Source organism: Camellia sinensis, chromosome 8 (genome assembly GCF_055761805.1).
Source record: "Camellia sinensis isolate YWXY chromosome 8, ASM5576180v1, whole genome shotgun sequence".
Lineage (NCBI taxonomy): Eukaryota > Viridiplantae > Streptophyta > Magnoliopsida > Ericales > Theaceae > Camellia > Camellia sinensis.
Window position 1 is genome coordinate 183,877,883 of NC_138968.1, and position 144,179 is coordinate 184,022,061.

Sequence of the window (144,179 nt, forward strand, 5' to 3'; positions counted from 1 at the left end):
TTCATACTCTCTGTCTCATCTTCTGACATCAGCATAACTCTTCTATCTGCTCTGTGCAAACTTCTACCCAGCAAATCGGAGATCTACATTTTCTGCCATACAATGCCTCGAAAGGCGCCATGCCAATACTCGAGTGATAGCTGTTGTTGTAACCAAATTTAGCTAAGGGCAAATGACTTTTCCAGTTTCCCTGAAAATCAAGGACACACATTCTCAGTAAATCTTCCAGAGTCTGGATGGTCCTTTCTGATTGGCCATCTGTCTGAGGATGATAGGCACTACTCAATCTCAGTTCAGTACCCAATGCAGTCTGTAGGCTTTGCCAAAGTCTCGATGTAAACTTCGAATCCCTGTCAGAAACAATGGACACGGGCACTCCATGCAGTCGAACAATTTCATCAATATAGAGTATAGCCAATTTGTCCGCATTATAAATTGTCTTAACAGGTAAGAAGTGAGCAGATTTAGTCAGTCTATCAACAATAACCCAAATCGAGTCCATACCTTTACTGGAGCGAGGTAATCCCACTATAAAATCCATGGTGATATGCTCCCATTTCCACTCCGGTATCGGTAAGGGCTGCAATAAGCCTGCGGGTCGTTGATGTTCGGATTTAACTTGTTGGCAATGAAGACATTTCGATACAAAATCAGCAATTTCTTTCTTCATTCCCGGCCACCAGAAGTTCAGTTTCAGGTCTTGGTACATTTTCGTATTCCCCGGATGGATAGAAAATCTTGAGTTGTGGCCCTCTTGCAGAACTTTTCTTCTCAGTTCAGTATCATTTGGTACGCACAGTCTTTTTTGAAATTTCAGTACATTATTCTCATATCTAAATCCCGGTCTCGGTTTAGATTCTCTTTCTTCGATGATCTTCTTCAAGAAGTTATCCAGTTGCTGTTTCTCTTTAATTTTTTCAATCAGTGCCGGTCGAGCAGAAATAGCAGCTAAGGTTCCACCTTGTTCTCGTAAGACAATTTCAATTTCAGATTTTTCAAGGTCACAAAGCAACTCTCTCTGCCCGGTAAGCAAACAGGCTAAGTTTCCAATCGATTTCCGGCTCAATGCATCGGCAACGGTATTGGCTTTTCCCGGATGGTACAAAATCTGTAGGTCATAGTCTTTAATCAGTTCTAGCCATCTCCACTGTCTCATGTTCAGTTCTTTCTGTGTGAAGAAATATTTCAAACTCTTGTGGTCGGTGTATACTTCACATGTCACCCCGTACAGATAGTGACGCCAGATTTTCAGTGCAAATACTACTGCAGCAAGTTCCAGATCATGGGTCGGGTAGTTCTTTTCATGCGATCTCAGTTGTCGGGAAGCATAGGCAATTACTCTCCCATTCTGCATTAAAACACATCCCAAACCTTTATGGGAAGCATCACTAAATACAGTATAACCATCCGTACCTGAAGGTAAGGTAAGAATCGGTGCAGTCACTAATCGAGTTTTCAACTCCTGGAAGGCAGCTTCCCTTTGGTCAGTCCAGTCAAATGATGTCCCCTTCTGAGTCAGTTGAGTCAACGGTAAAGCGATTTTGGAGAAATCTTTGACAAATCTTCTGTAATATCCAGCCAAACCCAAAAAGCTTCGGACTTCGGTCACGTTGGTTGGTCTAGGCCAGTTCACTACAGCTTCGATTTTCTGCGGATCAACAGAAATTCCACCTTTGCTAACAACATGCCCCAAAAACATAACATGGTCAAGCCAAAATTCACATTTAGACAGTTTAGCATACAGTTTCTGTTCTCTTAAGGTTTGTAGGGCAAGTCTCAGATGATGTTCATGTTCTTCTATACTTTTGGAGTAAATCAGTATGTCATCAACGAATACAACAATAAAATTGTCAAGGTACGGTTTAAAGATTCTGTTCATTAAGTCCATAAATGCAGCTGGTGCATTCGTGACTCCGAAAGGCATAACTAAAAATTCGTAATGTCCATACCTCATTCTAAAAGCAGTTTTATCGATGTCATCTGATTTAACTTTCAACTGATGGTATCCGAATCTGAGATCAATCTTCGAAAATACTTTAGCACCCTGTAACTGATCAAACAGGTCATCAATACGCGGTAATGGGTATTTATTCTTTACAGTTACCTTATTCAGTTCACGATAGTCAATGCATAGTCTCAGTGAGCCATCTTTCTTCTTTACAAACAAAACAGGTACGCCCCACGGTGAGGTACTAGGTCTGATGAACTTTTTATCTAACAGCTCTTGCAGTTGCACTTTCAGTTCTTTCAGTTCAGTTGGAGCCATTCGGTAAGGAGCTTTAGAAACTGGCTGTGTTCCGGGAATCACATCAACAGTAAATTCAATCTCCCTGTCAGTCAAATCTCCTGGAAGATTATCTGGAAAAACGTCTGGAAATTCTCTGACTATAGGAATACAGTTCACATTAGCATTATCATCAGTAGACACAGTCAATACAGAACACAGATATCCCTTACAGCCCTTTCTAATCAATTTTACAGCTTTCACAGATGAAATCAGATACGGGGGAGGTACTACTCCAACCCCATTAAACACAAATTCAGGTAGACCAGGTGGATGGAAGACTACTTGTTTCGTTACACAGTCTATGGTGGCATGATATTTCGTTAACCAGTCCATCCCCAATATAACATCAAAATGGTCAATGTTCAATGGCAGTAAATCGATAAACAGATGTGCATCGCCAACAATGATTTCACAAGCAGGGTACATGTATGCACAGGTCATAGATCCCCCAACGGGTGATGATACAGCTAACAGATAATTCATAGGTTCTAAGGGTCTATTCAATTTACGCGAAAAAGCATGCAACACATAAGAATGCGTAGACCCCGAATCAATTAGTACATAAGTATTCTGAGTACAAATAGAGAGAATACCTGACACAACGGTCTCGGTATTCTGGACGTCTCCCGGTACTAGGGCGAACACTCGGCCCTGCCTCATAGGCTCTTTCCCAGTAGCTTTGGGGTTCGGTTTCGGTGTAACAGTTGATGCCGCTACGCTTGCTGTAGCTTTACTACCAGCTTGCGGAGCAGAGGGACAGTCTTTAACCATGTGGCCCACTTTGCCACACCTATAACAGGCTCCTGATATCTTGTAACAGACTCCCTTGTGAGTTTTACCACACTCAGAACAGGGCGGTATTGTACGGTTTCCTTGACTAGACGTAGTCGTTGACCCCGTATTCTGTTTCTTGTTCAATGGACTATGCTTGCCTTTCTTAAACTTAAAATTCTGCCTTTTACCCCACCATTCAGGCAATGGCGTTTCTGTTTTCAATGCTTCAATATTTGATTCAGCCATCAAGGCTCTGTCAAGAACATTTACATAATTCGGTAGTTTCAGAACATTTATTCGGTCAAGAATTGCAACATTAAGGCCGCCTTCAAATTTTCTGGCCTTCTTATACTCAGTATCCACCATATGCGGTGCATATCTAGCAAGCTCGGTGAATTTCGTCTCATATTCAGCCACAGACATTGCCCCTTGTCTCAGCTGTTCAAACTCAGTTACTTTTCTATCCCTAACACACTGAGGGAAGTACTTTTCAAAGAAGGCTCCCTTGAATTGAGCCCAAGTCAGAACGGTATTTTCATCACGGATGAGCATCCACCACCTTCTAGCTTCTTCTTGCAATGTAAAGGTGGCTAACAGTACCTTGTGTGCTTCAGAGCACGGGAAAACTTCAAATAATTTTTCAGTCCCCAGAACCCACGCTTCAGCTTTCAACGGTTCTAGGCCTCCCTAAAAGGACGGCGGTTTCATTTTGCTGAACTTATGGGTCAGTGCAATTATGTCCCCATCATTAGCATTCATATTTTGTACATTCACATTCACATTTTGTTCCGGTACAGCCGAAAGAGGTGGGGGCTGTTGGTTCAGTTGTTGGTCCAGTCTTGCAGTTATCAGTTCCATCATTTGCTCCAGTCTGGCCATTCTGGCCTCAGAGGATGAGGATTCAGTTTCATTTGCAGTGTTTGCGTTATCCATTTCATTATAAGCAGTTATAACAGTTTTAAACATAAGCAGTCATTTGTTTAACAGTTTAACATGTTAACATATATTCAGTCATAACATAACCACACACTTATCATGCTCATGAGATGCCCTAATTACTTTTCTAGGACACGCTACAGCTCATTTGGACACGTGTGTGTGGTATAACTCGTGGTAAGTATCGCTCTGATACCACTCTGTCACGACCCAAACCCGGCCCTATGGGTTTAGCACCATAACCGGCCAATAATCCGAGATTACCAAAGGCTTGCTTACCAGTAGTACAGTAAAACAGAGTACAGGGCCTGGCGGAAGCCAATACAGTAAATAAACAATGCCCAATGAGTTGTGACAGTCTGTATGCAAAAAGACTTTTCATATATATATACATGATCAGTACAAAACAGTATGCACAATATACACAATCATTCAGACTAGGGACTCCATCCCTTACAGAACAGTACAGTAAACATTCAGTCTATACAATCCATTCGGTTATTACAAAACAGTAAGACAGTACAGAATGGGGAGTCCTAAAACACCCCTAAGCCTTAGCATGATAGGCTTGGAACCTCGCAGTGAGGCACGGTAGTTGGCTTGACAAAACTGGAGTAACCCTGACGCTCCTAGCCGCGGTCTGGTGCCTGAACACCTACATATATATATATGAGCAGTGAGCTAAAGCCCAGTGAATAACATAATGCGTAAAGAGGTTAAGAATGAATGTCCTTACAGTATGAAAACAGTTCATTTAAATAGTATTTCAGTTGTTCAGTCAGTACAGTCATATGTGGTACACCCATTAGCATAACAGTACAGTAAACAGTAGGTCTTAAAAGACCGAGCAGTAATGATGGCCATCAGTCAGTAAACAGTAGTGGTTCCAACAAGGGAACCGACAGAGATTTCTGTCTCGGTAACAGTAAACAGTAGGTGCTAAGGATGCCACAATACAGTTCATAATATAGGACATACATTCATTCAGTTAACAGTAATCAGTTCAGAAAACAGTACAGTTCAGTTGTTCAGAAGATAATCATTTGTGAACATATCTTTACACAATCGTTACTCACAGAGTTTGGGCTACAGTATGCTAGAGCGTGCCTCCCCAGTCGCCAACCCTACACAGTTAACAGATTGAACACACTAAGCTACGCAGCTGGGAAAGATAATAACTTAATCCCTAATTGCCTCGGTGTGTTCTACATCTATGCCCTCAAAGATGTCTTAAACTAGGCCTAAGAATGCCTAGAATGGGATGAGGATGCAAAGATGTACTTTTAAAAGCATTTTCAGATTTTCAGAAAACAGGGGTCACGCTCGAGCGTAGGTCACTCCGCTCGAGCGGACATGCAGACAAAGGTACCCGCTCGAGCGTTCTGCAAAAACAGTCAAAAGTACTGGATGGGTGGAATCTCCGCTCGACGCCCGCTCGAGCTTGAGACACATGATTCCGCTCGAGCGGACTGTAAAACAGTACAGAGATATATTGGATGCTCGGATTCCCCGCTCGAGCTCCAATTTCCCCGCTCGAGCGGAAGTGCAAAATCTGAGAATTCCAGATTGCACCTCCAAGCCAAAACCAGGTTTAAATGCATCAAAACCGATCCTCTTGAGCTGAATTTCCAGAAAACACTTGTAAACATATAGAATGACATGGTTCAAAGCTCAATTTTAAGAAATCAAAGCCCAAGGGTGTTTGATTCAAATCCAATTTCAAACCATTTTCATGAACATGGAGAACATGCAAACATGCATGAATTCAAACCAATTTAAAGCTTCAATTTGATGCTCTAAAGAGCCAATTGATCCAAAAACAAGTTGAAAACATGGACCATTACAAAATTATGGACATGCATGTACCATTTTACCATGAAATCAACTCACAACTCAACAATTCAAACATGCATGCATGAAATGAGCTTCAATTCACCATTAATGAACCAGTTAGCTCTACAATTAGACATGAACCATGCATGAATCAACTTAAAGACAAATCAAAAAGATGAAATTCATACCTAGGTTCCTTGAATGCAAGTCTAGAGGTTCAATTATGCACTTAAGCTTTCAATTCCTCAAGATTCAAGCCAAATCTCTATGTTGAATTCACTACCCTCCCTTCCTTACTCTCTAAGGTCGGCGAGAGCTCAAACAAGGCTGAGGAAATGTTTTGATTCAAGTGTGGTGTAGCTCAAAGGTGTATAGGTAGTGGCCCACTCAAGGGCAAAGTTGTAAATGAGTCAAACTCTACAATTGGTCAATATTTAATCTAATTTAATCATACCTAATCAGTTTTCAGATAATTACGCCGTAAAATCACATTAATTATGATGATCATAAAACATCAATCAATTCCGGATTCGGCCGCCGATAAGGCCTTCAAGTAGCAGTTTAAACACTAAAATACGAACAGATCAAATAAGCAATCAAATAGATAGAATATAAATTAACATACATACTCAGTCAATTCAGTTCCAGTTTTCAGTCAGTCAGTTCAGTACTTTAATCAGTTCAATTATCAGTCATAATCAGTTCAGTTATCAGTCATGATCAGTTCAGTTTAACGGTAATCAATGTTTATCGGTAAGCAGTGGCGAGGGTTATTACATGCATTTTCCTTAAATTCGAAAGAGGTAATGGTATCATTAAACCTTAAATACCATTGCCTAGAAGCTTGTTTAAGGCCATATATGGATTTTTTTAATTTGCAAGCTAAATGTTCTTTACCTTTCTTTGCAAATCCTTCGGGCTGCTCCATATAAATTTCTTCATCCAAATTCTCATTTAAAAAAGCAGTTTTCACATCCATTTGATGCAACTCTAAGTCATAATGAGCTACCAATGCTAGGATGATTCTAAGCGAGTCCTTCTTAGATACTGGAGAGAAGGTCTTTGTATAGTTTATGCCTTCTTTTTGAGTAAAACCTTTGGCAACAAGTCTGGCTTTAAATCGTTCGATATTGCCTCTTGCGTCACGCTTGGTCTTGAAGACCCATTTACACCCGACCTTTTTGCAGTTATTAGGCAATTCAACGAGATCCCAAACACTATTCTGTTCCATGGATTTTAACTCTTCATTTATAGCATTGACCCATTTAGAAGAATCATCACTATTCATGGCTTGTGAAAATGAGACTGGATCTTTGTTAATCCCAATATCAAAATCAAATTCCTGTAGATACACCATGTAATCATCTGTAATGGCAGGCTTTCTTTCCCTCTGAGATCTTCTCAGAACTGCCGGTTGTGGTGGTTCTACAATATTTTCAATGGTGGTATCTTCATGAAGTGGTGAAACATGAGGTGGTGAAGGATTTTCATTATGTTGTTCATTTTCCTCAGCCTGTGGAATAGTCTGAGGAACAACAACTTTTCGATAAGGGTCAAATGTTGGCACATCTACCCTAATTTCCTCGAAATTCACCACTCGTGTTTTCTCACTCCCACTGATTTCACCATTCTCTAGGAATCTAGCATTACCAGTCTCCACTATCCTCGTACTGTGATTAGAACAATAAAATTTGTACCCTTTAGACTTGTCTGGATAACCAATGAAATATCCAAATATTTTTCTTGAGTCCAACTTTTTCTCTTGTGGGTTGAAGATTCTTGCCTCTGCTGGACAACCCCAAATATGTAAGTGTCTCAAACTAGGTTTCCTACCAGTCCACAACTCAAAAGGAGTTGTTGGAACCGCCTTACTAGGAACCCTATTTAAGATATACATTGCAGTTTTTAAAGCTTCACCCCACATTGAAATAGGTACAATTGAGTAACTTAACATACTCCTAACCATATCTTTAAGTGTACGATTACGCCTTTCAGCAACTCCATTCTGCTGTGGCGTACCATGCATTGTATATTGAGCACAAATGCCTTTCTTTTCTAAGAATTTGGCAAATGGGCCAGGATTTTAGCCTGACTCATCATATTTACCATAATATTCACCACCCCTGTCTGATCTCACTATTTTAACCTTTCTATCTAATTGTCTCTCGACTTCAGTTATGTATACCTCAAGGATGTCAACAGCCTGAGACTTTTCATGAATTAGATACACATATCCATAACGTAAGAAGTCATCTATAAATGTGATAAAATACTTTTTTTTCACCACTAAGACATGGGATGTTGAGTGGCCCGCAAATATCTGTATGAATAATCTCAAGAAGCTCATTACTTCTTGTAGCACCTTTCTTGGTGTGTTTGGTTTGCTTTCCTTTAATGCAATCCACACATATCTGAAAATCAGTGAAGTCTAGGTTTTCCAAAATCCCATTCTTCACCAATTTTTTAATTCTATTTCTGGAGATATGCCCCAACCGTCTATGCCACAAGATCGATGATTTTTCTTTAATTAGACCACGTTTTAAACCAATATTCGAATGCAGAGTTACTAATGATTGTGCAAACTCGTGATTTAAGGTAATTTTATATAAACCATCACATAAATTACCAGAACCAATCACTTTTGAATTAAACATTAAATTGAGTTTTCCACAATTAAATAAAACTGAATATCCAACACGATCCAATTTGGATAATGAAACTAAATTCCTAGAAATTGAAGGAACATAAAAAGTGTCTTCTAGATCCATCTGATGACCCGTCTCTAAGATCAGTCGATAGGTTCCTACAGCTACGACTTCAGCTTTGAGACGGTTCCCCATATAGACAAATCTTTCACTTTCCTTCGGTTTCCTGGTTGAGAGGTATCCCTGCATGTCATTTGTAACGTGGGTCGTGGCCCCAGAGTCAATCCACCACGTATTAGAAGGTACTTCAGCAAGATTTGATTCATAACAAACAAAAGAAAATTTCTTACCTTTCTTTTCGAACCAAGCCTTTCGCTTGCTGCAGTCTTTCTTCACATGTCCTTTCTTGCCACAAGAGTAGCACTTGATAGTGAAATCATTCTTAGCCTGATTTTCTTTCCCAGGTTCATTCTTTTTCTTTGGTGGATTTTTCTTTGATTTTACAAACTTACCCTTCTTTTTCTTTATAGCTCCATGAGTTACAGCCAATGCAGTTTGACGTCCTTCCTCCCTCAACCTCACTTCCTCCTGAACACACATATTAGTCAGCTCATTCAAATTCCACTTATCTTTATTGGTGTTATAGTGAATTTTGAATGCGTTGTATTGTGATGGAAGTGAGTTGAGAATAAACTGCACGAGGAAAGTTTCATCAACTTGCATTCCTAAAGTTTTAAGCTTTGCAGCTTTGTCAGCCATATTGAGGATGTGATCCTGAACTCCTCGGTGGCCATTATATTTCATTGTTGTTAATTCAACCATAATAGTGCCAACAAGTGGCTTGTCGATCTTCAACAGCCTTTAACCAAATTTTACTTTAAGCGTTAGGGTAATGTCACTAAAGAGTCCTTTGGTCAATAACCAAGTAAGATCCCAGGAAGGTTGGAGGAGTCAATATAGCCTCCCTTCTAAGTCCAACCACCTTAGATAGCAAGCTATCTTTTTGACAGATCTTAAGAGGTATTAACACAAGATCTCATAAGTAACACGGAAAAAGGCATAAACAATATACATATTAAAGCTTTGAGAATTATGATGAACTATTGATATCACATAAGTCTTTCCTTTGGGCAAAACTTAGGTATATCTATTGTCCACTCATCAAGAAGCACTTATGTAGGTCTAAAGTAATTTATGCAATTTTTCAGCTAGTCATGTTACCTTTGGGTATTCAATTCTAATCTGTCAAATTAGATAAGTTACATTATCCTACCCAGTTTATAATTATTTGAAAGTGACTCTCCTTTGGGCTAGTCTCAATCTCCTAATTATAACTGCAATTGAGAATATTATTGACCTTAATGTTACCCTTTTAACAATTCTTTTATGTAGTTCTATATTCATAAGTTTTACAAATCTAGGCCACTTTGGCAGCTACTAAATTAATAAACCCTATGAATACGGAGCTAACCAACAATATTCTCTATTCATTAATTTTAAGTTATTTAATTATCATTAATTCAATCACGATTTTAATGAGATCACTATTTTTATGATTTCTAAAATTTCTTTTATGTGATCAATATAATAATAATAACTCTGGATGAACAGGAATATTTATATATGTATTATAACAATCATGAATATCTAAAATAATGGTTAATAAGAATTACACCTAATATGAATTAACCATTTTAATATTTAATATTCAATGTCATAAAATTATATCATGATATCAATTTTAAATCATGAAAATATATAAATATTTAACAATAATAGACAATAAGTGTGCATAATTAAACAAGGCAAAAACATAATCTTCTAATGTGATACAATCAAATAAATATATTTATTTAATAGATCGAATGATTCAACAAAATTCTAAGATTGTATTTAATCTATGCACTTTATCATAACGACAAGCAATATACTTAATTCAATATCATATTATGATGATTATAATAATTATTATTATTACTAAAATTAATAATAAATCAAAACATGCATATGAACAGCATATAAAATTGCATAAAAGTTTGCACCTAACATATCACAAAACAAAGTGAGTGAGGGAGTCCATGATGTGCATACTTAGTTACGATTTAGAAATCAGGAATGAAATCTTCTTTCACACAACCTTCGACTTTTAACAACACAAAAAGAGTTTCTTTGATGCATAATGAATATGAAAGAGATTAGATGTACCAATCAGACACTGCCTAATTTAAATAGGAGCACTATGTAAAGATCATTTAAATAAAAGCAAAAGTATGTGGCAGATAAGTGGACTATTATCATGCAAACTTTAAAGTCATGGCTATGTATATGCTTATTATAAAGGGTTATGGAGAGCATGTTAATCGCATAACAAAATCAAAAGGGTGTATTGCACGTTTGATCAATACAAACAAATTGAGATAATATTTTAAAGTCAATACTTTTAATAAAACAAAGGTACCGTTTATTAATAACAGTATCATAAATATATTATTATTCCAAGGTGTATTGATTCACAAAACTAAAGCTCTGATATCACATGTAAGATTTAATAATACATGTAACCATAATAATAATGCGGAATTAAACTTTACAGGATCTTGAATTCAATACAACTCAAGAATAAAATGAATATACCTTTGTCAGCCATTGAATTAGAGAAGTTGAGAAAATACCCCTTAGAGTTGAACCTTTAATTCTTGGCTCACCTTCTTCTCTCTGTCTCTCTTAATTAGGATGACTATAAAACTTAAAGTAATGGAAAAATACTCATGATATGAAAGGGGAGTCACCCATCCTTATATAGAGGAGAGAAGAGGGCCAAATAAACTCTATCAGAAGAATTCCTAATCCATCAAGGTTTCCTTATTTATCTTAGAAGAGTGATTATATTAAAATTCTAATTACTGAACTTTCTCTCAAATATTGACTTTATCTAATTATGGAGTCCAAATAAAATAAAATATGTAAAAATATGTAGGCTATTGGGCCACACTAGAAAATAAATCCAACAAAATAAACAAGATAAGAATAGAAATATGGTGAATCCTTCAGTTGATGTCCTCATGCTTCTAATCTTGGAGCATTTCTGTTCAATATCATTTATATTTGCTCCACAGATAAAATTCTCCCTTTTTCTGGGTTGAGTTGAGATCACCTGTACTGTACCCATTTTCTGTACCAACTCTCTGTCCCGTGATTACTTAAAAGGGCAAATTACAAACACCCCCTTGAGGTTTGGTAAAAATACAGATTCCTCCCTGAGGTTTGAGAAATTAAAAATTGCCCCCTGAGGGTCAAATTTTCATAACAAATTAGAAAAAATTAGGGGGGAATCTGTATGAAAATAAAAACCTCAGGGGGCAATTTGTTATGAAAATGTAAACCTCAGGGGGCGGGACATAATTTCTCAAACCTCAGGGGGGAATCTGTACTTTTATCAAACCTCGAGGGGGGTGTTTGTAATTTGCCCTACTTAAAACAAAATTATCACTATTTATTTGCTTCATCTATTTTCCTTTCCACCCCACAAATCACCGCCCACGGATGACTTAAGGGAAGAGGTTAATTTAGTAATTTTTTAATTATTTGGCTAAAATATGAGTTAAAAAAATTAGTATGTTTGGAATGATTTTTTAACTTTTTACGAAAAGATGCGTAGAGAGAAAATAAAAACTTTAACTTTTTGATAAGAGTTATTGACTTTTTGATTTTTTAAATAAATTTCAACTTTTTAACTAAATGGGTTAGTTCCCAAACGAGGCCACTCCGCCGTCACAGCCACGCTTTCCTCTGGCTCTCTGTCTAAACCCAAATAAGACTCCTACCATACCTTTTAGGCCCCGTTTGTTTTGGGTGAAAGAGAGGGTATTGGGATTGCTAATACCAAGGTATTAGTAATAGTCTTGTTTGTTTTGGGAGAAGGCCTTGGGACTATTAGTCCCTTGGTATTACTAATACCCTTGGAGAGGGGATTGGTAAGGAGGAGGTAGAGATGGTATTAGAAAAATAGTGAGGGGATTAGAAATTTTTTTATTTTTTATATATGGGAAATTTTTTTAAAATATAATTTTTAATTTTTTATATTTTTTTATTTGTTTTATTATTTTATATAAAAATAATTTAACAATTCCTCACTACTAATCCCCTCACTATCAATCTCCTCACTACTAATCCTCTCACTATCAATCCCCTCACTAATAATCCCCTCACTATCAATCCCCTCCATTCTATCTCCCAAAACAAACGGAGCCTTAGGATCAATTCCACTCTCCTCGTTTGGTCTTCAAATTTGACTCTACCATACTTTTTAGGTTAAATTACAAATATATCCTCACCATATTTGCTTAAAAATTTATAAATATTCTATTATCAAAATTTTTATTTAATAAAATTAATTAAAAAACAATTAAGGCTTTTATTAACACGAGCTCTTAGAGCATATTTTAACGAAGTATTTAATGAGTATAACTAACTCGATTTATACAGAGAGTAGCAAAAATTTAAAAGCTATCTAAATTAAATAAATATTTTTTACAATAAGATCAAAATATCTTTTTTACTTTCTCTCTATTTTACTTTTTCATCTTTTATTTTTTTAATATCTTTTGACCTGCGTTCAAATTTAATATATTTATATTACACTATTTCAAATGATTCGGTTAAAATTTTTATCACCATAAATAACTCAAGCTTCTAATGTATCTTATCAAAAAATATACATTTGGTTGACTTTTTCAAATATATATATATATATATATTTTAATTTTATATATTAGCTTGGTGACAAATAAAAATAAAATAAACTCAAACACTAATTATTTTCACACAATGAATGAATTTTTTTAATTTCAATAAATAGAGTTGATTTTAATTTTACAATATTCAATATGCGATATAAAATAAGAGTAATGATTCATCCCCCTTTTCCCCCCACTCCCTTTGACCCCCTCTCTCTCTCATTGGTTACCTTTTAAGTCAAATCACAAAAGAGGAAAACACTACCATAGCAAAACCTCTTTATGCAAAAATTGCTCAAACTTTATATATCTAGTTTTAAGGGGGTTGAATCAAATTACAAATAAAGGAGTCCAAGCCTTTCATGGCAACTTACAAGTTAGCCAAAATGAAATGACTACAAGAGTAAAGGTTAATGAAACTATTATCCTACAAGGAATGTGATGCAGAGTTCGGTAATGATTATCATATTCCACAAATTAACCCAAGCAAAAACAGATAAATGGCCTAAAAAAGAGAAGATAAGAAAGAAAGTTTCATGATTCACAGATTTAGAAACATGCAAACATCGGCTTGATTGTGTTCTCTATCGACCATCCAACAGCGTAATAGTGACTTCATTGGTTGAACTTGGTGCATCCCTGCTTGTTGAACAATCAGCATCACCTAAATTCATTTCTGTGAAAAAACCAGGATGTTTAGGTCGAGGCAATGCACCCTCACCACCCAACATTAGAACCACTGATGACATACTCGGCCTATCTTCTGGACATTGTTGCACACATAATAGACTAACATGGATTGATCTTAGTATTTCAGATAGATAACTTGAGTTCCTTAGAGATGCATCAATTAGTTCTATTGACCTGCCTTCTCTGTATAGAATCCATGCCTGAACAATTCAAGAATGATATTATCAGTACATGTTTAAAAATAATCATATGTATAATGTAAAAACACTTTAGTATTATACTAGATTGAAACTCACGTGCCCAAGAAGGTTGTGACGGTGGTTTGCATGAACAAAACCCCTGTTTCTCTTCCCGCTAACAATCTCCAGCACCAAAACACCAAAGCTAAAAACATCCGATTTTACTGAGAAATGCCCATGCATTGCGTACTCCGGAGGCATGTAGCCACTGCAGCAAAACAAACATTGAAGGAACAAAAACAAAAACAAAAAGTAGAAACAAAATTTACTTGCATAGAGTTGTAGATATTCTTACTATGTTCCAACTACTCGGTTTGTATTCGCTTTTGTTTCATTTCCTCCAAAACTTCTAGCCAAACCAAAATCTGAAATTTTTGGGTTCATGTCAATATCTAGCAATATATTGCTGGCTTTGAGATCTCTATGGATAATTCTCAGTCTGGAATCTTGATGAAGATACAAAAGCCCCCGGGAAATTCCAATGATAATGTTAAAGCGCTTAGGCCAATCTAGTAATGTGCTTTGGGTTTGATCTGTTCAACATTTTTGCTTCATTAAACCATGCTCTGCTAATTGGATTCTTGAATAGAACTGGAAATGAGTTTTTACACAAAAAAAAACCAAGGATTTTTCATGCCGCCAAATTTTTGCAGCCACTCGTGTGCAGAATTTGAATATAGAACTTCGGTGTTATCTTCAAATAACACAACAGTTTAAATAGGACCAAAATATTAAAAATTAAAAAGAAAACTTCACTTGTTGCCAAATTACTTCATTTCTCTGCATAGATGAGACACCACTTGACCTTTTTTTGTATACTTTTAATGCACCCATGGGCTGAACTGCTGGCATAATACTTCATTTCTGCTCAGACATGAGCCACCACTTTATCTATATGAACAATTTCTATTGAAACCAGTGGCTAAAACATCACTCCACCTTGGTGTGATGAGACTATAATTAATCCACAGATACTAGGTTCACTGCCTCCCCAGGGCTACACCTGATACAAGGGGTATGTATCACCTTATGTATCCACGGGGTTCATTAGCTCCCCCTCCATATGAATTAGGGATATTCCACAATACCAAAAAGGGCAACAGCACCACTTCAACGGTAAGAAAACTAAAAAAAAGAAGCAATGAAAATGTTGTGCTAAATAAATTATGGTTATGAGAAAGCCTAACCAAATATAAAGTAGTCCAAGCTTTTGTTGGGCATGTATTCATAGATCAACAACTTCTCTTCTCCTTGAATACAGCATCCTAGAAGCTTCACAAGATTCCGATGTTGAAGCTTTGCAATATATAAAACTTCATTCTTGAACTCATCGAGTCCTTGAGTAGAATTTCTCGAAAGTCTCTTCACAGCCATTTCTTGTCCCCCTCTAAGCTCACCCTGAGGAAAAATTACCATTTGTAAATTGTGGTAGGTGAACTATTTAGCCTCAAAGAAGGCATGTTTACTGACTTCTCTTAGCTTTCCCACTTTTTTTTCTTTATTCTTTATTTATTGTCTTTTACTACCTTGTGTCTAAAATGTTTGAAGTAAATTCTACCATGACCATTGATTTTTTTCATGCAGAAGACATAAATATTGATACATATTCAAACTTACCATTTGTTTGTTTTTCTAAAAAAAAAAAAAAAAGAATCATATCATCAATAGAGGCATTTAAATGAGTTAAGGATGTGCAGTGTTAGATCAATAGCCCATTACTGTTAAGAATTGTACAACTTTCATTTTCCCTTGCTTTAGTCAACCAACTAGGCTAAAGCTCTTATTTATACTTTTCGAGATTATTCATCATCGTAGCTTTGTAAATGTTCAGTTTTAACAACTTTTTGTTAAAATAACTTCATGGTTTAAGAACTTTAATTTTGAGTACAAAAATTTAATTAAAGAAAATTGTTGTAACATTCAAGCTACTTGGGCTACATGTATATCGATATATGTGACTTTAGAAGGAAATGCATGACAGTTGATCTACATTGTTACCTTGTAAACAGAGCCAAATCCACCCTCCCCCAGCTTATTGTTTATTGAGAAGTTATCAGTAGCATTCACAATTGTAGCAAAGTCAAAAAATGGTAACTGGAAATCTTCGTTCTGGCTTTCACTATTGGTATAATTCTGCTCGGAGATGTATCCCATTATTACTGCAAAGAAAAAATAAGGATTTACAAGAAAATATGTAAGCCCACACACACACACAGAAAATAAGAAGAAGAAATGTCATCACAATATGAATCATTTGGATTACCTTTTCGCTTTAGCTGCTTGTGCTTTCTATTTTTCCAAACATACAAGAACAGGATCAGGCATAGCAGAAGCATTCCAGTTGTTACTGTCAAGATGACTACGATTTTCTCTCTCCTCTTCCCATTGGAGCTAACGTGGGGGACTATTTCTATCCAATCAAATGATCAAAATGGTTTATTGAAACATTGAATAATTGATATTTCCACGGAGTTTTTATAGTTCTCTATGTCTTATCAATACTTGAAACAAAACATAAACAGACTCTCCTCCATCAGTTTGTTTTGCACTTCACTCTTTCAAGTACCATTTATGAAATTATTAGATATAGTAATATGACCGGTATGAAACTAACATATAAAAATTAAGAGTAAAATAATTAAGAAATTGTAATGGGGAAATAGTTCTCCATTTTCATCTAGCTGCATAATGAGAAATCAAATCAATATAAGAGTATCTCAAGGGAGCAAAGAAATGAGAATGATAATGGAAATAACATTTCAAGGAGCAATCAAAAAGAATATGGAAATGAATTAAGAAAGCACATCTATTGAATTTTGATTTGCTGGTGGGTGGCCCATTTTGCTAACCATACATCAAAGCTTGATCATGTTGCAAGGCCTGATTTTCATTTCTACAAACTTATTGGCAGGCAACAATAGGCAAAAATTTCTACCACAACATAAGAGCTAGTCATCTATAAGTTTTGAGACAATGTAGTACCTAACTCAGAGGATGCCATCCTCACATAGAGATCTTCCCCGCCTTCACTGAACTCTCTGATATCAATCAGGTGGCCAGACCAAAGCAAGCAACCAGTTCCTCCTTCTCGTATGTCTAAATTTGCATATGCCATACAAGAGCAGTTTTCCAAGCACAGTGCCCCACATTCCTCAAGGGTCATGCTCACGTTGAACCATGAATTTTGTGTGTCTGGCAATTTGACCCTGGAATACTTTAGGAATCCATCTCCATGGTGACAAACAAAGGGTGTCCTCCTCATGCATCCATTTGACCAGTCTCCCCTATCCCAATCCTTCTGGTATCTTGGGACAAATTTGTTCAAACACCCACATATTGGGGAATTAGCAATGTTGCAGCTACCATAAGCACCGCACGCTGCATAATTGTCACAGCTATCAGCTGGTGCAGTGTTGTAGAGGTTCCAATCTTGTGTTCGATCAACCCATGTCCAGCGCCTCATAACACCATCCTGACTCAACACTAACCTTGAAATAACTGCGCTGTTGACAAGCTCGTAACCACCAGACACCTCCTGCTCGTCAAAAGTAAAATTGAAATTATAGATACTGTTTTTTTTCAAGTTCAAAGCCCCACTAAACTGGACACCATTCCATGGTCCAGTCCTGTACGTCTCAGCAGTAATATTGTACAGAATTGCTTGTGGATATCCACAAGTATCCATCCTGAAATTATAATCACCTTGAGCTGGGTCATCGTTGTTCTTCCAAGATGACAAGTACCAATCTAGCCCGGTTAACAAGTTCCTTCCCACCTTCATACCTGGTAAAAGCGTGTCACCTGGATAATCAAAGCTCTGCCAAAGAAAATTCTGTGGGTTATCATCATTTGCGTTTCTCACAATAAAATTTCCCGAGTCCAAAAGTTGTGCAACTGGGTTCTGTACTGATCTTGACGTATTCGAAGACCATATCCTGTTGCTAGTTCCATTGAGTAGGACAAGAATTCCTGGGCTAGTGACCTTTAGGACTCCTGATGCATTGGTGATTGGAGTTTCTCTGTTAGCAACCCATACCACGGTCCTGGTTGTTATTGTCTTGTACCATATTCCCAAATATCGATTCTTGGAACTACCGGGGCTGAAAAATCCCAGTTCAAAGCTTCCGCCATGTTAACATATCATATAAAATACTATAGTTGTAGCTGTAAAGAGACCCACTTCTGTAAAGAGCACCACTACCACACTACCTTCAGCTGTAAAGAGAGCTAACCAGCTGTAAAGAGAGCCAACCCATGTGCTAACCCATGTGCATTGTCTCCCTCTCCTCTCTATAAAAAGAGAGAACTCATTCTCTTGTAAGAAATATACAGATATACAATAACAGATAGTAACTTCACATTTCATTCCAGTCTCTCTCTTTTCTCTCTCTCATTACCAATTTAACATGGTATCAGAGCCCAGTAATACATTTCTGGCATTCTTCAATTTTGGTGCTTAGTCCCGTACACAGTGGACTACATCAAACAGCTCGGAATCTCCTTACGGTTCCAACGGCACCAAGATCATCCCCAGAAAAGCTTTCACGCGCTCTCACGCGCCGATTATTTGCTCGGCGCGTCTCTGCTTCCGTTGCCACTCTCACACGCGCTGCCACGCGCCTTCCACCCTGCCCTGTCGTGCGCCGGGCCTGCTACCGTGCACCCGCGTGCGCCGTTCGTCTACCGTGAGCCGCGCGTGCGCCGTTCAGCTATTGTGCACCCGCGTGCACCATTCTGCTACCTTACGCCGCCAGCCTCCTCTGCTACCGTGCGCCGCACGCCTTCCCTGCTAACGTGCGCCGCTGACATCATTTTCCATCCTGCTGACATCATCTCTACCCAGCCCACCTTTCCTAGCTATTTTCGACCTTCCGGACTCACTGGTACACTCTGTTTTACCTAATTTTACTCCTACAGGTCTCCCCCTCTCTATTTAGCCCTACTCCGCTATTATTATGGATCGTTCTGATGCCTCCCATCCCATTTCTGTTATTTTGGATGGTTCCAACTATGTTCTATGGGCCCAAGCCATGTCTTCCTTCCTTAAAGGAAAGAAACTCTGGCGAATTATCACCGGGGACATGACCCCACCGGTCAAAGACACTGCTGAAACCACTGTTTCTCCTGCTACTTCTACATATGAAGATCGCCTTGAGGACTGGGACAGTAAGAATTACCAGATCATTACCTGGTTTCGAAATACTTCTGTTACCTCTATCAGTCTTCAGTTTGGTCGCTTTCAGCTTGACTCTGTCACTACCCCTGCCAAGGACATCTGGGATTTTTTGAAAGACCGATACCAGACTACTGGTCTTGCTCATCAATATCAACTTCAGAGCCAACTTCATCGGATGCGCCAAGAATCTAGTCAGTCCATCAATGACTTCCTTTCTCAAATGTACTCCGTTTGGGACCAGCTTGCTCTTTCCGAACCAACTTGGCCTCACCCAGAAGATGCTGTTTTATTTACTGCTTATCGTAATCAGCAACGGTTGGTACACTTTCTCATGGCTCTCACTTCATCTTTTGAGCCCGTACGTGCCTCTCTTCTTCATCGCCATCCCTTGCCCACTCTGGAACAAGCTATTTCTGAGTTGCTATCCGAAGAGACTCGTCTTGGTACTCTCCAAACTCATCATGTGGACTCTGTTCTTGCCACTCCCCCGTACCGGCCATCCTTCACCCAGCAGACCACTGTCTGCCTCTACTGTCAGAATCGGGGCCTTCCTTCCACACATCTCCTGGTCAATTGCCCGGTCAGAACCTGCCGATATTGCAACAAACTTAGTCCTGGTCATCTGCAACAGGATTGTTTTCGCCATCCATCCCGCTCATCCTCCAACAGCCACTCTTCTCGCGGTGGTTCTTCTCGGGGGAGCTTTCATCGTTCCAGGAATCAATCTCATTCTGGGAATCCGTCTCCTCACACCGCCACTGCTGCTGCTGCCGCTGAGGGTTTTTCTGAGTCTCCGGCTCCGTCTACCCCTCTCTTTTCTCCAACAGATGTCGAGGCCATGTTCAAACACCTTCTCTCCCCTTCTGGTACACCTCCTCCTACTGCTTTGTCTGTAATTCCAGGTAACTCTTCTTGGTATTTTGATTCTGCCTGTTGTAATCATATGACCTCCAGTTCAACTATATTTTCTTCCATCTCTTCTTCTCCTCATATTCCCTCAATTCAAACTGCTGATGGTTCTCTCATGACTGTCCGTCATCTTGGTACTGTCTCCACCTCTTCCTTAACTTTACCTCAAGTTTATCATATCCCTACTCTCACTTTAAACCTTATCTCTATTGGTCAATTATGTGAACTTGGTCTAACTGTCACCTTTTCTGCTACTCATTGTTTGGTGCAGGACCCTCAGACGAGGCAGACTATTGGGATCGGCCGTAAGCACGGACGTCTCTATGAGCTCATTCACCTTCATGTTCCTGCCTCTCCTCAGATCGCTGCTCCTGCCTCTGCTTCCTCATTATCTCCTTTTTATCTTTGGCATTGTCGCTTAGGACATATTTCTAGTACTCGCTTACAGTCTTTGGTTTCTAGTGGACAATTGGGTCATGTAATTCCAGATACTTTCGATTGTATACCCTGTCAACTTGCCAAACAACCTGCTTTATCATTCAATAAAAGTACTTCTATTTCTTGTGCACCTTTTGATCTTATACATTCGGATATTTGGGGCCCTTCCCCTACCACTACTATGGGGGGATCTCGTTATTTTGTTGTTTTCATTGATGATTTTTCACGGTTTACTTGGATTTTTCTCATGAAAACTCGGTCTGACCTCAAAACCATTTATTATCGATTTGCCCAAATGATCCGCACTCAATTTTCTAAAACCATCAAACTTTTTCGCTCCGACAATGCTATGGAATATCGGGATTCCGATTTCCTTTCTTTTCTTCAGAGTCATGGTACACTGCCTCATCGTTCCTGTGCTGGCACGTCCCAGCAAAATGGTCGTGCTGAACGGAAACATAGGCATATTCTTGACACTACTCGCGCTCTCCTTCTCTCTTCTTCATGCCCTGAAAACTTTTGGGGGGAAGCTGCCCTCACTGCTGTCTACACTATCAATTGTGCTCCTTCCCCTGTCATCCATAATCACACTCCCTTTGAACGTCTACATGGCACCCCCCCTCCCTATGCAAATCTTCGGGTTTTTGGCTCTGCCTGCTTTGTTCTCCTTCAACCCCATGAACGCACCAAGCTTGAACCACGTTCCCGTCTTTGTTGCTTTCTTGGGTATGGAATTGAACATAAAGGTTTTCGCTGTTGGGACCCTCTCTCTAAACGTCTTCGTATCTCCCGCCATGTCGTTTTTTGGGAGCACCAAATGTTTTCCTCTCTATCCTCCTTTCACTTACCTGCACTTTCCACTAATGTACTGTTTACTAATCCTTCCATCGATCTCTTCTCTGATGACTTTGATACAGGTCCCTCCGTCATTGAGACGCCTTTGCTCACTCTTGCTCCCGACCAGACTGCTCTCCCTGAAGGTCCACCTCTTCCTGCACCACCTTCTTCTCCACCGATTCTTCCCCCCACCGATCCTCCTCCGGGTCGACCACGCCGGGTAACTCAACCTCCTATTCACCTTCGTGATTATATTGTTGGGTCTGCTGCCTTTTCTACTTATGAACCTACCTCCTATCGTGAGGCTTGTACTAATCCTCTTTGGCAGCAAGCTATGACTGATGAACTTCAGGCTTTGGACAAAACTCATACTTGGGATCTTGTTGACCTTCCTCCTGGCAAAACTGCGATTGGCTGCAAATGGGTTTACAAACTCAAGACTCATTCTGATGGCTCTATTGAACGCTACAAAGCTCGTCTTGTTGCCAAGGGTTTCAACCAGGAATATGGGATTGATTATGAGGAAACCTTCTCCCCTGTTGCTCGGCTTACCTCTGTTCGCAGTTTACTGGCTGTTGCTGCTGCTCGCCACTGGGACCTTTTTCAGATGGATGTCAAAAATGCCTTCCTCAATGGTAATCTTCTTGAGGAGGTCTACATGCAACCTCCACCTGGGTCTACTTTTCCCCCTCATAAGGTTTGCAAACTACAGCGTGCCCTCTATGGCCTCAAGCAAGCACCCCGCGCCTGGTTTGCCAAGTTCAGTTCTACCATTCATGACTTCGGGTTCACCTCTAGCTCCTATGACTCTGCTCTTTTTATACGGACTACTCCTCATGGTACCACTCTTCTCCTTCTGTATGTGGATGATATGATTATCACTGGTAATGATGCCGCTGGTATTCTCCACCTCAAACGGTTTCTCCACCATCAGTTTGAGATGAAGGACCTTGGTACTCTCAACTACTTTTTAGGCCTTGAGGTTTCTCATGATTCTACTGGCTCTTATTTATCTCAGGCCAAATATGCATCCGATCTTCTGGCTCGTGCTGGTCTTACTGATTGCAAAACTACATCTACTCCAGTTGATCCTCAGATTCGCCTCACTCCTCTCGATGGGGCTCTCCTCCCTGATGCTACTCTTTATCGTCAGCTCGTCGGCAGTCTTGTCTATCTCACAGTGACTCGTCCTGACATTGCCTATGCTGTTCACATTGTTAGTCAGTACATGTCGACTCCTCGCACTCCCCACTATACTGCTCTACTCCACATCCTTCGATACATCAAAGGCACCCTGTTCCATGGCCTTCACTACTCTGCTTCCTCATCCCTTGAACTGCGTGCCTTCTCTGATGCTGATTGGGCTGGGGATCCTACGGATCGACGCTCCACCACGGGATTTTGTTTCTTCTTAGGGGATTCTCTTCTTACTTGGCGTAGCAAAAAACAATCCCTCACTGCCCGTTCCAGCACCGAAGCTGAATACCGAGCCCTTGCTGATACTACTCAAGAACTTCTCTGGCTTCGCTGGCTCCTCACTGATATGGGTGTTTCCTCTTCTGGCGCTACCCCTCTTTATTGTGACAATCAGAGTGCCATTCAGATTGCTCACAATGATGTTTTTCATGATCGCACCAAGCATATTGAGATTGATTGCCATTTCATTCGACAGCATGTTACACGTGGTACTGTTCATCTTCTCCCCATTACTTCTGCCGATCAACCTGCTGATATCTTCACCAAGGCTCATCCTCCTGGGCGCTTCCGTGATCTTGTTTCCAAACTCAACTTGGTCGATGCCTACCCTCCTTGAGTTTGCGGGGGGCTGTTAACATATCATATAAAATACTATAGTTGTAGCTGTAAAGAGACCCACTTCTGTAAAGAGCACCACTACCACACTACCTTCAGCTGTAAAGAGAGCTAACCAGCTGTAAAGAGAGCCAACCCATGTGCTAACCCATGTGCATTGTCTCCCTCTCCTCTCTATAAAAAGAGAGAACTCATTCTCTTGTAAGAAATATACAGATATACAATAACAGATAGTAACTTCACATTTCATTCCAGTCTCTCTCTTTTCTCTCTCTCATTACCAATTTAACACGCCAGATGAAATTATGGTCTCGTTGTCTCTAATGAGTTGAATTGTTGTTATGGTGTCTACAGCTTCCGAGATTATGAAACTGGAAAATAAAGAAGATAAGAATAGAAGTATGGTGAAGCCTTCAGTTGATGTCCTCATGCTTCTAATCTTGGTGTATTTCTGTTCAATAATTATTCCACAGATAAGATAAGAATGACAATAAACCAAAATTCTCAGTCTTCAAAGTCTTCAAATTTGACTCTTAGCATAGGTTTAGGGTAACTTACAAATACACCCCATAATTATTTAAAATACAAATTCTTCGGTGTAGTTTAGAAAATTATAAATACCGCTCTTCTCAAAAAAAATTTATTTAATAAAATTAATTAAAAAAATAAAATTCCTAACAATTCTTCTATATAATAATAAAATTATTTGAATTATTAATTGAAATAAATTTATATCATTATTAAAAATTATTAATCAACTTAATAATTTAATAATAAAATGAGTTATTTATAATAAAATTAGAAACTTTATAGATTTTAGAGCCGTTTTTCTCTCAAGAGTTTTGAGTGTGAGGATTTGACAATCACTTAATTATACACTTTCATAGCTATAGTTAAATATCGTTGTATCTCTTTAATTTAAAATTGTGCATTTAAAACTATTAAACTATTATAAAAATAAAAAGTAGTGTTATGTACACCTTCTCAAAAGATACGTATTATATACAGATTATATTATTTGTCAGCATAATTCAATAATATAGTCATAATTAATATAAGGGAAATTTGGCTATAGATCCCATTTACCTTCCTTTCATTGTTAGAAGGACTAAGAAAAAAATTATACTTTCTAAACCCCTTCATAATTATAAAATCTTGCATAAAGGACAAAATTTATTATTTAAATATTTTATCAGACTATTATACCTTCACATATACACAATCCAGATACAAAATTTATCTTCTCTCTCGTCTCTCACTTCTAACCCTAGATTCCTCCATGGCCGGAGTTGTGTCATTCCTAAGCTCCGACGATCTCTCTCTGCATCTTCTCAACTCTCCTCCCTCAACTCTCCTTCAACTGTTCATCTTCTATCTCGTCTCTCTCTTCTAATCCTAGCTTTCTCCATAGCCGGAGCTGTGGAAAACTTGCAAATCGCACTAATACATATATATATATATATATATATATATATATGTGTGTGTGTGTGTGTTTGTGTGTTTTGAGATTTGAATTCGAATATATAGATTTTTGAAAGCTCAAAGTTTTAAAAATCTGAAAAATCTGAAAAATCTAAAGAACCGGGGTATGAAAAATTGAGATTTCTCTAAAATTTTCAGATTATAGGCCTGATTCAAGGATTATAGGCATTATTCAATATTTTTCAAAGTAAACATCGATTGATTCAAGGATTATAGGCCTGATTCAAAGCTCAAAGCTCAAAGTTCCATCGATTTTTCAGAGTAAACATCAAATTTCATTTGATAGAACCAGAGTAAAATTTTACTCTGATTCTATTGCTCTGTTTTTTTCATTTGACAAAATCAGAGTAAAATTTTACTTTTAGCTTCAGAGTTTTACAGTTTACTTATTTTTCAGAGTAAAATTTTACTTTTAGTTTCAGAGTGTAAAATTTTACTCTCATTTATAGTAAAATTTTACTTTTATACAGAGTAAAATTTTACTCTGAAATACATAGTGAAAATGTCTTAATAGGAAAGCTGATAGATATGAGGGTAATATAGTAAAAGAAACAAATTTTAAAATATCAGGGAGTTTTGAAAGTACTTATATAATTCTTGTCCTTTTGAAAGAGATATTAGATAGTGAGGGGGTTATGACCAAATCCCCTTTAATATAAAAAAATTAAGTTCTAATTGAATATCACAAGAAATAAAACCAAACAACTCTTGAATTATAACAAAAACAATGTCATAATCAATATCACAATGGAAAATGTTTGGTAGCTCAAATTTTTGTGGCTCAAATGGCTCAAATCTGTCAAAACGACGTCGTTTTGAACTCAAAATCTGTCAAAACGACGTCGTTTTGACAGATTTGAGCCATTTGAGCCACAAAAATTTGAACTACCTAGCATTATCGTATCACAATATATCATAATAAGTCAGGATAATAGACACAAAGATCATAATTAAAAGTACATATATAAAATTTCCTATAAAAAAATACAAATATAAATGTAAAAATGATGCAATTTTATAGCGGAAAGCAGAGATGATTATGGATCCAAGGGTCGTCACGATTTTGCCCTTTGACAGAAGCCTCTCCCGACCTTCCTCTTGAATGGACGATTATACCCTTTGCACAGTGCTTCTCCGAAAGCGAGGAGGCTTAGATGTTTGCCGAATCAACCGAGTAACCGACCTTTGCGACTGTACCTGAGTTGTCATCCCATTCCATGGCCTCTCCTTCTCCGAAATCCTAAACCCACTATTTATCTCCGCAATCTCAATCTCAATCTCATCCCAACCCATCTCTTTCTATCTCTACTACTTTCTCTGTCTACCAACCTCTTTACATCGTCTTCAATGGCCCCCAATACCCAATCCTATTTCGAAGATTTGTTGCCCACCATGGCCGACAAGTTGGGAGGGGAGGGTTGATCGAAGAGCTCTGCAATGGGTTTAGGTTGCTGATGGACGGTGGTCATCACGTTCGATAGCCTCAAGAAAAACGCAGCCCTGTTAGGGTTGCAGGAATTGAGGGAGGATGATCTGAGGGGAATGTTGAGAGAAGGCGATTTAGACGGTGATGGAGCACTCAATCAGATGGAGTTTTGCGTTCTGATGTTCAAATTGAGCCCCGAGTTGATGGAACACTCTCAGTTTTTGTTACAGGAAGCCCTTCAACAGGAACTGACGGACTTGTATGGTTGTTTAGTTTCGTTTTACTGAAAACAGTAAAATTCTACTTCCTTCTTTTATGTCTTTTTTGGTTTTTAATGAACTTTTTTAATATTTTAAATAAATTTTTTAATTTATAGATATACCTAATATAAATATATTTAAAAAATAAAAAATTTATGAAAAATATCTTTTAAAAATTTACTAAATACAAAAAATACAAAAAAATACGAGAATTTAATATATTTTTTATATTTTTATGTATTTAATAATTTTTTAAAATATTTTTTCACAAATTTTTTACTTTTTAGGTATATCTAAGATGCATCTAAAAAATTAAAAAAATATTTAAAATTTTAAAAATATTTACTAAAAACAAAAAAACACGAAAAATAAAAAATTCAATTTTCAAAAAACTTAATACAGAAAACTCAAACCAAAATTTTCTTCTCTTTTTTATTTTTTATTTATCTTTTATTTTTTTTATTTTTTTATTTTGAGTACAAAAAGACTTGTATTAATTCTAATTATGATTCTTTTTTCATACAAATCTTTGTCTTGCTGATTGTTTCAGATGGATTCTGGGCTTTTATTTATTTATTTATTTATTTTGGTGTACATGTATACATGTTTTGCAAGACAATAAAATTAAAAGAGGAAATAAGTGCAGCAAAAAATAAAAATAGATAATGCACCAATAAATTTTAAATTAAAATCTTTTAAACTATTTAGTCCTGTCTTTTATTTTATGGACTAATAAGTCTCATTTCAATGTTAATGACATATTTATACATTTTTGCAGTGCGTGTTAGCCCAAACGTTAGGGGTGAATGTGAGTTTTGGTGATGTTGAAATTACTTGTGTGTTCAAAAGTGTGATATATAGTTTGTTGGCTCCCTCTACCCAATCAAAATGGCAGAGACAAAGATGGAAAGTTCTCGGTTTGTGATTAATCCAAATTTGACAACATTTAATCGTCATTGTGTGTTGCCCAAATTAGCATTTGATTTCTCCCCCAAATCCTAGAAAAACAAGAGCTCCATTTTGGCAGTATATTTTTGTCGGCGATTAGGAGCGGGCACTAAACCATTTTTACATTTGTGTTGACATTAACAACGTGTAGCTGGCAAGTTTACATCTACCCTTTGTTGTCGTTAGTGAGGTGTGTGGTTACTGATGTTGTTTTCTTTGTTTTTATAAAAGAATCGAATTGTTCAGTGAATTTTAGATTAAATGTTGTGATTGCATCCTAATTTGGTTACATACACTATGTGTAATGCTGTTGTGTGTTAATGGTATAGTGGGTTTCATATTTGAATAGGAGTATAGTCTTGTAGTGCTTATTCTTGTACTGGATTTAGTTTTGCTAGTTTCAGTTGGTGGGTTAGTGTGCCTTTCTGGTTTGTGGTTCATGTGTTGTTTGCAATGTTGTAATGTTAATGCCATTTGTTGTGTTGGGTTTATAATAGTGTTATAATATACCACCAAGTCCTTTGGTTTTTGAGTGTATGGACTAAGTTGGTGGTTTGGAATGTTACTAACATTTGTGGTAGTGTGAATGTGATATGAACTGTGTCCATGTTAATTAAGTTCGGTGTCAGCATCATTTGACTGATTTGTTTTCGTTGTCATGTGGTAATATGGTTGGGATTCCTATTTGTTGAGTTTGATTAAGTTGGTCTTAATATGTAATGTGCATGACTTACGTGTTCCGCAATGTGTGATATTGTTGATGTCCATGTTAGCAAATGTTTCACGTAATGACGCGTCGGGTGTTAAGATGTAATAAATTAATGTTGTGTTTACTAATGTTAATTAATTCCAATGTAATGCTGGTATTTTCTTAACGTGTTGTTGTCATTCGGTGTGTTTCAAAACGGACGACGATGAAAACCCATGAACCCCACCTCTAAGTGGGCGACGTAATGTTGTTTTGTTAATAGTTTGGTGGATTTTGTATTTCAACGGGATTATAATCTTGTAGTGTTTATTCTTGTTCTGGATTTAGTTCTGCAAGTTTCAATTGATGTGTTAGTGTGCCTTTCCGGTTTGGGTTCATGCTCCATTGACAACGTTGGTGTTGTAATACACTGCCAAGCCCCCCTGTTTTTTGAGTGTTTGGACTATGTTGGTAAATATAGAATGTTAATAACATTTGTGATAGAATAAATGTAATGTTGATCGTATCGATGTTTAATTAAGTAAATTGTCAATATCATTTTATTGATTTGTTTTTGTCGCCGTGTTGTGATGTGGTTGGAGTCCCCTGTTTGTTGAGTTTGTTTAGGTTGGTATTGGTGCATAATGTGCATGACTTATGTGTTTTGTAATGTATGGTATTTTTTGACGTCCATGTTAGAAAATGTTTTACGTAATTTGTGGTATTTTTTGGCATCCATTTTTATTTTTATTTTTAATTTGTTTGAGAAGTGTTTTTGCGAGCTCCTATCTTGTGCACGATTGGATTGATCTCCTATTTTGACTAATGTGACAAGAAATGCCAATCAATGGTGTCACACAAGAGTGGTTGGCTCCCTTTAAATCCATCTAAGTCAAATCCGTCTGGTCTTTCATATTTGTTATCTACCCATCAATGGTGTCACATTCCCCAACATCAGGAGAATCCGACACAACACAATCAACTCCTAACCCATCACTCCGCGTTTGAATAAGCAAATCAATATGATCAAGGCCGAACTATTTTGCAAGAGACAACATGTTTTGAACATTGTCATCACAATCAACCTTAAACTTATTGTACATAAGAATGATGAACAAAAAATAAACCAACCTTGGTGCCAAGCTATCAAACTTTCCACATACACCATCAACCAACTATACAAATGTGAATCGTGATGAAGACGAACAACTGCATTGGTCTGACCGTAAGTACACAACAACAAAACTACAAACACCATACCCGCAATAACAAACAACACAATGACACAACACTACCATCATTAACACCACATCGTCCGAACATGACACAACTCATCCCCCTCTACACAAACAATAAAATAACATCATTAAAAAACAACGTGACATTGTCAATGCGAACATCGAACGTTGACACACCCCACCAAACTGAACGCATCAAACAAACACAACGAATCAACATCAGACCATACATAAAACTCACCTAAACCAAGCCGCACAACCTAGCAAAACACAAACCCAGAAACAACACCGGAGAATAATCAACAACCAACAACTCCTACAATAAAAAAAATGAATCCACATCAACATCAGCACATCAAACGGGTAAAATCATCAAACCCACCAATCACTCCACGCAATCCCCTCCGAAAAAATAGAAACGTCCCAACATACCTTATCCACACACACACAGCATTAGGAAAAAATCAAAACAAAATCACATTCAAGGGTAAACAAATAAACTCCCATACCTCCAAATCAAACAAATACAAAATACTAAAAATAAAAAGGACCAATTGTTTTTAAAAAAAACTTATAAGGCTAAATGGAACAACATTTCCCTATATGGGATTTATGAATATTTTTTACAAAAAAAATTTACAAAAAAACAGGAAAAAAAAAATATAGTGGGTATTTGGAAAGTGAGTTTTTATGTAGATTTTTTTAGTTGTAAGATATTATTGGATAAAAAAAATTTAGTGTTTGGAAAGATAGTTGTATTTTTTTTGTTGTTGGATGTGATGTTTGTGGGAGAAAAAGTGAAATGATTATGGGTGAAACAATAATTTGAGAGAGTGATAGAGAATAGACAGAGAGAGAGAGAAATACTGAATTGTTCAGTTGTTGTATATCTGTGTAATTACAAGGAGATGTACACCTCTCTTTTATAGAGAGGAAAAGAGACATAGGGTGCCTTAGCACCGAAAGCATAATGGAAAGAGGGAACAACAATTATGAAAGCATAAACATAATGATAGACTACAATGATGACTAACACTACTAATATACAATAATATACTAACATCCCCCCGCAAACTCAAGGAGGGAAAGCATCAACTAAGTTGAGTTTGGAAACAAGATCATGGAAGCGGCCAGGAGGATGAGCTTTAGTGAAGATATCAGCGGGTTGATCGACTGAAGCAATAGGGAGAAGATGAACAGTACCACAGGTAACATGCTGGCGAATGAAGTGACAATCAATCTCAATATGTTTGGTGCGATCATGAAAAACATCATTGTGAGCAATCTGAATGGCACTCTGATTGTCACAATAGAGAGGGGTAGGACCAGAAGAAGAAACACCCATATCAGTAAGGAGCCAGCGAAGCCAGAGAAGTTCCTGAGTAGTATCAGCAAGAGCTCGGTATTCAGCTTCGGTGCTAGAGCGGGCAGTGAGGGATTGTTTTTTGCTACGCCAAGCAAGAAGAGAATCCCCTAAGAAGAAGCAGAAACCTGTGGTAGAGCGTCGATCCGTAGGATCCCCAGCCCAATCAGCATCGGAAAAGGCACGCAGTTCAAGAGAGGAGGAAGCAGAGAAGTGAAGGCCATGGAACAGAGTGCCTTTGAGGTAGCGAAGGATGCGGAGTAGAGCAGTATAGTGGGGAGTGCGGGGAGCCGACATGTACTGACTGACAATGTGAACAGCATAGGCAATGTCAGGACGAGTGACTGTGAGGTAGACAAGACTGCCGACGAGCTGGCGATAAAGAGTAGCATCAGAGAGAAGAGTCCCATCGAGAGGAGTGAGACGAATCTGAGGATCAACTGGAGTAGAGGTAGTTTTGCAATCAGTAAGACCAGCACGAGCCAGAAGATCGGATGTATATTTGGCCTGGGATAAATAGGAACCAGTAGAGTCATGAGAGACTTCAAGGCCTAAGAAGTAGTTAAGAGTACCAAGGTCCTTCATTTCAAACTGTCGGTGGAGAAACTGTTTGAGGTGGAGAATACCAGCTTCATCATTACCAGTGATAATCATATCATCCACATATAGAAGAAGAAGAATGGTACCATGAGAAGTAGACCGTATAAAAAGAGCTGAGTCATAGGAGCTAGAGGTGAACCCGAAGTCATGAATGGTGGAACTGAACGTAGCAAACCAAGCACGAGGCGCCTGCTTGAGGCCATAGAGAGCACGCTGTAGTTTGCAAACCTGATGAGGTTGAAAAGTGGACCCAGGTGGAGGTTGCATGTAGACCTCCTCAAGAAGATGACCATTGAGGAAAGCATTTTTGACATCCATCTGAAAGAGCCCCCAGTGGCGAGCAGCAGCAACGGCAAGTAAACTGCGAACAGAGGTAAGCCGAGCAACAGGAGAGAATGTCTCCTCATAATCAATACCATATTCCTGGTTGAAACCCTTGGCAACAAGACGAGTTTTGTAGCGTTCAATAGAGCCATCAGAATGTGTTTTGATTTTGTAAACCCATTTGCAGCCAATTGCAGTCTTGCCAGGAGGAAGATCAACAAGATCCCAAGTATGAGCTTTGTCCAAGGCCTGGAGTTCATCAGTCATAGCTTGCTGCCAAAGAGGATTAGTACAAGCCTCACGATAGGAGGTAGGTTCATAAGTAGAGAAGGCAGCAGATCCAACAATATAATCACGAAGATGGAGAGGAGGTTGAGTTACCCGGCGTGGTCGACCCGTAGGAGGATCGGTGGGAGGAAGAACCGGTGGAGAAGGAGGTGTGGCAATAAGAGGTAGACCTTCAGAGGGAGCAGGCTGGACAGCATCAGGAGTGAGCAAGGGCGTCTCGATGAATGAAGACCCTGTATCAAAATCAGCAGAGAAAAGATCGATGGAAGGATTAGTAAACAGTACAGAAGTGGAAAGTGTGGGTAGGTGAAATGAGGAGAGCGAGGAAAACATTTGGTGTTCCCAGAAAACGACATGGCGAGAGATACGAAGACGTTTAGAGAGAGGATCCCAACAGCGAAAGCCTTTATGTTCAATTCCATATCCAAGAAAGCAACAAAGACGAGAACGAGGTTCAAGTTTGGTGTGTTCATGAGATTGAAGAAGAACAAAGCAGGCAGAGCCAAAAACCCGGAGATTGGCGTAAGGAGGAGGAGTGCCATGCAGACGTTCAAAGGGAGTTTGATTAAGGATGACAGGGGTAGGAGCACAGTTGATAGTGTAAACAGCAGTGAGGGCAGCTTCCCCCCAAAAGTTTTCAGGACAGGAAGAAGACAGAAGGAGAGCACGAGTAGTGTCAAGGATATGCCTATGTTTCCGTTCAGTGCGGCCATTTTGCTGGGACGTGCCAGCACAAGAACGATGAGGCAGTGTACCATGATGCTGAAGAAAAGAAAGGAAATCTGAATCCCGATATTCCATAGCATTGTCAGAGCGAAAAATTTTGATGACTTTAGAGAATTGGGTGTGGACCATTTGGGCAAAGCGATAATAAATGTGTTTAAGTTCAGACCGATGTTTCATGAGAAAAAGCCAAGTAAATCGGGAAAAATCATCAATAAAGACAACAAAATAACGAGATCCCCCCATAGTAGGAGTAGGGGAGGGTCCCCAAATATCCGAATGTATAAGATCAAAAGGTGCAAGGGAAACAGAAGTACTTTTATTAAATGATAAAGCAGGTTGTTTAGCAAGTTGACAGGGTATACAATCGAAATGATCGGGAATTACATGACCCAACTGTCCACTAGAAACCAAAGACTTTAAGCGATTAACAGAAATATGCCCTAAGCGACAATGCCAAAGATGAAAGGGAGATAATGAGGAAGTAGAGGTAGGAGCAGCGATCTGAGGAGAGGTAGGAACATGAAGGTGAATGAGTTCATAGAGACGTCCACGCTTACGGCCGATCCCAATAGTCTGCCCCGTCTGAGGGTCCTGTACCAAACAATCAGTAGCAGAAAATGTGACAGTTAGACCAAGTTCACATAATTGACCAATGGAAATAAGATTTAAAGTGAGAGCAGGGATATGATAAACTTGAGGTAGAGATAAAGAAGAGGTGGAAACAGTACCAATATGACGGACAGACATGAGGGAACCATCAGCAATATGAATAGAGGGAAAAGGAGGAGATGAGGAGGAGGAAGAAAAGATAGTAGAACTGGAGGTCATATGATTACAACAGGCAGAGTCAAAATACCAAGAAGAGTTACCTGGGATTACAGACAAAGCAGTAGGAGGAGGTGTACCAGAAGAGGAGAGAAGTTGTTTGAGCATGGCCTCTACATCTGTCGGAGAAAAGCGAGAGGTAGACGGAGCAGGTGACTCAGAGAACTCCGCAGAGGCAGAAGCATCAGTGTGATGAGACTGATTCCCGGAAGCAGCAGCAGCAGTGTGATGGGACTGATTCCCGGAACGATGAAAGTTTCCCCGGGAAGAGCCACCGCGAGAGGAGTGGCTATTGGAGGATGATCGGGAAGGATTGCGAAAACAATCCTGTTGTAGATGACCAGGACCAAGTTTGTTGCAGTAGCGGCAGGATCTGACAGGGCAGTTGACCAGGAGATGGGTTGAAGAAAGGCCCCGATTCTGACAATAGAGGCAAGCAGTGGGCCGCTGGGTAAATGATGGCCGGGACGGAGGCGTGGCAAGAACAGAGTCCACATGATGAGTTTGAAGTGTACCAAGACGAGTCTCCTCTGAGAGCAACTCAGAAATTGCTTGTTCAAGAGTGGGCAATGGATGGCGATGAAGCAGAGAGGCACGTACGGGCTCAAAGGAGGAAGTAAGAGCCATGAGAAAGTGCACCAATCTTTGCTGGTTGCGATAGATAGTAAATAAAACAGCATCTTCGTGGTTATGCCAAGTTGGTTCTGAAAGAGCAAGCTGATCCCAAACAGAGTACATTTGAGAAAGGAAGTCGTTAATGGACTGAGTGGATTCTTGGCGCATGCGATGAAGTTGATTCTGAAGTTGATATTGATGGGCAAGACCAGTAGTCTGGTATCGTTCTTTCAAAAAATTCCATATGTCCTTTGCAGGAGTATTTACAGAGTCAAGCTGAAAGCGACCAAACTGAAGACTGATAGAGGTAATAGATGTATTACGAAACCAGGTAATGATTTGGTAATTTTTACTGTCCCATTCCTCAAGTTGGTCTTCATATGTAGCAGTATGAGCAGTAGTTTCAGTAGTGACACTGTCTTTAACCGGTTTAGTCACATCCCCGGTGACAATTCGCCAGAGCTTCTTGCCTTTGAGGAAGGAAGACATGGCTTGGGCCCACAGAACATAGTTGGAACCATTCAAAATAACGGAAATGGGATGGGAGGCATCAGGACGATCCATAATACGAGTTGAGTAGGATTAAAGCAAGAGGAATAGACCTGTAGGAGCAAAATTAGGTAAAACAGAGTGTACCAGTGAGTCCGGAAGGTCGAAAATAGCCAGAAAAGGTATGCTGGACAGAGATGATGTCAGCAATGATGTCAGCGGCGCACGTTAGCAGGCTGTAAGAAGGAGCACGTTAGCAGGAAGCGGCAGCGCACGATAGCGGACAGGCGCAGGCGCGGTGCACGGTAGCCGTTTTGGCGCACGCGGGTGCACTTTAGTGAAGCGGCGCACGAAAAGCGCACAGTAGCAGGCGCGGCGTACGGGAGTGGTAGGGCTGACGTCAGCCGCGGTTGTGTGGGCGCGTGGAGGCGCGTGGCGGAAGCAAGGTGCAACAGATGGCGCGTGCGGGCGCGTGTGAGAGTGGTGGCGCAGGTGGTGACGCGCCGAAGACAAAGGTGGCGCGTGAGGGCGCGTGGAGGGTGTTCTGAGGACGGGCTTGGTGCCGTTGGAATCGTGAGGAAATTCCGAGCGGTTTGATGTATGCCACTGTGTACGGGACTAAACACCAAAATCGAAAATTGCCAAAAATGCAACACTGGGCTCTGATACCATGAAACAATAATTTGAGAGAGTGATAGAGAATAGACAGAGAGAGAGAGAAATACTGAATTGTTCAGTTGTTGTATATCTGTGTAATTACAAGGAGATGTACACCTCTCTTTTATAGAGAGGAAAAGAGACATAGGGTGCCTTAGCACCGAAAGCATAATGGAAAGAGGGAACAACAATTATGAAAGCATAAACATAATGATAGACTACAATGATGACTAACACTACTAATATACAATAATATACTAACAATGGGGTTGAATGTGATATTTTGTTTAGATTTGTGTTTTGTGGTTTTGCAAAATCTTTGTCTTTTAGTAGAAAAAATCAAAAAAAAATCTGGGAACCAAGTTCCCAAACACCATAGCATTTCAATTGTTAAAATGTATAAAAAAAAATTTGGCTACACCCACTGTGTAGTTATTTTCTCAAATTAAAATTGAGAAACTAACTGAGCAACAATGCTACTTATGAAACCAGTACCTATATTTCTATGAGATTAAAGATGTATATAATATAATCACATACTGAATGAAATTTTTTTATTTCAATAAATAGAGTTGATTTTAATTTTACATTATTTCACCATCTAAGTCAAATCACAAAAGAGGAAAACATCACCATAGCAATACCTCTGTATGCAAAAATTGCTCAAACTTTACATATCAAATTTTAAGGGGGTTGAATCAAATTACAAATAAAGGAGTCCAAGACTTTCATGGCAACTTACAAGTCAGTCAAAATGAAATGACTCCAAGGGTAAAGGTTTAAAGAAAACTAATATCCTACAAAGAATGTGATGCAGAATTGGATATATGCCACAAATTAACCCAAGCAAATAGATAAATGGCTTAAACAAGAGAGAATAGAAGGAAAGAAAGAGAGAAGGCTTCATGATTCATGGGTTTAGAAACATTCAAACATTGGCTTAATTATGTTCTCTATCGACCATCTAAAGTAACAGTGACTTCATTGGTTGAACTTGGTGCATCCCTGCTTGTTGAACAATCAGCATCACCTTGATTCATTTCTGCGAAAAAACCAGGCTGTTTAGGCCGAGGCAATGCACCCTCACCACCCAACATCAGAACCACTGATGACATACTCGGCCTATCTTCTGGACACTGTTGCACACATAATAAACTTACATGGATTGATCTTAGTATTTCAATTAGATAACTTGAGTTCCTTAGAGACACATCAATTAGTTCTATTGACCTGCCTTCTCTATAGAGAATCCATGCCTGAACAATTCGAGATGATATTATCAATACATGTTTAAAAACAATTATATGTAAAATGTAAAAACATTTTAGTATTATACTAGTTTGAAACTCACATGCCCAAGAAGGTTGTGATGGTGGTTTGCATGAACGAAACCTCTGTTTCTCTTCCCGCTAACAACCTCTAACACCAAAACACCAAAGCTAAAAACATCCGATTTTACTGAGAAATGCCCATGCACTGCGTACTCCGGAGGCATGTGGCCACTGCAGCAAAACAAACATTGAAGGAACAAAAACAAAAACAAAAACAAAAAGTAGAAACAAAATTTACTTGCATAGAGTCGTAGATATTCTTACTATGTTCCAACTACTCGGTTTGTATTCGCTTTTGTTTCATTTCCTCCAAAACTTCTAGCCAAACCAAAATCCGAAATTTTTGGGTTCATGTCAATATCTAGCAATATATTGCTGGCTTTGAGATCTCTATGGATAATTCTCAGTCTGGAATCTTGATGAAGATACAAAAGCCCCCGGGAAATTCCATCGATAATGTGAAAGCGCGTCGGCCAATCTAGTAATGTGCTTTGGGTTTGATCTGTTCAACATTTTTGCTTCATTAAACCATGCTCTGCTAATTGAATTCTTGAATAGAACTGGAAATGACGTTTTGGCAAAACCAAGGATTTTTCATGCCAGCAAATTCTTGCAGCCGCTCATGTAAAGAATTTGGAATATAGAACTTCAGTGTTATCTTCAAATAACACAATAGTTTAACTAGGACCAAAATATTAAAAATTAAAAAAGAAGAAAAGGAAAACAAAAAAAAAAAAAAAACTTCACTTGTTGGCAAATTACTTCATTTCTCTGCATAGATGAGACACCACTTGACCTTTTTTTGTAAACTTCTAATGAACGCATAGGCTGAACTGCTGGCATAGCACTTCATTTCTACTCAGACATGAGCCACCACTTTACCTAGATGAACAATTTCTATTGAAACCAGTGGCTAAAACATCACTCCAACACAACTGGTGTGATGAGACTATAATTAATAAACAGATACTAGGTTCACTGCCTCCCCGGGACTACCCCTCCATATGAATTACCCTGTGTATCCACGGGGTTCATTAGCTCTGCCTCCATATGAATTAGGGATATTCCACAATACCAAAAAGGGAAATAGCACCACTTCATTGATAAGAAAACTAAAATAAGAGCAATGGAATTGTTGTGCTAAATAAATTATGGTTTCGAGAAAGCCTAACCAAATATAAAGTAGTCCAAGCTTTTGTTGGGCATGTATTCATAGATCAGCATCTTCTCTTCTCCTTGAATACAGCATCCTAGAAGCTTCACAAGATTCCGATGTTGAAGCTTTGCAATATATGAAACTTCATTCTTGAACTCATCGAGTCCTTGACTAGAATTTCTCGAAAGTCTCTTCACAGCTATTTCTTGTCCCCCTTTAAGCTCACCCTGAGGATAAATTACCATTTGTAAATTGTGGTAGGTACACTATTCGGCCTCAAATAAGGCATGTTTACTGACTTTTCTTTGCTCTCCCCCCCCCCCCCCTCCCCTTTTTTTCCTTTCATTTTTTTTTCATGAACTTGAATTTTGAGTACTGAAATTTAATTAAAGAAAATTGTTATAACATTCAAGCTTCTTGGGCTCCATGTATATCGATATATGTGACTTTAGAAGGAAATGCATGACAGTTGATCCACATCGTTACCTTGTAAACAAGGCCAAATCCACCCTCCCCCAGCTTATTGTTTATTGAGAAGTTATCAGTGGCATTCACAATTGTAGCGAAGTCAAATAAAGGTAACTGGAAATCTTCCTTCTGGCTTTCACTATTGGAGTAATTTTGCTTGGAGATGTAACCCATTATTACTGCAAAGAAAAAATAAGGATTTAAAAAAATATGTAAGCCCCCCACACACAAAAAATAAGAAGAAATGTTGGATTACCTTTTCTCTTTAGCTGCTTGTGCTTTTTCTTTTTCCAGACATACAAGAACAGGCTCAGGCATAGCAGAAGCATTCCAGTTGTTACTGTCAAACTGACTATGATTTTCTCTCTTCTCTTCCCATTGGAGCCAACTTGGGGGACTGTTTCTATCCAATCAAATGGTCAAAATGGTTTATTAAAACATTGAACAATTGATTTTGCCACGCAGTTTTTTATAGTTCTCCATTTCCAATCAATAGTCAAAACAAAGCTTCAACAAACTCTCCTGCATCAGTTTGTTTTGCACTTCACACTTTCAAGTACTATTTATGAAATTATTAGGTATAGTACTATGACCTGTAGTACCTTACGTCATGAATTCATGAAGCTAACATATAAAAATTAAGAGTAAAATAAGTAAGAAATTGTAATTGCAACCAAGATCTAGCAAGAGATAATTGCCCTGACCTACGACTGAGATGTGTGCATTGACAGGTATCTAGAGAAGCAACCTAAGGGAATAGGTCCCCATTTTCATGTAGCTGCATAATGAGGAAATAAAATCAAGAGAAGAGTATCTCAAGGAAGGCAGCCAAGAAATGAGAACGATAATGAAAATAGCATATCAGGGAGCAATAAAAAAGAATATGGAAATGAATTAAGAAATATAGAGAATTCCAAGAAATTTGAATTGTTATTCATTTTTCATTTTATATTTGAAACTATCAGAGTCATCGAGCCATCTATGCTAAGCCCCTCCATTAAATTCTGCTTTGCTGGTGGGTGGCCCCTTTTGCTACCCATACATCAAACCTTGATCATGTTGCAAGGACTGATTTTCATTTCTATATACTTATTGGCCCGTGACAGTACGCAAAATTTCTACCAGAACATAACAGCTTGTCATCTATAAGTTTTGAGACAAAGTTGTACCTAACTCAAAGGATGCCATCCTCACATAGAGATCTTGCCCATCTTCGCTGAACTCTCTGATATCAATCAGGTCGTCAAACCAGAGCAGGCAACCAGTTCCTCCTCCGCTTATGTCTAAATTTGCATATGCCATACAAGAGCAGTTTTCCAAGCACATTGTTCCGCATTCCTTAAGGGTCATGCTCACGTTGAACAATGAATTTTGTGTGTCTGGCAATTTGATCCTGGAATACTTTAGGAATCCATCTCCATGGTGACAAACAAAGGGTGTCCTCCTCATGCACCCGTTTGACCAATCTCCCCTATCCCAATCCTTCGGGTATCTTGGGACAAATTTGTTCAAACACCCACATACTGGGGAATTAGTAATGTTGCAGCTACCATAAGCACCGCACACTGCATAATTGTCACAGCTATCAGCTGGTGCAGTGTTGTAAAGGTTCCAATCTTGTGTTCGATCAATCCATGTCCAGCGCCTCATAACACCATCCTGACTCAACACTAACCTTGAAATAACTGCGCTGTTGACAAGCTCATAACCAGCAGACACCTCCTGCTCATTAAAAGTAAAACTGAAATTATAGATACTGTTTTTTTTCAAGTTCAATGTCCCACTAAACTGGACACCATTCCATGGTCCAGTCCTGTACGTCTCAGCAGTAACATTGCTTGCAATCAATTGTGGATATCCACGAGTATCCATCCTGAATGTATAATCACCTTGAGCTGGATCATCATTGCTCTTCCATGATGACAAGTAGCAATCTAGCCCGGTTAACAAGTTCCTTCCCACCTTCATACCTGGTAATAGTGTGTCACCTGGATAATCAAAACTCTGCCACAAAAAATTCTGTGGGTTATCATCATTGGCGTTTCTCACAACAAAATTTCCTGAGTCCAAAAGTTGTGCAACTGGGTTCTGTACTGATCTTGACGTATTAGAAGACCATATCCTGTTGCTAGTTCCATTGAGTAGGACAAGAATTCCTGGGCTGGTGACCTTTAGGACTGAGTTTCTCTGTTAGCAACCCATACCACGGTCCTGGTTGTTATTTTCTTGTACCATATTCCCAAATATCGATTCTTGGAACTACTGGGGCTGAAAAATCCCAGTTCAAAGTTTCCGCCAGATGAAACTATGGTCTCATTGTCTCTAATGAGCTGAGTTGTTGTTATGGTGTCTACAGCTTCGGAGATTATGAACCTGGAAAAAAAAGAGGATAAGAATAGAAGTATGGTGAAGCCTTCAGTTGATGTCCTCATGCTTCCAATCTTGGTGTACTTCTGTTCCATAATTATTTATTCCACAGATAAGAATGACAATAAACCAAAATTTTCCCTCTTTTGGTCTCCAAATTTGACACTTAGCATACTTTTTACAATAAAAAAATTCAATCATTGAGCTGGGAGACAGAATTCTGTAGAATACTAATAATCAAAACCGATAAATTTGAATAGTCAACACTTTCGCCCGTGTTAGTCATTTTAATTATGCTCTGATTGGCATAATAAGCACAACATCAAATTGGCATTTGGGTATTTTTTTTTTATGGAAAACAATGTACTGAGACTTGTTAATACGTCATGGACAATCTCATTTGCTTTAACATATTTTGTCTGCAACCAACTTAGGGAGAGAAAAAGTTGAAACCTGTCATGATCACTGCCAAACTTTTGAATTCTGCGGATGTGGAGGATGCATATCTTGGTCTTCTGCTATGAATTATTTGAAATAAGGCTACCATTATCACTGCCAAACTTTTGACTCTTAGCATAATTCTTGGTCTGATGCCTACCTTGATGAAGATTATGTGAAAGCACCTGGCTCAATTTACCATTCGCGCTTTGAGTTTTGACATAACAAATAGTTAATTTAGGTAAATAAATAATGCCGGGTATTCGGATTCATCATTAGAGGGGGATCAGATATACAACACTGAACACTAGAGCTGATAAATTCATGGAATTCCAATCCAGACGGTACTGCCCTTATTCTGAGCACTCTTGTTTACAAATAGTGTCAGTCATGGTTGGAGCAAATATAAAACCCTTCTTGATCATGGAACTTGGATCATTTTAAAGCTCATTTTTCTCTCAAGAGTTTTGAGTGTGAGCTCCTCAAATTTGGGATTTGACAATCGGTTAATTATAGACACACTTTTTTTTAAGTATTATCAAATATTACTTTGTCTCTTTAATTTTAAAACCGTGAATTTTTTTAAACCATTAAACTATAAAAACAGAAACATACAAATGCAAATGTAAAAATCATACAATTGTATAATTAAAGAGGGCTAAGCACAAGGATCTTCCTCACCTGAATAGACGATTTTACCCTTTGACAGCCAGCAAAAGTCCCCCATGCCATGAAGAAGGCAAGAAGCCTCCCCTGACCTTCCTCATGAATGGACAATTATACCCTTTGCCCAGTGCTTCTCCGAAAGCGAGGAGGCTTACCCATTTGCTGAATCAACCGAGTAACCGACCTTTGCGACTGTACATGAGTTGTCATCCCATTCCATGGCCTCTCCTTCTCCGAAATCCCAAACCACACTATTTATCTCAATCTCAATCTCAATCTCATTCTCATCCCCACAACCCATCTCTCTCAATCTCAATCTCAATCTCATTCTCAATCTCATTCTCATTCTCATTCTCACCCAAACAACCCATCTCTTTCCATCTCTTCAACTTTTTCTGTCTACGAATCTGTACATCTCCTTGAATGGCGTCCAATACCCAATCCTATTTCGAAGATTTGCTGCCCACCATGGCCGACAAGTTGGGCGGGGAAGGGTTGATCGAAGAGCTCTGTAATGGGTTTCGGTTGCTGATGGACGGTGATAAAGGGGTCATCACGTTCGATAGCCTCAAGGAAAACGCAGCCCTGTTAGGGTTGCAGGAATTGAGGGACGATGATCTGAGAGGAATGTTGAGAGAAGGCGATTTCGACGGTGATGGAGCACTCAATCAGATGGAGTTTTGTGTTCTGATGTTCAGATTGAGCCCCCAATTGATGGAACACTCTCAGTTTTTGTTGGAGGAAGCTTTGAATGATTTATATTGATTTTTCTTGTTTTTTTCACACACATTTTGGATCGAAACATATACACAAGATTTAATGAACAAAGCAATTTATTAAATTTGGGCATTTTGCCAAGTGATTATACTTATCTATGCTTGTGAAAGTTCTTTCATGCTCTGATAGCTTGGGAAGTTAATTACTAACTTTTATTAGCTGGACTTGGTCATATTGTTAAGGTTTATTTCATGTTCTATTAATTTGTTTTTATTTTAATAATTTTTTATTTTTAATTATTTGTCCTTTTATAAAAATTTTAAAGGGTCAGGGTCTTTATTATCCAATTCAAGCCCACTTTAATATAAAAATAATAATTTGTGATTTTGTGTGAAGTAATATGAAAAATCCTTTAAAAGCTAATAAATCTGACAATTATGCGAAAAAAAATAGAACATAAAAAAATTAAATTTAAAGTATGACTCCCTTTAATAATATGATAGATATTAGACAACTAAAATAAAATGGAAAAATCGGTCTAGGGTCCCTCTCCTACTTTTCGTAATGGAAGAGGTCTACAAAATTATTTTTTGATGTCTAAGATCCTAAACATATATCAGACAAATTTCAGTCAAACCCATTGACACCCCTCTCTCTCTCTCCCTGTTGGACGATTTTTTCTCGATTATTTTCAACAACTCGAAGATCGATCGACTGTGAAATTCTCTATCGAAGTTTTTGATTATCGCTTTGCCAATGCATAACTGAGAGAGAGGGAGAGAGTAATGGAAAACGGTACATCAGAGAATGGTGTGTGCTCGTCGGAATCGATCAATGGAGCACAAGATGTTTGGAGTTGTAACCAATCTCTTGCTTCTTCCGCTGATCATCTTGTCGTCATGGTTCATGGAATTCTCGAAAGGTCTTTGGTTTTTCATTCTGAATTCTTTTGATTTAATTCTGGATCTGATAATTGTTTATGTACTATTATTATTATTCTTTATGTTTACTTGTTTTGTAATCAGCAATTAATTTCTTAAACTTGGTGATTCAGAGTTCAGATTGTAAATTCTGGATATTGAAGCCTTTTTCTTTGAATTCCTCGGATGTAGGTTAAAAAATATAAAATTTGTTCTTCTCAGTACATTTGCTCCTTTACTAATACTTAATTTAGAGGGCAATTTTCCATTTTCAGTGATTAGTAGATGAGATTCATAAGAATTCAGCTTTATTTTTTTTGTTATTTTTTTTTTTTACCCTCATCTCTTGATATTGCAGATAGTGTGCAATTGGGGTGTTTTTAAGAGATTGTGTTGATATTTTTCTTTTATCTCCCATGCTGAAGTGAGTAGATTTCTTCATAATTTTGTGTATTTTGTAAAATCAATTGTTAATGTCTCCCCAGTTAAACATATTCTTTTGCTTTCGAATGTCTACTACTTGCTCTTTCAGTTATTTGCAGTTATGTTACTGAAAATTGTTTGATGATAATGAAAATGATTGCATTCTTTTTCAAGTTTGATAGGCGTTCTTTTAGTATTTCTTTGACTATCTCTGCAAAAATTAGGACACTAGCAAATAAGAATAAGAAATTATCAAGACAAACCAGATAATTTCTCTGGATCAACCCAATTGAATTTCTCTGGGTTGAAGTGTCCAGAGAAATTTCAAAGACCAAAAACATAATTTCTCTGGGTTGTTGTTGTTGTTTTTTTTTTTTTTTTTTTTGGTGATGCAGAAAATTTCTCTGGTTTTAAATCTAGAGAAATTCTCTGGTGATGGGATTTTCTCTGTGAATATATATCCAAGTCACCGCAAAATCGATTGGTTCTATAGTGGATAGAATTTTGAAATTTTTTCTGAAATTTTTTATGTGATTTGTTCAGAGAAATTTGAAATTTTCTCTGTGATGTCCAGAGAAATTTTATGGATAGAATTTTCTCTGGAAATTTGATTTGGAATCTGATAAAAAGCTTCATAGTTTTAATATAGGGAAGCATTCCTACTTAAAGACTTGTGCCACAGTTGGGGCATTTGGGTCTCCGGAGTCAAGTGGCAGTGGAGATGGTAACAACAGTAGCAACAATGATGGAGGATCAAATCCAGATTTTTCCAAAATTTCTCTAGTTCTAGTAAGTTGCCATTGTTATCCCATTCTAATGTTGCTTACATATTACAATGTGGAATTTTTCCAGTTGAATTCAGTTGAACAATGTTGCTTACCTAATGAATCACAATGATTTGGATGTGAATGAGAAGAAAAGTAGAGAAATTTGGTCCAGTGAAATTTCTCTGGGCCAGAATTTCTCTGACCAATTTTCTCTGCACTGAAATTTCTCTGGACCAAATTTCTCTGGACCAATTTTCTCTGGTTCCAGTTGAATTCAGTTGAACAATGTTGCTTACCTAATGAATCACAATGATTTGGATGTGAATGAGAAGAAAAGTAGAGAAACTCATCCAGAGAAATTTGGTCCAGAGAAATTTCTCTGGGCCAGAATTTCTCTAACCAATTTTCTCTGCACTGAAATTTCTCTGGACCAAATTTCTCTAGACCAATTTTCTCTGAACTGAAATTTCTCTGAATCAAGGTTGAGGGACCTTAGACATTATGAAAATATTGTTGAGGGACCTTAGACATTATAAAAATATTTGATGTCCTTTATGCTATAAAATCATAATACCAGGGACCTTAAAAAAAACCCCAAATAAAATTGCATAATTTATTACTTTATATATTATTTACTCTAACTCAAAAAACATTCAATAAAAGTAATACTCTATCTCAAAAAACATTCAATAAAAGTAATATTGTCATTTGAAATGCTATTGGATTAATAAAATAACATCTTTCCTAAATTGAAGGAAAAAAGCCATGTACTCTTCTTATAAAATTACATAAATCTTTATGAATTTACATAAATAATTTTACAAAAATTCATAAGTTAAAATAAATTTGTTAAGTTTATGAAAATTTAAGACTTATGCAAATTTGTATTCAATTTAAGTATTTTTTATGGTAGGATTACATACAATCTACATTGCACATAGGAAAATTTTTCTACATTAAATTAATGTTGTTATTATTTTTTAATAATGCTATATGTATCAATTAATGTACTAACAGATAATATGACATAATTTTAGAAGTTTTAGCATTAATTAGTGCATATAGCATTACTGATTATATTTTTATTGGACTTTTTTTTTTTTTTGAACGGTATTTTTATTGGACTTTCGGACCATAAAATGTTTGGGTAAATACGAACAAGTGGCTTGGGCCTCGACTTTTTGTACTTTGTTCGTAGCCCGATTTGCTCTGCACTTGCTAGGCCTTAATTCAAAGTAACCCACCGCTTGGGCTTCAGCATCACAATTAAACACTTTGTTTTTGTTTTAAAAATATATATATTAAAATTTAATTTAGTGAAAATTAATATTAAAAAAATATTTTGAATTTAAAAAATTTACTTTTCATAAAAAAACAAGTATTTTTTATTTTTGATTATTATTTTAATTTTTTATTAAGTTTATAAAATTTCTTAAAAATCTTTATTATATAAAAAGTAATTTTGTGTTATATATATATATATATATATATATTTGTTTCCAAACCAAATCAGTAAACAAACAAATATTTACCTTGTTTGGTTTCAGAAAATTAATTTTTTTATTTTTCGTATTTTTTTATTTTTAGTCAAAAAATTTAATATTTGAAGACTTTTTATTTTTATTTTTTGATGAAGCTAACCTAAATGCGCTTAAAAGTATAATATTTATAAAAAAAATCTTAAAAAATTCATCAAATAAAAAATAATAATATAAAATTCAGTATATTTTCTTATTCTTGTATATTTATTAAAATTTTAAAATATTTTTTTATAAATATTTTACATTTAAATTATGTGCATTTAGAAATAAAAAATTTTACTTCAAATATCAAAATTAAAAAATCAATCAAAATCAAGGTGGTTGGTTTCACAGGTTTGTATACCACCGACTCAAGTGGGACTGGGCCGTTGTTTTATTAAATAATGAAAAAGATTATTAAAAATGGTAATAATGATCAAGAAAGCAACAACTAGTGTATTTAAAAAGATACAAGGTACTAGAAAGTTCACATGTGAAGAAGGGTAGAAGGTAGACTTTTAGGGGTATTTGGGATGATATAAAATAAGCGTATTTTTTGACTTTTTATGAAATATGAGTTGAATTTAAAATGATGTGATAGAGAAGTGATGTAACTTAAATAAAATGATATGATTTAAATAAAATAATAATTTTTTAATTTTTTTAATTTATGATAAACAAGGCCTTAATCAATACACGTGCCTTCCTTAACAAGTCAATGAAATTGAACATGATGCTGGGTGGATGGTTGTGTTGTGTCAGAGATGCTCCGTTTTGGATTCTTGAAGCTAAAGCCAATTTTTCTTGTGTGGGCCTGGGGGCCTCTATCTTCCAAATTCACAATATTTATTTAAAATAAAATTATCAAACTATAATCTAATTTTTTTTTTTATATTTTTTATCAATATATCCAAACACATAGTTTCTAGTATTCAATCAATTTAATTTTTGTTTCATAGATGATCTGCTTTAAAAGTACTGAAAATTAAATATTTTACGTCAATATAAAGTGGATCCAAGGTGAGTTCAAAATCATTTAAATTGAACTCTCCAGTTCAAATAGTAAACGGAAATTAAGGCTTTGTTTGGCATATATTAAAAAAGTTAAAAAATCACTATTCTGTTTAAGTCATATCATCTTATTTAAGTCACATCAGCTCTCTATCACATCACTTCAAATCCAATCCATACTTAACCCATATTTATAAAAAGTTAAAAAGTGCACTTATTTAGAATATCTCAAATCACTCCTAAGTCTCACTCATAAAATAAAATAATAATACAAAAAAAAAAAGAGTAAACACCTAGATATTTCCCTTTCCCCTAACTCTTCCTCTCTCACAAAAAAATAAAAAAAAAAAAAAAAAAAAACCCCTAAACACACAAACTAAAATATTGAATTTATTGTGTTTGTTGGATTTTGATGTTAAAAACTTTCATGAGAAAAGAAAACACAAAAGATGTGATTTTCTCTATAGATAATTCATGCTTTGGCTTCAAATTTATAAAAATCTGTTAGAAAAAAAAAAAAAAAAAAACCTCAACACTTGGCCTTTTTCCATATTCAGTGGATTTTTTTATAAAAAAATTCCCATTTTTTGAACTTTATAATCTTCTAATCTAGAATCACCTGATTTTTTTTTTAAAAAAAAAGGTTAAAAATAAAATTAAAAAAAAAAAGAGAAAAAAAAAACTTGTAAGTCATTTCTCAAACAAAGTTTGGAAACTAGAGTTATCCATCTAGATTTTTTTAGGTGGATGGTCATGATGTGAAGATTAAATTTATATAATGTGAAATTTATATATATAATAAATTTAAATTACAAAATAATTCTAAATAAAGGAAAGGATAATGCTAAGTCAGCCTCAAAAAAGTTGGTGATTGACAGTTACACTAACACCTGCATGATGTGTCTCATCAAGTTTCTTAACAAATTGTTCATGTTTGTTTTTCTAGAAGATTTTACAGTTGGTGATAGAAAATATATACACACATGAATGAGAAAGGAGTTACGTCCAAATGGCCCCAGTTTTTGTTACGTGAAATAATGAGAACCTTACATAATTGAACAGAGAGAGAGAGAGAGAGAGAGAGTGTATGCACGCATGTCTGTAATCCAACAATTGGTTTATAGATACATATTTAGAAGTATGTGAATATCATACGAAATATCCCATTTAATGAAAACTGTTCTCTATTTTGTCTACTTTTTTTCTTGTTTATTAATCAACAACTATAAGAATTGACTACCACTCAAGTTTGTTTTTGTCAATAGTCGATTTATCATTATGTCTGTCTCAAAAATCTTTCTAATAAAAATCACTTTCACTTGTTAGATCCTATCTTTTGATGTTATAATCCCCCCACACTCTTCTCCATTTGCTAATTTTAATCCATCATTAGATCATATTGATTAGAATTTGAATTTTTTTTACTAGATTGACTGCATTATTTAAAAGGGTGTGGCTTGTATCCAGTCTGTAATCGGATTGGATCATATTATTGGGTTCTGTGAGTCCACTACAAAGTTTGTATCGATAATCCGAACCATTGAATGTGTAGAGTTTGTTAAATACTTCATCCTTGCAAAAAATCAAATTGATTGGATATTGATAGCTACTTGATCAGATCAAATTTCTGTCAACGTTCAATATGATTTTAAAAAAAATTATTAACAGAAATATGATCTAATCAAGTAGCAATCGATATCCGATCAACGTAATTTTTTGTAAGGATAAAATATTTGATGATCCCTACATATCAAATAGTTCGGATTATCGATATAGGCTCTATGGTGGGCCCACATAGGTCCAATAGTACGATTCAATTCGAAATCAAACTGAAAACGAGACTTACCTTATTTAGAATGGATTTTTTTTTTTTTTTTATATTATTTGTTGGTGAATGAAGTTTTTGCCCTAACACCATTAAGTGCCGTTTTGGCAACTTCCCAAAAACGCCACGTTTTGAGCAATTTTCCCAAAACGCCACCCTTGCAAAAACGCCACTATACCCATTTGGGAAGACTCAAAAAAGCTACTTACAAATTTACCAAACTATCTTATAGAACATTATAATTAATTAATTCAAAAAAATGTTGACATGCAAAAAGTAAGGATATTTTGGTCATTTTAGAGTGATGTGACACTTTTAAAAAATATTAAACCAAAAAGTAAAAAAGTCAGCTTTTTACCAATTTCCCAAATCACTTTCAAAAAAGCCAAAAAGCTTGGTAAAAAGCCAAAAACTATCTTTTTACCAATTTCCCAAAACACCCCTAAATTAACCACTCTTCCACACCTGCACACAAAAAAAAATTAATAATAAGGATAAGAAGAAGAAAGCTTTTCTATAAATCGTATCATAAGAATTCAAAAAGTCAATTAAAATTAGTTTCCAAAATAACCCTAAAAAGAGAAAATATTGTGTTTAATTAAAATTACTTAAGGCACTGTTTGATTAGAAAGAAAATTTGGTGGAAAGTGAAAGTAAAATAAAATAAAATGAAAGAAAAGAAATAGAAAAGAAAAAATATTTACTTGCTAGTATTTGATTAAGATGAAAATTTTATAAGAAAAAGATAGAAAAATTTGATAGTTTAGTTATAGATAACTCACACATTTAATTTTTCTTGTATTTTCTTATGTTTTTTGCAAGAAATATAACAGTTATGCTAGGGAGTTCGAATCCTCCCTTGCCCGAATCCCCTGAAGTCGTTTTGAATATACATTTTTTTTTTCTCAATAATGCAGAAGAAGAAGAAGAAAGAAAGAAAGAAAGAAGAAGAAGAAGAAAGGAGGAGGAGGAGAAAGAAGAGGAGAGTAGCAGAGAGAGAGAGAGAGACAACATCATCATCATCTTCTGATCTTCATCAACATCATCAATAACCATTCAACCAACATCACCATCATCAACACAGAGCCAGGAAAAAAAAAAAGAGAAATATTTAGACCTGGGCAGTGCTCATCTTTATCAACATCACCATCATCAACACAGAGCCAGAAAAAAAAAAATTAAGATTTGGGCTGTGCTCCATCAGATCGGTGCTCTATCAGATGTAGTCGGCCACTGTCGCACCCACCCTCCATCACCGTCCACCGTCGCACCCTCTATCACCGGCGATCAACCCTCTCTCTCTCTCTCCATTCCCTCTTCCCCTCTCTTCTCTTTCTCTCCTCTTTCTCATCCCCTCTCTTCTTCTCTATTCTCTTTCTCTCCATCTATTTCAGTTTCAGCCTGAATAAGGAGAAAAAAAAAAGAAAAAAGAAACTGCCCAAAACAATGTCCTTTTGGGCAGTCGGGGGATTCGAGAGGAAAATTATTTTCCAAAAAATAACTACAATCCTAATATGGATTGTACAAGAAAATTAATTTTCTTATACGAACTTTCAAGCTAAATAGATACATAGAAGTTTCACTTTTTATCTATTCCTCGTTTAGGAACATGTTTTTTTAGTAACTTTTTGAATTTTTGACTAAAATATGATATAAAAAAAATTAGTATGTTTGGAATGTCTTTTTGATTTTTTTACGAAAAGATATAAAAAAAGTAGAGATAAAATAGAATCTTTGATTTTTTGATATAGATTGTTGACTTTTTTGATTTTATTAATGACTTTTTAACTTTTTGATTAAAAAAATCATTTGCCAAACGAAACCTATTCTAAACAAACTAAACTCCAGAGTTTTTGAGAGGGAACTTTATTCAACAGCTTTTTCTTTGATTTTTGTCATTTTTTTTTAATCCCAATTTTGAGCTTATTTTTTTTCACTTTTTAGGCACATTCTATTAGAACCCCTCAAAAAAAGTCATAGAATTGAAGAAGTATGATAAAAATCAAATCAATTTTGATTTTTCAAAATCTGTTTTCCAGTGGACTATTTCCAAGTCAAATTGTTTTAATTTTAAGAGTTTGGGATGTTTTGGAAAGTAAATTAAAAATTAATTTTTTGACTTTTTAAAAAAATGTATAAAAAAATAAAAAGTGGGTATAATTCAAAAAAATCAAAAAATTAAAAAAAATTAACTTTTAACCTAATTGTCAAAATGGGCTTTTGTTGTCAAAAACGTACCTCAGCTCAAAATTGCCAAAAACAAAAAAAAAAAAATGTTGCCAAATGAGGCCTTAAGAAGCTTTGGTCAGGCTGATCCTCTGGTACGTCATCTCACCCTGTCCAAACGTACGACCAGTAGAAGTCAAATGCTCTAAACTAAACAAACGGTCCAGATTCATACTCATACATTAGCTGGGATCCAGGAACGCATCAACCTTCTTGACTTTTGCATCTCGGCTGTCTATATTCTTCTTCTCCTGCCTAATGCTTTATGCCAACATTTACGTAAACTAGACGGCTCAGACACACCGATCAATCTCAAATTAAAAAATAATAATAATAATAATATAATACACCAATTCAATCCACGTGATGATTTCGACCACGGCTGAGAAAAAAAATTAAGCCTTCCTTTGGTATGTCAAAAAATTTAATTTTTTATTATTATTTTAATTATAAAAAGATAAAATAAATTAAAAAATTAATAAAATTAAATGTTACTTTCAAAGTACAATCATTTTATTTTTTCTTTAATAAAAGTAAAAAAAATCAAAAAATCTATTCCAAACGAAATTTTTAACCCCAAGTTAAAATAGTCAAAAAAATAAAAAAGTCAAAAAATTAAAAAACTAAAAAATCAGTCTACATCCCAAAAGAACCCTAAAAAGATTACAAAGTGATCTAAACCAAATCATTTTTGTTAATTTGTTTTTTTATTTTTTTTAACTAAAGTTTGGTCGTCTTCTTTAAATTGGTCTGGTTTGTGATTGTATACTTAGTTTTTATTTTATTTTAAAATCAAATCCAACACTTAGATATATACGTATGTAATTTGTTAATTATCATAAACACAACTATCTTATTTGTATTTTATATATATATATATATGTCTGTGTGTGTACGCGTTAGAATAATTTCATCATTTAATCTTGTTGACTAAGTTTGTGTTCCTTTAAATGTCGTCACTTTATCACCTGAAAACACAAACGTGAGCTAGTCGGTGGGTATGTGTCGGAAACCTCTCCGATACCTAAGTTAGCAAAATAGATAATAGACACAAAAGTTCTGTGTATTTGAGAGGAAGAATTGTCATACATGTCTATAGGTTCTGTCATAGGTTTTTATAGATTTTACATAGTACAATCCTAGCAAGTACAGTCCTAGCAAGACTCTAACTCTCTTTAGCAGAGTCCTCCCAAGAGTCTCATACCCAAGGATAATGTTTATCCTTAAAACACCATTCTCATTGCAAGTCAAGTGAAATGATACAAGTGTTTGCTCGACTTTCTGCCGTCCAACTGGACTACCTCTACTCTGTCCGCCAATGGCTTAGTCGTGTAACACGCATCACCGTCAAAGCTAATATTGCATGGCTTTCCTCCTAGCCTGGCACCCTTCCTAGCTCGGCCCTTCTCTCTGTTCGACTACCTTGCTTGGTAACTCGGCCATAGCGTTGACCGCCACTAAGAAGTAGTCAGGTCCCCGTGGCTAGGTTCCATAGCTAGGCCTCATGGCTCGGTCCCGTAGTTAGGCCTCGCAACTAGGTCCCATAGCTAGGTCTTGTAACTAAATCTCATAGTTAGGTCTTGTAACTCAGTCTCATAGCTCTGTCCCGTAGCTAGGACCCGTAGCTCGGTCCCATAGCTAGGCCTCGTAACTAGGTCCCATAGCTCGGTCCCGTAGCTAAAACCTGTAGCTCGGTCTCATAGTTAGGTCATGTAGCTAGGGCCTGTTGCTATGTCCTGTAGCTAGGTCTCGTAGTTAAATCCCATAGCTAGGTCCTATAATTAGGTCCCGTAACTAGGTCAAAAAATATGGGCATTTACTAGTTCAGTCAAACATTTTTTACTGCTACTTCAACCTAACTTGATTCAATTTGGTTACACAAATTACCCTCTCAATATATATAAAAGTTATATTTCTCTACTTTTATAAGTATGTTATTGTATAGTGATAGAATTAATAGTAAACATTCATCTAAACAAAATTTTAAATTGTGAACAACATCTGTGATCATATTGTGAATGGTAAGATTTTTAAAAAGAATAAAGCTATGTGCAATAATTGATATACTAATTAGTGTACTAACGGATGATGTGTCATAATTTTAGAGATTTTGTGTCTTGTAGTTTGTATAATTGGTGGGGTCTTTAGTTTTGAAGTGACAATGTTATAATATATGTTGGTACACTAATTAGTATACCAATTGATGCATTTAGCACAATTCTTTTAAAAATTATGATTTTGGATTGTTTTGGAAAGTAGCTTAAAAGCTAATTTTTTAAACTTTTTTAAACTTTTTTTTTTTAAAAAAAAAATGTAAAAAAATAGAGATATAATATAATTCAAAAGAGGTTAAAAGCTAAAAAATTACTTTTAACTTCTTTCCCAAACGAGACCTTTAATTCCACACTTCAATGGTTTAGTCTAATTGATTTCAAGATTTTTATGATTTAATTTGATTCTATATTTCAAGAAATTATAAGCAATGAATTGATTCTGATTTACTTTTAAATCTAATCAATCCAAACCATGCCTAGATTGAACATCCTGATACCAATCCTCAAATCATGTTCAGCGATGGCTGTTATTTGACCATACTTTGATAACTTATTAGCAAACCAAACAAAAGAAATTGATAATTTTTCTCATTATTTCTAGAATGTATTATAAATTTTTCCGCCAGAAATATATGACATTTTAAAGCTTTTGAGGTTTGACTCAATGGTCTAATAATTATACCTTTGGATGTGGTGAGGAGAAGGTCAGAGATTCGAGCAAATAGACCAGTAACAAACCTCTTCAGTTGTAATATAACTATATTAACATGCTAATACTATATTTATTTAATATATATATATATATATATGTTACATTTAAAAATTTATCAAAATTTAGATAAACAAGTCCAAAATAATTGTATATTTTTTAATAAAAGTACACATCACAAAAAATTCTACAGTTATTTTAAAATTTATTAATTAATACAATTAATTTCAATTTTTTTGGCTAATTAATATTAGCCTGTTTAGAAATTTGGCTATTTTAATTGATTTTTTTAGTTATTTTAGTCTAGTTAAAAAATTGTGTTCAAAAAGATAATTAATTTTTTTAATAACTAATTTGATTATTAAAAGAGAAAAAAATAAAATAATTATAATTTAAATATGACATTTTATTTTATTAATTATTTAAATTTAATATATATTTATCAACTATTTTAACACCCAACTCTCTTTTAAACAGGGCCATTATTAGTAAACATGACCCAAAAAAAAAGAAAAAAAAAAAAGAAGTATGTACATAAAAAACATTAAAAAATTTAAATATATAAATGAAACTGGCATTATCTATAGTAGTCCAGTGCTGTGTGGCCTTGGGAAAATGATGATGATGGGCGTGACAGCATCATCTCATCATTAGTTCTTCCCTCGAAGTAGGGCCCATCTCTCCCAGGCAAAATGCAATTTTTCGAAGGCCATGAAGTTCTGAAAACGACGCCGTTCTATCTCTCTCTCACCCGCTAATCAAACTTTGCGATTGATGATCTTGACAAATCGTCAAAAAATTCTAGTATAAATACAGCCTCGCTCTCTCATGGTTTCTTATTCGTCAACGTTTGCGCAATTAGCTCTGAGAGAGAGAGAGAGAGAGAGAGCGCTGAGATTGTGTGCGCCACAGAACACGAACGAAGTAAAGACCTCTCATATCAATGGCCACCAAAGTCTATATTGTGTAAGAACCTCATCAAATCTCTCTCTCTTTCTCTTTCTTGATTCCTGCATTTTTGTTCATGATTTGTGAATCGCTCTTGTTTTGCATTTGATTTTTATTAATTAATTGCTTTTTTTAATCTGTAAATCTGTGTGTGGTTTTGTGTTTAGGTTCTTTATCTGTTGTTCATTTTTTTTTTCTTTTTAATTTTTTTTTTAAATTCTGAATTATTAGTGTTCAGTGATGTTCATTGTTTTTGTAATTTTGTTCTTACTGTTAGAATTGATTATCTGAGTGATCAAGGGCAAAGTTTAACTGTGGAGTACTAATTTCTTGATTGGAGATCGTTTACTGGTACCAGTGATTAGCCAGTTGGTTAAAAAAGAAAGAAAAGCGTAATTAATTACTCGAAGTTTCTTGAAGTTTGAGTTCTTTGTTTGAATGCTTATAATGATCCTGAATTAATGCTTTAACAAAATGGCGCATACAATCTGTGTCTTTCCATATATAGATGAATCATGTATGATTGGGCTTATATTTAGGTGTTTGCTGATATGGATCTGTCATTTCCACTAGAAGGGTCATTTTCTATGCATTTTTTATTCTTAAATACTGGAATTTTGTCTCTTTGGACTTGTGATTAGAAAGCTTGGATATTGCAATTTCTTTGGTAAAAAGATCCCCTCATCAATGGCAACAAAACCAGAGAAAAATTAATTAACCAAATTTTGGAAACTACTTTTCACCATGTAGTTTGAAAATTGGTCATGTGTTGTAGCTGATAAAGGGTTATGTTGCAATTGAAGCACTTTAAAAGCTTGCTTCAGGCAGATTCTGAAGACACATAAATTAGGATAACAATTTTAATTTATCATCAAGACATTAGATAATGAAATGGGTTTGGATACAAGACAAGGAAGACTTTTGCATTTCTTTACAAGATATCCTTACATTTGAAGTATCCCCACAGGAAGCTCCCACAAGCAAACTGTAGAATAGATTTGGATGGTGATGGATGATAAACGATTATGGCATTGTGGGCCTATTCATGGGTTTTGTTACAGTGTGCAGGGTGTCCTGAGTTGTCTGTGTTGTGCTGCCACACTTGGGTTTGTTTGTTGGGGTCATTCTCTTCTCAGTTTTAGAGTGGAAACATCCATCACCATCCAAGGTGTCTTTGCACCCTGCTGATGTTTGCCACACTTGGGTTATGGGCCTGCATCTCTGCACTTCTTATTTAGTTACACGAAGGTGTCATGCACTTTTGATCATTACACTTTGCATGCAAACCAATGTTATTTATATCATCCTTGCAATGCTTGGTAGCGCCTATGGTGTTTTGAAATATTTGCTGCTGTAATGATGTGGGCTCCCATTATCTGAAGATGAAGATGTCAATCTGTAGTTACCTTGTTTGGGTTGCCCTGTGTTTCATAGGGCTATAGTTGCTGAGTAAGTGTATCAGTACAAGATAAGGCTCCTTAGTATATGGTGACTTGATTACCCATTTATCCAGATTTACTGGTCATGCAATTGATATTAACATATCATATCGTATCATAAATCAATCTAGAATATCTTTCCCGTTTCTCAAAGTATAATCAGAGTGCTAGCTGCCCATATAAAATATGTTTAAAAATAAAAAAAAAAAAAAATTAACAGAGCCACTTTCACAGACAAGTATGAAAAGTCGTGTTTGTCTTTCATTTGCATTTGATACAGAATGGTAATTGCTGGTAAGAGCTAGAGTATTTCTGTTTTCTAACGTTCACTATCCTATTATAGGTACTATTCTATGTATGGACACGTAGAGAAACTAGCAGAACAGATAAAGAAAGGGGCTGCCACTGTTGAAGGTGTTGAAGCAAAACTATGGCAGGTAGATCATGCTAATTCTTCCCTTTTCCTCTTTAACTGATTATTTTAACAAAAGGAAGTGAAAAGTGTGCAATGCTTGTTGAAGAAAGTGAAATATGTACTTAGCAATAATCTTAATCAATTTGATTTTGTTATATTTGACAAATCATTGCTCTTTTTGAAGTTTACATAAAACACCATTTTATCCCACTAAGTTGTTTAAAAATACAGGTTTTTTTTTTTTTTTTGGTTGAGGCCACGTATCCTTTAATTAGAAGTTTGATGGGTCCAACCCTTGGATATGCACTTGTACCTGATACCTGTACCCAGGTATAATGTAACATAGGTAGGCATGAACATAATGCAATCTGACGGTGAACTTTTAGAAAGTAGGTGGAGATGATATGGCTTCTTATGCAAAATGGAAGAAAAGTTTTCTAATGACTTTCAATGTTTTGGTTAATTTTACAAAATCGGGATTATGGCATGCCTTTCAAAGAAAGATGCTGAGCTGCAATGTGTTGTGATAATTATTCTAAAATGAAGACATTACCCTAGAATTGTTGATCGGTGGGTTTTTTTTACTGCCTAGTGATTTGATGCCATCATTAATGTCATCAGTAATGCTTTTCACATGTGTTTTGGGGTGTGCATTCTGTTTGCTATAACACGGATGATCAAATTCTAAGTTTTCAGTTTCTTACTAGTTATAATCAGTTCCTAAGATTTCATATTTCCTTTTGCTATTTCCATGACTCCATCTGCATCTCTCAGCTGGCCAAGTGTCCTATTAGAACCTTCTCTTCATATCAGGGTGATCCTTGTCAATAATGCTGTCATTGTTCATCCCTCTCATTGGTGCTAGCATTGTTGTTTGAAACAGTGATGTCATAGTTGATTTTTCAAAAATCTCAATTGGTATCTCTCTTATTTAATCTCCCGCAGCTACGCTTGCAGCTTTTTATCTTTTCTCCTTTGTTCCTGCATCTCTTAAATTCATTTTTAGCCGACCTTGTCTATCCTGTAGTAGTCATGGCTCATCATGTTAATTTTTCCTGATTAATATTCTTTCAGAGTCTCTATTCTAACCCAACTAGAGATTGTTTTTAAAGTAAAAAAAGTATCCCAGTTTATTCCTCATTTGGGTGGGGTCTGGCTGGGGGTAAATTGGGTATAGATTTAGCTATCCATTGGTATGATATGCACAAAGTGGTTGCCTCAGTATTGAACCCACAACCTCAAGGTTGTGGGCTCAGTTGTAACAACTGAACCAGTGGCCCCCTGTTTCTAATCTGACTTGAGTTGCTGCTGAGCTTAATTTTGATTTAAGCAATTGTTTAAGAATGCTTCTCGAAATTCCAATATCTGTGCCTATATATAGATGGGCAATGTTGAGAGCTTTTTCTATTTTTTTGTCAAGTATTTCGAGTTGGAAATGGTTTGTTCTGTAAAACTTTATTTTTGTTTAAATGTTATGATGTTTGGTGGGTGAGAAAAGTAGAGAAGCGAAGGGAATTGTTTTTAAAATTTTGTTTTTTCTTGTTTAATTGACTCGGTAGGGGAGAAGAAAAGAAAAGAAATAGGAAAGAAATTTTATAAATTTTTTTTTCCCACCTCTCAAAAGTTTCTCCATTACCAAACAAAAGATATTTTGGAGGGAAATTTTCAATTTGTAGTACAACAGATAATGCACAAGTTTCGATGGATCTCTGTTGCAAACAACAGGAAAAAAACTCACTCTCTCTTTTCTTTTCTTCCTAACCAAGCATTTTATTTTCCATTCCCTTCTGTTAAATTTTATCTTCTGTTGAATGAGCAAAACAAGCATAGAGACGCAAATCAAAACTGAGAAAGCAGTAAAGCAAACTGAACAAACAAAGGCTGAGCTCCTGCAAATGTGGAAAGATTGGAAACTACTGCAGTTCTAACTGTCTCTAGATGAATAACTCCAAGGAATCCAAACAGTAATAGCCACTGGGCAAAAAGAAATCGGCCACTTTTTTCCCTTGCCTTCAGGAAGAAAACTATACCTGTTTCCCAATTTTTTTCCATTGTTGTTTCTTTTTTCTGTGTGCCTTGTGTGATAATGACTTCTACTTTAGCATGAGGCATGAATGCTAATGCTCTAGGCTTTCATAAACATAAGGCATTTTCATGTGAACAGGTTCCCGAGACACTACACGATGACGTTCTCAGCAAAATGAGTGCTCCACCAAAGAGTGATGTCCCAATCATTACACCTGGTGAACTTGCAGAAGCTGATGGGTTTATTTTTGGCTTCCCCACAAGATTTGGGATGATGGCTGCTCAATTCAAGGCATTTCTCGATGCTACTGGGGGTCTATGGAGAACACAGCAGCTTGCAGGCAAACCCGCTGGAATCTTCTATAGCACCGGATCCCAAGGCGGTGGACAGGAAACTACTGCGTAAGTTCCTGTTTGGTAGTTTTCTAATACATATAGCATGTAAATTTGAAATCCAAAAAATAAAAATAGCTAAAATGGTTTTTCTTAGGTTGACCGCCATTACCCAGCTGGTTCACCACGGAATGATCTTTGTGCCCATTGGGTACACGTTCGGAGCTGGCATGTTTGAGATGGAAACAGTGAAAGGTGGAAGCCCTTATGGTGCGGGGACATATGCCGGTGATGGCTCAAGACAGCCAACAGAGCTCGAGTTGGAGCAGGCTTTCCACCAAGGGAAGTACATTGCTACCATAACAAAGAAGCTCAAGGGATCTGCTTGATTTCTATTCAAAACAACAATACTGTTTGGCATTTTTACATATATTTTTTTTCCACTTCTAGCATTTCAATGTTCTATTTCTTTGTGCTTGCAGAAGATTATTGTTTGCCTTATTGGATATAAGCGATTTATGTGTTTACTCATTATAGTGGTTTTTATCAATGATAAAAGTGTGTTTATTGTTTCTTGTGATTGGCTGACAATCTGGTTGCCACTCTCTTCTTTCTTTTCCTTCTCATGTTACGGAAAGAAAAAATATTTTGTATTAAAATATTAAAATGGAAAAAGAAACAGAATTTGAATGGGTAAGTTGACGTTTAATACGGCAATTGGTACAGTTTTGAGTGTTAACTCTACCGCTTCTATATGTTTTAATCTCTTATGTTATGTTTGAATTTTAAATTTGTTGAAGCAAATGAAATTACTTCTATGTATTTATTTTGTAATACGTATCCAAATAAAATAAAATAAAACAAAACAAAACAAAACGTAGTAAAAAATAAATAACTTTTTGGACTATTTTACACGGAAAAGCAGAAGACTTGAGTCAAAATACCCCCTGCAGAACTTTTTCTTCTTACCTCATCAAAGATTTTTTGAGTTTGATTTTGGGCATTTAAATATTTCTTTTAAATTTTGGTTGGGTGCTTTTTTCTTTACAATTTTTAATTCTATGATTCTCTATAAATTAATAGCAACAGAAACCTAAAATGTTAATGCTTGAATTAGTATTGTAATTGACTGCCCATGTGGTAATCCATTGAGTGAATTAAGTATTATGAATGATAGGACTAATTATATTAGTAGTCGAACCAAGCTAGAATAAAGAAATGATGATTTATTTTTTAATTTTTTTAATTTATAAACTAAATAAATCATATGTTGTCTAGAGTCCGAGTGCACTGGCAATTGTTGGTGGCTGATGAAAAAAAATCCAGTTGTTGTTTATTTACGTTTGTGCTTACATGATCAAAACACATACCTAGTGAGTTTATTTTTATTTTAAACTCAAATTATTCCATAAATTCGAAATAAGTCGGGTTGGCTTCAACTATAAAATTGTGCTTTTTTTATTTTTTATTTTATAAATTTTTTTAACTGAACAATAAAATTGTGCTTTAAAAACATGACTTCATGAAACAAGCTAAGTTCTAAAAAATGAGTTTAAAACTGCTTGAGTTATAAAATTTTGATTTTAGACAACTCCTTTTTGGTTTAAAAAAAAAAAAAAAAAAAAAAAACCTACATATCCTGTACCATAAATAAATTGTAATTTGTAAGGGCAAAACTAGAATGGAACCAGGAGGGCAGCCACCCCCCTAACTTTGTAAAAAATACATTTTAGCTTATATTTATAAAACAGATTTTTAATTTACATTCTAAAATATTATATAAGCTCTTTCTCCTTCTTTTTTTTTTTGTTTTTTGGCCAAAAATTCTATGTAATCTGATCTTTTTAAACAGGTAAAAAGTAAATTCTTGGTAAATTTTTTCTATAAGTAGGCGATAACATATGTCTTTTGAGTCAAATTTTTGTCTACTAGTAAAAATGCTTGCTTGAATATTGAGGTTGTGTATGGATATTTGATTAGGGATTTTTTGTTTTTTTAATTTTTAAAAAATATTTCACAAATTTTTTTACAAAATTAGGATCCAAACAAAATAAATATATTGCCGCCGCTACCCTTTGATACCCTTTTCTTCCATGGTATCAACAACTAATTTACATAAAACAAATTGGGTTAAGTATATTGTTGGGTCCTAAAAAATGAGTTCTGTTTTATTTTGGTCTTACTAACTTGATCCTCAACTTATTCAATTCGTGTTTAAATAGTCGCAGCACTGTTTTTGTGGAAATTTTCATTAAAAATTTTTTTCTTCCAAATTTGATCAAAATACCCTACTTTATAAATTTTGCATGGAAACACAGTTGGTTTACTTGCTAACCAAATTGACAAAATTAAAATATCCCCGTTTGGGAAGAATAATATGGAGTTTTTTTAATAAACTATTTTAGCCACAAAAGACAAAACAAGCTATTTTAGTCACAAAAAACAAAACATCACATCCAACCCATAATCATTACACTCTTCTCTCATAAAAAAAGTCAAAAAAGTCAAAAAAACCAAAAAGTCCTTCCCAAACCAAGCTTTTCAGCCCAGACTAAAATAGCCAAAAAAGCTAAAAAGCCAAAAAGCTAATCCACTCCCCAAACCAACGGATCACAAATGTTATTTTAACTCTATTACATAGTATAATTAATTGCAAGCACCAATCTGCTTGCAGGAATTAGAAGAGCTTGCTTAAATTAAAGTAATAACAGACTTCTATCAGAAGACACCATGCGTGAAAAAAAAAATTGGAAAAAGAAAGAACAAATGTATAATATTGGCATCACACATGACATTCTTTACAAAGCATAATTATGATCTATGTTTCGATGCTTTCTTTTTGTATTCATTTGTGCTTCTAAGCTAAGCTAATATCTATCTTTAATAAAAAAAAAACTAAAAAATTTAATTCCACATGCTACTCCATCTTGACCTAGTTGTGCCTACCAAAGATATAATTGATTTTATTTATTTTTCCTGATAAGTAGAAGATATTTTAGAATATCCTTTTGCTAATCAATTAGCTGAAATCCCTGGGGGGTAAATAGTAGGTGTGAAACGTACTCCATTGATTATTTATTTATTTATTTATTTGGTCCCCTTTGAAGGGCATAATCATATTTAGGAAGAATTTTAGATGAATGGCATACGAAAAAAATAATTTTAAATTCATAAGAGCATTCGCATCGGTATCAATAAATTTTGAGCTAAATTATAACTCAAAATTCACTTTTGTTATTTTAGCTAGTCACTTTTTTAGTACTCACTACATCAAACTCTCTATTTTAATTCAATCCTATTAAAATATTATTTTTTTATTGTATTTGTTATTCTTTCTTTTTTTTATTAAGGCCAAGTTTGGGTACTTTCAAAAAAGTCAAAAAGCTAAAAAGTTACTCAAAAAGTTAAAAAGTTAACACTATTCGCCAAAAGTCAACAATTACGGCTGCACAACTCCCAATTCAAATTTTTCCCTACAAATCAATTTTTACAATTTTTTATTACACATTTTTCAATAAAAAGTCAAAAAGTTAACCCAAACATCTATATTTTCAACCTCAATTTTTTAGTCCAAAAAGACAAAAAGTGCACTTTTTTAGTCTTCCCAAACTTGGCCTAAATTGATGAGGTGCCACCCAAACAATTCTTAAAAAATGTCAAAAAAAAAAAAAAAAAATTTGTTGTTGACCGGTGGACCAGTTAGGCTAATTTTGGACATTTTTCTTCTTCTGCTACAGTTACTCATCGGATATCCGGGAGGATGTCCGGTGGGTGAGAAAATATAATAAAAAATATATTAATCTGTCTCAAAAAAATAATAAAATATTGAATAACTAATGAATTACTCAACAAATTTGTTGAGGTACTATAACAAATTCAACAAAAAGTTAATTTAGAAAAAAATTATTAAGACTGATAGAGGAAGAATTTTATGATTTACTAACTATATTCTACACTTTTACTATTTTATCTCAGTTGATGCGGATGCTTGTACATCAGTGCAAGTGATAGTTTTGTCCTAAACAAAGTTCGCACTTGCAAGTCTATTAATTTGTAATTTTTATTCCCCCCAATTTACCATTCATTTGAAATCGTCCCATCATATTAAAGCACTTGTTATTCTTTAAATAGTAGTAGGGTTAGGTATAAGGTTATTCGAATTACTCAATTCATCCAATTCGAATTGATTTGCATACAAATAGACAGTTTCGCAGATATAATACAGACAGATGCAGTTTGGAATATGACAAATATTGCGGGTTGCGGGTTTAACCTACACTTGTAAGAACTCACCCGCACTTAGACCTTTTTGGACCGTTGCTATTTTATTATTGCATTTTAGATGAATGTAAAAATTAATGAAGAATTACTTTTAGGTAAACTTAGAATTTTAAATAATTTTACTTTAATTGTATTGTTGGGTAATAGATAGTGAATGAGGTTGATGATTTAGTTTAGGATTTTGAAAGATGTGTTTGTGTTAGTTTATGATTTGATTTAAAAATTTAGGATTTTGAATGATTTATTTGTGTTAGGAATTGATTTTATTGTATTTTTAATTTTATAAGTTTTAATTCATTAATTATTAATGTTGGAGCATTTTAGAAAATAGGGGAAAAAAGACCCAAAAATAAATATTTACAAAATGGAAAAAAAAAGCTCTAAAATAAAATTTTAAAGAAAAAAGTCTAATTTGCAAACTGCCCGCAACTGTCTACACATTCGCGAATCCTATCCGCACAAATCACAACTCGCAATGCGGGTGATTGCGGGTTGAATTTTTCCCAAACTACATACATGTGGACGGGTCTAAACTGATTTGCAAACGGTCTAAAACCGAACCGCGACCACCCCTAAATAATAGTAACCTTTCTCTCAGGAATTTATGGCGCATTAGGTAAATTTTTTTTTTTTGGGTTAAAAAAAAGAAAAGAATTTCACAGGAAAAAATTGTTTGACATATGGGGCACTTTGGGAAGAAGCTAAAAAGGTCATTTTTTTGGTTTTTTAATTTTTTTAGCCAAAGAAGTCAGCTTTTTAAGCCAAAGAAATCAATTTTTTTGCCAAAAAAACTACCAAAAAAGTCAAAAAGTAAAAAAATTAGCTTTTTATCAATTTCTCAAAACACCACATAATGTTTGGAAAACAATTTTTGAGAAAATCTGCTAAAAATATCTAATTTTTTAGGTAATATTTTAGGTAGCGTTTGATAGAGTTTTAGAATTATGATTTGATAATAGAGTTGCATTTTGAGTTTGTGAGTATTGAAATTATGATTTGAGTGTGAAAAATTTGTTTGGTTATGAGTTTTGAATTGAGTTTGAAATTTTTGATGTGATATGATATTTGATTAAGACCCCGTTTGGTAGAGCTGTAGGAAAGTGATTATAACTTATAACTTAACAGCTTATAACTTATAACTGTGAATATAAGCTGATTTTTGACTTATAAATTAAGCTTCTCTCCCCCACTTAAAGAATAAGTTGATTTTTGACTTACAAAAAGCTATAAGCTGTATTGTTAAGCTGAACCAAACATATCAAAATAACTTAAATTAAACTAAAAGCTGAAATAAACTGAAAATAAGCCCTACCAAATAGGGCCTAAAAAACTTACAACTCATACCTAAACACACAATTCAAAATCCTATTCAAAAGTTACTAAAAATTAAAAAAAAAAAAATTAAAAATATTTTTTATTTAAAATATAAAAGTAACAAGTGCCAAAAAAATAAGAACACTGTTTCGGTCAACTGGCCGGACGACCAGCCGGATGTCTGGAACGTTCGGGAGGATGACCGGATAGATGTGTTTTCAACAATGAGTGTGTGGAATTAATTTTTGAAAGCTCTCCCAAACACCACACTCAAACCAAGGGATAGAATTACGTATATAAAGTTCTACCAAACAGTACCTTAAATTTGCTATTTATTTGAATTTTTTAAAACGACGCACTCTATAATGAATACAGTAGTTGTTTTCAATTTTTTCCTTGCTTTTGTTTTTGAAAACATGATACATAAAAACGAAAACGGAAAATATGAAAAACGAAATAAATTGTTAATTGTTGTCGCTACTAGATATTGAAATACTGTTAGATCCACGAGAGCAAAGAAGAAATATTTTTAAACTAGCGTTAATAAATTTTGTCACTTTCATAAGAAAGCAAATAAAAAACCAACTATATTTATGTAATATTTTCTTGAATTTATATCATACATTTCATTTTCAGAATACTTTTTGAATTATTTTTTCCAAAGCACTTATTTTTCAACTTATTTTTAATTCATGGAAAATGAATGGCCAAAATACAACCTAAACATAATTGTTGAATTTCGGCCTCGTTTGGAAATAAGTTTTTTTTAATATTTTTTTAGTTTTTTGGCTAAAATATGATATAAAAAAAAACAGGTATGTTTGGGATAACTTTTTAATTTTTTACAAAAATATATGCAAAAAATAGAGAGAAAAGAGAATTTTTGATTTTTTGGTATAGATTGTTAGCCTTTTAATTTTTTTAGTGACTTTTTAACTTATCAACTAAAAAATGTTGTTACCAAATGAAACCTTAATAACTAGAAAAAGAAAGAAAGAGAGAAAAATATTCCCAGTCTCTGTCCACTTTCAGCAAGGAATTTGGTATTTTAAGATTGTGATATCACAACCCTATCTATGTCCATCAGAATTCTAAAGGTTGCAAAGGGGACCATATTCATTACTTTAAAAAATCCATTGTTTATCAATCCAATGAATAATCCTACTGTTCAAACATATTGATATTTATATATAGAAAAATAATTTATAAATAGAATTGTTATTAAAAAAAATTCAATCAAAATGATTTGATGTAACATTTTTTAAATTATAAGAACATCCACACCAAACTCTTTAAATTTTTAGTCAAATTAAAGCTATTTTATTATTTTAACTAAGGGCCTGGCTTTGCTCCAGTCCACCATTGGACTGGACCGTGCTGTTGGGCTCGTGGGGGCCCACCACGGATCCTGTTTTGAAAATATGAGCCGTTGAATATGTAGAACTTTTCGAGTACTATATGCCTGTGAAAAATCACGTTAATCGGATATCGATAGCTATGTGATCAAAATAATTTTTTATCAACTGTTAATTTATTCACCGTCCATTTTTTTATACAAAATTGATTTGATCACATAGTTATCGATATCCGATCAACGTGATTTTTCATAAGCATATAGTACTCGACGAGTTCTACACATTGACGGTTTAGATTTTCCAAACGAAACCCGTGGTGGGTCCCCACGGGCCCAACAGTACGGTCCAGTCCGATGGCGGACTGGACCAAAGCCAGACCCTTTAACTAATCATTTTTTAGCACCTACTGCATCAAACTCTTTATTTTAACTTATTTTTATTAAATATTATTTTTTTATTGTGTTTGTTAGTCTTTCTTTTTTTATTAAATTGATAAGTTACCAGTCAAACAATTCTTAAAAAAAGCAAAAAAAAAAATTGGCCGTTGACCGGTTGACCGGCCGGACGTCTGGTCGGTCTTCCGGGCGGACAACCGATAACACTATTATTGCGATGAACAATGCCTCGCTTGTTGTAATGAGTTACTGTAGCACTCGTAAATTAACAACCTACTATAACGGGATTGATGCAGAAGAACACTATCATCAAATTAGCTAAAAAACGACTTTTGCTAGTTTGATGGGATGCTCTAAGCCAGAATGATGGTGTTTTAATTTGAGATAAAAAAAGGACTACAAAAGTATATAAAATTTTGTATAAGAATTCAATTTGTATATATTATATATATATTATATATATTTATACTAACATATAAAGCAAATACCTCTCTTGATATGGATGTTACAATTTTTATTTTTATTTCTATTTTTTTTAAAATACCCCCAAAACATGTAAGTGTTATAAATTGTTTTAATTTTATCTAACTGCTTCAAATAATTATCATAATCATTAAATCTAATTACAAATGTGATGTAGTGTGTTGGTTTCTCACCAACTGGCGCTTGGAGTTTCAGTTAGCTTCAAGCTCCTCTTTATTAATATTTTGTATCTTTTTACATACTTTCATCAATAAAGATCTTCTTTGCCGATAAAAAAGAAAAAAGAAAAAAAAGTGTAATGCAGTGTGTGTCCACTTCTAATGAAAAGAGAGAGGGATGGGTTTAGGCTCGTCTTCATCTTCCAAGGAAAGCCCCTTGGAAGTGACCAATCGATGAAAAGCACAAAAGCATGGCTGCTAGCTCCTGGACCCATATCCGTCCATTTTTTAATACAAGAATACAATAAAACTAAAAGAGTTATAAAAAATAAATGAAATAAACAAAAAAACAAAAAACCCTAAAAGCAGGGGCAATGGGCCACCCTCTGACTTCCACTAACGTATTCCAAACATATAAACAGATCGAAAGTGAGATTTCCAATCAATTGATCTTCCCCACACTCACTCACTCCTATTGTAGAATTCATTTATTCCATTTCTTTTCTTTTCTCAATCTTTCTCTTTTTTCCAATCTTTTCTTCCTTTTAAACTAAAGGCAGTGCCAGCTCTATGCTCATTCAGATACAAAAACAATTTCAAATTCAGCTACAAACAACAAAAATAAATTCTCATCTAAACTAGTGTACAACTTTCTCTCCAATTCTATTACCTGTTCTCATTCCTATAAATCAACAATTCAATCATATAATTCTTCAATTATTACAACTAACAAATCTTTAGTCGAGTCCAATGGTCCCTAGTATCGGCCAAAGCAGCATCATTTTGCCTGTAGCTGCCTGGCCCCAACAATTTCCCTGTCTTTCTCTATCAGAATTTTTTCCTTTTCTGTCCCGGACGAGTACAATTTCCTCCGGTATCTTCAATTTTTTTTTTTTTTTTGTTATTTAACAGTTTTATTAGGGATACAGAAATTGTGCCACATAAAAGGGCACAGAGCACTTCAAAGGAACGAGACTCAATCCTTTTAAGTGTTTTGTTGAACTTGAGTATGATCTATTTTGGGTTCATCAAGATAATTTGAACCGTTTAATTTGTAAATTACATCAAATATATTAATCATCAAAAAAATTAGATTGATTTGGTATCAACAACTACATGATCAAATTACATTTGTCTTCTAATTTTTTAAGACAAATGTCATATGATCATATGACTACCGATATCTTATCATCTTATTTTTTGTAAAGATGCCTTGTTTAATAGATCTTACAAAATGACAATTTGAATTATCTTGATGAATCCATTTTAGGCCCAATCATAGCTCATAATAGGGCCTATCGCGCCCAATAAGGCACATGTGTGCCTTTTTTGTGGCACAATTTCTGTGTCACTAAGATTTTTGCCCATCTTATCAGCCCCAACTTGGCTAGGGTTTGATAAGATACTAGTTGTAGCGAATCGGTCCCATGCCCAAATGTTGACGTTGATGATGGCTTACATCATTATTCCGCCCCCCCCCCCCCCCCCTTCTATCTGAAGGTTCCTCCAAATGTAGGGTTCCAAAAATCAACCGTGGTCTCGTGGGTGACCGGGTAGGTGCTCGACACTGGCACCAAACATAGCCCTCGACTTCTAAGATCTTGCTTTGATCCTTCTTGTTCCTTTGATTTATGATCTAAATTCTGCGTTATGAGAAAAATCATTTATCATTTCTCAAAAAATAAAAATAATAGAAGATTTCACTGCTACATGATCATATTACATCTATAATCAATTATTTTGGTTAGTGTAATTTCAATTGGTTCGATTTTGATAATAAATTTTAGATTTGATCTCAATTTAGTCTAATTGATTACAAATGTTACCATTATTTTATTGAAAATGCACACCTGAGTGGTATGTGTCATTCTTTTAGAGACAAAATTATAAATTTGATCAATTTGATCAATTCAATTAATTTACTTTAGTCAACTCAGTGATAATTTTTTTTGTAAAAAATCATAATAGCATTGCCAATTGGATCATATTGACATAAAATCTAAAATTAATGAGTAAAATTGAGTCAAAATGTATAGCTTAAAATGACACAAGGGGTAAAATGTAAGAACTACTAGTGTCATTTGCTCATAATAAAATTACCACTCTCTCGAATAGTTTAAAATTTTAAATGATTTAGTAATTAATAATTTAATATAGTATCAGAGTTGACAATTGGTCTTATATTTGACTCACTCATGAAAAAAAATTCAATAATGAAGAAAATACTAATTAGTGTACCAACTAGATACAATATTAGATATAACCATGTTAAATAGTGGAATTCACATACTCTCTCTCTCCCAAAATAATAGTCATTTTTAGATAATCTAACTTTTTTTGATAGTACAATTATTACGTTTTAAAAATATTAATTTTTCAAAATTACTCTTTAATAGTATATTTTTTTGAGAATATCAATTATTATAATTGTGCTTATTATGTTATTAATGAATTTAAAAGAAGGACAAAATAGTAAATTCGTATTATTTTATTCCTTAATTTTTGAAAAGTAACTAATATTTTAAAACAATAAAAAATGAAATAAGGGACTAATATTTTAAGACGGAGAAAATATACACCTTATATCTTAGTTAGTGTGTTAGTTGATATACTAATTAATGTCTCTATCATCGCTCAAAAAAATTTGGTGAGGAGCATGTGAAAAATATAAATAATAACAAACCCACTCACTTATATGAAAGAAAGTCTGATGATACATGAGCGGCGTATCAAATATATAAATAATAAACCTACATCTCTAATAATTTAAGCTTTAAATAATTCAATAACGGTTAGTATATTAATTAGTGTTTACTTGATAACTAAGAGAAGGAAATAAATAGAATTTTGTACCTGCTGGTGCTGATTGGAAGCTCCACTTTTCATGTATGGTTCGCTTAAAATCTGATATTGTATAAGCAAAAAAAGAAAGTACAAATAAAAAATGGCTAATTGAGACATTTTCTTTTTTTTGTTTGGAATTGAATGAATTTATTCATAATTTTATTATAACAATGATAAGGTGTTATAATTTTATATATATATATATATACACTTACATGAACTTGTCCATGGAGGAATTTGATGTATTCAATTGCTTCAGAGAGCACTGAAGCTGTGTCAGTCTGAAACAGATTAACATGATTGCAATCTATCAAAGTTGAGCTCAATTTCAAGAACTCATAAAGAAAATGACCTCTCACTCCCACTCTCTTATCTTTTGTGAAAGTGAAGATTTACTCAGAAATTTACCTTTCCAAAAGGTGAAACCAATTGTTGGAGAGCAGTTATTCTGTCCCCCATCTTCTCTTTCCTCACCTAAGCATTACAACAAAGCTAGAATTTCTCACTTCTCATCCATAGCTATGAAACAAGAAAATATCAAAATTCTCTATCCTAAAAAATAAAGCTTTTCCAAGCTTGTGTGTACCTTAAAAGGTGGCAAAGGTGACGGTGTTTCGCTCCGGGTCCTTTTGTTTGATGCCTCACTGCTATTTTTCTTTGCCACCGTGCTCAAATCCCGAGCCTCTGACGTATTCTGTTGTAAAATGAATACATAATTTATAACGACATCACAATCTGAAAAGTTGATTTTAAATAACAAATATCAAGATATATATCAGTATCGGTAATAGGTAACACCATTATGATTTACCTTAGGTTTCTCTTCAAATGTTTGAGGAGAAAACTGCTGAGTCTGCAAGGATGGGAAAAAGCTTGATCGAGCGTCACTCATGGCAGCCGCAGTGGTGTTCCAAAATGGAGTGGCGTTGGACAACTGTAACTGACCATGAGGTGGTTGTTTCGGAGGTGAATTTCTCATGAACTGAGGAAATTTAGACCAAGGCGGCAATAATTCACCAGAATTCATGCCATAACTTGGCGGATACAAATAATTCACCTCTCGGTTCTCAAAACTAGATTGTTGTTGTTGTTGTTGTTGTTGTTGCTGACTATCAGATCCTAATAGTCCTTGTAATATTGTTGAGGGGCTTCCATAACCAGCTTGATCCATCTGAAAACTAGAAGAAACACCTTCACCGGAGCTAAACCCTGGTTGATCCAACGAAAACCCCCGGTTAATTTGCTTATATTCGTTGGCGGTCGAGTCGTCAGAACTGCCAGAATATATTTTCTGCCTCCACTGCTCTTGGGACGGTCCCATCCCAGTTTCCTGCTGAAAATTAGTTGTGCTCGAGCTCAAGTCCTCTTCAAGCATTGACCTAAAACTGCTTTCGGCTTTTCCACCCCGACTGCCCAAAACAAAAAATTATCAAAAATAAAAAAATAAAAAAAAAAGTTTTTTGTTTTAGTTTTTGTTTTTAGGGTTTTAACTTACAGCAAAGTTTGGTTCCAATCCATGGGTTGAGAAGAGAGGCCTAAACCCATCATTTGCAAGGTTGGATCGGCCAAAACACCGCTACCGGAGGAATCATCAGGAGGTTGGAGCTTGTTGGTATCTTGGAAAACCATAGTGGAACCACCACCACCACCACCACCAGCAGACACAGACACAGAATCGATGGAAGAGCTTGGTTTGAGGTCCACTATCTCTGTCGGCCATCCAAAACTGCCCGCACTAGTGAGTGCAGACGAAGATGACGGTGATGATGATCCGCTGTCGAACCTGTTTCTTGATTCCCACCAGTTGTTTCCACTGCCTATCTGAAATTCGTCGGCCATAGCTACTCACAAAGTTTATCTTCTTTTCCTATAAAGGCTAAATTTGATCTGTATTTCTCTTTCTCGGGTTTTTTTTTTGGGTTTGTCTTCAGATTCTTCACCCTCCTGTTTTAGCCTGTGTATTCTTCTTTGTGATTTGTGCTTGGTTTCATAGTATGATGAAATCGATTCGCTGCATCTCGGTATTTATATCATCCAAGAACCATCTTCAGTGTACGAACCAAATAAAATTACCAGAATTTAGTTGACTTTTTCTGGGGTTCTGATTAGATTTCTTTTGTTTTTGTTTTTTTTTTGATAAAGAGGGTACTGATTGGATTAGACAGAGGAAAGTAAATTTGAAATCAAAATCATTTGCTTTTAGTCAAGTTAAATAAATAGATGGGTAAATTATAAATACACCCATTGAGTTGATTAAAATATGAATTAATCTTGTGATTTTACAAATTATATTTCATTTTGAAGTTTTTAATTTTATAACAAATTGTTTCTTTTATTAACAAATTATCAAGTCAATTAATAATTTTTAATGATGTTAAAAATATGTTTCAATTAATAATTTAGTTAATTTTATTATTGTATAGGAGAGCAATTATGAATTTCATTTTTTTAGCTAATTCTGTTAAATAAAAAATTCTAATAAGGGAATATTTGTAATTTTTCAAATTACAGGGGACAATCTGTATTTTAGGCAAACCTTATGGAGTGTATTTATAATTTACTCTACTATATAAATAATTTTTTAAAAAAAAAAAAAAATTGATGGGGGAGTGTAAATGTAAAATTTTTATACTTGAAATGAGATTGGTTTCGTTTGGGAATATGTTGTGTTGTAATTTTTTAATTTTTTATGAAAAGATGTGCAAAAAAGTAGAGAGAGTGATGTGATAACTTCTAATGACTTTTTAACTCTATGACTAAAATAGTTACTCTGCAACCAAGGCTACTAGTTTAATTACATGATAGGAACAACTCATTTCCAGTCAATTTTAAAGTAAGTTTGTTGAAAAAAAAATACTAAGGTCAAGTTTGGGTACTTCTAAAAAAGTCAAAAAGTCAAAAAGTTACTCAAAAAGTTAAAAAGTTAACACTATTCACCAAAAGTCAACAATTACGGCTGCACAACTCCCAATTCAAATTTTTCCCTACAAATCAATTTTTACAATTTTTTATTACAAATTTTTCAATAAAAAGTCAAAAACTTAACCCAAACATTCATATTTTCAACCTCAATTTTTTAATTCAAAAAGACAAAAAGTACACTTTTTTAGTCTTCCCAAACTTGACCTTTGTCATTTGATGGAAATTTATTTAGAAAAGATAGAATTTAAAGTTGTCACATTATAAACTTGATTTTTTTATAGACAGATTGTATGGGCACTTTGGGAAGATGGGTAAAAAGTCAATTTTTTGATTTTTTTAGTCAAAAAAGTCAATTTTTTATCCAAAATAATCCAATTTTTTTTTATCAAAAAAGCTACCAAAAAAGTTAAAAAGTTAAATTTTTACCAACTTCTCAAAACACCACTAAGAAGAATAATTTGAGACGATCTAAATAAATGCACTTTTTGACTTTTTATGAAATATGGGTTGGGTTTAAAGTAATGTGATAGAGAGGTGATGTGACTTAAATAAGATGATGTGACTTAAATAAAATGATGTAACCTATTTGGGATTGTAGAGGTTAGCTATGATACTTAGTGCACTTCCCTGCTTTGTTGATGTATTTTTGCATGTATTTTTCTTTTTCATCAATAAAGCTTTATTTTGCCGATCGAACAAAAAAAAAAAAAAGTGACTTTTTGATTTTTTTAAATTATGACAGACAAGGCCTTAAATTGTCTAAGATGACACCAAGGTGAGCCCACATGAAGAAAACTGCATGGTCTATTCTGCCTTCATTTGGCATACGGCTAAAGGGCTAAAATAGCTATAGCGGTATTTTGAAAAGATGATTAAAAATTGATTTTTTAATTTTTTTGGTTTTTTTTTTGAAAAAATATATAAAAAATGTGAGAGATAATGTGATTCAATATTTATATGAATCAGAAATAAAACTTATTTCTTTATTTAAAATCAAAATTTTATAATATATGACACCATTTTGCGTGGGGTTTTTATAATTTAATTATTTATTTATGTAGTGTTGCTGTTGGTTTTCAAGTAGGTATAAAATAATAGTAGGCTATTTTTCTATTTAGTTCATTATTCGTTTCAAAATGAAATCAACTCTTTCGTCAAACTCGAAAGAAGAAGAACAAAGAAAAAATTGGATATTTTCAATGCGTAGGTATTTTCAGTTCATATTGTGGCAAGGCTGTCAACCCAAGTACACGGCACGATTTATTAAAGAAGATTATGGTGTTGTTGGGGAAGTTAGGGTTGGGCCAAAACATTTAATAAAAATTAAAATAATTAATAAAATAAAATATCAATTAGTCATTTTTTCTCTTATAACTATTTATTTAATTACAAAAAAATTAAACTATTCCAAACACAACTTTTTTCAATAAAATAGTTAAAAAATAAAAAAGTTACTAAAACAATCAAGTTCTCACTATATATCACTTATTTTTTATATTGTTTTGTATTATTAGATTAAAAGACAAGACATTTGTTTTTATTAATTTTTTTAATAATTATATAGTTTGATAATTTTTTAATAATTATCTCCAAATAAAAGATATAAAACAGTGACAAAAAAAAAGCGGTGACAAATAACATTTTTTATTAAAAAATGAAAAATATTAGCCTAGACTGGTATTATTCAGGTCGTGTATATATATACTAGTGAGGGCAAACGTGATGAGTTTATAATTTTATTTTTTATTTTTTCGATAAATAAGAAAGATATATTAAATTTGAAAATATATACCAGTTATTTACTGAAGTAGTAAACAATATGGATAATTTTGAGAAAAAAAGGTGATGAAGTTTTAAAAATTCCGTACTTTACATAAAAAAATATATATATCAAATAGGATTTTGAAGACTATTTGCTGCACCAAATTACAGACGAAGACAATTTGGCAGCTGATTCGTTTCACAAAAGCAATTTGTCTGAATGACAAAGTGGGATATCCTGAAAGAGGAATATGACATTCAATCAATCAATTGCACCAAAACATAATTCTACCCAGTTTAGTTTATTGGAATAAAATGAAATCAAACAAAATAATTTTTTTTAATGAAATGATCATTTCATTATAATATATTTATTGTTTTATTTAACTAAATAAAAAAATAAATATTTTAATAAAATAATCATTTCATTCCATTTTAATGCATCAAACACTACATGGAAGTGTCAAATTTGTCATTGAATCACATGCAACTTGTGCTTGATAACATCCCCATTGGAAGGACCGCAATTCCATTTGTTTATTATTTAACATTTGATCAAGCTTTTATTTTTATTTTTATTTATTTTAAATCTAATGTTTCATTTTTGAGCCTTGGGTTGGTGAATCTTACCAACTTTCCAAGAAAGTTTCTCTATGTTTTAGAATTATTTCTCAAAAATTTTGTCAAAAACTAATGATTACGGCAAGTCATGTAATGTTGTTAATCAGCATTTGATTTTAAGAGCTCATAGCCTTCAGTTATGATTGGTTTTCAAGAACATGATCTACTAAACAACAAAAAATTAAGCCATATTAGGAACACATCCAATCACAACCTAAAATCAGATCAAGCATCATAGATATATGAAAATTTATTACCAATCCTAAACTCTCTATGCACAGAAATTCATCCGGGGCACCATACCTAAAAAATTAAATAATTTTTTTTTTTTTTTTTGGTATAAATCATGAGTTGATTTAAATGTAGGAATGATTAAGAAGAATAAATATGGGGGAGATAATTTTTTATTTTTATTTTTATTTTTATTTTTATTTTTATTTTTATTTTTTGTTGTTGAGATTTTTAGCCTCCGTTTGGGAAGTGGGTTGACTTTTTAGCTTTTTGGCTTTTTTGGCTATTTTAGCCTGGGTTAAAAAGCTTGGTTTGGGAAGAGTTTTTTGAATTTTGGGTTTTTTTGACTTTTTTTGTGAGAGAAGAGTGTAATGATTATGGGTTAGATGTGATGTTTTGTTTTTTGTGGCTAAAATAGCCTATTTTGTCTTTTGTGGCTAAAATAGCCAAAAAAGCCCGGAAAAGCCCTTCCCAAACGGACCCTTAATATGTTTGAGAAATAAAAAAGGGGTGGATTTAGGATTGTTTTAAGAAGATGGTTAAAATTTGACTTTTTAAATTTTTTTTAAAAAAATATATATATAAAAAATAAAATATGATTTAAAATGAGTTAAAAATTAAAAGATAATTATTAATTATCTTTCTAAAATAGCCCTTAGGTCCCGTTTGTTTTGGAGTGTAGAGGGTGAGATGAGATTACGATGGAGGTAGGGCTTATTTAGTGTTATATTTGTTTGCAGAGTTGGGAAAGCAATTAGGATGGAGAAGGGGATTAAGATAGAGGATGGAGGAGAGGATTGAAATGGAGCAGGTGGAGGTGGTATTAGAAAAATAGTGAGGGAATTAGAAATTTTTTTATTTTTTTATTTTTTACATGTTAGACATTTTCTTTGAAAATTAATGCTTAATTTTTTGTATTTTTATTTGTTTTATTATTTTATATGAAAGTAATTTAACAATTCATACACTAACAATTATCATTAAAATAAACATAATTTTATTTAATTATTTTACTATTAATTTTCTTACAAATAATTTTTTGCTATAAATCTTTTCTATTTTACCTGAAAACAAACGGGCCTTAACGAGTGGAGGACGAAGGCCGCAGGTGGCGGAGGGGGAGGACTCTATGAGTTGGTGCTACGCTGCTGATTGACTTTTTTCTGAAAGTAAAATAAAGTAAAAAGAAGATGGAAAAGTCAACGAGTGGGATCCACGTGGCACGCGTGCGGGTACACCGGGGTCCCATCATCCTACGAGTCAGAGCCCCGAAAACGGCTCTCTCTTCCTCTCTCTTGGCATCATCTGAACATATTTCAAATTACAATCATTCCTCTTGCGTACGAAAAATTATTACACTTGAAGGATCATGTGATTTTACCCTTAATTAATTACCTAGCGTACGAAATGAAAAATTATTAATTTAGGAACACCATAAGGGCCAATTTATTTTGAGTTAAATAGATGGGAATGAATTAAGAAGGTAAAGGTGTTCCTTAATATTATGTTTGTTTGAAGAATTGAAGAGGAAATTAGGATGGTAAAGGTGTTATTTAATGTTGTGTTTGTTTGTAAAATTGGAGAGGGGATTAGTGTTTGATTTTTGTTTTAAAACATATTTTTGGAAGAAATTTTTAAAAACTATGTTTAGTTACAATTTAAAAAAAAAAATTAAATTATTTCACTTTTTATTATATATCAATCAATCATTTTTTTCTCTCATTTCTCTTTCTCAATTATTTTTTCTCTCACAAATATCTATTCAATTATAATAAAATATCAAATCATCCCAAATTTCTAAATTCCAAAACTATTTTCAAAATATACAACCAATTAAATTAAAAAACTTTCTAAACTCTCTCTCTAAATTTTTTTTTTTAAAAATTCATTTCAATACACAAATCAAATAATTATAAAATCTTTTGTTCCTTTATATTTCATAATTGTTTAGTACAAAATTATAAATTTTTACATTTTTTATTAATCAAAACACACATGAGGTATGGTAACGATATGCCAAAACCAATTAATAACTTCTCATACCCAACCCCTTGCCACACGCCTTCATTTCTCTATTTTATGTATTATGTTTTTATTTTGGTATTTTTGATTAGGAAAATTATTGATAAATCTCATTTAGAAGTATTTTAATTTAAGAAGTTCATGAAGAAATTTTTTAACCCATTTAGTCCCATGTATGTATAGTTTTATTCTATGAAGTCATTTTTCTTAATTTACACTATTTTCTTGGACATTTATGCCCTTATATTTAATTTTGATACTCTTATAAATATTTTTTGAACGGTTAACAATTTTATGATGTGAACATTCATATTTTAAAATTCACATTGGTAGGAATATAAAATTGGCCCGTGGGCGGCCCGAAACCCGCTTGCGAGCCGGGATGGGCTCGGCCCGTTGACAATGTGAATATTCACATTGACATGTTAACATTCACATTAATAGGAGTGTAAAATTGGCCCGCGTCCCGTGACAGCGCGAAACCTGCCCGCGGCCTATGGGCGGCGCGGGGCGGGCCCGGTCCGGCCCGTTGACAATGTGAATATTCACATTGACATGTTAACATTCACATTGATAAGAGTATAAAATTGGCCCGCGGCCCATGGGCGGCCAAAAGCCCGCCCGTAGCCCGGGGCAGGTCTGGCCGGCCCGGCCCGTTGACAATGTGAATATTCACGTTGACATGTTAACATTCGCATTGATAAGAGTGTAAAATTAGCCCGCACCCCGTGGCTGCTCGAAACCCGCCCACGGCCCGTGGGCGGCCTGGGGTAGGCCCGACCTGGCCTGTTAACAATGTGAATATTCACATTGACATGTTAACATTCACATTGATAGGAGTGTAAAATTAGTCCGCGCCTCGTGGCTGCCCGAAACCCGCCCACGGCCCGTGGGCAGCCCGAGGCGAGCCCGGTCCGGCCCGTTGACAATGTGAATATTCACATTGACATGTTAACATTCACATTGATAAAGTATAAAATTGGCCAGCGGCCCAGGGCGGGCCTAACCCGGCCCGTTGACATTATGAATATTCACATTGACATGTTAACATTCACATTGACAAGAGTGTAAAATTGGCCCGCAACCTGTGGAGGGCCCGAAGCCCGACCGCAGCCCGAGGCGGGCTTAGCTCGACCCTTGACAATGTGAATATTCATATTGACATGTTAACATTAACATTGATAGGAGTATAAAATTTGTTCGCTGCCCAAAGCTTGCCCGCGGCCCAGGGTAAGCCCGGCCCGGTCCGTTGACAATGTGAATATTCACATTGACATGTTAAAATGCACATTGATAGGAACGTAAAATTGGCCCGCGGTCCGTTGTAGACACCCCATTTTTGATCGACCTTAAGACTCAGACGTCACCAGTTGAGCGGTCGGTGATATTGCATATAGTGCTCGTTCAGAAGTTTCAGAGTCTCGGCTGCGAGCCTTGCCTCCGGACTTCCGGACTCTTTCGTGCCTTGCCTCGGTTTGCGAACCAGGCTCTGTTTTCTCTGTTTTCTCTTCCTGAAGGGAGGGAGAGGTCTCAAAGATCATCTCTCAGCGGCCGTAGGCTACGTTTTGTGGTCGTAGGCCATTTTTCCCGTTTGGAGCCCGGTTTCCGATTTTTTCAGAATCGACGGCCGTATGCCTCGGTTCGGGACTGCCTAACCATCTCCGTTTGCTCCGATTTTTGGTACACACCTTATTTACTCCCTTTTGGGGGACACTGTGGCTCGAGAGACCAACTTCATGGTCAAACGCCACCTTTGGTGCTTAACAGCCCATTTTCGGGGCCCCGGGCCGCGCGTTTCGGTCCCCCGAACCTCCGTTTTGCATCCGTTTTGGTTCATTTTTGGTGGAGACCTTATTTTCATAGTTAGGAAGCTTGTAGGAGGGTGAGAGGCCATCAATTGTTCCAAAAAAATCAGTTTTATTTCTTCATCGCTCTCCGACGCCCGTTTTTCTCACTTGAAAGCCAATGTTGACCACCTTGGAGCCACTTTCTTGAACCCTAAACCCCATATTTGTGTTGTACACACCTGGGAGGCCACCAATATTTGGTGGCCGACCAGTAATTGTTCCTGACCGTTTTGACCCCCTCTAAAAAATGGTCCTTTCTCTCTCTTGGTTCACTTTTTTTGGGTTTCAATCACATAGTTGTGTTGTGTACACATGGGAGGCCACATTTTTTAGGTGGCCGACCAGTAATTTTGCTTGACCCCTTTGACCCTTGGTCGGCCGGCCATGGGAGGTGGTCGGCCAACCACCTGAACCCCCAAAACCTGGCCGGCCATGACCTCCACTCCCTGTTCCTTCCAGCTGTGACCTCTTTTTCCCCACAGATCCTGTATCCGGAGGGTGCCCTTTTGGGGGGAAATTTGAATTCATTTTCCCCCCTTTTTCCTCTCCTCCTTTGTCTATATAATCAGCCCCTCAGCTACATTTTGAGGGGTTACAAAAATTTGGTCTTAAGCCCTTGCACTCAATCTCTCTCTCTCTCTCTCTCTCTCTCTCTATTCCAACTCTCAAAACCACCTTGCTCCTACACCACCTCATAGCACCACACCTCCATCCTCCATTCAAGCAACTTGAGGCTGCTTTCCAGAGGTGAAGAACTCCCAAACTTGGCTCAAAAGTTGTTGGAGCATTGGTCTACAAGGGTGAGTCACTTTCTTCCATTTTCTAGTCTTTTTTTTGCTTTGTATATAAGCCTTAGTTTCTTGCATTTTTGGGCTCCGACCCCAACTGTAAATAGCCATATTTTGAGCCCCTTTTCATGTTTGATTAAGGGTCTTTCTCTGTTTGAGGCCTCCTGTTATCACTTTCTTCTTTAACTCTCTTTTAGGCCTTATTTTTGCATAGTATTTTTGGCTTGTTTGTGTGCTGTTTTGGACTTTTCCATAAACTGTAAAATAGCTTGTTTTGAGCCCCTCTTCAACATTGTTGAAGGGCTCTCCTCTGTTTGAGGCCTCTTGCTATCACTTACTTCTTTATCTCTCTTTTAGGCCAATTTTTGCACAGTATTTTAGGCCTATTTGTGAGCTGTTTTGGATCTTTCCATAAACTGTGAAACACCTTGTTTTGAGCCCCTCTTCAACATTGTTGAAGGGCTCTCCTCTGTTTGAGAACAGAAGCTGCCACTTGTCTCTTTATCCCTATTTTAGGCCTTTTCTTGCATGTTAGTTTGGCCTTATCTTTGATTATTTTCGTGGATTGATGTAAAGTGTAAAGTGCCCTGTTTTGAGCCCCTCTTCAACTTTGTTGAAGGGCTCTTTTCCATTTGGGGCCAGTTGCTGTCCCTTTGTGTTTAATCTCTATTTTAGGGCCATTTTTGCATGATAGATTAGCCCTATTTGCATTCATCTTTTGGACTTGTTATAAACTGGAAATATGCATATTTTGGGACTGTCTTGCATCTGTCTTCATACTTCATGATAAAATAATGCATGCTCAGCTATAGGCCAATGCGTATGCCTAGTTTTGTGTTTCGGGGCCATTCCATGCATCGGGTGCCATGTTTCCATGTTTCGGGATCATTTTGCATCACATTTCAGTGCTGAAACTTGCGTGTTTGTATGCCATATTTCGTGCCTTGCCATGCCTTGTTAGAGTGGCATTTGTGCCTTAGGATCGGTCCTCGATTTGCGTGCATGTGTGCACGCATTTCGAGTGTCTCATTTTCATCTCATGGCTACTAATGTGAGTGTGGCTGAGGTCCATTCATGTTGGTATAAGTCCATTGTGCATTGTGTATGCCATTTCATTTCATAGCATTGTGTATGCTAGGTTGTATGTTAGCGCATTGTGTATGCCATGTTACCTCATGCATCGTGTATGCCATTTCATAGCATTGTGTATGCTAAGTTGCATGTTAGGATTGCATTCATGCATGTCATGCATATTGCATTGTGTTTGGGATAGGAGTTAGCCCGAGCACGGGAAACGAGGAACGTTTCGTACTTCGAGTGATGGAACGTGTCTCAATTCCCAGTCACCGACACTCTGGATTATCTATGATGGAGGTCAGGTCTTGTTGTGTTTATATGTGCATTCATTTCATATTGAGTCGTGCAATTCGACTCCTCGGCCATCATACATCGATATGCGTGATTGGTGACACGAGGATCGAGGACTACACTCCCTGAAGAGTAGTCATGCATACATATGTGAAAATACTTTGCCATGCCTCTTTGTTGCTCTCTGTTGCAGCAAATCAGAAATCGGCAGCCTTCCGGAGCTTGGCACGCATTCCAAGAACAATTGCAAACAGAGGCAAATCGGGGCATCATGAAGGATTCTCCGCACAAGGCAACCCAAGCATGCATCATTCATCATCCAGAGCAGATTCGAGGCAATCCCTGGCTTGCATGCCAATTTATTGCTTTCCCATTTTAATTTGTTAATTAATTAGGATTCTGTACATATTTGGACTGTATTATTTATTTATTTGGGACTGTATTATTTATTCGGACCCTCTGCGCGAGGACACAACTGTAATAAGTGTGCGTGTGTGTGATGTATGTCTTCCAACCCCACGTCTTTCTCCCTTTTATTTACCCGCTTTTGATGGTTAGATTATGGCATGTTTCAATTAGCATACAGTATGATAGCATGTTTGCATTCATTCATCTGTTTTGCATGCACCGGGCTCGGCGCATCATACTAACTGCATTGTATTTTCAATTCCAAGATTGAATACATGTTAGCTGTAGCATTTTATAAGCCATGTCTAGAATAGCCGAGCCTGCTATAGTTGCATTTTTGCATGTGTCGCATTAGGCATTTCTGTATAATTAGGATCATGTATGGATTTCTAATTAGCTTCTGTTTTGGCTTGGAGTACTCGGTAAGTTTTATGCTTTAGCATCCTTGCATGCGTGTGAGTGACTGCCATGATAGCATGCTTACCATGAGGCTAATTGCTTATGTGATATATCTGCCTGAATGCCTGTGGGTGAAGGTTGAGTTATTTGGATTGGAACAATTCATCAAATGTGTGTTTTAAGCCCACTAGATAGTGACAAAATCATGTTTTCTAAACCCACTTGAGGGTGGCAAATCTACGTCTTAGCCTACTTGCGAGTAGCACCATCAAACCATTTTCAAACAAACAAACATGAAATGTTTTGTTCCAATTCAGGCGATCCAGTCTATACTTGTATGCTGTGCGCATCACATAGTAAATCTAGGTTAATAACCGAAATAAGAACGCATAATGTTTTTAAAAATAGATATCATGGTTAGTAGAGGCCGATCTTTGATCGGGCGAGCGGGGGTGCTCACGAAGTGACCTTCCCCAATCGTACCCAAGTTCCCGAGCCGAGGCAACTTTGGTGATGACGGACACGTGGCCTTAGGCAAATGAGTCAGGGTTTCCTAAATTTTCCCAAAATAAAACATTTAGGTGGCGACTCTGTATCTGGTAAAGCAGTCCATGTTTGGCACTTCTTTCAAAATCTGTTTTCTCAAAATGATTTGTCGGATTGGACTCTTTGGTTCAGATTTAGAACCGTGACAATTTGAGAGTCTAAACTGTAGTGACCCCATATACGAGCGGAACGGGAGCCATCCCTCCCGGGGCGTTAGGGTGACGTCTACACCCGTGGGCTGCCCGAAGCCCGCCCACGGCCCGGGGCAGGGTCGTTTGGGTCCGGGCTTGAGCATGTTCGAGACCCTAGGTTAGGGCTTAGGTCATCACTTTGAAGCTCGGCCCCGGCCCAGCTCATCGGCCCGCTTAAGGCCCATTCAAGGCTCGATCTGAGGCCCAGCCCGCCTGAGGTGCAATGTATTTTTTTGTGGAAAATAATAAAATTTTGATAGAAAAAATTAAAAAGAATTAAAAAAAATGGCCATGCCCGCCCTAGCCCGACCTAAGCTCAAGGCTAGGCTCAGTCCCACCGGCCCGACCCGAGGCTCGATCCATCGGCCCATCCAAAGCCCGAATACCCTTGTGCCAGGGCTAGGGCCTAGGCCTAATTTTTTGGCCCGTGGGCCGGCCCGACCCGGCCAGAGAAAGGCTCGTTTGAGCCCAGGCTCGAGCCTAATCCGAGACCCTAGGCTAGGGCCTGGGCCATCACTTTGAAGCCCGGCCCGGCCTATCGGCTCGGTTAAGGCCCATTCAAGGCTCGGTCCGAGGCCCGGCCTGCGCCAAGGCCTAGTGTCTTTTTTTGTGGAAAATAATAAAATTTTGGTAGAAAAAATTAAGAAGTATTAAAAAAAAATGGCCAGGCTCGCCCCGAGCCGCCCACGGGCCATGCGCGAGTTTCGGACAGCCACGAGACACAGGCTAATTTTACACTCCTATCAATGTGAATATTAACATGTCAATGTGAATATTCACATTGTCAACGGGCTGGGCCGGGCTAGCCCTGGGCCGCTAGCCAATTTTATACTCTTATCAATGTGAATGTTAACATATCAATGTGAATATTCACATTGTCAACAGGCCGGGCTGGGCCCGCCCTAGGCCGCCCATGGGCTGTGGGCGGGTTTTGGGCAGCCACGAGGCGCGGCCTAATTTTACACTCCTATCAATGTGAACGTTAACATGTCAATGTGAATATTCACATTGTTAACGGGCCGGGCCCGTCCCGAGCCCCGAGCGCGCTTTTGGCCGGCCATGGGACACGGGCCAATTTTATGCTCTTATCAATGTGAATGTTAACATGTCAATGTGAATATTCACATTGTCAACAGGCTGGACCCGGCCCGCCCCAGGCCGCGGGCAGGTTTCGCGTCGCCACGGGACGCGGGTCAATTTTACACTCTTATTAATGTGAATGTTAACATGTCAATGTGAATATTCACATTGTCAATGGGCCGGGTCCACCCTGGCCTGACTCAAATATTTCCGGGCACCCACGAGGATCGACATAGGCTGGGCCCCTACACATTGACGATATGAACATTCACATTGGCGGTTTGAACATTTACATTAGGGGTATTTTGGTAATTATGTCACCCATAGGACTTATTGAAACATAAGAAAATAATGTGAACTAAATGGAACATAAGTAGATGAAAATGGTATTTTGGTTATCTTATCTCAAATAGGAACTAATGGAATAGTCAAAAAGAATATGTGTTGGATGGAATAAAACTCTTAGAAAGTGGATTTATCAAAAAAACTCCCTTTTTGATTTGACATGAATTTTTTAGTTTTTAGTTTTTAATTTTGTAATTTTAATATAATATTAATTAAATTATGTCTAGAAATTTATATCTCCAATTTTTTACATAATTTAATAATTAAAAATAAAAAAATAAAACAGATAAATTTTAATTACAAAAAGTATTGACTGTTTATTATATACAAATCAGATTACAATTATGTAATAAAAAAATCTGATTCTATACAAATCTAGATTGTTAGTGGTCTTAGTTTTTTAGCTATTTTAACTTGGGAATAAAAGTTTTATTTGGGATAAGTTTTTTGACTTTTTAGATTTTTTATGAGAGATAATGTAATGATTATAAGTTAGATGTGACATTTTATCTTATTAGATTAAAAAATATATTTTGTCTTTTTATAACTGAAGTAATCCAAATCCAACCCAACCCAACCCAACTTGCCAAACCAAAGTTAATAGTGGTTTGGTGCACTATCCACCAAAATAACCCCAGGCCTTAGATGTAAATAAAAAGATTTTTTTTTTTTTAGTTCCATCAGAAAAACAATAAAAAAGAAATTCAACCGTTAATGATAACGAGTAAATTTTTTATTTTTTATTTTTTTTATAGAGATAATGAACAAATTAAGGAGGTAAAGATAATGATCGAGGTAATTTCCTCAATAATTTTTTTCTTACCTACTACTAAAATTCATTTTATTTATTATATAAATTGAGCTACATTGTAATATATATGCAAGCTCAACTTATTTAACAAATTGACTGAAAAAGTTAACCCAACTTAATTTTATGAGATTAAGGCTTATTTTGGAAAGATAGTAAAAAGTATTTTTTTGACTTTTAACCAAGCTTTTGGCCTTTTTAGACAACTGATTTGGGATGTTGGTAAAAATTTATTTTTGACTTTTTTGATTAATATTTGTTTATGATGTCAAATCACTATAAAATGACCAAATTACCCCTATTTAATTTAAAATATTGACAACTTCACCCATATAGCACATTTTGATCCATGAGAAGTAGAATTGTAATTTCACCATCGGCAAAAAACTAACTTTTCAAATAAAAAAAAAAGCCAAAAAAGTCAACTTTTGACTTTTGCTACAAATCAAAAAAAGTGACTAAAAACATATCCCTGTGGTTAATAGTCACAAATTCTTAAAAAAAGAGGTGACACCCATTGAGATTTGATCCGATTACATCCATTCTCCTGACATTATGGAAATTACATTCCTATCTCTGTAGTTAATAGTCTCATTTTATAAATCCGCCTACTTGTACAAAAGGCAACAACTCCTAATAGAAAAATAAAGAAAATTATATTGAAAAAAAAAAAAGTAAAGCAAAGGAAAGAAAAAAAAAAACAGAAGAAGTAAAGTAAGAAAAGAGAGAATGCATGAATTCAATGTATTTTTAATACTAATATTGATTTTGTCTAAATAATTATATTGATAAAAGGGTCAATATAATTTTTTAAAGGAATTTTTATTGATAAATCCAATTTAGAAGTGTTTTAACCCAAAAAGTCCATGAAGAAATTTATTAACCCATTTAGTCCTATGTATGTACAATTTTATTCCATAAAGTATTTTTTCTTGATTTACACTCTGTTTTTAAACTCTTATGCCCTTATATTTAATTTTGATACCCTTACAAATATTTTTTGAACGGTTAGCAATTTTATGATGTAAATATTCATATTTTAACATTCACATTGATAAGAATGTAAAATTGGCCCGTGGCCCGTGGGCGGTCCGAAGATCGCCCCTGGGCTGGGGCGGGCCGGGTCCGTTGACAATGTGAATATTCACATTGACATGTTAACATTCACATTGATAGAAGTGTAAAATTGGCTCATGGCCCGTGGGCGGTCTGAAATCCGCCCGTGGCCCATAGGCTGCCCGGAGCAGGCCCGGACCGACCCGTTGACAATGTGAATATTCACATTAACATATTAACATTCACGTTGATAGGAGTGTAAAATTGGCCCGCGGCCCGTAGGCGGCCCGAAACCCACCCGCGGGCCTGGCCTGTCCCGTTTACAATGTGAATATTCACATTGACATGTTAACATTCACATTGATAGGAATGTAAAATTGGCCCGCGCCCGTGGGCGGCTCGAAGCCCGCCCGTTGCCCGGGGGCGGGGCGGGCTGTAAATATTCATATTTTAACATTCACATTGGTAAGAATGTAAAATTGGCTCATGGCCCGTGGGCGGTCAGAAGCTCGCCCCTGAGCCGGGGCGGGCCCGGTCCGTTGACAATGTGAATATTCACATTGACATGTTAACATTCACATTGATAGAAGTGTAAAATTGGCCCGCGGCCCGTGGGCAGCCCGAAACCCGGCCGCGGCCCGTGGGCTGCCCAGGGCGGGCCTAGCCCAGCCCGTTGACAAAGTGAATATTCACATTAACATATTAACATTCACGTTGATAGGAGTGCAAAATTGATCCGTGGCCCGTAGGAGGCCCGAAACTCTCCTGCGGGCCCGGCCCGGCCCGTTTATAATGTGAATATTTACATTGACATGTTAACATTCACATTGATAGGAGTATAAAATTGGCCCGTGGCCCATGGGCGGCATGAAACCCGTCGCGGGCTCGGCCCGGCCCGTTTACAATGTAAATATGACATGTTAGCATTCACATTAATAGGAGTGTAAAATTGGCCCGCGGCTCGTGGGTGGCCCGAAGCCCGCCCGTTGCCCGGGGCGGGGCGGGCTGTAAATATTCATATTTTGACATTCACATTGGTAAGAAAGTAAAATTAGCCCGTGGCCCGTGGGCGGTCCGAAGCTTCCCCCTGGGCCGGGGCGGGCCTGGCCCGTTTACAATGTGAATATTCATATTGACATGTTAACATTAACATTGATAGGAGTGTAAAATTGGCCCGCGGCTTGGAGCGGGTACGACCTGTTGACAATATGAATATTCACATTGACATGTTAATATTCACATTGATAGGGGTGTAAAATTGGCCTGCGGCTCGTGGGCCACCAGAAGCCCTCCTGCGGCCCGGGGCAAGCTCGTTGGGGCCCGGGCCCGAGCCCAGCTCGAGAACTTGGGCTAGGACCTGGGCCATCACTTTGAAACTCGGACTGTATAAGGCCCATTTAAGGCTTGGCCCGCCAGAGGCCCGGTGTCTTTTTTGTGGAAAATAATAAAATTTTTGGAAAAAAAATTAAAAAGAATTAAAAAAAATGGCGAGGCTCACCCAAGCCCGACCCAAGCCCAAGTCTAGACCCAAGCCCCTTGGCTCGACCCACTGGGGCACCCAAAGTCTGAATACCTTTGTGCTAGGGCTAGGGCCTAGGCCTAATTTTTTGGCCCGTGGGCTGGTCCGACCTGGGCCGAATTTTGGCAAGCACCCACGAGACTTTACATGGGTTGGCCCCGGCTCGAGCTGGGCCGAGGCCCTACACATTGATGATATGAACATTCACATTGACGGTGTGAATATTTATATTGACAGTGTGAAGATTCACATTGACGATGTGAACATTCACATTAGGGATATTTTGGTAATTATGTCACCCATAGGATGTGAACATTCACATTAGAGATATTTTGGTAATTATGTCACCCATAGGATTTATTGAAATATAAGAAAATAATGTGGACTAAATGGAATAAAAGTAGATGAAAAGGGTATTTTGGTCTTCTTATCTCAAATAGGAACATTCACATTAACGGTGTGAACATTCACATTGACGATGTGAACATTCACATTAGGGATATTTTGGTAATTATGTCACCCATAGGATGTGAACATTTACATTAGGGGTATTTTGGTAATTATGTCACCCATAGAACTTATTGAAACATAAGAAAATAATGTGGACTAAATGGAACATAAGTAGATGAAAATGGTATTTTGGTCTTTTTACCTCAAATAGGAACATTCATATTGACGGTGTGAACATTCACATTGACGATGTGAACATTCACATTAGGGGTATTTTGGTAATTATGTCACCCATAGGACTTATTGAAACATAAGAAAATAATGTGGACTAAATGGAACATAAGTAGATGAAAAAGGTATTTTGGTCTTCTTACCTCAAATAGAATCTAATGGAATAGTTAAAAAGAATATGCGTTGAATGAAATAAAACTCTTAGAAAAAAAATTTATCAAAAAATTTCACTTTTTTAAAAGTTAAGAATGATATTTGTTAAATTCAAACTTCATAGATGTAAGTATAACTTAACTTAAAAAAAAACAGACTAGTTGGCCGGTGGTCAAACTTACTCTGTCGTTAACCCACAAATTAATGTATCTTACACTGACAAGTCCCTTGACACTCCGTTGAATGGAAAAAATCTTCCAAATTTTGCTAACTCATTTTTGACAGCTTAGGCCAAATTTGGCATGATTGAAAAAAGATAAAAAATTAAAAAGTTATTATCCTATTTAAGTCACATTACCTTTTTAACACATCACTTCAAACCCAATCCAAACCCAACTCATATTTCATAAAAAGTTAAAAAGTGCACTTATTTAGTCTTCCCAAATTAGACCTTAGTGTGTAGCACTACCAATAATTTAACACACCCATTAAAAATGTTTAGAATTTCAGATCAGTGTAGAATTTAAAAAATAATTATTAATTAATAATAAATTTAATTAATATTAATAATTAAAATTTTAATTCTTTTCATGTATATATAATAATTTTATCAACTTCCCATTGTTAGGTAATTTCTCCTTAAAAATACTTAGAGAGGGAAAGTCATATGTCATATAGGTAAAACAAGAGTGCTACTATTAGTACTCCATTAATTATTTTAGACTCTTTATTTTTTAATTTTTTAATTACAATAATAACACCAAGTGAAATTACTCAAAAAGACATTAATAATTTTGAGACATCCCATCTTACAATTAAGCTCACATGCCCACTGCATCATGAGTTAGGATTTCTAAGAGTACCCACCTCTATTACCACACATCTATTTTTCCCAAATTCTACATTCAAAACTTACTCTCTCTCAAAACCTGAAAATTCTTTGGCGGCAATATTCTTGTGGCAACTGTAGTAACCATTTGTTTACATACACTTCTTCGGCAATGACAGTGAGTGAAAGTTTTTTTAGCAACCACAACTCCATGAGATGAAAGGAGTATAATAATAAAAACTTAGAAGAGATTCATAACTTTGATGGTATTTTTAACTCAGAGAAGATTAACCTTGTAAGGGTAAATTTCTTGAAAAAAAGTGATATAAATAATAAAAACTGTGCGTCATTTTTTCGGAACTGAACTCCCTAACATATGATTAAAATTGGGGAACACAGGCTTGGACATTGTTTATTTGTTCGGAAATAGGTAACCAAACATTTCTTATTTGTTCGGGAACAAATAACCGAATCAGCAACAGAAGCAGACAAATAATGATGGTCAAATCACCCTTGGGTGGTCAACTGGTGGGTGAAATCCTGCCCAATTTTGGTTACACAGAGAGCATATAAGTACATTGAGACCATGGATGAATGATAGAAAATTAATTATAAAAGTATGAAAGTAGATTGTGTTGTGTGTATGAAAAGAGGTAATAGGAAAAAAAAAATCAAACAGATTGACAAATCTCGTAATGAAGTAGAGAAAAAACTTCTTAATTACTACAAATTTTTTCCATTGGTTTTGGAAGATTCCACCATCGTGGGTTTTGTTAGGGTTTTGGAAGAGAGGCTTTTTGAGGTGTGAGGGTACAGGGGTGTGCATTTGAATAGGCAAAATGTTTTTGTAAGGATAATTTTTATATTATTTGGGGAAATAAATTTTTTTTTAAGGGTTTTACAGTTTATAACTGGGGATCCAAAAAATATGAGAGATCTAAAATAATTGATAGGGTACTAATAGAAGCACTTGTAAAATAATTTTTCGAGAATTTGCCATATTTAAGCATGAAATATTGTTCCCGGGACATGAATCTAATCAGACGAGGAAAAAAAAAAAGAGGGTCCATCACTAAAATGATTGAAAGCAATCGATTGAATAATGACATTAATTAATGTATTATCATGCATTCCACCCAGAGTATATACACACAGTATTTCTATGTTGGCGATAGCAAGTTTAGTAGTCAACTGGCACTTGTATTAATCCATAAACACATCATCAATGTTGTTGTGTCTTTGACAAAAGAATGTGAACCCAATTTTCCATCCTCATTCTCATTATGTCTCGAATTTCATCTTTCTCCTCCACCATCAATGGCGTCATTATCGACCAGATAGAAAATCTCTGTGCAAATTTATATACGACAACACTCTTTTAGATTTCTAAAATACTACAATCATATCCTTCCCCCTCCAAAAAAAAAAAAAAAGAAAAAGAAAGAAAGAAGGAAAATAGAGATTTATCACACTGTCTCTTTAAGCTGCACAAATTGTATTATTAGATTTCAAAACACTACAATGATATATCCAAAATTTCTATGTGACTAGTTCTGAGTCTTGGGTGATCTTTCATGGGCTCAGGCACCGTGTGGACCTATTAATTGTAGGGAACTATGTATTAAACTAGCGAACTTTGTGTATTTAAAATAATAAAACAACGACTGAAATAAAGGTAAAAATCTGAAAATAATTTTTACAAAATTATTTCCTAAAAATACAAGTAAACAAAAAAATTCTTATTCAAGTATAAAATGAGAACAACAAATAAAGAAACTTACAGAATATAGATCAATCAAAATGCAAAAATAAGAAAAAAATCGAGGCATGTGTTGGACACACTTTTCTTAAAATTGTTACGTCCTCGCTATGGTCCTCGAGCATAGATGACGCTGACCTCTTAAGATTCAACAACTACACCCCAAAAATACAGCACTACAAATTTGGGTCTGGCGAACAGACTGTTTTGAACTCTCTCTCATAGAAAAACAGAGCAAGAAATTTACAGAAGAGTGCAAGGAAGGAATGCGAAAATTCAATACATGAATCGCTGGAGGAAGTCTTAATTTATAGGCTTCATGGTGGCTACTCGGATGGGTTGACAACCTTTCGAACAAATGCAAAAAGAAAATTGCCAGAGGGAAGAGAGATGATTGGAGAAGGAGAGGTTGCACTAGTTCGGTTTTTGAATTTTTCCCACAAAAATTTGAACAGAATTTGATTAGGAAATTTAAATTTCTCACAAAAGTTTTTGGAAAAATTCAAACGAATTTTGTCTGAAAAAACTAAAGGTAGGACCAAACCTACAACCCACTTTAACTGGTCGGACAACGGCAGCGCATGTTGTGTTGGGTTTAAAGCAAGCTTGGTCTAAGACTCTCTCTCCACAAAACTTGGGTACCTCTTGGGAACCAACCCAATTGTGGCGGCTTAGAGTTTATATACTCACATAAACTTCCTCTTTGTTTCAATGTGGGACAACCCAATTGAACAAATCCACCTGTCTCTTCAACTTCCAATTTTACAAAACGGAGAATGACATCAACTTTCTATTAACTCAGAAATGTTTTTGACGAACCAAATTTGAGGCGTGACTTACTATGCGATAAGGAACACGTTACCACCTCAAAAGGTGTGTGGGCACTGCTTTAGTTTAGGCTCAAAGTTATTCAAAATTAAGTCTATAGAATCTAAAATTTCCAACATTTATCTCGTCACTCATCTCTTTATTGTCTCCCTACATGATTGGGTTCTCTCTCTATCTATTACAAATTAGTTTTGAGTTAGATATCTCTAAAAATTTTAATGTATTTTTAGAGTTGAGTCTGGGTGGTATCTCATAGGATAAGTCTTCATTTCGAGTCTATGTCTATTATTATCAATTGAATTTTAGGCCTAGTTTGGGAAAACTAAATAAGTGCACTTTTTGACTTTTTATGAAATATGGGTTGGGTTTGGGTTGGGTTTGAAGTGATGTGTTAGAGAGGTGATGCGACTTAAATAAGATGATGTGACTTAAATAGGATAGTGACTTTTTGACTTTTTGTCTTTTTTGAAGCATACCAAACTTGGCCTTAGTTTGATGCCTCCAAGATTTTTAACAAAATAAAAAAAATAGAGAAACCAACATATGAAAGAGCTGAAATCAAAATACATAAAAATATATATAAAATTTTATTTTTTAAAAATATTTTTAAACTTATTGTGGAGTGTTCAACAACACTCCTAAATAAAACAATGCCCCATATGAATAGATGGACCAGGGCGTTACAAAAATATATTGCGTCCCTTGTCACCTCCACATTGAGAGTATTGGATTGACTCATTTTCTTCAATCAGTCATCAAAATGATGTCATAATGAGATAAATTTGAGCTGTGCTAGCTGACAAACTTGACAAGCTTTAGATTTCAACACAAAGTGATGGTCTCTCCCCTCCCCATGTTGGAGAGAGAGAGAGTGAATGAAGTAGAAGTTGACCAGATGGGGTCCAAGGGTCACATTCTAAGGGGAGGGCTTTACCTTTGTTTTAGTCCACATGTATAATTTTTGAGTTTGAGAAATTATGATGACCGTTCTATTATTATTGGATTTGTAAAATATATATTAAAATAAATGCATTGTCTATTATACATATTTATGTTTTATTTAAAATAAAAAAATAAAAAAATATTTGAGTGGGTGTTCAGAGGGGATCCTCGGTGGGTGATGGTAGTTGCACGACCAAAGAGGAGACTCGTTGGTGGTGTGTTGTGGTCAACAATGGTAGTCAAGAGGGTTGCTGATGGTGGTGGCTAGATGTGGGGATGGTCATTGGTGATGGGCAGGGTGGTTGGTACAGGGTTAGGGGAATGAGAAAGGAATGAAATGTTTCATTGTTTTAAAATTTTAATCAATTTTACAATTTTTTTTTTAAATTTCTCAGAAACAAAAACAAACAGCTAACCAAGTTTTTGTTTCTTTTTAATTTTTTTTATAAAATATAAATAAAAATTTATAAAATAGACGTCATAAAAAACCATCATTTAAATTCTAACTATATTTTAATAAGGTGTTCGGGCGAAAAATCCAATTTAAAATTTTTCTAGCCCGAAGGTCTAGGCATTGATTTATTCTGTTCACAAGAACAAGCTATCATAAAATGACTAAAATACCCATCTATATATAAAACATACAAACACGTATCTTCATTATCACCGCTCGTCTCTCTCTCCTCTTATCTCTCTCCTCTCTCTTGTTAACAAAACCCTAACCAATTAGCTTTATTCTCATCTTTTATCTCTTTATCTTCTCTCTCTCTCTCTCTCTCTCTCTCCTCTCTCTATCTTTCTTCCTCTCGCCACCATATACACCGTCCCCACCAGATCTCCTACCACCGTCCCTCCCACGATCTATCTCCACCACTCAACGTAGATCGGTGATTGGAGAAGTCAGATCTAAGCTCTTCTGCTAAGATCGGAGAAGTTAGATTGGGAAGTGCAAGACGTATTCGTCATTGCACCAGAAGTAATCGTGTAAAACAACGACATTCGGGGAGTTTTATAGGATTTGAAGGACCTCGATTTCGCGAAACACGGATCGATAGTCGTGGACCTCTTCGAGGGTGACGACGAGGGAGTTGGAGAGTCGGTGAGCTCTGTAGGGAGTAGACGCCGGAGCTGACTCGATTGAGGATCTCGTACTTGAAGGTGATCTCGCGGTGGATGTAAATGCTCCTGCTCTTTGCTGGTGGTGGCGTGTGATGACCCTGTTCTACGTTATGTTAATTAACCTTAATTATGATTGTGATTATGGGCTTAATATGATTTTAGGTGATAATTATGTGATTAATTATGTTTTTGAATCTATATGTGTTCACCGTAGGCAAATCTGTCAAACTTACTACCAAAATTTGAAAATTGAAGACCGTAGGGACTACAGAAATTGAAATTGTCTATACCATTGTGATTAGCATGATTTTTAGAGCTTATGTTGAAATTTGATTAAAAATTGATTCGTATTGAAATAATTAGATTAAATTAAGTGGGGCACATTAACTTTAATTGAGATTGATTAACTTAAGCTAATCACCAAGTATATATATATGCTAAGCGCACTTAAGCTCATGTTTTGAGCTCAAAAATTTGACATAGACACTCTAGAGAGAGAGAGTGAGTTGAATTTAGAGAGAGGGAGGACTTATCCTTGAAGATTTTGCCAAGGAATTCAAGAACTAGGTGGCTTAGCTCAAGACTTAGCTATATGTGGAAGAATTATAGCCTCTAGGTGAGTAACCAACCCTTAATTCATGCGTTTAAAGTTGTAATTATATGAATTCCGAGAGAGTTGGTGATCAAGAACAAAATTTGAGTGGTGTTTGATGAAATTGAAGTCAATATCTCCATGCATGTAAAGAATTGCCATGAATGTAGATAATCATGAAGAACTGAGTACCAAACCACACATGTATGCATAATTTTGTTGAGCTTCATGATTTTGAGCATCATTTGTACCATTTGAAATGGAATTAGAGTTAATAATTTACATGCATGCATGAGTCATGAAGGTATGAAGCTTGATTGCATGAATTTTGAAATTGGGAAGAAGAATTTGAAATGATTTGAGAAATGGACGATGATTTTAGCCAATTGGTTTCAAATTAACTATGTTCACATGTTAGACAAAGTTTTTCCATGTTTTGGTACCAATTTGCAAGCTTTGGACCTTTGGGAGTGAGTTTTGAGCTTCAAACAGAATTTTGAAAATTCCAGAATTCGACCAGTTCGATCGAGCGAAGAAAGCCTCGCTCGAGCGTAAAAATTAGGGGTGCAACTCGGGCGGGTTCGGTTGGGTAGGGAGGTCGTCCAAGCCCAACCCAAGTTGTGCTGAAACCTGTCCAGGCCCGAATTGTAACCCGAGGTTTCCTGCTCAAGCCCGACTTGAGTTAAACTCGAATTGCCCGAGTTGCCTGAATTGCCCGAATTGTAAATGAATTTCAATTTTTTTTTGTAGCTACATTATTAAATTATTAAAATTTGGCTCTATTTACATTTTTTTTATATAGAAAATCATTAATACCATCAAAACAAATAATTTATATAATGTAAGAGAGATGCCGCTATAGTAGTCTTTATAATTTATGAATGAAAATAAAAAAAAGTAAGATATTATGTTATTTGTATATATAATATATATTCAATATGATTTAATAATCTAAATTACTTTAATATTATGTAATGATAATTAATTTATATGTATATTTAATATTTTTATATATCTATATATGTATAATTCAGGTTTCGGGTTGCTTGGGTTGTTTGATGTTTTTGCCCAAGCCTGTACCAAATTTGAAAATATCTCGTCTAAGCCCTAAAAAAATTCGGACTGCGCTCGGGATGTTTAGGTTGAGCCCACCCAAGTTGCACCCCTAGTAAAAATCAAGCTTCCAGAAGTTTTGCAGAGATTTGCACAGTAGCTCGAGCGACAAAGCGTGCGCTCGAGCGAAGCCTATTTTGCAAGACTCCTCACTCGAGCGACAAGAGTCTCGTTTGAGTGTAAAATTCATGCAACCAGTACCTTTTACAGAGTTTTGCTGACCGCTCGAGCGACCAAAGCTGCGCTTGAGCGAAGGGCTCGGTTTCAGAAATTTTGAAAAGTTATTTCATGTTCTGTTTTTTGGTTCTCTTTCATTTCTAAGCACTTTTAGGCATGCATTGAGCATTGTAAATGAACTAAAGGATGAAGAAAAAGGCCTAAAAGAAATAAACAAGTTAAGAATTGTCACGACCCAAACCCGGCCCTATGGGTTTAGCACCGTAACCGGCCAGTAATCCGAGATTACCGAAGGCCTGCTTAACAGAAATACAGTAAAACAGAGTACAGGGCCTGACGGAAGCCAATACAGTAAATAAATAGTGTCCATTGAGCTGTGACAGTCTGTATGCAAAAAGGCTTTTCATACATTCACACATAAACAGTACAGAACAGTATGTACAATATTCACATTCATTCAACTAGGGACTCAACCCTATAGAACAGTACAGAAAACATTCCATATGTACAAAACAGTACGGTCTATACAAAACAGTAAAACAGTACAGAAGGGGGAAAAACGGACAAAACACCCCCAAGCCATAGCATGGCAACTCGGAACCTCGCAGTGAGGCACAAAGGCTGGCTTGACAAAACTGGAGTAACCCTGACGCCTCTAGCTGCGGTCTGGTGCCTGTACACCTACATATATATATGAGCAGTGAGCTAAAGCCCAGTGAATAACATAAAGCGTAAAGGGGTTTAGAATGAATGTCCTTACAGTAATGAAAACAGTTCAATTCAATCAGTATTTCAGTTGTTCAGTACAGTAAACAGTCATATGTGGTACATCTATTAGCATAACAGTAACAGTAGGTCTTGAAAGACCGAACAGTAATGATGGCCATCAGTCAGTAAACAGTAGTGGTTCCATGAGGGAACCGTCAGAGATCTCTGTAACAGTAACAGTAACAGTAAACAGTAGGTACTAAGGATGCCACAGTACAGTTCAGAAATAAAGGACATACATTCATTCAGTAATACCAGTTCAGTAAACGGTTCAGTTCAGTATTCAAAAGATATCAGTTGAACATATCTTTACACAATTGTTACTCACAAAGTTCTGGGCTACAGTATGCTAGAGCGTGTCTCCCCAGTTGCCAACCCTACACAGTTCACAGATTGAACACACTAAGCTACACAGTTGGGAAATCTCATAACTTAATCCCTAATTTGCCTTGGTGTGTTCTACAATGATATCCTCATCAAGATGCCTTAAACTAGGCCTAAGAATGCCTAGGATGGGATGAGGATGCAAAAATACACTTGGAAAATATTTCGCAAAGTTTGCTGAAAATAGGAGCCTCGCTCGAGCGAGACTTTCTACGCTCGAGCGTAAGTCCAAAATCAAAGGCTTCGCTCGAGCGAGGAATCCTTCGCTCGAGCGGTCTGCAAAACAGTAAAAGTACTGGATGCTGAAATTTTACGCGCGATCGTCGCTCGATGGTCGCTCGAGCGGAGCCCTGGACAAAGGCGCTCGCTCGAGCGGGGAATCCTTCGCTCGAGCGAGGAAGCCAAATCTGGAATTTCCAGATCTGCCTCCCAAGCTCAAACCAAGCATTCAACCACTCCAAACTCGACCTCTTGGGCCCAAATTCTGGAAAACATCATTAAATTCAATGTATAACAAGTTTCAAAGCGCAATTTATGAATTCAAGCACCAAAGGTGAGTCAATTAAAGCCTCATTCAAACCCATTTTCAAAAATATGAAGAACATGCAAACATGCATGGATTTAGACCAAATCAAAGCTTCAAAGCTTGTTCAAATGAGCTCATTTCTTTTCAAATCAGTTGGAAACATGGTCTATAACAACAATATGAGCATGCATGCACTAATGTCCATGTAATCAACCTCAAAATGCAACAATACCAACATGCATGCAAGAAATGATCTTCAATCCATCATTAGTGAACCAAATCATAACTTAGCTCTACAAATTAACATGAATCATGCAAGAATGAACTCAAGAACAGCAACAAGAAGATGGATGTCCTACCTTAGTCTCGTAGAATTAGGAGTGAGGGAGCTCAAATATGCAAATACACTTCAATTACCAAGCAATTCTTCAAGTTTCCAAGGAATTCAAGGTGAATTCACTCTAACTCCCTACCTCCCTCTCTCTAGTCGGTGGTGTGCTCAAAATGAGCTGATGAAATGTGTATGTGTGAGCACAATGAGAATCAAAGATGATCCAAGTAGTGGGCCACTTAAGTGGCAAAATGGTAATTACGTCCAACTCTTTAATTAGCTTAATTTAATCTAATTTAATCATACCTAATCAATTTTCAGATAATTATACTATAAAATCACATAAATTATGAGGGTCACAAAACACTAATCGGTTTCAGATTCGGCCGCCGATAAGGCCTTCAATTAGCAGTTTAAACATATGAACATGAACAGATAATCATACAGTCAAACAGATATAATGCAATTTAACTAACATATACTCAATCAATTCGGTTTCCAGTTTCAGTCAGTCAGTTCAGTACTTTTAATCAGTTCAATTATCAGTCAGTTATCAGTCATTATCCGTTTCGTTTAACAGTAATCGGTGATGATCGGTAATCAATCAGTCCTTAATCAGTAAACAGTATGAGGGTTGTTACAGTCTCCCCTCCTTATAAAGAGTTTAGTCCTCTAAACTCGAGTTACCTTCATTCTGGAAGAAAACAGGATTCAGTGGAAACAGTTCAGGATATCGTTTAGCCATGTCATCTTCCCTTTCCCAAGTGGCATACACGCCACCATGGTTCTGCCAGTCAACTTTCACCAACGGGATCTCTTTGTTCCTCAGTTTCTTGATTCGTCTGTTTACAATCTGTATAGGCCGTTCCTCGTAAGTGTAGTCATCACTCAACACCACGTGGGTAGGCTCTATTACATGGAAGGGATCCCGGAGATAATCTCTTAACATAGAAATGTGGAAAACGTTATGCATATGCTCCATTTCAGGAGGAAGCGCAACTTGATACGCCACCGGGTTGATTTTCTCAATGATCTCATATGGTCCGACGTATCTCGGTGCTAACTTGCCTTTGACTCCAAAACGAGTCTGGCCTTTCATTGGTGTCACTTTCACAAAAACGTGATCACCCACTTCATACTCTCTGTCCCGTCTTCTGATATCTGCATAACTTTTCTGTCTACTCTGTGCAGTTTTCAGTCTTTGCTGTATCAGTTTCACTTTTTCAGTTGTTTCATACACAATCTCGGGCCCAAGCAAAGGCCCATCTCCAACTTCTGCCCAGCAAATTGGAGATCTACATTTTCTGCCATACAATGCCTCAAAAGGCGCCATACCAATACTCGAATGGTAGCTGTTGTTGTAGGCGAATTCAGCTAAGGGCAAGTGACTTTCCCAGTTTCCCTGATAATCAAGGACACACATTCTCAATAAATCCTCCAGAGTTTGGATGGTCCTTTCTGATTGGCCATCTGTCTGAGGATGATAGGCACTACTCAGTCTCAGTTCAGTACCCAGTGCAGTTTGTAGGCTTTGCCAAAACCTCGATGTAAACTTCGAATCCCTGTCAGAAACAATAGACACAGGCACTCCATGCAGTCTTACAATTTCATCAATATAAATAACAGCCAATTTGTCCGCATTATAAATCGTCTTGACAGGTAAGAAGTGAGCAGATTTGGTTAGTCTATCAACAATAACCCAAATTGAATCCATACATTTTCTGGAGCGAGGTAACCCGACGATAAAATCCATCGTGATATGCTCCCATTTCCACTCTGGTATGGGTAGGGGTTGCAATAATCCGGCAGGTCGCTGATGTTCAGCTTTGACCTGTTGGCAATGAAGACATTTGGATACAAAATCAACAATTTCTTTCTTCATTCCCGGCCACCAGAAATTCTGTTTCAGATCTTGGTACATTTTCGTGTTCCCCGGATGGATAGACAACCTTGAGTTGTGGCCCTCTTGCAGAACTCTTCTTTTCAGTTCAGTATCATTTGGTACACACAGTCTTTCATGAAATTTCAGTACATTGTTCTCGAATTTGAATCCCGGTCTCGGTTTAGATTCTCTTTCTTCGATGATCTTCTTCAAGAAGTCATCCAGTTGCTGTTTCTCTTTAATCTCCTCAATCAGCGCCGGTTGAGCAGAAATAGCAGCTAAGGTTCCACCTTGTTCTCTCAAAACAATTTCTATTTCAGATTTTTCAAGGTCACAAAGCAACTCTTTCTGTCCTGTAAGCAAACAGGCTAAGTTTCCAATCGATTTCCGGCTCAATGCATCGGCAACAGTATTGGCTTTTCCCGGATGGTACAATATCTGTAGGTCATAGTCTTTAATCAGTTCCAGCCATCTCCGCTGTCTCATGTTCAGTTCTTTCTGTGTGAAGAAATATTTCAAACTCTTATGGTCGGTGTATACTTCACATGTCACCCCGTACAGATAGTGACGCCAGATTTTCAGTGCAAATACTACTGCAGCAAGTTCCAGATCATGGGTCGGGTAGTTCTTTTCATGCGGTCTCAGTTGACGGGAAGCATAGGCAATTACTCTCCCATTCTGCATTAAAACACATCCCAAACCCTTATGAGAAGCATCACTAAATACAGTATAACCATCCGTACCTGAAGGTAAGGTAAGAACTGGTGCAGTCACTAATCGAGTTTTCAACTCCTGGAAGGCAGATTCTCTTTGGTCAGTCCAGTCAAATGATGTCCCCTTTTGTGTCAGTTGGGTCAACGGTAGGGCAATTTTGGAGAAATCTTTGACAAATCTTCTGTAATATCCAGCCAATCCCAAAAAGCTTCGGACTTCAGTCACATTTGTTGGTCTAGGCCAGTTCACTACAGCTTCAATTTTCTGCGGATCAACAGAAATTCCATCTTTGCTAACAACATGCCCCAAAAACATAACATGGTCAAGCCAAAATTCACATTTAGACAGTTTAGCATACAGTTTCTGTTCTCTTAGGGTTTGTAGGGCAAGTCTCAGATGATGTTCATGCTGTTCTACACTTTTGGAGTAAATCAATATGTCATCGATAAATACAACAATAAAGTCATCAAGGTACGGTTTAAAAATTCTGTTCATGAGGTCCATAAAAGCAGCTGGTGCGTTCGTGACTCCAAAAGGCATAACTAGAAATTCATAATGGCCATACCTCGTTCTAAAAGCAGTTTTATCAATGTCTCCTGGTTTAACCTTCAGTTGATGGTATCCCGATCTGAGATCAATCTTGGAAAACACTTTAGCACCTTGTAACTGATCAAACAGGTCATCAATACGCGGTAACGGGTATTTATTCTTTACAGTTACCTTATTCAGTTCACGGTAGTCAATGCACAGTCTCAGTGAGCCATCTTTCTTCTTTACAAACAAAACCGGTGCACCCCAGGGTGAAGTGCTGGGCCTGATAAACTTCTTATCCAGCAGTTCCTGCAGTTGTACTTTCAACTCTTTCAGTTCGGTTGGGGCCATTCTGTAAGGAGCTTTCGAAACTGGCTGTGTTCCGGGGATCACATCCACGGTGAATTCGATCTCCCTGTCAATCAAATCCCCTGGCAAATTTTCCGGAAAAACGTCTGGGAATTCTCTGACTATAGGAATACAATCCACATTAGTATTATCATCAATAGGCACAGTCAGTACAGAACACAGATACCCTTTACATCCCTTTCTAATCAGTTTAACAGCCTTCACAGATGAAATCAAATACGGAGGAGGTACTACTCCACTCCCATTAAACACAAATGCAGGCAGACCAGGTGGACGGAAAACAACTTGCTTGGTCACACAGTCAATAGTGGCATGATATTTTTGTAACCAATCCATCCCCAATATTACGTCAAAATGATCAATGTTCAATGGCAGTAAATCAATAAACAGATGCATATCCCCAACAATGATTTCACATGCGGGGTACATATAAGCACATGTCATAGATCCCCCTACGGGTGATGATACGGCTAGCAGATAGTTCATAGTTTCTAAGGGTCTATTCAATTTTCGTGAAAAGGCATGCGATACATATGAATGCGTAGACCCCGAATCAATCAGTACATATGCATTTTGAGTACAGATAGAGAGAATACCTGACACAACGGTCTCCGTATTCTGCACATCTCCCGGTACTAGTGCGAACACTCGGCCTTGCCTCATAGGCTCTTTCCCGGTAGCTTTAGGGTTAGGCTTTGGTGGAGCGTTTGATGCTGCTGCGCTTGGTGCAGCCTTACCACTGGCTTGTGGAGCAGAGGGGCAGTCTTTAACCATGTGGCCCACCTTGCCACACCTGTAACATGCTCCAGATATTCTGTAACAGACTCCCTTGTGCTTCTTGCCACACTCAGGACAGGGTGGTATGAAACCACTCCCTTGGCTGGGGCTAGTTGTCAACCCCGTATTCTGCTTCTTGTTGGCTGGGTTGTGCTTGCCTTTCTTGAATTTGAAACCCTGCCTCTTACCATGCCATTCAGTTGTTGGTGTTTCAGATTGTTTCACTGCTGCAATGTTCGACTCGGCCATCAATGCCCGGTCGAGGACACCCACAAAAGTCGGTAATTTCAAAACATTTATCCGGTCAAGTATTGCCACATTAAGGCCGCCTTCAAATTTTCTGGCCTTCTTATATTCGGTATCCACCATGTGCGGTGCATAACGGGCAAGTTCAGTAAATTTTGTTTCATATTCGGCAACCGACGTGGTGCCCTGTTTCAGTTGTTCAAACTCAGTTACTTTCCTATCCCTGACACACTGCGGGAAGTACTTTTCAAAGAATGACTCCTTGAACTGAGCCCAAGTCATAACAGTAGTTGTATCGCGGATCAACATCCACCACCTTCTAGCTTCTTCTTGCAAGGTGAAGGTAGCTAACAGTACTTTATTCGCTTCTGAGCACGGAAACACTTCAAATAGTTTCTCTGTTTCCAGAACCCAAGCTTCAGCTTTTAACGGTTCAAGGCCTCCCTGAAAGGATGGCGGTTTCATTTTGCTGAACTTCTGGGTCAGAGCAATAATATCCCCATCATTCACATTAACATTAGGTTCCGGCTGTACCGGAGGAGGAGGAGGTGGGGGCTGTTGGTTCTGTTGTTGTTCCAGTCTAGCAGTTATCAGTTCCATCATTCTTTCCATTCTTTCCATTCTTGCCTCGGTAGACGAGGACTCAGGTTCATTTGCATTGTCCATTTCACTATAACAGTTATAACAATTGTAACATAAACAGTTGCATATTTAAACAGTTATCACATTAACATGTATTCAGTCATAACATAACCACACACTTAACATGCTCATGAGATGCCCTAATCACTTTCTAGGACACCCTATAGCTCAGTTGGACACGTGTGTGCGGTATAACTCGTGGTAAGTATCGCTCTGATACCACTCTGTCACGACCCAAACCCGGCCCTATGGGTTTAGCACCGTAACCGGCCAGTAATCCGAGATTACCGAAGGCCTGCTTAACAGAAATACAGTAAAACAGAGTACAGGGCCTGGCGGAAGCCAATACAGTAAATAAATAGTGTCCATTGAGCTGTGACAGTCTGTATGCAAAAAGGCTTTTCATACATTCACACATAAACAGTACAGAACAGTATGTACAATATTCACATTCATTCAACTAGGGACTCAACCCTATAGAACAGTACAGAAAACATTCCATCTGTACAAAACAGTACGGTCTATACAAAACAGTAAAATAGTACAGAAGGGGGAAAAACGGACAAAACACCCCCAAGCCATAGCATGGCAACTCGGAACCTCGCAGTGAGGCACAAAGGCTGGCTTGACAAAACTGGAGTAACCCTGACGCCTCTAGCTGCGGTCTGGTGCCTGTACACCTACATATATATATGAGCAGTGAGCTAAAGCCCAGTGAATAACATAAAGCGTAAAGGGGTTTAGAATGAATGTCCTTACAGTAATGAAAACAGTTCAATTCAATCAGTATTTCAGTTGTTCAGTACAGTAAACAGTCATATGTGGTACATCCATTAGCATAACAGTAACAGTAGGTCTTGAAAGACCGAACAGTAATGATGGCCATCAGTCAGTAAACAGTAGTGGTTCCATGAGGGAACCGTCAGAGATCTCTGTAACAGTAACAGTAACAGTAAACAGTAGGTACTAAGGATGCCACAGTACAGTTCAGAAATAAAGGACATACATTCATTCAGTAATACCAGTTCAGTAAACGGTTCAGTTCAGTATTCAAAAGATATCAGTTGAACATATCTTTACACAATTGTTACTCACAAAGTTCTGGGCTACAGTATGCTAGAGCGTGTCTCCCCAGTTGCCAACCCTACACAGTTCACAGATTGAACACACTAAGCTACACAGTTGGGAAATCTCATAACTTAATCCCTAATTTGCCTTGGTGTGTTCTACAATGATATCCTCATCAAGATGCCTTAAACTAGGCCTAAGAATGCCTAGGATGGGATGAGGATGCAAAAATACACTTGGAAAATATTTCGCAAAGTTTGCTGAAAATAGGAGCCTCGCTCGAGCGAGACTTTCTACGCTCGAGCGTAAGTCCAAAATCAAAGGCTTCGCTCGAGCGAGGAATCCTTCGCTCGAGCGGTCTGCAAAACAGTAAAAGTACTGGATGCTGAAATTTTACGCGCGATCGTCGCTCGATGGTCGCTCGAGCGGAGCCCTGGACAAAGGCGCTCGCTCGAGCGGGGAATCCTTCGCTCGAGCGAGGAAGCCAAATCTGGAATTTCCAGATCTGCCTCCCAAGCTCAAACCAAGCATTCAACCACTCCAAACTCGACCTCTTGGGCCCAAATTCTGGAAAACATCATTAAATTCAATGTATAACAAGTTTCAAAGCGCAATTTATGAATTCAAGCCCCAAAGGTGAGTCAATTAAAGCCTCATTCAAACCCATTTTCAAAAATATGAAGAACATGCAAACATGCATGGATTTAGACCAAATCAAAGCTTCAAAGCTTGTTCAAATGAGCTCATTTCTTTTCAAATCAGTTGGAAACATGGTCTATAACAACAATATGAGCATGCATGCACTAATGTCCATGTAATCAACCTCAAAATGCAACAATACCAACATGCATGCAAGAAATGATCTTCAATCCATCATTAGTGAACCAAATCATAACTTAGCTCTACAAATTAACATGAATCATGCAAGAATGAACTCAAGAACAGCAACAAGAAGATGGATGTCCTACCTTAGTCTCGTAGAATTAGGAGTGAGGGAGCTCAAATATGCAAATACACTTCAATTACCAAGCAATTCTTCAAGTTTCCAAGGAATTCAAGGTGAATTCACTCTAACTCCCTACCTCCCTCTCTCTAGTCGGTGGTGTGCTCAAAATGAGCTGATGAAATGTGTATGTGTGAGCACAATGAGAATCAAAGATGATCCAAGTAGTGGGCCACTTAAGTGGCAAAATGGTAATTACGTCCAACTCTTTAATTAGCTTAATTTAATCTAATTTAATCATACCTAATCAATTTTCAGATAATTATACTATAAAATCACATAAATTATGAGGGTCACAAAACACTAATCGGTTTCAGATTCGGCCGCCGATAAGGCCTTCAATTAGCAGTTTAAACATATGAACATGAACAGATAATCATACAGTCAAACAGATATAATGCAATTTAACTAACATATACTCAATCAATTCGGTTTCCAGTTTCAGTCAGTCAGTTCAGTACTTTTAATCAGTTCAATTATCAGTCAGTTATCAGTCATTATCCGTTTCGTTTAACAGTAATCGGTGATGATCGGTAATCAATCAGTCCTTAATCAGTAAACAGTATGAGGGTTGTTACAAGAATGAATTGAATTGTTTGTGACCCAATGTATTATGAAATGTGTAGGGTCTAGTGCAAGGGCAAATCCATCTACGGAACACTGTGAGTAATATCTTAATAAAGATATTTTCAAGTATGTTACTTTCCAACTGCTACTTCCGTAAAAGCTTCATGGATTTATTGGTTTGAATTATGAATGAGTATGCTATATACCAAATTTTGTAAAAGGTCTGTGAATGTCACGACCCAAACCCGCCCCTATGGGTTTAGCACCGTAATCGGCCAGTAATCCAAGATTACTGAAGGCTTGCTTAACAGTAATAACAGTAATACAGAGTACAGGGGCGGGCGAAAGCCAAAACAGTAATTAAAAGATGTCCAATGAGCTGTGACAGTCTGTATGCAAAAAGACTTTTCATAACATATTCACATTCAAAACAAAAACAATATATACATACATCATTTACAGGCATTCAGGTTAGGGACCAAATCTCCACCATAACAGTACAGTACAAATATCATTCAGTCTATACATAACAGAGACAGATAGGGTGAATCTGAGACACCCCAAAAGCAGCCTTAGCTTGAACAGATCTGGAATCTCGAAGTGAGGCACAAAGGTTGGCTTGACAAAACAAGGGCTTAGCCTGACGCTTCTAGCAACGGTTCGGTGCCTGAACACCTATATATATATATGAGCAGTGAGCTAAAGCCCAGTGAATAACATACGCATAAAGAGGTTAAGAATGAATGTTCTTTCAGTATTGAAAACAGTCATTTATAAATATATCAATCATTCAGTTTGTGGCTCATATTTCATGCCATAACAGTCATTCAGAAACTATAATAGTCATATGTGGTACATCCAATAGCAAAACAGTACAGTAGGTCTTAACAGACAGGACAGTCTGTTGATGGCCATCATATCAGTAAATAGTAGTGGTTCCAAACATAGGAACCGATAGAGATCTCTGTGACAGTAGCAGTACAGTACAATAACAGTAAATTGCTATGGATGCCACGAATACAATTCGCAAATAGGACAAGCATTCATTCAGTAAAAAATATCATTTCAGAAAGCAGTAGATCATTCAGAAAATATTCATGATTGAACATATCTTTACAACATTGTTACTCACAGAGCACTGGACTATAAGCAGCTAGAGCGTCCTCGGATGCTAACCCTACACAGTTACAGAACGAACACACACTAAGCTACACAGTTGGGAAATAATAACTTAATCCCTAATTTGCCTCGGTGTGGTTCTACATCAATATCCTCATTAAGATGCCTTAAACTAGGCCTAAGAATACCTAGGGTGGAATGAGGATGCAAAGATGCATTTAAAAACACTTATCAAAATTTTGCTGAAACAGGGTCCCGCTCGAGCGTGGGTTTCCCCGCTTGAGCGGACATGCAGACAAAAGAGCCCCACTCAAGCGTGACTTACTCCGCTCGAGCGGACTGCAAAAGTACTAGATAGGTGAAATTCACGCTCGATGGGCGCTCGACCTCCGCTCGAGCGTGAGACACAAGTCCTCGCTTGAGCATGCATTCTCCTGTTCGAGCGGACTATAAACACATGCAAAGTACTGGATACACGCATTTCCTGCTCGAGCGTCACTTTCCCCGCTCGAGCGGACTGCATGAACTCAGTGTGTACGCTCGGGCGTGGAGTTCCCCGCTCGAGCGTGAGTCCAAAATCTGGAATTTCCAGATTTGAACCTTAAGCTCAAAACTCAACTTTAAAGCATCAAATTCGATCCTTTTGGGCTAATTTTCTGGAAAACACTTGTAAACTCATAATATGACACGTTTCAAGATCAATTTGAGAAATCAAAGCCCAAAGGTAGTTCAATTAAACACAATTTCAAAGAAGTTTTCATGAACATGAAGAACATATGCCATGCATGAATTCTAGTGAATTCTAATGCCTCAAAACATGATTCAAAGCAAGATTAAACTCAAAACCATGATGAACTCATGGACTAGAACAAAAATGTAAACTTGCATGCAAGATTTCATGAAAATCAACTTCAAAATGCAAGAATATGTACATGCATGCATGATTCAAGCTTCAATTCAACAATCTTAACCAATTCTAGACTTTAAACTCTAAACTTCCATGAACCATGCAATATATGACTTAATTTAACAATCAAGAAGGTGATTCTCCTACCTTATGCCTTGAATTCAAGAATGGAAGCTCAAAATGCAATCTACTCTTCAATCTTCTAAGTCTCCAACCAAATTCCTGATAAAATCAAACTATCTCCTATCTCTCTCTCTTTAGTCAGTTTATAGCTCTCAAAATGGCTGAAGAAATGTTGTGTCAAAAGTGTATGAAGTGAAGAGGGGTTAGCCTAGATTATTCCACTAGATGGCAAATTTGTAGATAAGTCCAACTTTTGTAATTTAACATTATTAAATCTAATTTAATCATACCAAATCACATTTCAATTAAATTTACCATAAAAATACATAAATTCTAACTAGCATAAAACATTACTCGATTTTAGATTCGGCCGCCGATAAGGCCTTCAATTTACAGTTTAAGCGCAAAACATGAACAGATCATTCAACAGTCAACAGATAGAAATGCATTTAAGCTATACACTCAATCAATCAGTTCAGGATTTCAGTCAATCAGTCATTTAGCATGCTTAATCATCGATTAACTCTAATCAGTGGTGAGGGTTGTCACAGTGAAGAACATGAAATGGGCCCAAGGCCATATGATATATTTGATAAGGATATAAGTGGGCCTAAGGCCGTCTGAATACAAATGCATTGGGCCTAAGGCCGTTTCAATATGAATATGATTATGATCGTGAATATGAAATGTGTACAAACATGAATATGAAAATAATGGGCTAGAGATCATTTGATATGATTGGGCTAGAATTGGGCCCGAGGCCGTTTGATGTGAATGAATTAGGCCCGATGCTGTTTGATTTGAATGAATTGGGCCTGAGGCCATTTGATATAATGGGCCAGAGGCCGTTTGATATGTTTGGGCCTGAGGCCGTTTGACATATTTGATAAGAATATGAATGGGCCTAAGGCCGTTTGTTGTGTTTAACAAGGATGTTACCTATTAGAGAATTTAATTCATATAACCTCTTTACTTTGGTATTATTCACTGGGCTTTCGCTCATTCTTATTTATATGTATGTAGGTGAGCATAGAGATGACCAAACCCAGCCTCAGTGAAGGATGTAAGAAATCCAAATTTTTGTGAAGTCAGCTCGAACGTCTCACGCACGAGACTTTGTTTTTGTTCTTTTGTTTACCCTTTTTGCTACCTTGGTAAATCTAGTTGGATCACCTATGTATATAAACTTTTGTTTGGCTGACTACATGTCTGAGAGTTCCTAGATGTACAAGATGTTAACTCTGTTTATATGTGTGAATTATTATGGACTGTTTGTGAAATGTTTTTGCTTTGCCATGTAAGTACAACTTACTGGACAAAATTTTTAAGTTTGCTTCTGTTTTGGCCCATTTATTTCTATTGAGACATGTTTAGCTCGTTTGAGGTCGTAAGTAATCTCATGATTACTGGCCGATTATGACCTTAATCCATAGGGACAGGTTCGAGTCATGATAGAGTGGTATCAGAGTACGAGTTAATAACTCATACACTTGTCCAAATGAGCAATAGAGTGTCTAGAAAAGACTTAGGATGCATTCATGTGATGAGTATGTAATAGAGTGCATTGAGAACATGCTTAAATGTTTGAATGAATGATTATGTGATATAAGAATTATTGTCTACTTGTATATGCCTATTTGTGTACGTTTTGGATGAAGAATAATGCAAGTTTAATCAGATAATAGTGAGGACAAGAGCTGATGAGTTAGAGGAATCCTTTACGACTAGAATGAATAAGATGAAAAGATTAATATAGGACTTGGCGGAAGTGTTGAGGCAACAACAATAGTGGCAGCAACAGTGGCAACAGCCGCACCCTTCACCTCTACCTCCACATCCGGTACAGCCTGTACATGACTTGCAAAACGATGACCGAACGATAGCTCTCACCAAAGAGTTTAAGAGGATGAAACCGCCACAGTTTCATGGAGGATTGGATCCATTGAAGGCTGAAGTGTAGGTCCTTGGCATAGAGAAATTGTTTGAGGTGCTTCCATGTCTAGAAACACAGAAAATACTGCTAGCCGCCTTTACAATGGAAGATGAAGCACGAAGGTGGTGGATGTTGATGCGTGAGAATCATAAAGATATTGGTTGGGCACTGTTCTTGAAAATTTTCTACGACAAATATTTTCCACAATGTGTCCATGACAGAAAAAGTGTAAGAATTTATGGAACTTAAGCAAGGCAACATGATAGTAGCTGAGTACGAGGCCAAGTTTACTGAATTGGCTAGATCTGCGCCGCACATGGTCGACATCGACTATAAGAAAGTGATAAAGTTTGAGGGTAGACTTCGAGATGATATTTTAGAGAAGGTGAACGTATTAAAGCTAGAAACCTATATTGATGTGCTAGATCGGGCTATAATATCAGAAGCCAACATAGCCAGGCAGAGTAAACCATTAACGGATTAGAAAAATAAAAGGCAAGGTTTCTTTTCAAAGAAACAGAATATGGGCTTCTCGAGTACTTCAAATTCCTCCAGAGATATGTCTCCCTTGTGCAGCCAATGTGGTAAAAGACATCGCAGGGTTTGCTACTGTGTTTCAAGGGCTTGCTTTAAATGTGGTAAAACAAGGTATATGGCCAGGGATTGTAATCAAAACAGTGGGAAATTAGTTGCTAGCTCAACTGGATCGATCCCAAAACCTGGAAACACTACAAGGCCTATTATTACCAGAGACACCATGAGGTAGGAGAGAGTCTTTGCACTTGTCCCGGGCGATACATGGAACACAGAGGCTGTCGTCTCAGGTACTATCTTTATATGTAATCATGATGCTTTTGTGTTAATTGACTCCGGATCAACACACTTCTTTGTAACTTATGCATTTGTATCTAGATTGAGTAGACCTCTAAAATCATTTCCATATTTGTTATGTGTATCTGCTCCATCCGGGGAATCTGTGTTGTGTATATCTGTGTGTCGATTTTGTGATATGCGAATTGGAAGTGCTACCTTGTATGTAGATTTGTTACCCTTGGACTTTAGACATTTTGATGTAATTTTGGGTATGGACTGGTTATTTAAATACTATGCCACCATCGATTGTGTAATGAAGCAAGTTGTATTTGGACCACCAGAACAGGAAGAAATTGTGTTTGTGGGTAATGGGGTAGTACCTCCACCTTATTTGATATCTGCAATGAAAGCATGTAAATTGATCAGGAAAGGGTGCTAGGGTTACTTGTGTAGTGTATTGTCTGAACAATCTACGAATGTTGAATTGAACAGCATTCCTATTGTTAGAGAATTTCTGAATGTATTCCCAGATGAATTATTAGGAGAATTGGCTGACAGGGAAATATAATTTACTATTGATATTGTACCAGGCACTTAGCCTATCTCAAAAACCCCTTAGATAATGTATATTGCTGAAATGAAAGAACTGAAAGAACAATTGCAAGATTTACTTGACAAAGGGTTTATCCGACCAAGTACTTCACCATGGGGTGCGCCGGTATTATTTGTGAAAAAGAAAGAGGAGACCTTACACCTATGCATGGACTACCGGGAACTGAACAAAGTAACGATAAAGAATAAATACCCTTTACCCCGTATTGACGACTTGTTTGATCAGTTATAGGGATCACAAGTATTTTTCAAAATTGATTTGAGATTTGGGTACCACCAGTTGAAGGTAAAGGCAGAAGATGTTAAGAAAACTGCATTTTGGACAAGGTATGGTTATAATTAATTTCTTGTTATGCCATTTGAAGAGACTAATGCCCCTACAACATTTATAGATCTTATGAATTGAATATTTAAGCCTTTTCTTGTTGAGTTTGTTATGGTTTTTATCGATGATATCTTGATATACTCAAAAAGTAGAATTGATCATGAATGTCAATTGAGAATTGTTTTACAAACTCTCAGAGAAAAGAAGTAATATGCTAAACTAAAGAAATGTGAATTTTGGTTAGATGAAGTCATCTTCTTGGGCCATGTAATTAACATAGATGGGATTTTCGTAGACCCATAGAAGATAGAAGTAATTGTGAACTGGCCTACTCCAACAAATGTAATAGAAGTCCGCAGTGTCATGGGTTTAGCCGGGTACTATAGAAGGTTTGTGAAAGATTTTTCGAGAATAGCTGTACCACTTCCTCAACTCACACGCAAAGGATAGTCGTTTGAATGGATTGATGAAAGAGAATCTGCTTCCCAAGAACTAAAAACGAGATTGATTACCGTACCAGTGTTGACTTTTCCTACTGGTACGAAAAACTTTGTGATTTATAGTGATGCATCTTATCAGGGTCTGGGTTGTGTGTTAATGTAGGAAGGACGAGTGATTGCTTATGCTTCCCGACAGTTGCGTCCACATGAAAAGAATTACCCAACACAAGACTTGGAATTGGCTGTAGTTGTGTTTGCTTAAAAAATTTGGCGGCATTACTTATATGGGGCAAGATGTGAAGTTTACATAGATCACAAAAGTTTAAAATACTTCTTTACTCAAAAAGAGCTAAATATGCGATAGAGAAGATGGCTTGAGCTAATAAAGGATTATGAACTTCAGATTTAATATCACTTGGGAAAGGCAAATACAGTTGTCAATGCATTAAGCAGAAAATCAATGAGGAACTTAGCTTGTCTACACACTGAACAGAAAGCAATCTTACAAGATTTTGAGAGAGCCGAGATTAAAGTTATGTTACATGGACAAGTTGGGTTCATAGCTGCCATTTCAGCTGAGCTAGCAATAGTTAATGAAGTCAAGCAAAGGCAAAAAGAGGATGAATACCTTAAGAAAATAATTGACGAGTTTGAAGCAAATCCGAAACCAGAATTCAGCATTGATAATGAAGTGTTGAGATTTCAAAACCGATTATGTGTCCCAAACATTCCTGAACTAAGGAAGAGAATCTTAGATAAAGCTCATAAGTCGATTTTTGCTATGCATCTGGGTAATAACAAAATGTATCAGGACTTAAAGCAAAGCTATTGGTAGCCTAAAATGAAGAAGGAGATCGTAGAGTATGTATCCAAGTGACTTCATGTCAACAAGTTAAAGCTGAACATCAGAAATCAGGCAGTCTACTTCAACCTCTCCCTATTCCGAAATGGAAGTGGGAACATGTAACCATGGACTTTTCTGTTGGCCTATCTCAGACTCCTAGATATATGGATTCTATTTGGGTTATAGTTGATAGACTGACCAAATCTGCACATTTTTTACCTGTGAAGACTGCTTTTGATGCTTATAGATTAGCCACTATATATGTTGATGAGATTGTTTGTTTATATAGAGTTCCAGTGTTTGTTGTATTGGATAGAGATTCAAAATTTGTATTTAGATTGTGGAAAAGCTTGCAAAGAGTAATGAGAACATAATTGAGATTCAGTATCGCGTTCCACCCATAAACAAATGGGGCAATCAGAACGGGTCATACAGACTTTAGAAGACATGCTCATAATGTGTGCTTTAGATTTTCAAGGGAGTTGGGAATATTATCTGTCACTAGCTGAATTTGCATACAATAACAGTTTCCACTCCAGCATCGGTATGGCACTATATGAAGCCTTGTATGGCAAAAAGTGTAGATTGCCAATTTGTTGGACACAAGTCAGGGATAGAGCTTTACTTGGACCCAATATTATGCAAGACACTTCCGAGAAAATTAAAATCATCCAACAAAGGCTCAAGATAGTGCATAGTTGGCAAAAGAATTATGTATATGTTCGAAGGAGACCACTTGAGTATGAGGTTGGCGATCATGTATTTATTCATGTGGTTTCGATGAAGGGCCAGTCGAGATTTGGTAAGAAGGGTAAATTATTACCCCATTACATTGGGCTGTTTCAAATTCTAGAAAGGCTTGGTCTAGTTGCTTACAGAGTTGTCTTGCCACCAGGATTTGAACAAATGCACACTGTATTTCATGTATCGATGTTGAAGGGTTACCTTCGAGATCCATTTCATGTGATTGACTACTACCGGATAGCACTTGATGAGAATATGGAATACGAAGAATGGCCAGAACGGATCATTGATTGGCAAGTAAAGCAATTGATTAATAAGTCCATCCTAATGGTGAAGGTAGAATAAAAGGAACACTGTGGAAAAGACGCTACATGAAAAAAGGAGGATGAGATGTGACTACACTATTCACATTTGTTTCCCGACGGAGGTAAAATAAGTTTGAAGGACCAAACTTTCTAAAGGGGGGAAGATTGTGATGACCCTGTTCTACGTTATGTAAATTAACCTTAATTATGATTTTGATTATGTGCTTAATATGATTTTGGGTGATAAATATGTGATTAATTATGTTTTTGAATCTATATCTATTCACCGTGGGAAAATCTGTCTAACTTACTATCAAAATTTGAAAATTGAAGACCGTAGAAGTTACAGAAATTGAAATTGTTTGTACCATTGTGATTAGCGTTAATTTTAGAGCCTATGGTGAAATTTGATTAAAGATTGATTCGTATCGAAATAATTAGATTAAATTAAGTAAGGCTCATTAACTTTAATTGAGATTGATTAACTTAAGCTAATCACCAAGTATATATATATATGCTAAGCACACTTAAGCTCATATTTTGAGCTCAAAAATCGGACATAGACACTCTAGAGAGAGAAAGTGAGTGAGCCGAAATTAGAGAGAGAGAGAGAGAGAGGACTCATCCTTGAAGATTTTGCCAAGGAATTCAAGAACTAGGTGGCTTAGCTCAAGAGTTAGCTATATTTGGGAGAATTGGAGCCTTTAGGTGAGTAACCAACCCTTAATTCATGAGTTTAAACTTGTAATTATATGAATTCCAAGAGAGTTGGTGATCAAGAACAAAATTTGAGTGGTGTTTGATGAAATTGAAGTCAATATCTCCATGCATGTACAGAATTGCCATGAATATGCATAATCATGAATAATTGAGTACCAAATCACACATATATGCATAATTTTGTTGAGTTTCATGATTTTTAGCATCATTTGTACCATTTAAAATGGAATTAGAGTCAATAATTTACATGCATGCATAAGTCGTGAAGGTATGAAGCTTGATTGCATGAATTTTGAAATTGGCAAGAAGAATTTGAAATGATTTGGGAAATGGACCATGATTTTAGTCAATTAGTTTCAAATCAACTATGTTCATATGTTAGACAAAGTTTTTCCATGTTTTGGTTCCAATTTGCAAGCTTTGGACCTTTGAGAGTGAGTTTTGAGCTTTAAACAGAATTCTAGAAAATCCAGAATTTGACCGATTTGCTTAAACGAAGAAAGCCTCGCTCGAGCATAAAAATCAAGCTCCTAGAAGTTTTTCAGAGATTTGCACAGTAGCTTATGCAACAAAGTGTGCGCTCGAGCGAACCCTGTTTTGCAAGACTCCTCGCTCTAGCGACAAGAGTCTTGCTCGAGCATAAAATTCATGCAAACCATTACTTTTTACAAAGTTTTGTAGACTACTTAAGTGACCAAAGCTGCACTCGAGCCAAGGGCCCTGTTTCAGAAATTTTGAAAAGTTATTTCATGTTTCATTTTCCGTTCTCTTTCATTTCTTAGCACTCTTAGGCATGTATTGAGCATTGTAAATGAACTAAAGGATGAAGAAAGAGGCCTAAGAGAAATAAACAAGTTAAGAATGGATTGAATTGCTCGTGACAAAATGTGTTATGAAATGTGTAGGGTCTAGCGCAAGGGTAAATCCATCGACAGAACACTGTGAGTAATATCTTAGTAAAGATATTTTCAAGTATGTTACTTTCCAACTACTATTTCCGTATAAGCTTCATGGATTTGTTGGTTTGAATTATGAATGAGTATGCTATATGCCAAATTTTTGTATAAGGTCTGTGAAGAACATGAAATGGGCTCGAAGCCGTTTCATATATTTTAATTGGACTCGAGGCCGTTTGTCATACTTGGGCCTGAGGCCATTTGATATATTTGATAAGGATATAAATGGGCCTAAGGCCATCTGAATACAAATGCATTGGGCCTAAGGCCGTTTGAATATGAATATGATTATGATTATGATCGTGAATATGAAATGCACATAAACATGAATATAAGAATAATGGGCCAGAGGCCATTTGATATGATTGGGGCAGAGGCCGTTTGATGCGATGATTGGGCCCAAAGCCGTTTGATGTGAATGAATTGGGCTCGAGGCCGTTTGATATAGTGGGCCAGAAGCCGTCTGATATGTTTGAGCCTGAGGCCGTTTGACATATTTAACAAGAATATGAATAGGCCTAAGGCCGTTTGTTGTGTTTGACAAGGATGCTACCTATTAGAGAATTTCATTCATATAACGTCTTAACTTTGGTATTATTCACTAGGCTTTCGCTCACTCTTATTTATATGTGTGTAGGTGAGCAAAGAAATGACCAAACCCAGCCTCAGTGAATGATGCGAGAAATCCAAGTTTTTGTAAAGTTAGCCCGAACGTCTCACTTATGAGACTTTGTTTTTGTTCTTTTGTTTATCCTTTTTGCTACCTTGGTAAATATGTTAGATCACCTATGTATATAAACTTTTGTTTGGCTGACTATACCTGTGAGGGTTCCTAGATGTACAAGATGTTAATTCTGTTTATATATGTGAGTTATTATGGACTGTTTGTGAAATTTTTTTGCTTTGCCATGTAAGCACAACTCATTAGACAAAATTTTTAAGTCTGCTTCCATTTTGACTCCTTTATTTTTATTGAGATATGTTTAGCTCGTTTGAGGCCATAAGTAATCCCATGATTACTGGTCAGTTATGACCTTAATCTATAGGGGTATGTTCAAGTCATGACATGGCAGCAGCGATGATGGCTGTGATATCCCTGTTTCGTAATTTGTTAATTGGTCCTTAACATGAATGTGATTATGTGTTTCATATGATTTTGTGTGCCATTATGTGGAAATATGTGGTTTTGAATTTCTATCTGTTCACCGTAGGAATATCTGTTTGATTATCTGCTTTGGAAATTAAATTGAAGGCCCTATCGGCCACCGAAACCGAAATTGGTCGCGCCATTGTGTTTGACATAATTTTTAGAGCCTACGGTGAAGTTTAATTGGAAATTGATATGGATTAGATTAAACTGATTTGATTAATGGCATAGTGCTCAAATTATTTTATATTAAATAATTATGATTAGTGGGACTTGTAAAGAGGGGCACTATACACTCAATTCATACACTTGAGCTCAAAATCAGATTTTGTGCCGTAGAAAGAGAGAGGCCCGGCTATAGAGAGAGAAAGGGAGATAAATTGTGCAATTTTGGCTCAAAGCTTGGAAACCTTGAAGATTTCTCAAGAATTTGCTATAGATTGTGAGAATTAAAGCTCCTAGGTGAGTATTTCATAGATTCTAGTTTGTAATTTTGTGTATTCAAGCTAGTTGGGTAATCAAGAGTAAGTTTGACATGAAATTGAGTTGATTTTGGTTGTATTTGAAGTCATGGAATGCATGCATGTGCATAATAGCTATGAATTTTCATATTTGAGCACAATGTGTATGATCCATGTTGAATTTTTGGTTTAAGTCCATATATTTGATCACCTCTTCACCAATTAAGTTGAGGATATTGTGTATATTCCACATGCAAGTGCAAATCATGGAAGTATGAACCTTGAATGTTTGAATTTAGTGTGTTGGTGATGAGTTTGAGTCAATTTGGGGCATGCATGTGTTTGATTCATGAAATTGAGCTTCAATGGGTTGTAATTTGGGGTTTATACCATGTTAGTACAAGTGTATTTGAAGTTTGAGCTATTGCATGCAAGAAATGTTGGATGAAATGTCAAGTTAAAGCTCAAGAACATAGCTGGAAAACTCAGAAATTTTGGTGTCCGCTCGAACAGGGAAACCGCTGCTCGAGCGTGGAATACGGGCTCCTAGCATTTTTTTGTAGACATGACTCCCGCTTGAGTGAGGAGCTATGTAGAGAGGCCTTCCGCTCGAGCGCCAGAATGCGCGCTCGAGCATAAATTGACATAGCCAGTACTTTTACAGGCCTCTTGGGTCCGCTCGAGCGGGGAAGTCCACGTTCAAGCGGGGATCCTGTTTTTTGAAATTTTGTTTATGCGTTCTGTGTTTTGTTTTCCGTCCTCTTTCACTTGTAAGCACTCTTAGGCATGCATTGAGCATTGTAAATGAGTTAAAGAGATAAGAATGAACCCTAAAGAGGAATATGTGAATGAAGGAACGGATTGAATCGTTTGTGACCCGTATGTGCTATGTGATGTGTAGGGTCAAGCTCTAGGGCAAACCAACTAACTGATCACTGTGAGTAATATCTTAACAAAGTTATTTGAAATATGTTGTTGTCCAAATTACTTACATCTATGTAAGTTTTATAAGTTCATTGATTTGATTGATGGACAATGTTGCTATGCCAAATGAATGGGCCAGAGGCCAGTTTGATTTGAATGATAGAGTGAATGGGCCAGAGGCCAGTTTGATCTGAATGATAGAGTGAATGGGCCAGAGGCCGTTTTGACAAGAATGAATGGATGGGCCAGAGGTCGTTTTGACATGAATGAATGGGCCAGAGGCCGTTTTGACACGAATAAATGAATGGGCTAAAGGCCAGTTTGATACGAATAAATGAATGGGCCAAAGGCCAGTTTGACATAAATGAAAATATGAATTGGACCCAAGGCCGTTTGCAGTATGTTGTTCTACATATCGTTTGTATAACTTCTTTATTTGATATTATTCACTGGGCTATCGCTCACGCTCATTCATGTGTTTGTAGGTGAGCCAAGAGAAGTCCAGACCCAGCCCTAGTGATGTCTGTGTGGAACAACAAAGGTTTTTAAGAGTCAGCCCTTGCGTGTCACGCATGAGACCCGCCTTCGCCTTTTTGTCATTCTGTTTTATTTTGTCATGTGGGCGAAGTCTTTGAATATGTTGTATATAGTTTTCTTGGGTTGACTTAGACTTATATGATCCTGTATGTACAGAACCTTGTGTAGTACATATTTTGTTGTGAGTTATTAATATGCATATGTATGGTTTGTCATGATGTGCCATGTAAGCACAGCTCTATGGACAAAGTTTTAAACTACTTTCGTTTGGCCCCCATTAACTCTGTTAATATACATTTGGTTTGGTTTGAGGCCGTAGGTAATCTCATGATTACTGGCCAGTTATGTCCTCAACCCACGGGGCGGGTTCGGGTCGTGATAGAGTGGTATCAGAGCACGAGTTAATAACTCACACACTTGACCAAAAGAGCAATAAGCGTCTAGAAAAGATCTGGGATGCATTCATGTGATAAGTATGAATTTGGAAGCATCGAGGATATGCCTAACTGTTTTGATATGAACAATTATGTGTGATAAGTTTGTGAATTGCTTGCATTGCAATTGTTTAAATATGTGTGCTTCCTAGCATATGCATACTTGTGTACCTTTTATATAAAGTATAATGTAAGTTTAATCAGATGGTAAGAACAAGAGGTGATGAGATAGAGGAGTCCTCTACCGCCAGAATAGACAGAATGGAAAGACTGAAACAGGAAATGACAGAAATGTTGTGGCAACAACAGGAGTGGCAACAACCACACCCTCCACCTCCACCTCCACCTCCACCTCCACCTCCACCTCCGGCACCTCCTGTGCGAGATAATCAAAATGACGATCGGATAATAGCACTCACCAAAGAATTCAAGAAAATGAAACCATCACAGTTCCACGGGGAACTAGATCCGTTGAAAGCCGAAGCATGGGTTCTCGGCATTGAGAAACTGTTTGAAGTGTTCCCGTGTTCAGAGACACAAAAAGTACTTCTAGCCACTTTTATGCTAGAAGACGAGGCAAGAAGATGGTGGATGTTAATGCGAGAAAATCATAAAGATGTTGACTGGGTGAAATTTCTGGAGATTTTCTACGACAAGTACTTCCCACAATGTGTTTGGGATAGAAAAGTAGCTGAGTTCATGGAACTTAGGCAAGACAGCATGACTGTAGCTGAGTATGAGGCCAAATTCACTGAATTGGCCAGGTTTGCACGACATGTAATTGATACTGACTATAAGAAGGTGAGACATTTTGAAGGTGGGCTTTGAAGTGACATTTTAGAAAGAGTGAATGTCTTGAAGCTGGAGACCTACATTGGGGTGCTAGACAGGACCATCATATTAGAGGCTAACATAGCTAGACAGACTAAGTCAATAACTGACTGAAAAAGTAACAAAAGGCAAGGCTTCTTCTCAAAGAAGAAATTTTCAAAAAAGCAAAGTACGAGCTCTTCAAATACTTCAAATTCTTCCCGAGACACAGCTCCCATGTGCAATATTTGTAGCAGAAAGCACCGTGGAGTTTGTTACCGTGTGTCAGGAGCCTGTTTCAAATGTGGGAAACAAGGGCATATGGCCCGAGATTGTAACCAGAATAGTGGGAAACTAGCTGCTAGCTCAATTGCATCAATCCCGAAGCCGGGAAATACTATGAGACCTGCCATCACCGGGGATACTGTGAGACAAGGGAGAGTTTTTGCGCTTGTTCTGGGCGATACACGGAATGCCAACGCAGTTGTATCAGGTACTATTTCTATATGTAATCAAGATGCTTTTGTGTTAATTGACTCCGGGTCCACACACTCTTTTGTGACATGTGCATTTGCATCTAGACTGAATAGACCTCTAGAATTACTGCCATATCTGCTATGTGTGTCTGCTCCATCTGGGGAATCTGTATTGTGTGAATCCATATACCGGTTTTGTGACATGCATATTGAGGATGCTATCCTATATGTAGATTTGTTGCCCTTGAACTTTAGGCATTTTGATGTGATTTTGGGCATGGATTGGTTGACCAAATATTGTGCCACCATTGATTGTGTGACAAAATGGGTTGTGTTTAAACCACCAGAACATAAAGAGGTTGTGTTTGTGGGTAATGAGGTAGTTCCTCCACCTTATTTGATATCTGCAATGAAAACATGCAAACTGATCAGGAAAGGGTGTCAGGGTTATTTGTGCTATGTGTTGTCTGAACAATCTGTGAATGTTGAATTGAATGACATCCCTATTGTTAGAGAATTTTCAGATGTGTTTCTAAATGAATTACCAGGGGAATTGGTAGACAGGGAGATAGAGTTTACTATTGAAACTGTGCCAGACACCCAACCCATTTCTAAAACTCCCTACAGAATGGCTACTACTGAAATGAAAGAACTGAAAGAACAGTTACAAGACCTGCTTGACAAGGGGTTTATCCGACCTAGCACTTCACCTTGGGGTGCACCAGTACTGTTTGTGAAAAACAAGGATGGAACCCTACGTTTGTGTATCGATTATCGGGAATTGAACAAAGTAACAATAAAGAACAAATATCCCTTATCCCGTATTGATGACTTATTTGACCAGTTGCAGGGATCACAAGTGTTTTCCAAGATTGATTTGAGATCCGGGTATCATCAATTGAAAGTAAATGCAGAAGATGTTAAGAAAACCGCATTCAGAACGAGGTATGGACATTTTGAGTTTCTTGTTATGCCATTTGGAGTGACTAATACTCCGGCAGCATTTATGGACTTAATGAACTGAATTTTTAAAACCTACCTTGACGAATTTGTTATGGTTTTTATTGATGACATTTTGATATACTCTAAAGATGGACTTGAACATAAACATCATTTGAGAACTGTCTTACAAATACTTCGGGAAAGGAAATTATTTGCTAAGCTAAAGAAATGTGAGTTTTAGTTGGATGAAATTGTTTTCTTAGGGTATGTTATCAACACAGAAGGGATTTTAGTGGACCCACAAAAAATAGAAGCAATTGTGAATTGGCCCACACCGACGAATGTAACAGAAGTTCGCAGTTTCATGGGTTTGGCCGGGTACTACAGGAGGTTTGTGAAAAAATTTTCCAAGATAGCTGTACCTCTTACCCAATTGACTATCAAGGGGCAATCATTTGAATGGAATGACGAAAAAGAAGCTGCCTTTCATAAACTGAAAACAAGATTGGCCACTGCACCAATTTTGACACTACCTTCAGGTACGGAGAATTTTGTAATTTTCAGTGATGCATCTTACAAAGGTTTGGGTTGTGTGTTAATGCAGAGCGGAAAGGTTATTGCTTACGCCTCCCGACAGTTGAGGCCACACGAGAAGAATTATCCAACACAAGACCTAGAATTAGCCGCAGTTGTTTTTGCTTTGAAAATTTGGCGGCATTATCTGTATGGAGCAAAGTGTGAAGTCTACACGGATCACAAAAGACTGAAATGCTTTTTCATGCAGAAGGAGTTGAATATGCGATAGAGGAGATGGCTGGAACTGATAAAGGATTATGATTTAGAGATTCAGTATCACCCTGGGAAAGCTAACACAGTTGCTGATGCCTTGAGAAGAAAATCAACAGGGAGTATGGGTTGTTTGCTTATTGAACAGAAAGAGATCTTGCAAGATTTTGAGAAGTCTGAAATTGAAGTGGTAATGTATGAATAGGGCGGATTGATAGCCGCTATTACAGCCGAGCCGACAATCATTGATGAAATCAAACAGAAACAGAAAGATGATGAATTCCTCAAGAAGGTGATAGATGAATTTGAGACAAGTCCGAAAGCAGAGTTTGGCGTTGTAAATGAAGTGTTGAGATTTCGAAACCGAATGTGTGTCCCATACATTCCGGAACTAAAGAAGAGGGTTTTAGATGAAGCCCACAAATCAGCGTTTGCTATGCATCCGGGGAACAATAAAATGTATCGGGATTTGAAACAGACCTATTCGTGGCCTAAGATGAAGAAAGAGATTGCAGAATATGTGTCCAAATGTCTTCAGTGTGAGCAAGTTAAAGTTGAACATCAGAAACCAGGCGGTCTACTGCAACCTCTCCCTATTCCTGAATGGAAGTGGGAGCATGTGACTATGGATTTTGTTGTTGGCCTACCTCGGATTTCTCGAGGTATGGATTCTATTTGGGTTGTAGTTGATAGACTGACTAAATCTGTATATTTTTTGCCTGTCAAAACTATATTTAATGCTTATAGATTGGCTACTATTTATGTTGATGAGATCGTCCGTTTACATGGAGTTCCAGTATCTATTGTGTCGGATAGAGATCCGAAATTTGTATCTAGATTATGAAAGAGTTTGCAGGAAGCTATGGGGACAAAACTAAGGTTCAGTACTGCATTCCACCCACAGACAGATGGGCAATCAGAACGAACAATACAGACTTTGGAAGATATGCTTCGGATGTGTGCTTTGGATTTTCAGGGGAGTTGGGAAGACTATTTGCCACTTGCGGAATTTGCTTATAATAACAGCTTCCACTCCAGCATCGGTATGGCACTATACGAGGCTTTGTATGGTAGAAGGTGTAGATCACCAAATTGTTGGACAGAGGTCGGGGATAGAGCTTTATTTGGGCCTGAAATTGTTTAAGATACTTCTGAGAAAATCAAAACTATTCGGAAAAGGCTCAAAATAGCTCAGGACCGACAAAAGAACTATGTAGACGTTCAGAGAAGACCTCTTGAGTATGGGGTTGGCGACCATGTGTTCATCCGTGTTTCTCCGATGAAAGGCCAAGTCAGGTTTGGAAAGAAGGGCAAGCTGTCGCCCCGTCACATTGGGCCGTTTTAGATTCTGGAAAGGCTTGGCCGAGTGGCCTATAGAGTTGCTTTACCACCGAGATTTGAGCAAATCCATAATGTGTTTCATGTGTCGATGTTGAGGGGTTATCTCCGAGACCCGTTCTATGTAATTGATTATCACCGGGTAGCTTTGGATGAAAATATGGAGTACGCTGAATGGCCGGAATGAATTGTTGACCGGCAAGTGAAACAACTGAGAAGCAAGTCCATCCCAATGGTGAAAGTTGAATGGAAAGAACACTATGGGACGGATGCCATGTGGGAAAAAGAGGAGGAAATGCGACTATGCTATCCACATTTGTTTCCCAATGAAGGTAAAATAAGTTTGGGGGACCAAACTTCCTAAAGGGGGGAAGACTGTCATATCCCTGTTCCGTAATATGCTAATTGGTCCTTAACATAAATGTGGTTATGTGCTTCATATGATTTTGTGTGCCATTATGTGAAAATATGTGGTTTTGAATTTCTATCTGTTCACCGTAGGAATATCTGTTTGATTATCTGCTTTGGAAATTAAATTGAAGGCCCTATCGGCCACCAAAACCGAAATTGGTCGCGCCATTGTGATTGGCATAATTTTTAGAGCCTACGGTGAAGTTTAATTAGAAATTGATATGGATAAGATTAAACTGATTTGATTAATGGCATAGTGCTCAAATTATTTAATATTAAATAATTATGATTAGTGGGACTTGTAAAGAGGGGCACTATACACTCAATTCATACACTCGAGCTCAAAATCAAATTTTGTGCCTTAGAAAGAGAGAGGGCTGGCTATAAAGACAGAAAAGGAGAGAAATTGTGCAATTTTGGCTCAAAGCTTGGAAACCTTGAAGATTTCTCAAGAATTTTCTATAGATTGTGAGAATTAAAGCTCCTAGGTGAGTATTTCATGGATTCTAGTTTGTAATTTTGTGTATTCAAGCTAGTTGAGTGATCAAGAGTAAGTTTGACATGAAATTGAGTTGATTTTGGTTGTATTTGAAGTCATGGAATGCATGCATGTGCATAATAGCTATGAATTTTCATATTTGAGCAAAATGTGTATGATCCATGTTGAATTTTTGGTTTAAGTCCATATATTTGATCACCTCTTCACCAGTTAAGTTGAGAATATTGTGTATATTCCATATGCAAGTGCAAATCATGGAAGTATGAACCTTGAATGTTTGAATTTAGTGTGTTGGTGATGAGTTTGAGTCAATTTGGGGCATGCATGTATTTGATTCATGAAATTGAGCTTCATTGGGCTGTAATTTGGGGTTTATACCATGTTAGTACAAGTGTATTTGAAGTTTGAGCTATTGCATGCAAGAAATGTTGGATGAAATGTCAAGTTGAAGCTCAAGAACATAGTTTGAAAACTCAGAAATTTTGGTGTCCGCTCGAGCAGGGAAACCACCGCTCAAGCGTGGAATACGGGCTCCCAGCATTTTTTTTGCAGACATGACTCCCGCTCGAGCAGGGAAGTTCACGCTCGAGCGGGGAGCCATGTAGAGAGGCCTTCTGCTCGAGCGCCAGAATGCGCGCTCGAGTGTAAGTTTGATATAGCTAGTACTTTTGCAGGCCTCTTGGGTTCGCTCGAGCTGGAAAGTCCACGCTCGAACGGGGACCCTGTGTTTTGAAATTTTGTTTATGCATTCTATGTTTCGTTTTCCGTCCTCTTTCACTTGTAAGCACTTTTAGGCATGTATTGAGCATTGTAAATGAGTTAAAGAGATAAGAATGAAGCCTAAAGAGGAATATGTGAATTAAGGAACGGATTGAATCGTTTGTGATCTGTATGTGCTATGTGATGTATAGGGTCAAGCTCCAGGGCAAACCAACTAACTGATCACTGTGAGTAATATCTTAACAAAGATATCTGAAATATGTTGTTGTCCAAATTACTTACTTCTATGTAAGTTTTATAAGTTCGTTGATTCGATTGGTGGACAATGTTGCTATGCCAAAGGAATGGGCCAGAGGCCAGTTTGATCTGAATGATAGAGTGAATGGGCCAGAGGCCAGTTTGATCTGAATGATCGAGTGAATGGGCCAGAGGCCGTTTTGACAAGAATGAATAGATGGGCCAGAGGTCGTTTGACATGAATCAAGGTTTTAAAAAGCGGCCGCAACCGTTACGTAACGCCGTTACGTAACGGTTTTGGCGGTTACCGCCACCCGTTACGGCCGCTTTTGCAGTGTGATTGAGATTCACAGGTGTGTCGGCCGCAGCGGCTGCCGTAGCAGTCGTAACGGTGTGTAACAGGCCGTTACGGCTGTTACAGCACCGTTACGTAACGGTTCCAAACTGTTTCTTCCGAAAAAACACACAAATAAAAAGGCTAAAAATGGGGGAAGAGGGATAGAGAGAAGAGAGAAGATAAAGAGAGAAAATGGAAGAATAAGAGATAGAGAGAGAGAAGAGGGAAGATGAAGAACATGTTATTAATTTGTTGAAACTGTAAGACCTATGCTATTCTATTCAGCTGCTATCACTAAACCATTTTGTTTGTGTGTGTCTATCTATATATTGTTTGAAAATAATAATAATAATAATAATAATAATAATAATAATAATAATAATAATAATAAGTGTGATCATTATCTATTTGGCTTGGTTAAAATATGTATATATATATATATATATATTTAGCATCTTATTTATTCTCTTACTTTTGTCATTGTTTATCTTATGTATAATAGTTAGTGATTGATTTTTTGTATAATATAAAGTCATTAATTATTAAAATAAAATGTAAAAAACTCAGTTTATAGTAATTTAAAAATATGAAATATATTGCATCATACTTAAAAATTTACAAAAATTGATTAATATTTATTTTTAACCCAATAAATATGATCATGGAAAAAAAATATGCGTATCGATAAGTTTTTTTCAAATTGTGCGAAAAATAAAAAAATTCACGGTTCCGGTTACCGCAACCGTTACACTACGGCCTTTACACCCCGCAACCGCAACCGCGTCACCGCCACCGTTACGGTGACCGCAACCGCTTTTCAGAACCTTGACATGAATGAATGGGCCAGAGGCCGTTTTGACATGAATGAATGGGCCGAAGGCCGTTTTGACATGAATGAATGAATGGGCCAGAGGCCGTTTCGACATGAATAAATGAATGGGCCAAAGGCCAGTTTGATACGAATAAACGAATGGGCCAAAGGCCAGTTTGACATAAATGAAAATATGAATTGGGCCCAAGGCCGTTTGAAGTATGCTGTTCTACATATCATTTGTATAACTTCTTTATTTGATATTATTCACTGGGCTATCGCTCACGCTCATTCATGTGTTTGTAGGTGAGCCAAGAGAAGTCCATACCCAGCCCCAGTGATGTCTGTGTGGAACAACAAAGGTTTTTAAGAGTCTGCCCTTGCGTCTCACGCACGAGACCCGCCTGCGCATTTTTGTCATTCTGTTTTATTTTTTCATGTGGGCGAAGTCTTTGAATATGTTGTATATAGTTTTCTTGGGTTGACTTAGACTTATATGATCCTGTATGTACAGAACCTTGTGTAGTACATATTTTGTTGTGAGTTATTAATATGCATATGTATGGTTTGTCATGATGTGTCATGTAAGCACAGCTCTATGGACAAAGTTTGAAACTGCTTCCGTTTGGCCCCCATTAACTCTGTTAACATACATTTGGTTTGGTTTGAGGCCGTAGGTAATCTCATGATTACTGGCCGGTTATGTCCTCAACCCACGGGAGCGGGTTCGGGGCGTGACAGATGGCGGCGAAAACGGTGGATCCATGGTGGTTTAGAGTAGTGATGGTGTGTGTTTGCTAGTTTTTTGGGGAGATTGTATGGAATTTTTATGGAGAAGATAAGGATCAGACAAGTACATGCTATGTGTAACACAAGATGTTATTATGAAGTGGATGCGTATATTAGTAGCTAGGATGTGGTGGCGTGGGAGTGGACTTCTTGGTAGCTATGGCTGCTTACCCCAAGTCAGACAACAAGATTAAAACCAACAACTGTGGACCTTTTTTTTTTTATATTTATTTTTATTTTTTTAACAGATCTATGGAGAGATTATAGATCTCTCTAATTTGCATAAATAAGTTTTTTTTTTTGGGTGCACTATTTGGTCATTTTCTTGAATTTAATGACACAAATTTGATAATTTTTTTTAAAAATATTTTTTATTATTAGTTATTGTTGTTGTGGTGGTGGTAATGGTAGTGGTGGTGGTGGTGGTAGTGATGGTAGATCTGTAGAGCAAAGGATTCCAACAGATAGTAGACTAAAAAAAATCAACAAATAGAGAGAGAAACAGATATAGAGAGAAACGAGAGGTCGAGAGAGAATCAAATAAAGAGAGAAAAAAGAGAACTAGATAGAGGCACATATAGAGAGAAAATTTGAAAATGCTATGAATTTGAACATATAGAAAAAAAATTATAAAAATTTAACAGATAAAAAAGATTTAAATAAATAGATATAAATAGTTAACAAAAAGTCAACAGATAAATTAAGGGGTAAAATTAGAAACAAAATGTTTTTCGAAACCAATAAAATAGACTTCTCACTAATTTGTTTCACAAATAACAAATCTCTCACCAACATAAAATATCCACTAAATATAATATCTTATATTCTCTTTATTTTAAGGGAGCTTTTTTGATAAATCCATTTTCTAAGAGCTTTATTCCATCAAACCCATATTCTTTTTGACTATTCGATTAGGTCCAATTTGAGATAAGAAGACCAAAATACATTTTTCATCTACTTATGTTCCATTTAGTTCACATTATTTTCTTATATTTCAATAAGTCCTATGGGTGACATAATTACCAAAATACCTTTAATGTGAATGTTCACACCGTCAACGTAAATGTTCATATCTTCAATGTGTAGGGGCCTGGCCCATGTCGATCCTCGTGGGTGCCGGGAAAAATTCGAGTCGGGCCGGGCCAGCCCACAGGCCAAAAAAATAGGCCCGGCTCGGCCTGTTGATAATATGAATATTCACGTTGACAAGTTAACATTCACATTGATAGGAGTGTAAAATTGGCCTGCGGCCCGTGGGCAGCCCGAAACCAGCCCGCCGCCCGGGGCGGGCCCGGACCGGCCCGTTCACAATGTGAATATTCACATTGACATATTCACACTAACAATAACATTGACAAAAGTGTAAAATTGGCCCATGACCCGTGGGCAGCCCGAAGCCCAGGCCTGGGCCCGGGTCGGGGTGGACCCGGCCCGGCCCGGCCCGTTGACAATGTGAATATTCACATTGATATGTTAACATTCACATTGATAGGATCGTAAAATTAGCTCGCGGCCTGTGGCCGGCCCAAAACCCGCCCGCGACTCGTGGGCTGCCCTGGGCGGGCCCAGCCCGACCTGTTGATAATGTGAATATTCACATTGACATGTTAATATTCACATTGATAAGAGTATAAAATTAGCCCGCGCCCCATGGCTGCTCGAAACTAGCCCACGGCCCGTGGGCGGCCCGGGGTGGGCTCGGCCCGGCCTGTTGACAATGTGAATATTCACATTGATATGTTAACATTCACATTGATAAGAGTGTAAAATTGACTCGCGTCCCATGGGCGGCACGAAGCCCGTGGGCGGCGCGGGGCGAGCCTGGTTCGGCCCGTTGACAATGTGAATATTCACATTGACATATTAACATTCACATTGCTAGGAGTGTAAAATTGGCCCGTGGCCCGTGTGCGGCCCGAAACCTGCCGGCTGCCCAGGGCGGGCCCGGCCCGGCTCGTTGACATTGTGAATATTCACATTGACATATTAACATTAACATTGATAAGAGTGTAAAATTGGCCCGTGACCCGTGAGCAGCCCGAAGCCCGGCCCCGGGCCGGGGGGGGCCCGGCCCGTTGACAACGTAAATTTTCACATTGACATATTAACATTCACATTGATAAGAGTGTAACATTAGCCCGTGCCCCGTGGCTGCCCGAAATACGCCCACGGCCCGTGGGCGGCCCGAGGCGGGCCCGGCCCGGCCTGTTGACAATGTGAATATTCACATTGACATGTTAACATTCACATTGATAAGAGTGTAAAATTGACTCGTGTCCCACGGGCGGCCCGAAGCCCGTGGGCGGCCCGGGTTTGGGTCCGGGCTTACCCCGGGCCGCGGGCGAGCTTCAGGCAGCGAACAAATTTACACTCCTATCAATGTTAATGTTAACATGTCAATGTGAATATTCACATTGTCACGGGTCGGGCCAAGCCCGCCTCGGGCTGCAATTAGGCTTTGAGTCGGCCACGGGCTGCGGGCCAATTTTACACTCCTATCAATGTGAATGTTAACATGTCAATGTGAATATTCACATTGCCAACGAGTCGGGCCCGCCCCGACCTAAGGTCAGGCTTCGGGCTGCACACGGGTCACGGGCCAATTGTAAACACTTATCAATGTGAATGTTAATATGTCAATGTGAATATTCACATTGTCAACAGGCCGGGCCGGGCCCGCCCCGGGCCACCCACGGGCCGTGGGCGGGTTTCGGGCAGCCACGGGGCGCCGGCTAATTTTACACTCCTATCAATGTGCATGTTAACATGTCAATATGAATATTCACATTGTCACGAGTCGGGCCAAGCCCGTCTCGGGCTGCGGTCGGGCTTCGGGTCGCCCACGGGTTGCGGGCCAATTTTACACTCTTATCAATGTGAATGTTAACATATCAATGTGAATATTCACATTGTCAACAGGCCGGGCCGGGCCCGCTCTGGGCAACGGGCGGGCTTTTGGCCGTCCATGGGCCGCGGACCAATTTTATACTCTTATCAATGTGAATGTTAACATGTCAATGTGAATATTCACATTGTCAACAGGCCGGACCGGGCCCGCCCCGGGCTGCCCATGGGCCGCGGGCGGGTTTCGCGCCACCACGGGACGGGGGCCAATTTTACACTCCTATTAATGTGAATGTTAACATGTCAATGTGAATATTCACATTGTCAACGGGCCGGGCCGGGTCGGCCCGCCCTAGACTGCTGTCCAGTTTTATACTCTTATCAATGTGAATGTTAACATGTCAATGTGAACATTCACATTGTCAACAGGCAGGGCCGGGCCCGCCCACGGCCCGTGGGCGGGTTTCGGGCAACCATGAGGTGCGGGCTAATTTTACACTCCTATAAATGTGAATGTTAACATGTCAATGTGAATATTCACATTGTCAACGGGCCGGGTCGGGCCCGTCCCGGGCCGCGGGCGGGCTTTTGGCCGCCCATGGGCCGCGGCCAATTTTATACTCTTATCAATGTGAATGTTAACATGTCAATGTGAATATTCACATTGCCAATGGACCGGACCAGGCCCGCCCCGGGCCGCCCATGGGCCGCGGGCGAGTTTCGCGCCGTCACGGGACGGGGGCCAATTTTACACTCCTATTAATGTGAATGTTAACATGTCAATGTGAATATTCACATTGTCAACGGGCCGGGCCGGGTCGGGCCCGCCCTGGGCTGCTGTCTAGTTTTATACTCTTATCAATGTGAATATTAACATGTCAATGTGAATATTCACATTGTCAACAGGCCGGGCCGGGCCTGCCCACGGGCCGTGAGTGGGTTTTGGGCAGCCACGAGGCGCGGGCTAATTTTATACTCCTATCAATGTGAATGTTAACATGTCAATGTGAATATTCACATTGTCAACGGGCCGGGCCGGGCCCGCCCCGGGCCGCGGGTGGGCTTTTGGCCGCCCATGAGCCGCGGCCCAATTTTATACTCTTATCAATGTGAATGTTAACATGTCAATGTGAATATTCATATTGTCGACGGGCCGGACCGGGACCGCCCCGGGCCGGCCATGAGTCGCGGGCGGGTTTCGCGCCGCCACGGGATGGGGGTCAATTTTACACTTCTATTAATGTGAATGTTAATATGTCAATGTGAATATTTACGTTGTCAACGGGCCGGGCCCGCCCCCGCTCGCGGCCGGGTTTCGGGCCGCCCACGGGCTAATTTTACATTCCTACCAATGTGAATTTTAAAATATGAATGTTCACATCATTAAATTGCTAATCGTTCAAAAAATATTTATAAGGGTATCAAAATTAAATATAAGGGCATAAGTGTCCAAGAAAATAGTGTAAATCAAGAAAATGAACTTTATGGAATAAAACTATACATACATGGGACTAAGGCCTCGTTTGGGGACTTACTTTTTTAGCCAATTAGCCAAAAAGTTACTAAATTAGCCAAAAAGCCAACAACTCATACCAAAAAGTCAAAGATTCTCTTTTCTCTCTACTTTTTGCACATCTTTTCGTAATTAGCCAAAAAGTGATCCCAAACATACAAGTTTTTTTTACCTATCTTTTTAGCCAAATAGCCAAAAAGTTACTAAATTAGTCTGTTCCCAAACGAGGCCTAAATGAGTTAAAAAATTTCTTCATAGACTTCTTGAGTTAAAACACTTCTAAATTGAACTTATCAATAAAAATTCCTTATTTTAATCATTTCAATAATTTTCGCATTTTAATATTATACCCCACTATTATAAAGCTGTGATTAGGATGAGGTTTTGAGTGTTTGACAATAATATTTTTCTAATGTGCCCCAGCCACCTAGTGTACAAACCGCCCACAAAAACAATCATGGCTAGGTTTACTTCTCTCCCTCCACGACATTCACCAAACATGAATCTCTCTATGACTGTGCGTTTACTTCTTTCCCTCCAGGACATTCACCAGACATAAAATCAAATATTTTATATAATATTCTCATAATTTATTGCAGAGAGTATTATATACTCTATTCGCTTAGCCTAATGTTAAAAGAAAAAATTATTACATAGAGTCTTTAAAATTATTATTGCTATCGTCAAAATATATATAAAAATAAATATATTTTTTAAAAAAACAAATATATATTAAAATTATAAATATTTAGCTATTATATATTTTTGTACTGATAATTGTTATTAGTAGGACACATGTTGCAACACCAGTCTCACAGCTTATCTAATTGGATGTGATGTGATTGAATCTTGGAGGAGTAAGCTAGTACTACTTTTCCTTTCCCTTTTTTTTTTTTTTTTTTTTTGTTTTTTGTTTTTTATGCACCGCAAATGGGCACGCTGAAAAATACTTGGAAGCACTAAAAATGAAGTATTAGAAGGAATACTAATGACGTGGTAGTGGGCTCCACTCACTTTCTATGTCTTGTTTTTTTATTTTCTGTTTTTTTTATCATTTTTAATGTATTAATGTTATTAATGATATATTTTTTAATGGTCTAAATCATTGTCGTGGGCACGCTAGTACTACTGACCATTCTATAAGTCAATAAATTCTAACCACCTAAGATTAGTCAACTGCTATGATTTTGGAGCTTGACTTTATTACGCCAGGAGGAGGACGTGACCTGCAAATTCAATGGTCTCCATGGTTATGTTTCATACTTTGATTTTTATCCAACTCTCTTTCCCACGCCATTAGATATTTTCTCCTCCATTTTTTTTTTTGCTGTTTTAAAATATTTATAATTCTTAAATTATATTTTAAATATTTTTGTGTTTTTAACTTTTTTTAACAATTCAATAACATAATGTGTTTAAACAATGTTAGAGATACGAAAAAATATTACTAAATATTTAATTAAGCACTAATATTCTCTAATATTTTTGTATATGTTTTGAAATAAAAAAGATAGAAATTTGGACACAGCCGATTGCCACTTGTATTGCCATTGGGTTTCATCCTTAAAATTTTGTATAGGACCTCACATAAATGGCTTCCATTGGAGTTAGGTGTTATTTGATAATTACTTTTTTTAATTATGTTTTTTTTATTTTTTTAGAATAAAAATATTAGAAATCTCAAAAAATTTATCAAGCACTCACAAAAATGTGTGACACACACTTATGTGAATATTTGATGTAATCGTTGATATCCTAGCATTCCTCTTTTTAGAATTTAAAAATTTGGTGCATTTGGTAATTTCTAAAGAAATTATATTTTTTTTTTAGTAGAAAAATTGAGCGGATCCTCAATCTTTTAACCAAAAATAGGCAAGTTTTTTTCTTTTTAGTTAAAAAAAATCTATTTAATAATTTACAAAATAACATAGTTGAAAAGCAATTTTTCATGACACATAACATTTCTTAACTTTTTAATCATAGTCAAACGAAGCCGAGCTATATGTAGGTAATTTCAACACCAATTCTTGTGGAAAAATGGTTGAGACCACTAAAAGAGGAGCACTAATAACTCTAATGTTGGTATAGGTCCCACATGATGGGATGTTTTGCTCTTGTGTTTTTTTTTTTTCCCAGCTCTTTAGTGATGGTTTAATGATGTAAAATTAGTGGTACCAATCACTGTTGATTCTTGTGTATTAGTTTCAAATTAGGTGTTGCCACTTTCTATTTTTTTTTATTATAATAGTATATAGATATAAAAAGTGGCAGTTGTATACATACCAAAGGTGGCCGTTGTATTTTGTATCTAATGCAATTTAAAAGAAAATAAATAATTATTTCTTAATAATAAATAATTAAGAAAATAAATTTTAAAATTTTATTATAATAATAAATACACAACATTGGTTTGTGATTCTAGTAACATCTTCTAACGCTTTTGTGACAACATCACATATTATTAATTGCTCTATGAATGTAACCAAACCAAACTAAATCAAAACAAGCCTTGAATCCCATTAAATGAGATCGGGCTAAATTGATAAACTTTGATATCTAAGTTTATCTGAGTTCTTGTTATATCCTTATCATCTTTATTTAAAACACATTTGCGCCAAATGCACACTATCTAGATTTTATATTCAAGGAATATCAAATAAATAAATAAATAAAAATTAATTACAAAATCATGCAGTGCAAATAAAAATTATGCTCGACGCAAGTGATAACTTTGCCCAATACAAGTGAGAACTTGACCTAATGCAACTAATAATACTGCACTTAGTTTTTCAATTTCTTATTTATAGTATGCCCTTTAAATTATATTTTAATAGTTAGGGGTAAGATTCTCCTAGACCTCCAATGGCTAAAACATGAATTCATGTATTGAAATTTATTTCTTATTTTATGTGTCATCACTATTGAAGTTAATTTCATTATTTATATTTATAATTATCACAATGTTAACACATCACAAAAGAAATAAAGTAATAAAGATGAGATATGGTTATCATGTTTGTTCCTTACATGACTATCACCCATTTGATGGACTTGTTTGAATTGTTTTTGACTTGAATATTTGAATATAAGTTTCCACACCATTAGGGATGACAAGCAAACATGAATTTGACAAGTGGCTAGTGGGCATGTGTCATGTCACCAAATGGGTCTTCACCACAGGTGGGGGTGTCAACTTTGATGATTGACCTGCATTTCATCAAACATTCCTTTGGTTATGAATGGGTCCAGCGACTCTCAAATTATCTAGTTATTTATTTTGATGATGAGGTGTTAGAGTTAATTTGTACGTATTTTGATTAATTTTAAAATTTTAAAATTAACGATTAAATAAATTTTTAATGGCCTTTGAAAATATTTTAACTCAAAATCTTTAATTTTATTTTTAAATTTTTATCGCTTAACATTTCCACTTATATCACAACTCATGTCAACTTTAATAATTTTTAAAAAGTCAAACAATAATCGGTTTTGCTATTCACACTTTTCTTTTATGCGTATTTTTTTGTTTTACTCTACAAAATCCTTCGGAGAGGAAAAATGAGAGCTTACTATAATCTTACAGAATAAAAACAAAAAATAGAGTTCATTTTTTTTAAAAAAAAAAGAAAAGGAAAAAAAAGTGCCAATTGAACTACTAATAATCATAACAAAACTTATAGAATTGATTTTGAAACAAGGTGCCTAGGGTGATCTCATTGTGACATCATCAACCCGATTAATTTGCACTTTTTATATGCAGTTTTTAAGAACTATGAAACTTGTTTGGCAATTGTTTCCGAAGATTGTATTTTTTAATACACTTTTTTTAAAAACACCAAAATTGAACATTGATTTTCCACATAATAAGATTAATATGAAAATGGTAAGTATTTTTTAATTTATAATTATTTTGCTTTGGAAAAAGTGTTGCACTTGCCATATTTTTATTTTTATTTTTATTTTTTGACGGACTTGCAATTATGGAAGCCATTTTGTTTTATAAAATTGCATGATGGTAATGTGGAAAAAAGTGATTGGTTGGACCTACCCTTAAATTCCCTTTCTTCATTTGTTATGATTGACAATAGAGAACAAACACCCCCCCCCCCCCCCCCCCCCCCCAAAAAAAAAAAAAAAAAAAAAAAATTCTATGATTTCCTTTGTTTTGTTTTTTATTTTATTTTATTTTTTAAGAACAATTAGCCAAAAGTTAAGAAAAACACGTAATTTGCGTGGTTTAAGTGCAAGAATAAAATGAAAATGGAAGAATTTCCTTCTCCTTTCCCTCCACAAATTCAAACACAAAATGAGAAATGATATTTTGTCAAAATGGTAATCATTCAAGCTTTGTTTTGCACAAAATAAAAAATGGTCACATTAATAACAAATAAACGAATTAATATTATGTAGGTAGCCAATAGCGGTCACTATTGGTCCGGTGATATGCCCAACTTACTTTTTAAAGAGTTTAGAATTGATATATTGGGCCCACTCGCTTATTCATAAAATTTTAATATTAATTATTAAATTATTTTGTTATAAGTAAACAAGAAACATAAAAAGATTATATACATGTTTTTTTCTAGGTTTAAATTTAAATATTTGTTAAAAGGCCCAAATTTATTTGCAATTGGATTTTTTTTTGTTGGGTCTCAATCATTGGATTTTGTTTTTGTTGTTTATAGTTAGTGGTTGCATTGTCCATGGAATGACAAATCCAGTCCAGAACGATGAAATGGGCGGCCCATTCATAGTCCAATAACTTTTAAGTCCAAGGCCAGTGTGAACTAGGCCCATCAGTTGGATCTTCGTGGAAGTGACCCGGATCCAACTCATTTCGGTCACCGAACCTTTCTCCGAAGCTCCGGTTGCATCATGCTCCTAGGGTTCCCAACCCACCTTGCCTGGTTCGTCACTTTCCTCCTGTCTTCTCTGATTTCGAATTCTTTTCATGTTGGTTGAAGTCTCTGTTTGATTCCTGAGAAAGTAATCAAAAGAAAAGAGTACTAATTAGAAATCTTACGCTTGTTGTGCTTGTGGTTTTCGATCGTGGAACAAGGTTCAACTATTTTCAATAATAAAGAAATGACACATGCTTTGGATTTGTTTTTTTCTTCTTCATATTAGGTAATAATTAGACAATTCATCTCCTGAAATTTCTTTATAGAGATTACAATACCCTATGATTTTAGCAGAGATAGGAGTTTTAGTTAATCAAGGTAGCTAGCAACAAAAGATTCAAGTTGTTGAACTCCATGGTACAATTTAGGAAAAATATCAAATCGGTGGTATTTTTAAAATATTCACAAATTTAATAAATATTAATAATTAAAATTTTAAACTTTTTCATTAATTTATAATTTATTTTTTCTCAGAAAGTTCCATTTAATTGTAATTTTCCCTAGAATTTAAGGCTTTATTGAGTTCCAGAGAATTAAGTGGTATATCTCCATGAGCTGCTTCCAAATTGTGAACCACAATAAAGCAAATTGGTCGAAAGTGATTTGTTCGAGCTTGAATTAGTTAGTTATACGTATTGTTAAATAGAATAAATGCATAAATTCAACAATTCATTGCATATTCCTTGTAGTGCTGGATGATATTGTTAGTTCTTATTTCTAAGGTTTTTTGTTTGGTAGTCTTCGCGAATGCATGTTGTACGTGCGTGAAATAATCTTTCTCGTATAATTCTGTTGATCAAGTTTGCACTCTTCTAAATGTTGTCGTCATTTTGTTACCTGAAAACACAAACATAAGTTAGCTAGCGAGTGTGTGCCGGAAACCCCTCTAATACCTAAGTTAGCAAGTGAACAGTAGACACAAAAGCTCTGTAAATTCGAGAGTATGAATTCCAATACCTGTGATTAGGGTTTGGTTTGAGCTTTTGTAGATTCCGCATGACATAGTTCTAATCAGTGTGTTTGGTTAGAGTTTTTTGGATTAAGTTATTTGAAAATTAAGTTTTTGATTTTCATGTTTTTTTTTTAGTGAATATTTTTTAAATTTTAAATATTTTTTCTACTTTTTTAGATGCACATTACTTAGATGTACCTAAAAAGTAAAAAAATTCTGAAAAAACATTTAAAAAAATTAATAAATACATAAAAATACAAAAAATGTACTAAATTTTTGTTTTTTTTTTATATATTTTTTGGTATTTAGTGAATTTTTAAAAGGTTTTTTTCACAAATTTTTTACTTTTTAGGTATATTTATGTTAGGTTTGTCTAAAAAGTAAAAAAAAAATTGCTTAAAATATTAAAAAAATTCAGTAAAAACAAAAAAACACGGAAAACAAGAAAGTAAAATTTTCTGAAAAGTGTTTTTAGAAAACTCTAACCAAGCAAAGTGATAGGATTCGAACTCTCCTATGCAAAGTCCTCGTAGGAATTACATTCCGAAAGGATAATGTTTATCATTTAACACCCTTCTCACTGTAAGTGTAGACATCCCATTTTTGACTGACCTTGAGACTCAGACGTCACCAGTTGAGCGCTCGGTGATATTGCATATTGTGCTCGTTTAGAAGTTTCAGAGTCTCGGCTGCGAACCTTGCCTCCGGACTTCCGGACTCTTTTGTGCTTTACCTCGGTTTGCGAACCAGGCTCCGTTTTCTCTTCCCGAAGGGAGGGAGAGGTCTCGTAGATCATCTCTCAGTGGCCGTAGGCTACGTTTCGTGGTCGTAGGCCGTTTTGCCCGTTTGGAGTTCGGTTTCCGATTTTTCGGCGCGGTTGGCCGTGTGCCTCGGTTCGGGACCGCTTAACCACCTCCGTTTGCTCCAGTTTTTGGCATACATCTTATCTACTCCCTTTTGAGGGACACTGCGGTCCGAGAGACCAACTTCGTGGTCGGACACCACTTCCGGTGCCTAACAGCCCACTTTCGGGGCCCCAAACTGCGTGTTTTGGCTCCCGAACCTTCATTCTGCATTTTGGGCTCCGACCCGAATTTGAGATAATCATATTTTGAGGTCCTTTTCATATTTGATTAAGGACCTTTTGCTGTTTGAGATCTCCTCCTATCACTTGCTTTTTTAACGCTCTTTTAGGCCTATTTTTGCACGGTATTTTAGGCTTACTTGTGAGCTGTTTCGGACTTGGTCATAAACTACAAAGTGTCTTGTTTTGAGCCCCTCTTCAACTTTGTTGAAGGGCTCTCGGCCATGTGGGTTCAGCAGCTACCACTTGCCTTTATATCCCACTTTTTGGCCTTTTTGGAGGGAAATTTGAATTTCAATTTCCCCCCCATTTTCCTCCCTCTTTTCCACCTCTTTTGCTTATAAAACCAGCAGCTCCCAGTTGTGTTTTGGGGTTAGAAAATTGTTTGAAGCATTATACACACAACCTCCCTCTCCCTCTCTTCCAAGACTCCAAAATCCTTTGTTCTTGGACCATTTTTACACTACAACCCCTAGCCTATCACCTCCATTACTCATTTCAGTACCTTGGAGGACATTTGAAGAGGTTGAAAGCTCAGATTTTCGGACTAAAAGCTGCTGGAAAGTTATTCTTCAAGGGTGAGTCCCTATTTCCCTTAAACTTGCACTTTTTTACATGATTGTTTAGCTTTATTTTCAAGTATTTTTGGACTTCGATCCAAACTGAAAAAGATCATATTTTGAGGTCATCTTCATGTTTGATTAAGAACTTTTTACTGTTTGAAGTCTTCTTCTCCCCCTTTGTTCTTTACCTCTTTTTTAGGGCCTATTCTTGCATGATATATTAGCCCTGTTTTTAAGCATTTCTGGGCTCCGAGATAAACTGTGAAGTGGCTTATTTTGAGCCATTCTTCAATATTGTTGAATGGCTCTTTACTGTTTGAGGCCTCCTCGTTGCACTTGCTTCATTGCCTCTCTTGTATGCCATTTTCTTGTGTAGTATTTTTGGCCTATGTATAAATTGTTTTGAGGCATGTCATAAACTGTAAAGTGGCTTATTTTGAGCCCTTATTCAATATTGTTGAAGGGCTCATCACTGTTTGTGGCTTCCATTTGCCACTTGCCTTTATATCTCTCTTTTGGATCCATTTTTGCATGATTTGTTAGTCTCTTATGCTTCTGTTTTTGGGCTCTGGTCTGAACTACAAATGACCTTATTTTGACCCCCTATTCATGTTTCATTAAGGGTCTTTCACTATTTGAGGCATCGTTCTTATACTTTGTGTTATAGCTCTCTTTTTGGCCTTATTTTGCATAGCATTTTGAGCATTCTTTTACACTGTTTTGGGTCTGGCCACCAACTGGAAAATATCATGTTTTGGGCCCCTCTTCAACTTTGTTGAAGGTCCCTCTCTTGTTTGGGGTCAGCAGCTGTGACTTGCTTCTTTATCTCACATTTAAGGCCATTTTTGCATGCTAGCTTAGCCCCATTTGTGTTCATTGTTTGGCCTCACCTAAAACTGTAAATATGCTTGTTTTTGGGCTGCCTTGAATCTGTCTTCACATTTCATGTTCAAATAATGCATGCTTTGTATAGCTATAGGTCATTGCGTATGCCTAGTTTTGCATTTCGGGTCTCATTTCATGCATCGGGTGCTATATTGTCATGTTTCGGGGCTGCCTTGGGTCATATTTTCGCTTCTGAAATTTGCATGTTTGCATATTATATTTCATGCCTTGCCATGTCTTGTTAGAGTGGCATTTTGTGCCTTAGGGTCGGTCCTCGGTTTGCGTACATGTGTGCACGCATCCCGAGTTGTCTCATTTTCATCTTATGGCCTCCTATGTGAGTGTGGCTGAGGTCCACTCATATCGGTGTAAGTCCATTGTGCATTGTGTATGCCATTTCATTTCATAGCATTGTGTATACTAGGCCGTATGTTAGCGCATTGTGTATGCCATGTTATCTCGTGCATCGTGTATGCCATTTCATAGCATTGTGCATGCTAGGTTGTATATTAGTTGCATTCATGCATGTCATGCATATTGCATTGTGCTTGGGATAGGAGTTAGCCCGAGTACGGGAAACGAGGTACGTTTCGTACTCCGAGTGATGGAACGTGTCTCAATTCCCAGTCGCCGACACTCCGGATTATCCATGATGGAGTCTAGGCCCTGCTGTGTTTATATGTGCATTCAATCTATATTGAGTCATGCAATTCGACTCCTCGGCCATCATGCATCGATATGCGTGATTGGTGGCATGAGGATCGAGGCATGCATATATTTGTAAAAATACATTGCTATGCCCCTTTCTTGCTCTCTGTTGCAGCAAATCAAGAATTAGCAACCTTCCGGAGCTTGGCGCGCTTTCCAAGAGTAATTGTAAAACAGAGGCTAATTGGGGCATCCTAGTGGATTTCCGTGCAAGGCAGCCCAGACATGCATCATCCATCATCTGAAGAAGAGTCAAGGCAGTCCCTGGCTTGCATGCCAGTTTATTATTTTTCTTAGTTAATTTGTAAATTAATTAGGAATTTGTTTATATTCGGACTATACTATTTGGACTGTATTATTTGGACTGTATTATTTATTCGGACCCTCTGTGCGAGGGTACAACTGTAATAAGTGTGCGTGTGTGTGTTGTATGTCTTCCAACCCCACGTCTTTCTCCCTTCTATTTATCCGCTTATGATGGTTAGATTAGGGCATGTTTCAATTAGCATACAATATGATAGCATGTTTGCATTCATTCATCTGTTTTGCATGCACCGGGCTCGGCGCATCATACTAACTGCATTGTATTTTCAATTCCAAATTGAATACATGTTAGCTGTAGCATTTCATATGCCATGTTTAGAATAGCCGAGCCTGGTATAGTTGCATTTTTGCATGTGTTGCATTAGGCATTTTTGTATAGTTAGGATCATGCATGGATTTCTAATTAGCTTCTGTTTTGGCTTGAAGTACTCGGTAAGTTTTATGCTTTAGCATCCTTGCATGCGTGTGAGTGACTGCCATGAATAACATGCTTACCATGAGGCTATATGCTTATGTGATATAACTGCCTGAATGCCTGTGGGTGAAGGTTGGGTTATTTGAGTTGGAACAATTCATCAAATGTATGTTTTAAGCCCACTAGATAGTGGCAAAATCATGTTTTTCTAAGCCCACCCGAGGGTGGCAAATCCACGTCTTAGCCTACTTGCGAGTAGCAAACCATCTTTCAAAAAACAAACATGAAATGTTTTGTTCCAATTCAGACGACCCAGTCTATACTTGTATGCTGTGCGCATCACATAGTAATCTAGGCAAATAACCAGAATAAGAACACATAATGTTTTCAAAAATAGATATCATGGTTAGTAGAGGCAGATCTTTGATCGGGCGAGCGGGGGTGCTCACGAAGTGAGCTTCCCCAATCGTACCCAAGTTCTCGAGCCAAGGCAACTTTGGTGATGACGGACACGTGGCCTTAGGCAACGAGTCAGGGTTTCCTAAATTTTTCAAAATAAAATATTTAGGTGGCGACTCTGTATCTGGCAAAGCAGTCCATGTTTGGCACTTCTTTCAAAAAATCTGTTTTCTCAAAACGATTTGCCGGATTTGGACTCTTTGGTTCAGATTACGAACCGTGACAATTTGAGAGTCCTGAGCTGTAGTGAACCCCAAATGAACGGAACGGGGGCTCATCCCTCCCGGGGCGTTCGGGGACGTCTACAGTAAGCCAAGTGAGATGTTACAACACTACAAGAAATCTAGGCTATTATGACGAAATTTAGTGACAGATTTTTTTTTTGTCTTAAAATTTAATCCAAAGATGACGAAATATTAATTTTGTCATTTGTTTTAGTTTTTCTTAATAGTATCGGAGACGAAAACAAAATTTCGTCTGCAAAAATGATGCGCAAATTTCATTTGCATTGGCGCTAATTATTTTAGCTCATTGGAGACGAACATTTTTGTCACAAAATATAATTTTTTTTATGACAAGCGTAATTCGTCGCCAATAAATTCCCTACTTATTAAACGATGTCGTTGTATATTTCAATTTATTAGGCGACAAATATATTTTTGTCTAGGAAGGATAAGTTATGGAAGACGAAAATATTTCGTCACCAATAAACACTCTATCATCCAGACAATTTCGTTTCATCTTTCTATTAAATGGGTGACAAATATATTTTTATCTCGAAAGAATAAGTTATGGAAGACGAAAATATTTCGTCACTAATAAATTCTGATTGATTGTGTAATGAATATATTTTTCGTCTCATAAGGTTAAGTTGTGGAAGACAAAAATATTTTGTCACGAATAATAAATTTTCTGTTACTGTATTTAAGGAGACAAAAAATATTTTATCACTAATTATTTATCTTTATTAAAATGTTGTGGTTTTGTGTTTCGGAGCACTGAAACTGTGACCCCAAGAGACACACTTTGACCTTTCTCACTCATTTTCATGTGCACGGACACTGAAGTCGTGACCTAAGAAGACACTTTCTACAAACCCTCATTTCTCTCTCTTGCATTTGTGCCTACACCTCTCTCATAAGTATTGAAGTTGTGACTCAAGAAGACACTCTGTAAACTATTTCTTCTATTTTGCACTAAAGGCTATCTCTTTTGTCTCACACTTAAGCCCTTCGTGCATGCCAGCATTAAAGCTATTATCCAAGAAGGCACCCTATGTAAACCCACTATTCTTTCTCACGGTGAAGGCCCCTCTTGCATGCAGGCACTTTTTCTCATTGTCTAAACCAACTCTACCTTTTTCGTCTAGAACACCCATTTCAGAAAATCGAAGGTCAAAACCTCTCTCCACAAAAAAAAAAAAAGATAATTAATGTTGCTATTTTTTTGTGAGAAAAAATATAGAGAAAAAATAATAATAAATTTTTAATTTTCAAAATTAATAAAAAACAATACCTTGTTTTGTTACGACCCAAACCTGTTCCTAAAAGTTTGGTCCATGACCGGCCTGTACATAGGCCTCAAAAAAGAATTTTAAAATAATATTTAACCATATACGGGGTCTTAGGGGGAAGCAATATCAATAAAAGACAATATCCATTGAGATTGTGCATACATGATGGTTTAATTGGATTTAAGCATTTAAATACATTCCCAGAGTTATATATATAATCACAGAATTCATATAGATCTCACACACTCTTACATAAGACTTAATAATTTATATGACTCCCATCACAAATTAAGGCCTCCACATGGAGACATACCCCGGTGACTTGGCAGACAAGCGAACCTTAGTACAACTCTAGTGTCAATCTCTAACGGCTCACCTACGGAAATAATCATAAAAACGGAGTGAGCAAGGCTCAGTGAATAATAGCAATGTAAGGAGGTTAATTAATTGAGCATAGACTTAGAGAATGTAAATTTGCATATAAAATTGTACATAGATCTTATACAGAATCATATTTAAAACGACCTCAGACCCACATGTAACACAGAACGGCCTCAGACCCATATATAATACCGAACGGCTGTAAGCCCAAATATGATACAAGACGACTGTAAGCCCAGATATAATACAGAATGGCTGTAAGCCCAGATATAAGACAGAACGGCTGTAAGCCCAGATATAATACAGATCGGCTGTGAGCCTAGATATAATACAGAATGGCTGTAAGCCTAGATATAAGACAGAACGGCTGTAAGCCCAGATATAATACAGATCGG

General features: G+C 36.8%; 4 protein-coding genes, 1 long non-coding RNA gene and 1 pseudogene across 9 annotated transcripts; 3 read left to right on the top strand and 3 right to left on the bottom strand.

Moving 5' to 3' along the window:
• Nucleotides 1-13,490: 13,490 nt before the first annotated feature.
• Nucleotides 13,491-18,257, bottom strand: LOC114287443 (G-type lectin S-receptor-like serine/threonine-protein kinase SD1-1). 4 transcript variants are annotated; one of them, XM_082884322.1, is made up of 8 exons: nt 17,843-18,257; nt 17,123-17,675; nt 16,404-16,550; nt 16,139-16,299; nt 15,328-15,538; nt 14,436-14,673; nt 14,198-14,348; nt 13,491-14,101 (listed from the first exon to the last, which is right to left on the bottom strand). In XM_082884322.1, the coding sequence occupies exons 1-8, from the start codon at nt 17,855-17,857 to the stop codon at nt 13,796-13,798; spliced, it is 1,782 nt and encodes a 593-aa protein (XP_082740448.1). In that variant the 5' UTR covers nt 17,858-18,257; the 3' UTR covers nt 13,491-13,795. The 4 variants fall into 4 exon arrangements, with proteins under 4 accessions (XP_082740448.1, XP_082740449.1, XP_082740450.1 ...); XM_082884323.1 differs by having other exon boundaries at nt 14,436-14,505; nt 17,843-18,230; XM_082884324.1 differs by lacking the exon at nt 17,123-17,675.
• On the top strand, nt 18,105-23,772 carry LOC145797363 (uncharacterized). Its single transcript, XR_014338815.1, has 2 exons — nt 18,105-18,271; nt 23,610-23,772. It is a non-coding gene; the product is annotated as an uncharacterized LOC145797363 (long non-coding RNA).
• A 12,120-nt stretch (nt 23,773-35,892) lies between these two features.
• Nucleotides 35,893-40,792, bottom strand: LOC145789339 (G-type lectin S-receptor-like serine/threonine-protein kinase At4g27290; annotated as a pseudogene). The gene is made up of 7 exons (XR_014338816.1): nt 39,366-40,792; nt 38,453-38,599; nt 38,215-38,375; nt 37,745-37,955; nt 36,837-37,074; nt 36,593-36,743; nt 35,893-36,377 (listed from the first exon to the last, which is right to left on the bottom strand). The product of XR_014338816.1 is annotated as a G-type lectin S-receptor-like serine/threonine-protein kinase At4g27290 (transcript).
• Nucleotides 40,793-42,090: 1,298 nt separating this feature from the next.
• On the top strand, nt 42,091-42,432 carry LOC114287463 (calcium-binding protein PBP1). The gene has a single exon (XM_028230837.2). It carries the CDS (start codon nt 42,091-42,093, stop codon nt 42,430-42,432), a length of 342 nt encoding a protein of 113 aa, XP_028086638.2.
• Nucleotides 42,433-54,546: 12,114 nt separating this feature from the next.
• Nucleotides 54,547-59,571, top strand: LOC114287456 (NAD(P)H dehydrogenase (quinone) FQR1). Its single transcript, XM_028230824.2, has 4 exons — nt 54,547-54,805; nt 56,570-56,663; nt 58,806-59,068; nt 59,157-59,571. Exons 1-4 carry the CDS (start codon nt 54,783-54,785, stop codon nt 59,386-59,388), a joined length of 612 nt encoding a protein of 203 aa, XP_028086625.1. The 5' UTR covers nt 54,547-54,782; the 3' UTR covers nt 59,389-59,571.
• An 8,015-nt stretch (nt 59,572-67,586) lies between these two features.
• On the bottom strand, nt 67,587-72,030 carry LOC114287455 (transcription factor bHLH123). The gene is made up of 7 exons (XM_028230823.2): nt 71,325-72,030; nt 70,641-71,238; nt 70,416-70,523; nt 70,238-70,303; nt 70,045-70,110; nt 69,839-69,889; nt 67,587-68,628 (listed from the first exon to the last, which is right to left on the bottom strand). Exons 1-7 carry the CDS (start codon nt 71,666-71,668, stop codon nt 68,476-68,478), a joined length of 1,386 nt encoding a protein of 461 aa, XP_028086624.2. The 5' UTR covers nt 71,669-72,030; the 3' UTR covers nt 67,587-68,475.
• Nucleotides 72,031-144,179: the final 72,149 nt, after the last annotated feature.

Excerpts from the sequence above, each read along its gene's own strand:
- LOC114287443 (XM_082884321.1), bottom strand. The coding sequence starts at position 17,921 with ATGAAGGTGGGAAGGAACTTGTTAACCGGGCTAGATTGGTACTTGTCA. Across the intron at positions 16,551-17,122 it reads GATGGCATCCTCTGAGTTAG|AAATAGTCCCCCACGTTAGC; the intron begins GTACTACATTGT and ends TTGATTGGATAG. Across the intron at positions 14,349-14,435 it reads AACCGAGTAGTTGGAACATA|TGGCTACATGCCTCCGGAGT; the intron begins GTAAGAATATCT and ends GTTTTGCTGCAG.
- LOC114287463 (XM_028230837.2), top strand. The coding sequence starts at position 42,091 with ATGGCGTCCAATACCCAATCCTATTTCGAAGATTTGCTGCCCACCATG.
- LOC114287456 (XM_028230824.2), top strand. The coding sequence starts at position 54,783 with ATGGCCACCAAAGTCTATATTGT. Across the intron at positions 56,664-58,805 it reads TTGAAGCAAAACTATGGCAG|GTTCCCGAGACACTACACGA; the intron begins GTAGATCATGCT and ends TCATGTGAACAG. Across the intron at positions 59,069-59,156 it reads GGTGGACAGGAAACTACTGC|GTTGACCGCCATTACCCAGC; the intron begins GTAAGTTCCTGT and ends GGTTTTTCTTAG.
- LOC114287455 (XM_028230823.2), bottom strand. The coding sequence starts at position 71,668 with ATGGCCGACGAATTTCAGATAGGCAGTGGAAACAACTGGTGGGAATCA. Across the intron at positions 71,239-71,324 it reads GATTGGAACCAAACTTTGCT|TCGGGGTGGAAAAGCCGAAA; the intron begins GTAAGTTAAAAC and ends TGTTTTGGGCAG. Across the intron at positions 70,524-70,640 it reads CATTTGAAGAGAAACCTAAG|AATACGTCAGAGGCTCGGGA; the intron begins GTAAATCATAAT and ends ATTTTACAACAG.